The 121,609-nt window shown below is 37.3% G+C and overlaps 4 protein-coding genes across 6 annotated transcripts; 2 read left to right on the plus strand and 2 right to left on the minus strand.

Annotated features, from left to right (window-relative positions):
• Nucleotides 1-4,328: 4,328 nt before the first annotated feature.
• LOC127620247 (uncharacterized) lies at nt 4,329-47,916 on the plus strand. 3 transcript variants are annotated; one of them, XM_052093406.1, is made up of 9 exons: nt 4,329-4,463; nt 17,499-17,536; nt 27,899-27,955; nt 32,864-32,966; nt 34,657-34,875; nt 37,958-38,098; nt 41,653-41,945; nt 45,686-45,943; nt 47,316-47,916. In XM_052093406.1, exons 1-9 carry the CDS (start codon nt 4,436-4,438, stop codon nt 47,550-47,552), a joined length of 1,374 nt encoding a protein of 457 aa, XP_051949366.1. In that variant the 5' UTR covers nt 4,329-4,435; the 3' UTR covers nt 47,553-47,916. The 3 variants fall into 3 exon arrangements, with proteins under 3 accessions (XP_051949366.1, XP_051949367.1, XP_051949368.1); XM_052093407.1 differs by having other exon boundaries at nt 32,864-32,957; XM_052093408.1 differs by lacking the exons at nt 4,329-4,463; nt 17,499-17,536; nt 27,899-27,955 and adding an exon at nt 30,769-30,786 and having other exon boundaries at nt 32,864-32,957.
• Nucleotides 47,917-50,833: 2,917 nt separating this feature from the next.
• On the minus strand, nt 50,834-79,594 carry LOC127619432 (chloride channel protein-like). Its single transcript, XM_052092286.1, has 23 exons — nt 79,478-79,594; nt 71,963-72,227; nt 71,730-71,861; nt 70,395-70,523; nt 69,242-69,375; nt 68,650-68,727; nt 67,834-67,912; nt 67,270-67,395; nt 67,038-67,122; nt 65,697-65,798; nt 65,415-65,499; nt 63,970-64,125; nt 63,552-63,621; nt 61,136-61,246; nt 60,584-60,797; nt 58,482-58,615; nt 57,975-58,162; nt 56,899-56,980; nt 56,642-56,727; nt 56,276-56,320; nt 55,967-56,071; nt 55,724-55,810; nt 50,834-54,150 (listed from the first exon to the last, which is right to left on the minus strand). Exons 1-23 carry the CDS (start codon nt 79,526-79,528, stop codon nt 53,698-53,700), a joined length of 2,997 nt encoding a protein of 998 aa, XP_051948246.1. The 5' UTR covers nt 79,529-79,594; the 3' UTR covers nt 50,834-53,697.
• A 17,586-nt stretch (nt 79,595-97,180) lies between these two features.
• LOC127620354 (protein-tyrosine kinase 6-like) lies at nt 97,181-100,071 on the plus strand. The gene is made up of 3 exons (XM_052093564.1): nt 97,181-97,839; nt 98,807-99,021; nt 99,209-100,071. Exons 1-3 carry the CDS (start codon nt 97,756-97,758, stop codon nt 99,240-99,242), a joined length of 333 nt encoding a protein of 110 aa, XP_051949524.1. The 5' UTR covers nt 97,181-97,755; the 3' UTR covers nt 99,243-100,071.
• Nucleotides 100,072-100,278: 207 nt separating this feature from the next.
• LOC127620226 (solute carrier family 2, facilitated glucose transporter member 3-like) lies at nt 100,279-121,353 on the minus strand. Its single transcript, XM_052093372.1, has 11 exons — nt 121,001-121,353; nt 120,384-120,493; nt 115,742-115,840; nt 115,008-115,168; nt 110,255-110,495; nt 109,201-109,363; nt 107,195-107,382; nt 106,403-106,507; nt 106,200-106,298; nt 105,855-106,058; nt 100,279-102,375 (listed from the first exon to the last, which is right to left on the minus strand). The coding sequence occupies exons 2-11, from the start codon at nt 120,396-120,398 to the stop codon at nt 102,004-102,006; spliced, it is 1,647 nt and encodes a 548-aa protein (XP_051949332.1). The 5' UTR covers nt 120,399-120,493; nt 121,001-121,353; the 3' UTR covers nt 100,279-102,003.
• Nucleotides 121,354-121,609: the final 256 nt, after the last annotated feature.

The raw sequence follows: 121,609 nt of genomic DNA on the forward strand, positions 1-121,609 counted from the left end.
AAAAATTATTGAGAAAAAGAGAGAAAAGGACATCCAGATGCAATTGAAAGAGACTGATAATATAAAGTGTCCAAGAACTTTGGGAATTGCATTTACATATATTACATTTTCAACCCGGTCTCATGACCAGTGTTGGGTGTAAACCAATTAAAAGTTAATTAGTTACTGTAATCAAATTACTTTTTAGTCCATTCTTGTAATCAGATTACAGTTACTGACTTTCAATTAATTTTATTACTCTTTTATTATTTTTCCTCATTAAAAATGTTCAATTTGAATATATAGAAAACTATGACCACTCACATTAAATTTAAGACTCCAGTCATATCAGTAACCTTATAAAAGCTGTTTTATTCTACATGGAGAGGGGCCGCACATGGGGTGGCCATGTTAGAATCACATGACCAGATGAATACTACTCACTTCATCTCAGTAATCATCCTGTTATTTGACACTTTACTAATTAATTAAAGTAATCATGGCTGACTGTGAATACTATATGTCTACAATGGCATCTGAAACTGAACACTATTGATTTTAAATGATGCTGCATTCAGTGTAGTGGTGTCAGTGCAAGTCCAAGATGGCACAAAGACTGAGTGCCAAAGTTACTGAGTGCAACTTAAAGTACATTGTAGATTTATGCTTATTTCTAATATATTATTTGTGTAGAATACATGAATTATGGCCCCTAAACGAGTCACTTGGAAGGAGAAATATGCCTTGTGTATGACTTGTGTGTAACAATGAACAAGATAGAAATATAGACATTATTTTGAATTTGTTGAGCTGAAACGTTCTAGAAAGTAAAAATGTTTTAGAAAGTAACTTAAAAGTAAATTAATTAGTAATGTGATTACTTTTTCCAATGAAACTGTAAGGCCGATGCCAAGGTGTCTGATAGCCCAACACACATCAATTTATGGAATAACAAAGCACTTTCATCTTCAGACAACATCTGAACTCTCTCACAAAAGATGAAATCTACACCTGAATATCAACACGTGTGATAAATTGCAAATCACCTTTGCATTGTTTCACAAAGCTGAAATCTTCACCTGAATATCACCACAGTGTGATAAATTGCAAATCACCTTGCTGACCCCTCTTCCTCTTTTCCCCTTCTCCCCTTCAACAGCTCAGGACCAATACAAAAACACAAGATTTATATGCAAAAATATAACAACTACCATGAAAAAAAAGAATGCAACTGTTTGTATTTGAAATCATTTAAGAGGTCTCTGTGCGACTGGTATAATGGTATCTTTCCCATGTCGCATTTGGTACACAATGTTTTCTATTTGGATATTTAAGGAAGGTTTGCAAGGAACTTTAGGAGTCTGTAGTCAGATATCCCACGGTTATCGCTGTGTGTCATTTTCTATTGCCAGGTATGTTTCTTTGACTTGTCTTTTATTTTTAGGTATGTTTGTTTATTCTGATTATGTGTGAAATTGTTTTTGATTTATTTTATAACTTACGATTTAAATCCTACCTGGCAAATAAATTGTTACTGTTTGATTTATTCAGTATTCCGCCGAAATCATTTATCACCAATAGATCTGACGGATGCCTTTTGTTACCGCAAACTTTTGTCCAGGATAATGATCATTACTGGATCTTATGAATAGGAGTACCAGTCACTGCTTATCAACGTCTTGGCAAGTTGTATGAAACGTGACTAAATAAATCATCTGGTTATGAGCAAGCAGTAGGTGGCCAAACCAGATGATATTAGTAAACCCTGCAACTGCCGACTATGAAAGGAACTGGCAATTTTGTGTCAATGAGTTCAATGTAATTATGACATTGAGCGACAATCGGGACTCGAATGAAAGGATAATGATTTTAATGACTTAAAATGATTAAATTAAAAGAATGAATCAATAGAGCTTAAATCTAAATTAGAGGTTCATAAATGTATAAATATAAAATATAAACAATATAAAATTGCAGTCAGATAAAATTAATTTTGTGTTTTTGCTTCATGTAAAGCGGTTAATGGGCAAGGAGGAGGCGAGAACCGGCTTGGCAATATAAATAATAGTTTTAATAATAAACTGAATGAAAAACACACAAACATAAACACAGAGCAGCTCCATGTCATTCTCTCTCTCTCTCGAACCGTTGTCACCGGCAGCCTTTCCCCTCGCGCGCCCCCATCAGGCTGACTGGGGACCGGGCGTGCTTTGTTTCAGCCTCCTCCGCTCTACACTCCTCCTGGTGTTGCCTCAGGCAGGGGACCCCCGGCATGACGTACTGCCTTGCTCCCCATCTGCTGGCTGGACTTCTGTGCCTTTCTTGACCTGGGAAGCAGGAGGGTAAAAACAACAACAAAATAGGAGAGGGACAAAGGCCAACATGGAGCGACAGAGAGAGAGAGAGAGAGAGAGGAAAAAAAAAACCTCACTCACCGGGTCTCTGATGTACCGTCGCGTGGTCCTTCATCACTCCTTCACCCTCTCAGGCGGACGGCAGCCACTTCTCCAGGGGCGGACCGGAGTCAGACCTTCGACCCCCAGTGGACAGAAGTCCCCTCCGCGTTCCCGGCGACTCGTGGGGACACTCTTCCGCCCCTGGCAGCGGCCCTACCGCTCCAGGCAGTTGGGGAGTCACTTCCCTCCTCCCCTCCACGTCACTTCCCTCCTGTCCTCTCGACCCCTCCACGTTTCTGGGGGACGGCAGGGCATTCCTCCGCCCCTGGCAGCGAGTCCATTGCTCCAGGTGGTCGTGGAGACCAGTCCCCACTCGCCGTTCAACTCGTCAGGGTGGTCGGGCTACTCTGTCCCCAGGCGGACTGCAGCGGCGGTCAACTGGGTGGAAGGCAGTGTCGAGGACGCGATGGAAATCCCTCCTCCTTCCCGGGTTTTGGCACCAATGTAAAGCGATTAATGGGCAAGGAGGAGGCGAGAACCGCCTTGGCAAAATAAATAATAGTTTTAATAATAAACTGAATGAAAAACACACAAACATAAACACAGAGCAGCTCCATGTCATTCTCTTTCTCTCGCGAACCTTTGTCACCGGCCGTCTTTATTCCTCGCACATCCCCATCAGGCTGATTGGGGACTGAGCATGCGTTGTTCCAGCCTGGCCCCGCCCTCCTACGCTCTACACTTCAGCACTCAGAAAAGACAGAACAACGCAGAAACCTTCAGCCATTTTATTGGAATCCGACATAGGACTAACAGTTTGGCCTCTTTTACAAAGTAATTAGTAAAGTAATCTGATTGAAATTTTAGGGAAATAATTAGTAATTTGTAGTGGATTACAATTTTTAAGTAACTTACCCAACTCTGCACATGACAAGTCTGCTCAATGGCAAAATTGTAAGATATCGCATGTGTTGGCCTGTACAAAAACACTACTTCTACTCTCATAGAGAAAATTAAACAAACCAATGCACAATGACCCCTATTCATGAAACAAGAGTAGAACAAAATTTGTGTGTAAAACTGTTCATGAATCCATTGCTACAGTACGTAAATTGTCCCATTGAATTCAATGGTCAAATTTACGAAAGAAGGGTGCTACTAACAATGAAAGAACAAATTTGATTTGCTCATATTTCATGAGGGATTAAATTGTTCTTACATGATCGTAAGTTTAACCCCTAACCTAAACCTTACCATGATTTAAATAGGAAAATAACTTTTGTGTACCACAGAAGAAAGAAAGCATCAGATTTTGGAACAAGACGAGGGAATGTTCGATAGGAGGCTGCTAAAAATGTACACCTTTACTGTATCGATTAAAAATAGTATAGCTTTCCCTACCAACCAAGTCGTAAGATTTCTTACGATTTCGCCTAGATCTTGAATTAATTTTTTCGAACTGTCAAAGACTATGTCGTACAGTTTTGCATTTGGCAGATGCTTTTATGCGAAGAGTCTTACAGTGCATTTGCGGTTTAAATTTGATTGTGTTTTCCCTGAGAATCGAAGACCAGTTGAGCTATAGGAACGCTCTATATTACAAATGCATCTAATCACTGCAATATATGAATGCCTCGCTTTCTGTGGTCCTCATTATTGTCATTGATATTTTTCAATGTGTGAGACCAATACCTATAGTATTGATTGCTAAGGGTTGCATGATGACATAAGTACCCAGTATAGAGATTTCGCACACACAATCTCGCCGTTTCACAGACACACTGACTTAGTGACTGACTAACTCTGATATCTCTCTGGTGAGAGTATGTGGATTGGAGGGGGGGGGTTAGTGAGGCAAGGAGGGAGGGTAGATGACGGTGACGAGTGTGTTGGCACACACACACTTGCACGCAACCTTACGGAGACAGGAGAGGAGAGAATCAGAGACACGGAGAACAGGAAGAAGAGTGAGAAAGAGAGAGAGAGAGAGAGAGAAGGAGAGAATGTCTGCTGAGAGGGTGGCTCTTCCTTGCTCACAAACCGGCCCTCGCTGAGACATCATGGGCTGTATTGGCTCCCGGACCATCAGTAAGACCCTCTTCGTTTGAATTCCTTTCTTTTGCAGGTTGAAAGGAGAGGAGCCAGGGATAGGGGAGTGATAGCTGATGCTCACACACATCCCCCTCTTGGGGAAAATGTGTGTGTTTCTATGGAAACCTTTTGGTTAAAAGCTGTTTGTCCTCCAGGCTTTGACAGTGATTCAGCACGCTGTTAGCAGGAAGCCGGGGAAGAGGTGGTGGCTTTTGCATGCTGTGTGCATTTACAACCTAGTGTGTCTGGAATTGATGCCCACAAATGCGTCTGAGTGCATGCAGTAGGTGCAGACAGACAGAGTGTTGACACTAAAAGGATGAGAATGTTAAGATATAAAGTGGCTTTTTTGTGATCAGTGTGCATATGGTCTAGAATTTGGAGAGTGCATATGAAAAATGTTATGCTTCACAAGGATTTGTCTCAAATAAATCTGACACCATGCTAAGGTCATGTCAGGAGCTGTTTGTGTGAAAATAGCAGCTGTTCACATGTCTGTGCGCGCTGTGTTTGAGCCAGTGTGCGGACTACCTAGCAGGAGTGCATGCATCACTCTAATTATCAGAGAAAAGAGGGTGTTTTTCGGTGTTAAAGTAAATAATACATTAAATAATGCTCAGGTGTGACACAAAGCCAGCGGGCACGCCACACATGTAGGTCAAATTTGGCAGCATCAACAGTGCAAGTGGGCTCTATAAGTGTTCGATAACTCGTGTGACTCACACCTGTTCCAGCCAAACGCACTGGATACGCTTTAACACAATGTGCTGCAGACACTGATGACAAATTGCTGATGTTTTGGCGTGATTAATATTCTGCTGTAACCATGAGACGATAGCAGGCTGCCCTACCTGGGAGAGAAGATGAAAAATTGTTCCTCTTAAATGTGCTTTATTATTTTTAATGATATGAGTATACAACAATAAGACAAAAATTTCGCAAGGGCACCATATCAAAACAAACAGAGACTGCTCGCAGAGCCTGTGATAAATAAAAATGCAGCTGTATTTGACCTTTGATTGTCATTGAGCAATAACGTCACAGAAACAGTGATACTCTGTGCAGAAAACTGAGATATATTTAGCTAAAAAGCTATCAAAACACCTCAGCAGAAAATCTAAGTTGTACATATTGGCTAATTAGGGAAGCCCATATATCCTCCTGAGAGGAACAAATGCACCTCTCTCAGAAATAGATGGTATTGAATTATTTTAGATTGAAAAGTGAAATATCATTAAGTTATTAGACTGAAACTGGTTGGATGCCTAATATGTGTTCTGGCATGGGTAACATATTTAGTTTGTTTGGCTATAAATAGCGTCTACTTTACTCTGACCAGAGAGAGGACAAGATGCATGCTAATAATATGGGTCAAAAGCCTCGTATAGGTCTACAGTGGTTCACCCCTTTATTTAGAGTGAAGAACACTTTTCAGGTGGGAAGAAGAAATGTAAGCTCTGTCGGCATGTTGCACTGATGATCATAATAGCTTCATCCAAGGCCCTGATAATGATTTAATTATTCTCGACTTGGGCTTACGAAGAGAACAGTTGTTATTGTAAGAACATTCTTAGACCTACTACATTGATCACCACAACAATATCTTAAGAAATAACAAATGTTATTTGATAAATATATATATTGCTTTTTAATTAAGCTTGCAAGGTCATGTATCTTGCATTGTCAAGACTACTACAAGGGTCTCGGTATGTGAGCTCTTTAAGAGTCCTTTATGTCCTATAGAAGTAATTATACAGCTATCAATTCTTTCACATAATCGTATAATTTCACTATTAAATTAATCAACTTTAAAGACTTTAAAGGGCACTTCTAAAATACCTGAATTTGTTGACAGCTCAGGGCAATTGCAATTAACTAATCCAAGATTTAAAACAGAAATAACCTATATTAATATATATATTGAATCTAAAAATGGGGTATTATATTAAAATGTATATATTAAAATACCTATTATATATATATATATATATATATATATATATATATATATATATATATATATATATATATATATATATATATAGTGCATTCAGGAAGTATTCAGACCCCTTCGTTTTTTCACACGTTCCATCCTTATGCAAAATGCTTAAAAAAATACTTTTCAAATATATTAAAAAGAAAAAACTGAAATATCACATTGACATGATTCAGAGCCATTAACTCAATACCAGGGGTGGAAAGAGTACTGAAAAGTAATACTCAAGTAAAAGTACTGTTTCTTCTTAAAAAATGTAGTTTGAGTAGAGTAAAAGTACCTGTCCTAAAATCTACTCAATTAAGAGTAAATGAGTAGCTCATTTAAAAGTACACATGAGTAGTGAGTATTGAGTTGTGAAAGCTATGCCTCTTTATAATAAAAACTCTATGCTGCAATTAAAAAATGTAGCACACATCCCGTAATTTACATTCCCTTTTATGGCCGTTTGCCAGAAAGAATAAAAAAAAAAGGTATTTTGTATGTGTTTGTGACTGACAACTTTTAAAATACATCACTTATCTATGAAACTGTAAACACTACATGAATCTGATTAAAAATAAATAAATAAAAGGGCGACATGATTACAGAAATGAAAAGATGAAACATTTATTTTCAATATCATAATGTATGAAACAATTATATTTAAATGAGTTTAAATCAGGGTCCAAATTTCCCTTAATGCCCACTGAGAGAGTTATTGTTGAGCATAAAACATGTTGAAAACAATGCAAGGAATGCAAAAAAAAACCCCCACTAAAAAACAGGGTCACTTGGCGCGTTATCTCCCACACATTAGAGGCGGTAGGGCAGTTGTTTGGTACAGGGGCCACATTGGGCTTTAAAGGAATAATTCACACAAAAATGAAAATGTTCTTATAATTTAGTCACCCTCATGCCATCCTGGATGTGAATGACTTTCTTCAGCAGAACTCAAATTCAGATTTTTAGAAGAATTTCTCAGCTCTTTTGGTCCATACATTGCGTGAATGGGTGCCACATTTTTTTAATTCCAAAAATCACATAATTCAGCATAAAAGTAGCCTAATCCATTTGACTTCAGTGGTTAAATCCATGTCTTCAGAAGAGATATGATAGGTTGGGTGAGAAACAGATCAAGAATTTCTAGCAAAGATTGACTTGAATATTGATTGTTTTCTCACCTACACCTATCATATCACGTCTGAAGACATGGATTTAAACACTGGAGTCATATGGAATACTTTTTGCTGCGTTTATGTGCTTTTTGGAGCGTTAAAATCTTGGCATCCATTCACTTGTATTGTATGGACCTACAGAGCTAAAATCTTCTAAAAATCTTAATTTGTGTTCTGAAGAAAGAGAGTCATACACATCTGAGATGAGATAAGGTGAGTAAATGATGAGAGAATTTTCATTATTGAGTGAACTATTTCTTTAAGTAGCTCATGGGGGTTCACATTGTCCTCCTTTTGAGATACAATGTTCCACATTGATTTAGTTCTTGTATCTTTTAAGCTCAGTAATAGTTGTGTTCTCATTCTAATGCATGATGCACAATTTTCTGAAGTTTGTGACTGGTGGAATATTCTGCTTGAAGTATTGCTCTACAAAGGTTGATACTTTTCTATCAGGCATTAGAAAAAACATGATGAAGGCTAAGAATAATTATAAATTATTTTATCATCTCTACTTTCCTGGAAATGTATTATAATAATTAACACACTCTCTACATCAGGGGCTGGTATTATTAAAAAAACGAACAATATTATTAACAATATTATTATTAAAAATTACATTCATATTTTTAAAGCTACTCAAGTTATTCAGCCAATAATAGTGTGTTTTTCTAATTTCCTTGCTATTGTTGTTTGATTAAGTGCTCAATTCGGTTACACGTACACTGCAAGTCTGACATTTTGATACAAAGACGCTTTTTGTCCCACTGTTTACGTTCACTTTAGACCAAACTGACTGAGTTTACATTAATGCCTCACCAAGACGGGAATTATAATGTGTATTTGACAATTTAGGCGCAAACCCTCATTAGGGCACAAACATTGGCCGCCTGTCAATCAAAAAGCACGCAGCTACAGACGTCAGGAAATAAAAAGTCATTCTTTATATTTTATCTAGATCAACTAACCAGTGGTTGTCTTGCTATCGTGATTGATGTGATGAACACCCCTGTTCTAGATGTAGAACATAGGTTAAGTATAGAAAATTACTCAATTTTAACATCGATATCTTCATTTTAATTTTTGTTTTTTAGATAAACAGAGATTGTTTTATCGCTCAGCCCTATTTAAATCATTACCTTAATCTCTCACATCAACCCAATCATCTCAGTGATAGATAGATCATTTGCAGGCTACTTTATAGACACAGAGAATCTAGTAAGCAGAAATATAAAATGTACCTCAATATGTTTCTACAAATTAGAGGCAGGATTAATGCTGATATCTGGCTTGAGCAAGTTAAACTCACATTACACAGTCAAGCAATTGGCCTTTTTCACTGTAAAAAGTGCTTTTTGGTGCGGCTGTGATGTTCAGGTGTTGAACTGTGTTTGAGGCATCCTCCACATCCATAACAGATGGCGCCAGATCTACAGCTGCCGTTCAAATATATTTTTTTTTTACGTGTGATTTGATTTGACGGGAGTCAGGAGACTCTCCCTAGACAATCATGTTGATGAATACAAATAAAATCAGGACAGGAAATTAGCGAATACAGACGGTGGGAAAATAGCGCATAAAGAGTACAGTTACAGTACTTAAAATATACTCAAGTAAAAGTAAAATTATACAATTTTAAAACTACTTAAAAAAGTACAATACCTGGTAAAAAGACTTAATTACAGTAATGTGAGTATTTGTAATTCATTACTTTACACCCCTGCTCTGGCCCCCCTCACCCTGCCCAGTACCTTTTTGAACTTTTGCCTTCGGGCCGATGCTTCAGAGCTCTGAGCACCAGAACTGCCAGGCACAGGAACAGTTTTTTTCCCTCAGGCTATCCATCTCATCAAGTTGGTTGAAGCACCTTTGGCTGCGAATACAGCCTCAATTGTTTTTGGGTATGATGTCACAAGCTTTGCACACGTGGATTTTTGGGGATTCTTTGCAGATCCTCTCAAGCTCTGTCAGGTTGAATGGGGACCGTCGGTGGACAGCCATTTTCAGGTCTCTCCAGAGATGTTCAATTGGGTTCAAGTCTGAGCTCTGGCTGGGCCACTAAAGGACATTCACAGAGTTGTCCCTAATGCTGAGTTTACACTACACAATTTTAGGCCCGATTTTCACTCGCCAACAGTTTTGTGGAGATCGCAGACAAAAGTCAGAAATAATAGGCAAATCAGAGCTTGCATACGTTTTTAAAACCTTAAAAGGAAATCATATTTATCCCATGTTTGATTCCTTTTGGTGCAGTTTCATGAGTCTTGCACTTACATCTGGCCACTCTGCAATAAAGCCCAAATTGGTGGAGTATTGCAGTAATGGTTGTCCTTCTCAAAATTTCACCCATCTCCACACATGGTCTCTGGAGCTCAACTAGAGTGACCATCGGGTTCTTGGTCACCTCTCTTACCAAGGCCCTTCTCCACCGGTTGCTCAGTTTGGCTGGGCGGACAGCTCTAGGATGAGTCCTGGTTGTTCCAAATTTCTTCCATTTAAGAATTATGGAGGCCACTGAGCTCTTGGGAGCCTTAAACCTTCCCCAGATCTGTGCCTTGAAGCAATCCTGTCTCTGAGCTCTGCAGGCAGTTCCTTTGACCTCATGGCTTGGTTTTGCTCTGATATGCATTTTCAGCTGTGAGACCTTATATAGACAGGTGTGTGCCTTTCCAAATCATGTACAATCAATTGAATTTGCCACCAGTGGACTCCAATCAAAGTGTAGAAACATCTCAAAGATGATCCAGAGAAATGGGATGCACCTGAGCTAAATTTCAAGTGTTATAGCAAAGGGTCTGAATACTTATGTCATTGTGATATTTCATTTTTTTTTTTTTTATAAATTTGCAAAGTTATCAAAAATCTGGTTTTTGCTTTGTCATTATGGAGTACGGAGTGTAGATTTATGTGAAATAAAAAAATATTTAAAGCATTTTAGCATAAGGCTGTAACATTGCAAAATGAAGGGGTCTGAATACTTTCTGAATGCACTGTATATACAGTGTGTATACACACACACACACACACACACACACACACACACACACACACACACACACAGCTAGATTTGTAGTATTAAGCATGGTTAAGATAGAAAGCATGTGCTAATTTAATACATGTAAATTAAGTTTACATTTCCACTGACTTTTTCATCAACAGCAAGATTTTAAGTTAAAATCTACTGTATAAGACTGTATAAGGGGAAGTATATCTAAGGTACTGTGACCAGTAAACATTTCTAAAAAGGTTTTGCCATTATTGGTGTGACCAATGAGTTTTAGAAAGAACATGTAGTCTCTCGCTAAAAATGGTATACTAATTATAAAAATTACAAAGGCTATTTAAAATAGTTTTATGATTACATGATCTACTTATAGGCTATCAATACAGGGCATGTCAACTTACCAAATGTATTTAAAGTTAACAATTCAATTCCAAATGCAAATGTACATTTGAGTGTGTATTTGTTTTTCACAGGTCTATGAGTGAGTAATTTTGTGTGGGTGTGTTTAGAAGGGCATCAGGTGGATGGCTCAGCTCTTGGCACTAGTGCCAGGGTTTGAACTGGGTCGCACACTGTACGTGTTTGTTCTGTTCTGAGCTATTGCGTTACTCAGGGATGCCTCTTTGTATTGATTTAATTTCAAGCTCTGAAAGAAGGTCAGACAAGCTGACATACACATGGTCTTGTTCTACATTTCTCTCTCTCTCTCTCTCTCTCTCTCTCTCTCTCTCTCTCTCTCTCTCACACACACACACACACACACCCACACCCACATCCACACACAAACACTTAATCTCATGCTTCTACAATATGTGTGTGTGCGTTTGCATATGATTCCATGATCCACCTTGGGTGGTGACAGACACGGTAGTTGACTGGTTCACCATGATTGAGAGGTTTTCTCCTTAAGAAGGTGGAGACAGGGCAAAAGGAATCAGAAAGAGAGAGAGAGGTACTGCAACAGAATGAGTCAGACAAGAGAAAGGAAGGAGGGAGGGAGAGAAAGAGGGGGATTGAGGCACATGCATGGAGTGATAAACAAGAAGTTTTGAAATGACTTACGTTAAATTTCTAAGTTTTATCACCTCTTATGATTGGGCCAGTTTTATGTGTCAATTAATATTGACCGCTGGCATCCAGTTTCAGCTGTCTGTTCATTCAAAGCTAGTTTGGCACAGTAGAAATTTTAAAGTCTGTTTTCCTTAATAGTCTTCCCTTTCGAGGTGTTGAATGTTTTGATTCTAAAATACTTCTATAACTTTAATATAAAGTGGAAACTACAGGTGAAACTCGAAAAATTTGAATATCGTGCATAAGTTCATTAATTTCAGTAATTCAACTTAAAAGGTGAAACTAATATATTATATAGACTCATTACAAGCAAAGTAAGATATTTCAAGCCTTTATTTGATATAATTTTGATGATTATGGCTTACAGCTTATGAAAACCCCAAATTCAGAATCTCAGAAAATTAGAATATTACATGAAATCAATCAAAAAAAGGATTTTAAATACAGAAATGTCGGCCCTCTGAAAAGTATAATCATGCATATGTACTCAGTACTTGGTTTGGGCCCCTTTTGCATTAATTACTGCCTCAATGCGGTGTGGCATGGATGCTATCAGCCTGTGGCACTGCTGAGGTGTTATGGAAGACCAAGATGCTTCAATAGCGGCCTTCAGCTCTTCTGCATTGTTTGGTTTCATGTCTCTCATCTTTCTCTTGGCAATGCCCCATAGATTCTCTATGGGGTTCAGGTCAGGCGAGTTTGCTGGCCAATCAAGCACAGTAATACCATGGTCATTGAATCAGGTTTTGGTACTTTTGGCAGTGTGGGCAGGTGCCAAGTCATGCTGGAAAATGAAGTCAGCATCTCCATAAAGCTTGTCTGCTGAAGGAAGCATGAAGTGCTCTAAAATGTCCCGGTAGACGGCTGCGTTGACTCTGGACTTAATAAAGCACAGTGGACCAACACCAGCCGATGACATGGCTCCCCAAACCAACACAGACTGTGGAAACTTCACACTGGACTTCAAGCATCTTGGATTGTGTGCCTCTCCATTCTTCCTCCAGACTCTGGGACCTTGGTTTCCAAATGAGATGCAAAATTTTCTCTCATCAGAAAAGAGGACTTTGGACCACTGAGCAACAGACCAGTTCTTTTTTTCTTTAGCCCAGGTAAGACGTTTGACATTTGAAGCCCATGTCCAGGACCTGTCTGTGTGTGGTGGCTCTTGATGCAGTAACTCCAGCCTCAGACCACTCCTTGTGAAGCTCCCCCACACATTTGAATGGCCTTTTCCTGACAATCCTCTCCAGGCTACGTTCATCTCTGCTGCTTGTGCACCTTTTTCTTCCACACTTTTCCCTTCCACTTAACTTTCTATTAATGTAATTTGATACAGCACTTTGAGAACATCCAACTTCTTTTGCAATTACCTTTTGAGGCTTTCCCTCCTTGTGGAGGGTGTCAATGATGGTTTTCTGCACAACTGTCAGGTCAGCAGTCTTCCCCATGATTGTGAATTCAACTGAACCAGACTGAGAGACCATTTAAAGGCTCAGGAACCCTTTGCAGGTGTTTAGCTGATTAGAGTGTGACACTTTGAGCCTACAATACTGAACCTTTTCACAATATTCTAATTTTCTGAGATTCTGAATTTGGGGTTTTCATAAGCTGTAAGCCATAATCATCAAAATTATATCAAATAAAGGCTTGAAATATCTTACTTTGCTTGTAATGAGTCTATATAATATATTAGTTTCACCTTTTAAGTTGAATTACTGAAATTAATGAACTTTTGCACGATATTCTAATTTTTCGAGTTTCACCTGTATAAGTATGCAATTTGTAGACAGATTCCTTCTGTGGCTTTTGAGCATACAACGAGCCAAGTAACATTCAACCTTTCTTTCATTCTTTCTTTCATTCTACCCTCCCTCCTCTGTTTCATTCTTTCTTTTTTCTTTCCTCCCCCCTCCCTCCTCTCATTCTTTCTTTCTTTCTTTCATTCTACCCTCCCTCCTCTCTTTCTTTCTTTCGTCTTTCTTCCATCCTTTCTTTCTTTCTTTCCTCCCTCCTCTCATTCTTTCTTTCTTTCCTCCCTCCCTCCCTCCTCTCATTCTGTTCTTTCTTTCCTCCCTCCCTCCTCTCATTCTTTCTTTCTTTCATTCTACCCTCCCTCCTCTTTCTTTCGTCTTTCTTCCATCCCTCAATTATTTCTTTCTCTTTCTTTCTTTTTTCTTTCCTCCCTCCCTCCCTCACTCCTTTCTTTCTTTCTTTCTTTCTATTATCACTCATTCCTTCCCTCCTCTCTTTTTTCTTTCCTCCCTCCTTCCCTCCTCTTTTTCTTTCTTTCTTTTTTCTTTCCTCCCTCCCTCCCTCCTCTCTTTCTTTCTTTCTTTCTTTCTTTCTTTTGTCTTTCTTCCATCCCTCAATTATTTATTTCTTTCTTTCTATAATCCCTCATTCCCTCCCTCCTATCTTTCTTTCTTTCCTCCCTCCTTCCCTCCCCTGTTCTTTCTTTCTTTCTTTCTTTCTTTCTTTCTTTCTAAATATGTAAATAAATATATCCAACATGATCAAATGGGAATACGCCATGTTCCAGCACCCTGACATCAAGCCCATTCTGCCGAGTTACTAACAAGCGACAAAACTGATGGTGAGTTCCATCAGCAGTCTTAGAGACCTGGGTTCTCATCCTGTGTTGAAACCAAGTAATCACAGATATTTGACCATAAAGGGATTCCATTGCCAAAAGCTCAGAAGATGACATGTAAGGAAACAAAACTGTAATGCTCCTGTTAGCTTAGCAGGGGTTCGACTGTCACCAGAGATGTCTCCTAGCAACCCAACTGATAAACAATGCCGCAGCGCCAGCATTTGTGCTACAGATTACCATGTTTTGAACACCTGTGTCAGCAAACATATTTAAAAAAAAGTGTATATATTATATTATGTATGAACGTTGACTCATTTATCGATATTATTATATAAAAGTGAATATGTATCACTTTGCATATCTTCCTGGGTGCCGACATGTTTGTGTGACATCAAGCACCTGCATCTTGGAATTCCGACTTCAAGAGGCGTTCCATTGCACTTCCTACTAGGAAGTTAGAAAATGCAACTTTCCGAGATGAATGGAATGCAGCATAATGTCTAATGTTTAAATGTTTTAAACTCGTGACTGTTCCCTCTCTGTTTCCTTGCTCTCTTTCACCTGTCTTCTTCTTTTTTCTTCCATTTTTCTGTTATATCACTTTCCATAGCTTTCTTTCCTTCAATCATGCATTCAGTCTTCTTTGTCTAAGTACTCCCCCTCCCCCCCTTTTTGGCTCAGTAGTGGAGGTGAGTCAGCCTCTTGGACTTCGCTCCTAATCAGAGTCACTGTGAGCATCACCGTGTGTCAGAGTTCTTGCAAGATATGTGTCTCACTTTTCAAAATCCATATTTCTTTTACTCTCTCTCTTTTGCTTTCTCTTTAACTCTCCCTTTCTCTTGCCACTGAATGAAATATCAAAGCTGGATGATGGTTCCAAAATGTTCTAGACCACATGATCCGTGAAGCCAGATTGTGCCATGGTCCAGTTATTCTTCCATGTGGTTCTAGGCAATGCAGATCCTTGTGATGTGAGCAGATACCACCAGGCTTTTGATGGTTGTCTAGGAATCTTCCTTCCTATTCCTTTTCATATCCTCTCTGACTGCTTCTTTCTCTGTCTCTCTCACTCTCTCTTTCCTTCACCCACAGGCTCCAGACCTCATAATGCTTAGTGTCACATTCAGACATGAATGTAGATGGGCAGGGTAAACAGTGCAGCGGCCATGTGGTGCTTAGTGACCTTGGATGTTATGTCTTCCATTCATCCATCCATCCATCCATCCATCCATCCATCCATCCATCCTTGTACTCATCTTAGCATCAGTCCTCATTCTCTATCCTGCTACTTCTGCCTGTCTCCTTTGTAATTGATTATGAGTAGATCTGTTTTACCTTAACTCACTTTATCTGTCTTCCTCTGTTACTCCTCACTCTTCTTCATTGCTCTCCTTAGAGTTCCGCTGCCCTGCGTGGCTCTATCTGTCTCTCCAGAGTGGGTTAGGTTGATTGAGGAAATGGCCCTGAGGCCCAAATGCTCTTCTGTATTTACACAGAGAGAGAGAGAGCCCAGCAATTAAAAGACACACACACGCATACACACACACATTATGCACTGGATGCAACTCATGCACCCTGACATCCAAATCAGTCTTGAGTGAGGAAAAAAAAAAGATGCAGATAGAACACTGGTACATTCTGTTTTGATGTGATTAGCCCCATCACAATATTGTTATTGTATTGTGCCAAAGTTTTAGGACTGCTGTAAATGAGTTCAATGAATCAAGCCTGAGCTCGACTCAATTTCAGTGATATTGAGCTGAACTAAACAGAGCTAAATTGAAGAGAGAGACAAGGGAGTGGGAAAGTGCAGGCAATTCAGCAAGACATCATCTGTGGGTTGAATTTTGGAATGAAAATTAAAGGGATAGTTCACTCAAAAATAAAACATTCTGTTGTCATTTACTCACCCTCATGTTGTTCAAAACCCAAATAAATGTATTTCTTCTGTGGAACACAAAAGGAGATGTATGGCAGAATGACAGCCTCAGTCACCATTCACTGTCACTGTATGGAAAAGAGACGCAATGAAAGTGAATGGTGACTGAGATTGTTATTTTTGAGTGAACTGGCCCTTTAAAAAAGCCCAGTGTGATGAGATTGACAGGTCAGAAGACTTGTCGTGAAAGCAGGGGAAAACAATGCGAAATGCAAATAATTAAATGCAACTAACCATAAAATTGTGCATAGTTAGGATTGCAAAATAAAAACTGTCCACTTTTAAAAGGGACGAGAAAACACTTTGCCTATATTTTGTCCTTGATGTTCAATCAAACTCTGTGGCATATTATTCAAGGTAATACTAATAAATCAATGTAATATTTTAGGCATGTTATTGTTTACTTTAATAAAACAAAACAATTTGGTACTGTGTTGTCACCACTTGATGATGAATGCAATATGTGTGTCCTGAAGCTAAACCTGTTGAGATTGATGATTGTTTCTATTTGATATGGATGATTGTTTATTAGGTGGTCTCTTTCGAGTTTGTCACGGAATGGGGATGATTTGTTTATTGCAGTGTCTAAAAAACACTGTCATTATGGAAAAATATTATTACTTATGCTGGTCTGTGTTTATACAGCCTCTAATGTTACAGGGCAAATTTTCAGGCACATCATTCAAAATGTTAGTGCAAACTGACTTACGTGTCATTTCTAGTTTGTCATTTGGAATGAGTCATTGTAAACACAAACAACATCAATATTTATTTCATAATCAAAATGATGCAGAAGTCATCATACAGATGATCACAAATATAGAGGAAGCAAACACACAGAATTATGAGCTTAATAAATAAGATTTTAATATTTAAAGATTTCTCTTTGCTTCATAATAGCCAAATTTCTTCAGAGCACGTTATGCTTATAGTATGTGCTCCTTTGAGCACTGTTAATATTAAATTCAGCATCTCTTACAAGCCTATTCTTGAAATACAAATGTATCATTATTAGCACCAATTTCAACATGCAGTGCAATCACTAAATGTTTTTATCATTTTATTGGAGTGATGAGATATAAAAGCATGATGCAACAAATCTCTTTCCCCACTGAGTGCTGGCGGATTTGGATGGATAATTAATCTAATTTTAGGTCTTTGTGTGAATGTCAGCAGAAAATGTAGCGAAGAGCTGTCAGTTTGACTTAGCCTATAAAGACTGCGTAAGCCACATGCCTATTCCTGCATCTCTCTCTTTCTGTTTCCCTACAGCGGCAAATGCAGTTCCTGTTCAAAAAGATGGGGAGCAGGTAAGTAAAACAACAGTGCTTTGCATAAGATTTGCTTTGAACCCATTTTGTGGGCTTAAGCTCTGATGGCTTTAAGTATCACATCTAAATGACGTCCTTGTGCCGCAAAAATGGTCTTCAGTGGTGGCTGAGGTACACTGTCACCCACAAGTTGGTTGGTTACATAATTGCACTTAATAACAAATTAACATAATGACTTAAATACATTTCATGTTTCTATCTGCAACCTTTTGAATTTGACTTTTTTAATTATTATTATAATTTTTTTTACTTCAAAACTATGAAGTAAAATAACACCTTGTTTTTTAAGGGGCTAGTTATAATAATCTAACTGACCACTTTTTAAGCTGTGACTGTGCTTCTAGTGAAAATGTTTGTTTCATTCTAAACTATTCAGATATATCTCTTGAAATATCTTAAGGCAAATATGGCCAGTTTGATGAATATCAAACATCAACAGGAGGAAAACTTTATTCTGCTTTGTACTTGCCCTTATGAATGTTTAGCCTGCCAAAGTTCTTCCAGTGTTTAACTTGCATTTGTGATAACAAGGCCATAACCACAGTTGATGGCTCTTTATTGCAGTACCATAAGTTAGGTTAATGTAGCTAGTCTTTCTAAAAATAAAAAAACCTGTAGTATTTGATATGGAAAAGCAAATAGCCTAAACACATTTACTGTGCATAAAATTATACATAAAAGTACATAAAAGTCTCACATTGATGGAAAAATCCTACCAGCAAGATGTGTTGCTATGTTGTATTTATTTTACACTGAATTACGTTGCCTTGTTATTTGGCGTGAGATTTATTTGGATATGGTGAGAGCTTGAGCCTGAAAGTGAAAGATGGCAACCCAGTGCTAGTGTACACCTAAAAGTTGACAAAAGTTTTCAGCAGTATATGCATTTCAAATTAACAATATTTTTTGGAGCATTTAGGTCAAATCAGAATAATTGTATCTGCGAGATGAGTGGGAAACTCTTGATTTTCTTTGAGCCCTGATTTTCCAAGTTTGGGTCATGTCAATTAAAGAATCATGGTGTAGAAGAATCAATAATTCATTTTTACTTATGAATTTTGACTAGGTACAGTTTAGTTTGCATGCATTTTAGTACTGCTGTTGAAGAATAGCAATAAAGCTTACCAGAAAATAAGACTTATTTAGCTGGTTTATGAGGTGACAAGCTGAAACAATACTACATTTACCATAATTATACGTGGCTGCACAAGAACGTAATATAGAAATATAAAGCATCAATTACTCACCTAATATATGGCTTTGCTCTTCATTTTGTTGCATTGGTGCTAAAACTGCTTCCTGTCTTTGTCAGTAAGAAAAAACTGGTCTATTATTTCTAAAATCACTTTAATGCACATCGTATCGTCATTACGACTTCTGACCTCGTAAGTCCGAACTTCTCTGGAGGACATGAATGCAGAATTTCTATTTTGGGAAAATAGTACAGAAATATTCATGACTCATCTTGCATATACAGATTTTAGTCCAATCAATTGCACTATAGAATGAGAATTCGCCTCCATCTTATTCCACCTACACCAAACCAGCAATCAGCAAATCCTGTATTTATAGCTGCGATGTACTTAAACCTACTGGCTATTGTACAAACGTCCTGTTTCAATTTGAAAATACATTAGAAATGGAAAGCAAACTGTGCTTGTTAATCCATATCTTAGAGTCTTTAAGTATCTAAATGACGTCCTTAGTCAAGATAATACTTGTGCAATGTCTGCAATTCCATCCAAGGGTGTTACATCCACCATTTTATTTTGCTTAAGAGCTGACATTTGTGCCTCATGGGACTTTAATGAAGTCTTTAGCTAGTATAAGTACCCCGCTGTGAACTTGACGCATGTCATGCCACCCCATGGTGCTAAATGTAGGAGAAATCATTCTGTCCAGAGCCTTGATGATGATTTTGACAAGACTCTGTATTAGATTTCTCACCAAGGCCACAGGATCTGGACCCCAGAGCCCGGCTATTACCGTACAGTATTGTCGTATAACTGGTTTCTCTCCTGGGAAGACATAGCCTCATCCATCTTCCCAATTTGCCACCTGTGTACTCATCCTACTCAAGGGCAGCAACTCTTGGCTCGCCGCTTTACTCATACACTGATGAATTTGGCTTATAATCTACCATTTTGGATTCTGGTCCCTTTCCAAGCCAAATGGCATGCTTCATATCTCAATGCTGCATTATAAAGCCAAGCCAGGGGGTGATGTCATCTCACTGAAGCTGTTGTACTTTTGGAGAGACTTCTGTGCATGCATGCTTTTGTTTTAGGGTGCAGGTGAAAAAAGCAACACCGGAGCCTAGTTGCCGGTTACCAAAATAGCAATAATATTAATATATGAAAATGTTATGTTCCTTAGCAATGGAAAGCACTCAGATATCTGTTGGTAGTTGCTAAGTAGCAGCTAAAGCTAGCTCAGTCACATTCCCTGGCTGTAAAAAAAACAAACATCTTAAACCAGGTGACAAAGCCATCAACAAAGATGGTTGGCTGGTCAAAGCTTGTTTAAACTGGATTCCCAGATGTACAGCTGGTTTTGAGTGTCGGTAAAAAAAGCTGCAGCTCAGTTAGCTAAGCCATGCTATGATAAGTCAAAGTTGTCATTAAATGCAACCAGTGTTAGGTAAGTGTGACAGGGTGGAGGGCGGGGCCGGGTTGTGATTCTACACACCTGGTCCCTTATCAGGCTAATCAAGCTTCCGAGTGGGATAAAGATCGACTGCGGACGGTGGTGTGAGAGAGAATGTTCATGGGCAGCTGACCATTGTGTGTTGATGTTTGTGTCTTTTTGGTTCAGTTTACCATTACAATATAATTTATATTGTCAAGCCAATTCTCGCCTCCTTCTTTCCATTGTTCCCTATACACTGGTGCCGAAACCCGAGATTAAGAAGGACGACTGGTCGCCACGGACACCTCACCGCTGAGCAAAGTCATCCGCGCCCTGGCTAGCATCCAGGAAACCCATCATCAAGCCCTGCTCGCCCAGGAGAGACGTTTTCAGGAGGTCTTCCAGGGCCAGGCCGAGGATCAACAGTTTCCCCCCACGAGCGGCTCCTGAAGCAAGGAGGCAGGCAACGGCGGGGACCAAGAAAGCCAGAGCAGGCGAGGTGGACAGCCATGAGACCAGGGATACCAGAGCAGGTCAGGTGGACAACAAGGAGACCCAGAAGGCCAGAGCGGATCAGGCGGACAGCCAGGAGATCCAGAAGGCCATCTCAGGATGGGTGGTGGATCAGAAGGCCTGGTTGTTGGCCACAGGACTGAAATTGGAGCCCTGGGAGACTCAGAGGGCAGAGCCGTGGAGGGAGGAGCCATGGGAGGCTCAAGGCACAAAGTTGTAGAAGGCAGAGCCATGTCAGGCTTGAGGCTAAGAGATCAGGATGACTGGGAAATGACCTCAGTGGTCGTGAACATGAACAGAGTCTCAGGAGCAACCTCTGTGGTCCTGGGCATGAACAGAGTCTTGGGAGCGACCCCTGTGGTCATGAGCATGAACAGAGTCTCAGGAGCAACCTCTGTGCTTGTGGTCAAGAACAGAGTCTTGCGGAGCATCTTCTGCAGTCGTAGGCATGGACATAGTCTCGGAAACTACCTCTGTGGACGTGAACATAGGCTGAGACTAGGAAACGTGGCTGTGAGATGGCATGGAGCAAACTGAGGGTCCGGGACAGAAGGTGGCGCAAGCTCGGCGGCCATGACGTGGAACTTTGGCTCGGCGGACATGACGTGGAACTTTGGCTCGGCGGACATGACGTGGAACTCTGGCTCGGCGGCCAAGACTTGGAACTCTGGCTCGGCGGCCATGACGTTGAACTCTGGCTCGGCGGCCATGACGTGGAACTCTGGCTCGGCGGCCATGATGTGGAATAAAGTCGTGGAAGGCAAGGGCACTGACAGTTTGTGGGACAGAGTCCTTGTGGCCCTTCGCACCGATATTAGTGGCAGATAGTTCAACTTAGAGACAAGGGCCTTGAAGGTCTTTGAGCAATGAGTCGTAGAAGACTGTATTGTGGAATGGCGTGGAGCATTATATTGAAGAAGATTAGAAGGTTGATTTCCGGCATCCTCGGCTCCTATTGGATGATTTAACGCAGCACAAAATCGTTGGAGGAAGTAGTTGAACGAAGGGAATGTTGCACTGTCGCCATCCCACACTGCTGCTATCCAGTCCAATGCCTTACCGGTAAGCAGCGAACAAACAAAGGAAATGCGTGTCTCAGTGGTGTATAGTGTAGGTTGGTGATTAATAAACTGGGAACATTGGAGTAGAAAACCTTCATATTTGGCTGGTGACCTATCGAATTTCTCAGGAAAGGCGAGGCACAGGTGTGCTGTGAATGTGCTAGGTGAAACTGGGTGAGCCACTGGATTGGCTGAGGAAGCTGACAGGTTTAATGCTGGCAAACGGAGGCTTTGCAAAGTTTTAACAGCCCCTCTGATAGTGATGTCAGCTGATCAAGCTGTTGGTGGTGTGCGTCCAGCACATTCGTTTGCGCTGAGACCTCGGAGGTGAGTTGCAGGAAAGCCTCTGGATTGTTTTGTGGTTAAGTCTTCTGTAATGATGAGTCATCGGAGTTGAGATCCATGTGTAGCTTTATTAATAATAATGTAAACAGGTAAATAGGCAAAGGTCAATCACCAGCAGTAGCAGTATCCAAGGATAATCAAAAGGGGTGGTCACAAACAGGTAAGAGGTCAGGGCAGGCAGCAAACAATCAGAGTATTAGTCCAGATAAACTGTAGTAAACGTAGGCAGGCAGCAGAGAATCAAACAGGGGGAAATCAGCGAATAACGCTCAGAAATGTATGTAGGGCAAAACAAGACTTTGCAATGATAGTGAGTGAGAGTGAGCCTTAAATAGCTATGTAGATGAGGAACAGGTGAGCAGGTAATTAGTGACAGGTACGGGGATTATGGGAAATGGAGTCCAAAGAGTAAAAGACAACACCAGTGTGATGGAGACCTCTGGTCGTGAGCAGGAGAAACAACAGAGGTGTGATTCATAACAATATTAATGTGTTAGATGTATTCTATAGAAATTATATTATTTTAGAAATATGTGTAACCTACAGGTATGTAATGTACTGAAAAGGTAATTAACTTAGTTGAAAGTCAGTAACTAATCAAATTTCAATAATTCAAATTGTAATGACTTTTTTTTTAATAAAAAAAGTAATTAAATTACAGTAACAAATTACTTCATAATCAGATTACACCCAACACCCCCAAGCAAACGCCATTCTGACACTGACCTCCATTTGACCTTCACTATTGAGCTCCGTTTTAATGAACAATAAGCAGCTCTTGCTTTTCGCTCAGACACCAGTGTTTGTCGTGCTGTGCTGGGTGCAGTGTACATGCAATCGATCCCTCTTTGCAAGTATGTTTGGGTTGGCTAGGATTACTTATTCTAGTGCTACTCATCAAAGTTGCCTCCCTCTCCTTTTGCTATTGTTGTTTTCATCATGTACTAATATCTCTAATTCAGACATCAACATGGATACAGTACTTAATCATAAATACTTTATACCAGTGCATTCATATTAGCAATTTGGCTGTTAGCTAAGAGCTAACTGAACCAACATATTATGACAAGGGGGTATACAAAGATAGGTGTTTCTTCAACTTTGGGCACTTTTATGTCCCAGGGGTTGATTTTGATTAAAACTAACATGATTTTGCAACCTGGTCTCATATAATCATGTTACTACAACTAAATTTTACATGGTTCATTGTACATATTACAGTACTTTCCTTGTAAAATAAACACTAATAGGTGCTACAACAACAATGACTCTTATTTACAGTACTTTCACACAATTCACATATAAGACAGCAGATTATCAACACTTAATTTTCTCTCTGTTCCTCGCACAATGCTATCTTATGACATCAAAACAGTTTTACTATAGCACATGAATTTTAAGATGATCAATTTGTAATACATAACCAACTACATTTTTAAGCTTATTCGAACACAATCAAGTTGCGTGGTAGCTCAATTTGAGTGTTGCACTGGCAATGCTAAAGACCATAATACGAGTCCTGAAGAGCATGCGAGTCGACAAGTGAGCCAAAAGTGTAATAGAAGCACCACTAAGTGACGACACTGCACCTCAGAACTTTGTGATAGATGTAATGAGTTTTTTGTTAAATGAAGGTCACATTAAAACACCTTTTCCATGCCTTAATTATTTATTTTAGATTTGAGATTTATTTTATTGTTTTGTCCCAGATCAAGCCTTTTAATCTTAAAATATGAAAATCCATGATAAAAACATGATTAAATTTTTGAAAACTATATGAATCAAAAAGCTTACTTTACGTAACTTTGTGCTCTCTAGCGACATCTGTGGTTGAAATGTAAAATTGCAAGCAATTTGTGGAAGAACACATTACGTCAGTCGTGTTCAGGCACTGCTCTTCTGGTGGATGAATCTCCCAATTTGAGCTTAACTTGACATCGCCTGTGTGTAATCATGACTGGAGTCAGAGTCATACCATGCTATTTTCATGTTGATATTATGTTATATGATTAAACATAAAAAAATGACTTGCTTTGAAGAAGATAAACAACCCTCTTATTTACACATTTGAATTAATTTTCCACTTAAATCGCTTTTCTGACACGACACTCAAAGCACTTTTAATAAGAGTGCAGGGGACTCCCCTCAGCCACCACCAGTAGATCTTAATATGATAACTCAAGTGTTTTATCTACTATTAATGTTTGAATTGTACTACAGTTTTGAATTTAAGAGTTTAAACTCGTGATATGGCTGATACGAGTTCAATGGAAGACTTTATTATTTTTATTCTATTTTGTCCAGCCTCAGTTACTATTCATAGTAGATTCAATAATGATGGGGATAAAATATACTACATTAAATGTAAAAATAATATGCTTAAATATGCAATATAACAATTACAAGAAGTTAATTTCATAAGTCATACATATTGAACATGTCACAGTAACTACTGGTTATGTCATCACTTAACCCCTCGGTCTGTTTCCATCTATTGTACTCAGGCCGGATCTGAGTGCTCACTCCCCGAATCTGAAACGAATCAATCAATGGCATGCCGACACTGTCAGAGTTAAGACAGAATCTTCCCGACACTATAGTGGATAGTGTGCCAGAGCTGGCCCGAATTAATTTCTGCATGTATCCATGTACACATTTAAACATAATTTCCTTTGCACATACCTGTATAACAAATCTATGTACATAATGTATATTATTCATCTTATCCTGTAATTCTGTATCTAGCTGTTGTATTTCTGCATGCAGCTTCTGTTTAGAGGCTAAATTTCTTGTGTGTGTGAGCAATCTGGGCAATAACAGTCCAATATCTGATAATATCTGATGGTATACCATGGTTCTTTGATACACAATTTTAATACAACCCCAATTCCAAAATAGTTGGGACAGTATGAAAAATGCTAATAAGTTGTGGTGGCGTAGTGGGCTAAAGCACTATACTGTTAAGCAGAAGGTTGTCGGTTCGGTCCCCACAGCCACCACCATTGTGTCCTTGAGCAAGGCACTTAACTCCAGGTTGCTCCTGGGGGATTGTCCCTGTAATAAGTGCTCTGTAAGTTGCTTTGGATAAAAGCATCTGCCAAATGCATAAATGTAAATGTAAACACACAAATGAGTGATTTAACATTTTTATTCACCCTTTGCTTATTGAAAGCACTACAACAAAATTATTTTTATGTTTTAATCCGTGAATTTCAAATTGTTGTTTTTTTTTAAATGTACAGTCATTTCAAATCAGATGATTGCAACACCAAAAAATTCGGGACAGTCGAGTTTTTACCACTGTGAAACATTGCCATTTCTTCTAATACCACTTATTAAGCATTTAAGCACTGAAGTTTATTAAGTTTAGAAAGTGGAATTTTCCACCATTCGCCCATTATGTAGATCTTTAACTGAACAAATGTACGAGGTCTTCGTTGCCACATGGTGTGCTTCATAATGCGCCACACATTCTCAATTGGAGATGGTCAGGACTGCAGGCAGGCCAATCTAGCACACACACTCTCTGCTCACACAGCCATGCACTTGTGTGAGCAGAGAGTGATGAAATTTGGGCAGTAAGTATGTGGTTTGAAGTTGTCCTGCTGGAAAATGCAGGGATATCTCTGGAAAAGAAAGTGCCGGATGGCAGAATGTTTTACTCCAAAATGTTTACATATCCGTCTGCATTCATGGTGTTCTCAAAGATGTGTGAGTTACTCATGGCATGAACACTAACACACCCCTGGCACATACAGACACTGGCTTTTGGACCTGACTCTAATAACAGCTTGGATGGTCCTTTTCCTCTTTGGACCATTCATCTTTTTTAAATGTGGAATCTTCTGACCAAAAAACACAGTTCCACTGTTCTACTTTCCATCTAAGATAAGAAGGAGACTAGAGAATTTGGCAGCGCTTCTGGACAGTGTTGATGTATGGGGGGCTGAGTGACTCAAAGAGAAGTAGAGGGGACATCGCGCTGTCTGTTGGGAGGCGAAGAGGTCCACTTCTGCTCTTTAAAATCTCAACCAGATTTGTTCCACTACCTCGGAGTGGAGTTTTCACTCCCCCATTGGTATTTTCTGTCTGGACAGTAAATCTGCTCCCATTCAGGCATCCAGGGATATAAGCTGTTCTGATTAACAGGAGCTTGCCCTGGGCCAAATGGAGAATCTGCCGTGCCAGTCTGTTCAGCTGGCGTAAACGTATACCTCCTTGATGGTTTATGTAAGAGACTACCGCTGTGTTGTCCACCCGCACCAAGATATTGCAGCCTCTGGAGGAAGTATTTCAGGGCCAGAAATACAGCCATCAACTTGAGACAGTTAATGTGACAATCGAGCTGATGACCCTCCCATTCCCCTTGAGCTGGACGACCACTTAATACCACTACCCAGCCCGTCAGGGAGGCATCTGTTGTTAGCAACTTGCGACAGCAAGACGCACCTAAAGTGGGACCCAAAGTGAGGAACCGGGGTCTGAACCACATAGAAAGTGTACGTAGCATGCGGCACGTACCAAGACCTTTGACCAAGAGATTTTGCAGTTCTTTCCACAGTAGACATGCTTGTCCCAGTTTCACCAGGGGGGGGCTACCCCCACAAGGCTGGGCGCAACACCGTCAGGGTTTTTTCTTTTTAGAAATAACTGCCCTGATGTCCTGCTTTGGGGCTGATGACGACGAACTGGCCCCCAGTCTTTACAAGGAGGAGCACGATCTGCAACACCTTGTTTTTGAGCCTCCTGTCTAGAAGGACCGGTGTGGGACTGGGTGACTGACGGCCCCTCCCCCTGAGTGCGGCGAGGAAGGAATTGCCCGAAGGCTTCCTCATGGCTTTTTGCCTCCTGGAATCTGGTGATAACTACATTCATAGTGTCACCAGATAAGCCAGAAAGCAAAACCGGGGCATCGAGAAGGAAAACTTTGTCCTTATCTATCTATTGTTTTGGCAGAAATCTGTCTTCTAGTTTGGAGCATTTGGGGGTTCTCTTGTTCACGTGGCCAGCCGAACTGTAGCCTGGCCACAGCCCAAATAACCACCTCAAGTAATTCCTCAGCCGTTTTATTATTGTGCATGGAATGTTCAGAGGTTCAGCGTCCCCCTCGTGAACCGAAGAGGCGCCGAAGCGCGCTTCAGGCTTACTAGAAGGATCGGCTGGATCTGAGGAGAGAGCGAGCGATAGGGACAGGCCTGTCTCTCACTCCTAAGCCAGATCTATTTGAGAGCGCCACGATGAAAGAGTGGGTGCTGGCTCTTGGAATTAAGCAAGATGAGTACGAAAATTTTTGACTGTAAACAGATCGCAATGCTCGCACCTGCCCCGCCCCAACGCAAGATCAGCATGCTCTTCCCCAAAACACACAAAACAAAACTGGTGTTTGTCCACTGCTTGTTTTGTTTATCAGTCATTCTTTTTCTTCTTAAAGAAAAACGAAAGGTTTCTGCACACTGCCTAACAATTCTAACTCCTAACAGAGGTAAGTAGAAAGTTCTGACAGTCAAGAAGCACAACACACACAGAATGATCTGAAGATAAAAGATTTGACGATGCACCTGTTACGCATCTATTTATAGCCCTGCTACAGGTAGTTTACAAATAATTTACAAATCACTCCTTTTTGTTTTTATTTGCATTTTTCATACTGTCCCAACTTTTTTGGAATTTGGGTTGTATTTTATATTTAAGTACCATTCTGTATTTACATGGTGCTTCAAAGAACTTCAACTTTTTATGTATTTTCATGTAAGTGTTTTTATATTCTTTTGGTGGTAAATGTCTTTAACTGCAGGAGTCGTTCACAAGCTGCACACATTCATCACTGGCAAACGATATGGCAAGTTCGCAGGTATGGTTTCCATATTGTAGATACTGTAAATATCCTCTGCAACCAGCGTTGTCTTTGTTTTCCTTGTTTAAAAGTATTCTGTTATTGTGTTGGCTGTAAACGCTTCAAATAATTCAGCAGTGCATGTGTGAGTTTTCTTAGTCATTCATATTATTTTGCAAACTGATTCTGGCCACTTTGCTACCACATGCAACCAATTAATTGTGAAGAACAGTTTCAAATATGTGATTCATTTGTGAATCAGAAATCTTCAGTTCTGATTCAAAACTGGCTTCTGTAAAAACCGGGAACACGGCATGATGTAGCTGTGTGGCTTTTGTCAGTTCTACGCTGTACCTTATCAATAAAATAGCATTGCTACAGAAAAGCTTCTTCATTTAAAAATGAGCAAAGCTCATTTCTCGCCACTGAGAAATGTTGTTAAGCTAATAGCTTCACTATTAACACTGATCCCGTACAAAAAAATATAGAGTTCTGGCAAACTAGCCACAAACTTGCCACAAATTTGCAGCAAATGTGTCACTCATTATTTTTCACACGCAAATGAGCTTGTGATTTGACGCAAATGTTTGCCAGACGTTTGCAGCTCTTCACCGGTAGTGGTAAAGCTGCAACTAACCATTGGCAACAATGGACAATTTGCCACAAGTTTGCTACAAAGCTCATTTACATGTGAACAAAATCAGTGGTGGGGTGATTGTAAGAATGGTATTCTGATGCTTGCTGATGATGTAAGAGACATGAGCAAGTTAAATGACACATTCACTGAGCCGTAGCTGGGGATTCTGGGGCCCCTGACTGTATACATTGCTTTTGGCCCCTTTTCTATTAGAAAATACAGTTTAGAATTTGTTGTGGGCCCCGCTTGTACCTGTGGGCCATAGAATCATTATCACCTTTCACCCCTCTAGCTACAGCCCTGCATATACACCTTAAACTAAGAACATCTGTTGTGACTCACATCTTCTGACTACTTTCACCTCAGTGGAAAACTTAGCTGCACAAGCTTACCTAGGATGCATAAAGGATTTTTCTCAGAACCCATGTGGAAACACATATGTAGTAAATCAGAATATATGTGGAACAAAATCACAAATTGTCCATTATTATGATTTAAACGTGATAGCAAGTCGACGTGTGTTTATAACAAGTGTAGTTTAACATAGAGACATATACTGGCTCATGTGATATGTGTTTATCACAAATACAGCTTAAATAAAAAACAGTTCAGTCATGATAAGTCTTGTAAAGATTTATATATAGGATATTGGTCTTGGCAGAGTAGATCTGCTTTGCTGTATGCTGTACACAGACATACTGAGTTAAGCATGTGGACATGCTGCTGCACTATTAGTAAAAACACAAGACATGCTTTATCGAGCATGTAGGACATGCTGCTGCACAAATAGACATATATACAGTATATACTGTATATATACAATCCCATGTAGCAGCTCTAGACCTGTGGAGCTGGGGTGGATGTGGGTTTCAGAGATAAACTCAAGCAGCTCACTACAGTGAAACCAGCTTATCTATAAAACTGAGTTATGAGTTAGACAGAGAGAGAGAGAGAGCGAGAAAGAGAGAGAGAGAGAGAGAGAGAGAGAGAGAGAGAGAGGGAGAGACAGGTTAATTGGCTACCAAATTACATTTATTCATTTGTCAGCTGCTTTTATCCAAAGTGACTTACAAAAGAGGGATAATACATAATAAGCGATTCATCTTAAGGAGACAGTAGACAGTCTGCATTACAAAGTTTCACTTGCATCAGAATAGTAGTATCCAAGACAGATTAGAGTGTAACAAGAATATATATATATATATATATATATATATATATATATATATATATATATATATATATATATATATATATATATATATATATTTTTTATTATTGAATATTATTTGTATTATTTTTATCAGTGCATGGTCAAGTGCTCATGGAAAATTACATGTCAAAGAACCAATCAGCTTACACCATGCAAGCCGACTGGCTTAACATGTGAGCAAGCCAATCGGCTAACAGGTAACAAATTCAAAGAACCTATCAGATTGTGCCTCATAAATGGCTGAAATTTAGCAGTTTTGTTGGATATGAGAAAGAATTTTAACATGGGAAAATGTTACACACTTTAGCTTTAAGGTCTTAAAATTATTTACATACATTTTTACACAAATTACGTCTCTCAGTTTCCAATCAAGCTTGTCTTTAAGATACATGAGATGCTAGCTATAAAATTAGCCTCATCAAGAGAAAGTACATTTCCACCACTCTCATTTCCATCACAGATGCTATTAAACACAATACATCATTTAAGTTGTGGTGGAAATGACACTGTGATGGAAATGTTCATGATGTTTCATAAAAATAACAAAAACGATAGAATTATCCTGTAATTCTTGAATATACACTGTTAAGAGTATACAGTATATACAATGTATATGTTTATAACAAATAAAAATGTGTAAAAATTGTATTTCAAGGAAGTTTGAATTTCTAAATGTCTACAGGACCAAAATTGCCCATTGTTAAAGAAACACCCAAGTACTGTGTCTTGGTTTGTAAAACAGTTTCTAACAGATGTACAATGTCTCACCTTCTTCCTCTGCTCTCTGTTCATCTCTCTATGTGCTTGTTGTTTTTCAGATCTAGTGTTCTGTACTTGGCTTGATATGAGCCTTCTGTTGTTTGCGGCTCACTCATCATTCTTTCACTATTTGTTTTCTCTGTTCTCTTCCCTTTCACTGTATCTCCACCATCTATTCTTCAATTGTTATCTGCTTTGCCATAGCATGGGCGTGCCGAGTTTTCCTGGGAAGGAATCAATGTAAGTCTGGTACTGACCTTTTCCCCTTCATACTATTCCTTCACTCTTACCTGTTCTCTTCTTCTTTTCTTTTGTTTTTAATCTATGTAAACATCTGTTTTCTCTATCATGTCACTGACTTTGGAACTCACTGGGTGTATCCAGCAAATGTTCAAAAAAAATAGACAGCAGATTCTGACAGATGCAATGCTGATATTGAGAAGATAACTGTCATAACACTATGATGGTTAAAAAGAAAATGTATCAGACATCTGGTATGTTATTTTTATAATGTAATACAGACTTTAGGATACTTAAGGGTTTATGTTCATTTAAACTGAATCACAAAACTTGAGTGTGTAACATTTTGATGTTAAAATACTTTCTTCTATCCTAGCTTTTATGCAGAGAAAACTATAATTAAGCCATTAGTAGATTGATTTCCCTTAAAAGTGTAACACTGTGTCTCTTTGGTGCTACCAAAACATTGCTCTGTTTGTATGAAACATCCCAACCAGCCAGCATTGCAACACTGTTGGAGTAAATTTTGGGCAGACCTATCTGTTGTGGAGTGAAACTATTATTATTTTGCAGTTCTGTTTGGTGATGCTAGTGTCACAGAAATTACACACTTTAACTTAACAGCTTTAACTTAAATCTCTGCAGTGACTCGACCATTTATCATCCATGTCAGTTTTCTCTTGGGATTTGCTCTGTGCGTCAGCTGTCCTTGGTGGGCCACGTCATGTTATCTAAGATTCTGACAGTTTTAGTGACTTGTAAGTGGCACTGAATGTGCAATCGATGATAATACAACGTAGTTCACATAAAGTTACTGACATCTGCTCTCACTTCAAAAAATAAGAAAAAGACAGGTAATGCCACCTTGAGAGCTGAATCAGTTGGATTTAACAGATAAAACTTTACCTCACTGCTTTTGCCACTTCAAAAGTCTTAATTCTCCAGGTAAGTGAAGAAAAAAATCTGCATAATGAATACAACTTCATAAAATGAATTGTTTGTGCTCTAAAATGTGATTGCATGAGCCAGGTTTTAAGCAGCTGATATACAGTATATGCACTCTTTTGACCAACGGCAATAGTAAACTGCCAACTGTCAGGCTAATGCTTTGCTTGGTAAAATAATTATTTAAGGTGTTCTCCAAGAGAATCTTTGTCTTGTTTTGAAATCTGGGTTCCAGTGAGGCACTTACAATGGAAGTGAATGGGGCCATTCATTAAATAAGTAAACATTAAAATACATTCTGTTTCAAAAGTATAGCCACATGATGTAAACAATGTATATTAACATGAATTTAGTGTGATAAAACCACTTACTAACCTTTTCTGTGTAAAGTTATAGCCAATTTTACAACTTCGCTGTCATGATGATGTAAAGCTGTAAACCCTAAATCTATAAAAACAATGATTTAAACAAATCTCAAATAATACACAAGTTTAAACAGAAGAATCAATAGGGGGGGCCTGGGTAGCTCAGTGAGTAAAGACGCTGACTACCACCCCTGAAGTCACAAGTTCGAATCCAGGGCATGTTGAGTGACTCCAGACAGGTCTCCTAAGCAACCAAATTGGCCCGGTTGCTAGGGAGGGTAGAGTCACATGGGGTAACCTCCTCGTGGTCACTAAATGTGTGATTCTCGCTCTTGGTTGGGCATGTGGTGAGTTGGATGCTGTGGAGAATAGAGTGATGCCTCCACATGTGCTATGTCTACGCATTAACGTGCACAAGAAGCAATGTTATAAGATGGGCGGAATGATGGTCTCAGACACGGAGGTAACTGAGATTCATCCTCCACCACCTGGATTGAGGCAAGTCACTACGCCACCACGAGGACTTGGGAATTGGGCTTTCCAAATTGGGGAGAAAAGAATATATATATATATATATATATATATATATATATATATATATATATATATATATATATTTATAGAATTATAAACTTCACATTTCTGCTTTAAACCCTACCAGTTGTGGCAGTGCATTACAATTATTTCCAAGGCATTTGCTGCTTCACTTATCTTTCTTTCTTTCTTTTCTTTCTGTCTGTCTGTCTGTCTGTCTTTCTTTCTTTCAGCTGTCCATGGAGGACACCAGTTCCATCTTACCTCGTCTGAAGCGGAACTCCAACGCCTATGGGATTGGAGCTCTGGCTAAGTCCTCTCTGACAGGTGTGTCAGGTGTGTGTCTGTCCTGGTAGCTGGTAACCAACCCCATGTTGGCTCCAGAGGAGGAGATGGCGATTGGAGCCAACATGGCTGCCCCTGTGGGTCCCCCTCCCTTTCGAGTTTCACCACCTGCCTTCATTAATTAGTGCTTGTCAATGGCCTCTTTGGCCATTGATGAAATCCCCCAGTCAAATCCAACAAGAGTTCCCAAAACGACTGATGTAAGTGCACTATCCATCTCCATAAGCTTGATGCGGGGAACCGTAGACTTTTGGTGTAAAGCCAGTGAACTGTGTATTTTACTTTGTTTTGTGGTTATGTGCAGTGGATTTTCAGTGTGAGGTGTATTGTTCTTTTGTGCCGTAAATAGTTGTTCGATACTGTGTTGTGTTGTTGTTTTTATGGATACTCATGGATACTGCTCATTGTCACAACAGTTTGCCAGAGATGTACTACTGCAAGTATCTGAATAATTTTCTGTTTCATGAAGGGTCAGAAATTAAGGGGGGCTCAGTGCAAAAATATAATGAATTGTCAGTTTAACTACTCTGCTGAAAAAAGACTCTTAAACCAGTGAAAGCTTGTTTGCAGGTCTTAGTTGGTTTAAGATGGTCTTAGTTAGTTTAAGCTGATCTCCAGCCTGGTCAAATCGATGCCCAGATTATTTAGCTTGAGTAAAGTGTGTAAAACCCTTATAAAACCAGCATTGACAGCTTAAGAGGCTAGCCAAAATCAGCAAACCAGCTTAGGCTGGTTTAAGATTTTTTTGTTTTTTCAGCAGGTCAGATAAGAATTTGTTAATAATTGATTAAAGTGATGTTTTTGACATAGGATTACACAGTATATTTGTATATGGTTAAAATAAAAAGGCCTTATAAAAGTAAAAAAAAAAAGGCAAATATTGTGCCTTATTGGAAAAGTTCGTTTCTGACACTGGTTTCATGTCCTTTATTTAATCTTTTCTTTTTGAGTTGTACTCTTAAATGCTTTAAAATAGGCAAAGTGCCCATGTGATACTGATACCATAAGAATGTTTCGCCTTGAAACAAATTGAGAAGATTCATCAAAGTATTTAGGAGAGGTAGCCACTTCATTTGGGTTTTTATCATTGTCAACATTCTAACAGGATTAGAAGAAAATCACATGGCCATCAGCCAACCCCTTGTTTATTCGAGTTGTTTTTTGCTCTTTTTGTTTGTTACATTTAGAGTGTTTCCTCTGTGCATCTCTCGTTTGATTTAGATATTTGCATACTAATAAGACACTTTGTTTAAAGAAAATGTTTAGACATTTCTCTCCACACTATAATTATATAAGACACTCATAAAAGATAATGAATCTCATGTAATTTATTACTCTTTTGAATAATATGTTTGAATTCTAAAGATGCTCAACCAACTACCTCACTGCTCATAAGGTAATCGATCAAATCAACAGGCCGTGACAGCTTCCAAAGTCTCCCTTATTCATAAATCACTCATTCAGTCACTATCATCCTAAGTGGCTGGTACTAGTTTCAGAGCTGGAACTGTGTGCATATGTAAGTCACAAGTTTAAATTTTCCCTGAAAAAAGGAAAAACAAAGACCCACATCCCATAATGCTCGGCCTGGCTGCATTCATTTCGCCATTTTCTGCCGCTTCATATAGATGCCCTATAGAGATCCATATACAGGCAGTAACTTGTATTTCTTTCACTTTAGGCGTTTCTAGATCGATGAAGGACAAAGTGACCAAGCCCACTGCCATGGCTCAGGGTCGTGTGGCCCATATGATTGAGTGGCAGAGTTGGGGCGTACCATCAGCAGGGCCGGAGGGGGGAGCGGGTCGCGCCAATCTTAATCGTGAGAGGGAGAGACGGCTGGAAAATGATGCCTATAGTGACTTGAGTGATGGAGAAAAAGAGGCACGAATGGCAGCAGGTGAGATGATTGATATAAAATGTCGATATGAATAAAATTGTACATGGGAAAGCTATCTATTAGATGCACTGAAATTACATAAACTTGATTACAGATGCTAATAAGAAGTATTAATTTCCCTTTTGTTAAGCACAACAGTCTTGATCCAGAAGTAGAAATCACATTCATTTTTTTTCTGTTGTGGAATTAATTATTAAAGCTAACTTATAAAGCTTTAAAAACAGACCTACCGTAAGCTCCGAGGTTGTTAATTGATGTTATTTAGTTCAACTGAAGCCATCAGTCCACGTTATTTCAGCTTCATTTAAACAAATAATGTTTCATATAGGAATTCCTGTTTAAGAACTAAGTCTCCCAACACTATCAAATTATGTTTATATTTGTACATATCTGAATCTTTTCCAATAAACGCAAAATATATTGGTATCTATACTTAGAATCAACAACTTTAAATCAATAGTTTTATATTTTTCTACAGTTTTTAATTTGATTACGTCAATCACATTGTCATTTATTCCCTTATTTAAGATTTTAAGAACACAGTCTTGTACCTTTGTCTTTTACGGAAGCTCAAAGAGGCCTTGTGTTATAATAATTTTTCTGTCTAGTTTTCTCGTGATCTCAACATAACAAAGGTTGTTTTCAATAAGTCTATCTGGAGGCAACAGCTAAGCACACTGTATGAAGGACAATGAGAGATCCTTGGCAGAAAAGTAAAATGTATTATATGTAATATGTCTATGTAATGTTATGTTAATTCAGAACACTTTGGTTATAAAATGTTCACCTGCCCTATCCAAGAGTCTTCTAAACCAGTCACCTTTCACATAGGCTAAATCAAACATATTAATAAACACCAGCATGTCACAAACACTTAATAAACACTTTTTCATCAATATAGTAAGACTCGCTTTCTTCTGCACTCAACAGGGGTCAAGAAGCACCTCGTTCTGTGCTTTCCGCAAAGTATCATTACTGCAATATGCGCGCACTCAGATCTAAATTGCGGCTGGCTTGACCAGTCATGCAGACGTCCCAGTCCCTCAAGTTGGCTGGCAATGAAATTGACCAAACATTCAGGGTCACTGTATTGTCTACGACAAAGCTGTAGACGTGATAGTCTTCTTCTAAGGTTTCTGACACTAATCTGGAAGTTGTCAATGACTGAGAGACATACAGCTATTTCAGCTTGAGTGAGTCCTTGATCAAAGTAATGACGTATTCGGTCATCCATTATGCAACAGTGCGTTTAGCTGTTGCCTCCAGATATCCTTATTGAAAAAACGTTTTGTTATGTCGAGATCACGAAAAAAATTCTATCATGGTCACGAGAAAACAACCTTTGTTATGTCGAGATCACGAGAAAACGAGACAAAAAAATAATAACGCAAGGCCTCTTTGAGCTTCCGTAGTCTTTTTGTCTTATTTTCAAATACTTTTTTGCTTCAAAGTTTGTCTTATTCATCTTGGAGCTGGTTAATTTGGTTCAAGGCTTAAAGCTCTTTGATGAAGTACTTTATGAAATATATATATATATATTTATTAAAATAAAACATTTTAAATTATAGGGAACACTTTACAATAATTTTCCATTTGCTAGCATTAGCATATTCACTTTTACATGGTGTTTGAACATATGTATGTTGGCAGTGTGTACACAACCACCATATAATGATAAAAATCCACCCTGTCCTTTTTTTTAATCCCCATTAATCAAAAGCACTGTCTCAGAACAAGTCCTTCACAGATTCTGTACAAAGTGACGTCACTTTGTACAGGCCCAGCCCACGACTGTTGACAGACTCTGCCGACGGACATGTTTGTTTGTGTGTGTTGTTTCGTTATAGCGCATAGCAAATGTTGTAACAGTATTTGTGCATGTGTGTTGCTCATCCATCATTGCAAAATTGCTGAAAAAACTCTACAACAAATAAATATATTTATCAAATAACCATTCGGAAACGTCCTGGTTCATTCTCAAAGTTGTTACTTCTGACTTGAGTCTCTCCCTCATCAGTGTCTAACTCTGGTTCAAACAAACAGGGCTGAACACTATTTTTCTACACACACACACACACACACACACACACACACACACACACACACACACACACACACACACACACACACACACACACACACACACACACATAGAAACAGCTACTTTTTATTCCCACCCAAAACTTGACATTTTCAACAAGGTATAATAAATTATCCGTTGGGTATTCTGAGCTGAAACTTCACAGACACATTCTGGGGATTTAAATTACATCTTGTAAAAAGAAGCATATAGGTGCCCTTTAACAACAATAGTTAACATGAACTAACAATGAGCAATACAATTACAGCATTTATTAATTTCAACATATAGTAATACAAATTTTTTAAATCAAAAGTTGTATTTGTTAACATTAGTTAATGTACGGTGAACTATCATGAACAATGAACAACAGTATTTATATTAACTAACTTTAACAAAGATCATTACATTATATATTAAAATATATAAATGAAATATATTGTTTATTGTTTGTTCATGATACCTAATGCATTTACTAATGTTAACGAATATAACCTAATTGTAAAGTGTTACCAAATACAAATGGGGAAAATCCTTTCAGAACCAGGTTAGCTGAAAAAGTGGCACTGTTGCGCTGTGTTTTGGTGCAGCAATGAATCAATGAATGTAATTAGCTAATTATGTTTCCAATTTTTGAATCAACACAGTGTAAGCCACATTTCAAAGGGAGGCAAAAATTAGCCATTTTAATCAATTGAATTAACTGATTTATGCTTAAAACCAGTACAAACCTTTGGCCAATGATGTGAGGAAAACACACTTATATTCAAGATTCTCTGAGGTTTTAATATCTTATGCAAATGTGCTTTTCAGTTTAATTTACCTTGTCAAGATAGTCATTATTACAGTATATGGTAGAAGATAGAGGTTGTTATATATACTGGAAAACCAGACGAAGATACTGATCAAGAAATACTTGTTTTGATTTTTCTCTGTACTTTTTTATCAGTCAAAAGATATATTTTTTCCTGTTCAGGCCATTTCAATCCTACTTCTTTGCAGGAATTTTGCAGCAGTTTGCCATCTCTGAAGCCACACTTTTAGGCTGGACATTTATGGATGGAGACAGTCTCTGTGCCGACTCCAACCAGGGCAGTGTAGCTCACCTCAGTGAGGTCAACCAGGAGAGCATCACCAGCAGAGGTGAATATTTCACGCATGGCTTTTATTCAGAATTACAACTTCATCTCATAGAACTGAAGACACTGTTTTAAGAGATTTTGAGAAGGCAATATTTATTCAATTATGACAAATGTTTAATTTTCAGAACAAACCTATCTTTTCTGTTATGGTTCACCTGTGCAAGAGCTGTGTTTTCATGAAGAGTTCAGTTTGGTTGACTTTAGATGACTACAACAGTCTTTCATTAAGCCATAGCTAAGCTGTTACAAGTACAGTTACAGTACCCAAAAATGAAAATTCTGTCATCATTTACTCACCCTCATGATTTTCCAAACCCCTATGACATTCTTCTGTGGAACATAAAAGGAGATAATTAGTCGATATTCACATTACCCAACTCTTCTTTGTGCATTCATGACAATTAACAGCCCTCTACATTGGATGTAAATTACTCGCAAATTTCATGCTAAAAATGTCTGTTGTTAGCCATTGGCTAGTACATTTTCAGATTTTACTCACCAGTGATTGAGTTGTGTAGTGGTGAAGAAGAACCTTACCATGGAGATCCTTTCAATGCATGTTGTGTCTCATGAGTGTTGAACCTTATTTTGGCTGCATTGCACAAATTATAAAAACAACTGTGCAACTTCTCTCTTCTTAATGTGCGCCCAACTGTAAACACTTAAAGAGACAGTACCAAGTATGTGTAATAAATGTGCAAATATCAAAATATTTCAAGGGGCAATCGCAATATGAAATATTTTAACTTCAACAAACACTGTAAATAAAACACCGAAGAATTTAACAAATAGGCTCTTGTAGCATCTATCCAGGGGGTTGGTAAAAACCTGTACAAAGCTCTGCCCTATAAACCATTTTGTTTTAATAGTACTAGTAATAGTATTTTACAATAGTAGCACTTAAATTTTAAATGTGGAATTCTGTTTTAATTATTAGGTTTCAAACATATTTAAACAGTGACAATTTTATAATTTTTATAAATGCAATTTCATGGCATCATATAAATTGACATTTTTAAAAAGCCAAATAGGTGATTAAAATGATGGAAAGCGAAATATGAAATAAAATATTTACATACTATAGCATATATATATATATATATATACACAGTACACACACATATACAGGTCCTTCTCAAAAAATTAGCATATTGTGATAAAGTTCATTATTTTCCATAATGTAATGATAAAAATTAAACTTTCATATATTTTAGATTCATTGCACACCAACTGAAATATTTCAGGTCTTTTATTGTTTTAATACTGATGATTTTGGCATACAGCTCATGAAAACCCAAAATTCCTATCTCAAAAATTAGCATATTTCATCCAACCAATAAAAGAAGTGTTTTTAATACAAAAAAAGTCAACCTTCAAATAATTATGTTCAGTTATGCACTCAGTACTTGGTCGGGAATCCTTTTGCAGAAATGACTGCTTCAATGCGGCGTGGCATGGAGGCAATCAGCCTGTGGCACTGCTGAGGTGTTATGGAGGCCCAGGATGCTTTGATAGCGGCCTTAAGCTCATCCAGAGTGTTGGGTCTTGCGTCTCTCAACTTTCTCTTCACAATATCCCACAGATTCTCTATGGGGTTCAGGTCAGGAGAGTTGGCAGGCCAATTGAGCACAGTAATACCATGGTCAGTAAACGTTTTACCAGTGGTTTTGGCACTGTGAGCAGGTGCCAGGTCGTGCTGAAAAATGAAATCTTCATCTCCATAAAGCTTTTCAGCAGATGGAAGCATGAAGTGCTCCAAAATCTCCTGATAGCTAGCTGCATTGACCCTGCCCTTGATAAAACACAGTGGACCAACACCAGCAGCTGACATGGCACCCCAGACCATCACTGACTGTGGGTACTTGACACTGGACTTCAGGCATTTTGGCATTTCCTTCTCCCCAGTCTTCCTCCAGACTCTGGCACCTTGATTTCGAATGACATGCAAAATTTGCTTTCATCCGAAAAAAGTACTTTGGACCACTGAGCAACAGTCCAGTGCTGCTTCTCTGTAGCCCATTTCCTGCACACGCCTGTGCACGGTGGCTCTGGATGTTTCTACTCCAGACTCAGTCCACTGCTTCCGCGAGGTCCCCAAGGTCTGGAATCGGTCCTTCTCCACAATCTTCCTCAGGGTCCGGTCACCTCTTCTCGTTGTGCAGCGTTTTTTGCCACACTTTTTCCTTCCCACAGACTTCCCACTGAGGTGCCTTGATACAGCACTCTGGGAACAGCCTATTTGTTCAGAAATTTCTTTCTGTGTCTTACCCTCTTGCTTGAGGGTGTCAATGATGGCCTTCTGGACAGCAGTCAGGTCGGCAGTCTTACCCATGATTGCGGTTTTGAGTAATGAAACAGGCTGGGAGTTTTTAAAAGCCTCAGGAATCTTTTGCAGGTGTTTAGAGTTAATTAGTTGATTCAGATGATTAGGTTAATAGCTCGTTTAGAGACCCTTTTCATGATATGCTAATGTTTTGAGATCATAAGACTTCAAAAGATGTTAATATGTAAGGCATGAGTCATATTAACTACTTTTGTAATATTTTTATCCTGCTTTTAGTTCCTTTTGGAATCTTAAAAACTTCTGTCCCAATTCTTTATAACTGAATGTGGAAAATGACCTGTCAATTCTTTAAAATGTATCCTTTTGTGTTTTATGGAAGATATAAAGTCAAATGGGTTAAAAACAACACGAGGGTGAGTAAATTCTGACAGAATTTTCATTTATAGGTGAACTATCCCTTTAAGCGTTTGCTTTCATGTTTGTGATTATTACACTGGCTGAGGATCCTGAATATTCAGCTGCTCTTGCAATAAGAACTGTTTAGCCTGCATATTGTGACAGCAAACTCATAACCACACTGCTGTATTTCACTGATGTGAGCACTTGGATATTTCTGTGGTTTTGATTTATACTGTTTACCTAGCTTTGACAGATGTGCCGTCCAGTCCATTTGACAGGTCTCGAGCACATTGCCACCACTTTATTTAGTGTGTGGAAATATGTCAGACACGCCACAATGACAGCTGCAGGCCCAAAGGCGATGGTAAAGATTTGTGGAGCAGTGGTTTTCCTGAGGTTGAGTCAGAGATTAGACAAGCTGTGGATTGAGGCAAGGTTCTACTATTGTTATAGCATCACACCAAATGGGTCTCTTTGAGATTGTGTCCTGATGATGTCAATATATTGAGAGTTCGTTAAATTAAAGAACTGTAACTATGCATACAAGGGGCACTTGTGAGATGATTATTGTAAAGGTGAAGCAAGCATTCTTTTATTCTCTCTGTAATTAAATTAGATACCACCTTTAATGGATAGTTCTTAGTTTTTTTTTTTTTCAAGCCCATATGATGTTCTGTCATCCTTTGAACATAGAATGAGGTCATACAAGTTTGGAACAAAATGAGGGTTAATGATGAAAGGATTTCCATTTTGGGTAAACTATGCCTTTAATTCTAGAGCATTTGACTTTCCCACTTACTCTCATAACCTTCTGTCTGTCTGACTGTCTGTCTTCTTACTTTTTTCCTCATTTCTCTGTCTCTGTCATCCAGACCAGCCATTGCACCATTCTTCTGCAGAAGTGTGGCCTCACACCTATGTCTCCCAAGGCCTTTACTGCCTCTCCTCCTCTGATGCATGGGAGCCAATCAGCAATGAGCCCTCGGGCGTGGCCTCTCCTGCTACTAGCTCATATATCATGGCGGGCGGGGCTTCAGGTGAGGGTTACGATGGCTCCACCCACTATTTGACACAGCAGCAGCTGACATTGCAGCAGCAGAACAACTTACAGCAGTTCCAGCAGTATCAGCAGTACCAGCAGCAACAGCTCCTGCAATACCAACAGGTTAGCAAACATAAACATACTGTTTGACAAGCTGCCATGTTATTGATTTGTATAAGCAGTCAACACAATGTAGCAGTTCTCTCTACTGTGTCAAATAAGGCTATTTCTAGGGTATTTTAAACAAGACAGAAAAGTTACCACTATACCAAATGTTGCGTACTTGGTGCCACAACTGCTTGGACTCTTTCAACCATGAGATGTATGCTCTCACTGCATTTGGAACACTGACTGTGATTAATAATGGCGATAGAGATATGCAGTGTTGGAAAAGCTACTTTAAAACTGTAGCTTCCCAAGATCCAAGGTACGTATAACTTAAAATAGTTAAGTTACTTTAAACTTCCGTTTAACTCAAGCGCATAAACTCTATGTTGATACATCAAATGTCACGAAAAACTGGTTTGGAAACACTTTTTGTCTATATAATTTGAATTAACGCAAAAATGTAATGTCACAAGTATTGCCCCAATCGTTAGCCTGTGTTAATCATGACGACAGTTTTGAAAGCCCATCTATTGTGCGTGATTATGAATTGATCTAGATCCGATGCCGCAAATGTAACACTACCAGGAGTGCCAATACAAATATCTTGTGCATATTGAACAAATAAATGGCCACTGTTTGTGATTAATTTATTTGCAGTATCCATCCGTTTATTTATTAAAGTTGCTTTTCCACACTATTCAAAAAAATAGACGACAGTCACGGAATTAGCCCACAAAACATAAAACATATAATTTCTGTGCACAAAGATGTTTTAAATTAAAAATAATTACAGTATAGGAGAAAGCATCAGTGCTTTTTTTATTTTTGGAACACTTACAGTCCAATTCTATTAAATTATTGTTTAGTTTTACTTTTGAAAAAATGCCGGCAAAATTCTCTGTATTAAATAAAATACATTACCAAATGAAAAAAGCATTAAATTAAAAAAATTAATTACCAAATGAAAAAAGTATATATTTTTTTGACCTATATTTATATATAAATACCTTTTCTTTACACAAACTAAATTAGCTTTACCCTGTTCTGTAGATGAAGAATGTACTGCACTTTTTTCAAGACTATAAACTATCAGAACTATTTGTCCAATGCTGAGTTCACTTTCAGAAAATGAGCTTTTGAACATTTTAAAACATTTAAATACTTTAAATCTAACCATCTTTACCTCGGATCACATTTGCATTATGAAGCTAAAATATATTTTAGATGATAATCAAGTTCAGTTGATCGTTAAAAGTTGCTGGATAAATATGCGGGACATATTGCAGTTGTGACGGCGATGCTTTTGATTAGATGATTGTTCAAAATATTGAATATCAGGGATGTATCAAATGTAAACCCTGATATTACACTGCATCATTTTTTTTTTCTTTAATAGCTGTGCACACCACATATACACATCGACTGATGGTCCTTATACTGAGACAGAAAGATTCCTCACTACTTTTGCCGGCAGGTTGCCAGCTTGAACAGGGCCATGACGATCCGCATTCGGGTCATTCGGGCCAACCTGCGATATGCGCAACATCAGGACCAATATTACAGTCCTATCAGAAGGACAACTGTTCCCTTTTGATTGCAATTCCTCCTCTTCTGATTGCTTTTATTTGTTAGTTAAAATGACAGTAAGCTTTGAATTTGATCAAAAATCTCCCCATTTTACCCAAACTTCAGAGGAAATAAATTAGGGACATCTGGGAGGCGAATTAGCGATAAACACACATTTCTGAATAGAAACGGCTTCAGAGCAGATTTCTTTTGTGCTAAACCAAAACTTATGCGACAAAGTGTTTTTTAAGCATGACGTCATCACGCACACCATTTTTATCGATAAAAGGCCATTTGAATGGAAACGGGCAGAAGGCGGCAAATGTCGCAATTTCTTTGTCGATAACAAAATAGCGTGAATGGTGGATGGAAACTAGTCTATTGAAGCTATATAAAGGAAAAAAATATTTTAGATATGTAACAATGTAATTACAATACTAATTGCAGGATTCAATAATATCACCTGATAGTAATATATTTAAATAGGGTGTGACTACCTTATAGAAATTAGCTATGATTAGCTTTACTACAGTAACTATAGTTTAACCATGTTATTTGTTATACAAACATAGTATAAAATTAATTATTGAAATTAACCATGGTTACTACAGTCATGGTTACTACAATATAACTCTAGTAAAACCATTCCATCTGAACTAGCCAACTTACTAAACTGAATCGTAGTTCTCAACTCTAAATATTAGTGAATTGTTTATTTAAAATGGTTCATTTACATGAACTGTCCGAAAGAACTGATTCATTTAAATTATCTTGTTTCCCCCACAATACATGAGAGAGCGAGAACGGTTTAGGTGAGTGTGTTTGATTACTCCCTCGGCTCCATTGCTACGTATGTTTCAAATGTAGCGTTTCGTGATGCTAAAGGGCTACTCGCTGGAAAAGCTATCCTGTTGTGGAAATAGCTGAATTACTGTTATGCTACTGAAAAGTGTAGTTAAGTCAGCTGTATCACTACTTTTAATAACTACTGCCCAACACAGGGGGATGGACAGTGTAACTCTTTGATTTTTGTCTCTCTTTAAGTTTATATAAGCTGATTGTATCAAAAATTGGGGGCTTGTCCAGGATTTCAATCTGAGGCCTTTTGCAATACATATGCATATTGTTTTTAGTAGGTGATGGTATTTTACTCTTTTTTTGCTGCTCCTTTTGTTCTTTAGTTAATTCATAGGTAGTGGCCCAATTTCTTATTCATTGCAAATTTGTACCTAATCACCAAAATCTTTGTGCACACCAAATTTAAACTGCATATTTCCACATAAATGGAACACCTGTCAATCACAAATTTCGAAACATGCCCATGTAACTGGTCCTTCTCAATCCGCTCCGAACAGAATTTGAACCGGTTTCTCTGGCATGAGAGGCGGGCACGCTAACGAGGAGGCTACAGCCTCTAGCATCAGTCACTAGTGCTCCTCTTGAGGCCAAGGGAGAGAGGTTTACACATAACGTACAGCTATCAGTTACCAGCTGGCTACCGCTACACCCACACCTTGTGTATTCATTTGTTTAATGTTCTGGCCAGTTTAATAATGCTTTCAGCTATCAAAAAGAGTTGTTCTGGGGGACCTGGTAAGCTCAGCAAGTAAAGACGCTGACTACCACACCTGGAGTCGCAAGTTTGAATCCAGGGCGTGCTGAGTGACTCCAGTCAGGCTTCCTAAGCAACCAAATGGCCCTGTTTGCTAGGGTGGGAAGAGTCATGTTGGGTTAACCTTCTCGTGGTTGCTACAATGTGGTTCGTGCTCTCTGTGGTGCACGTAGTGAGTTGTGCATGGATGCCGCTAAGAAAAGCGTGAAGCCTCCACACGTGCTAGGTCCTCGCGGTAACATCAACAAGCCATGTGATAAGATGAGTGTATTGACTGTCTCAGACGCAGAGGCAACTGAGAATCGTCCTCCGCCACCTGGATTGGGGCAAGTCACTACACCACCACAAGGACATAGAGCGCACTGGGAATTAGGCATGCCAAATTGGGGAGAAAAGGGGATAAAAGGGAGAAAAAAAAAGAGTAGTACTCTCAGTTCTATCTCACATTTTACCATGTTTAAATCCAGGCAAATTTAGCCCCCAAGTAAGAGCAGAAAAGGCTAAACAAAACAAAACATGTCGGCAGATTCCATCTTTGCCTGCAAACATTCACAATTGTTTTTCTCATTTTTTGAAGACTTTGGAACATCGACTGCACAGCGCCTCCCATTCCCTGCAGGCCACACCCAACAGCACTATACATAGTTTGGGCCCACCTACTCACCCGAGATTGGCTGACTTGTGGGCTTCGGCTCAGGTGGAGCCTCATCAAGTAGAGATGATGGGACAAATAAGTGTCACCATGGGAGAAATGGGAATGGCGGAAGTGTACGGAGAAGAGTCTGTCCCAGAGAATGAATGCATTCCTGAACAGCAAGAGGAGGAGGAAATCAAGGTAATAGATTTATTGTCATATAATAAAGCTTTGTGTTATTTGTTGAATTCATATATTGCTAAATTATTTCAAGTTTCAAGTGTCTATGAGAGCACAGACCTATAATTTAATCACAACTGACCTCACAATAATATTGTGACAATATGTGTGTTAAAAAGCCAAGTGAGCTGCCTACCTAGACATTAATTTAGAGAGAAATTACTGTAAATGTACTTGAAAAATACGAGTACTGTGTTTGGTATTAGCAACATTTGCTAATACCAAACTCTACTGGAATCAGTGGCGATTTCTCAGGGCCAGCAAAGCCTTCCCTGCTGGCGTAACATGCCTAATAAATACACATTGTTTCAACCTTTCATTCTTATTGACCTTTTTGCCTATGTATTTTCAATCGCTTTCCACTTCTAATTCATCTACAAATGAATAGCAATAAACACATTTTTCCTCAATGCTTACAAGCAAATTGTGACAACTTTTTCACAAATCGCATGCCATGACAAAGCGTAAGTCTGAGCTTCACCCCCTCAGGCCTTCAGAATATCCATAGAACACTGCAGTGAATAGGCATGTAAAGTCAGATTGTTAGATTCATCAGACAATCAGATTTATTTATTTGTTCTTGGTGGGTGTTATCTTAAAGATATGTCCCAGTCCAGGCCTTCTAGCTGGCCTTGAGTGACGCAATCACGCTTTAAGTGATCATTTGAAAGCGACGAGCGCGAGATCTTGCTGACGAGTCTGCTGTCGTCACTGCTGGTATTGCCATTGAGAATGTTCTGCATCATCGAGCGATTTTTGCATTGTTATAGCAACATCAGGAGTTTTCTAAGTGTAAATTAGGCTGCTTGAGCATTCAGTGATGGATCAAGTTTTGAAAAGGAACCATGTACCCTGACGAAACAAAATGTAAAGCAAAATTTAAATTGCAAATATTATTAGAGCAGTTTTCTTGGTATTAGACCTCCATGGTTCTGGATTTCGTGCATGGACGTGTTTTTAAAATGCCAGCTGGTAATATTAGTTGACTGTCAGGTAATGTGTGATTTCAGTGTCTTCTGAAAACTGTGTTTTCTTAATGCCATGAATCGCACTGAAGGCCTAGACTTAAAATGCATGGGGCAGCCGATTGGAATCAATTGTGAGTCAAATCTGTTGTGCGCTCCACATGAGGAATAATACTTGTGTGGAGTTGCTGCCTATGTAGGGTGTTTCAAATCAGTGACTCTTGAGATTCCGTTTCATTCAGTTTGCTGTCTTCGAAGGCAGCAGCCTATGTGGGTAGTACAAAGAAGGTCAGATAACTAGGTTTTAGAACAGAGCTAATATCATGTATATGCACACCTAACATTATATTTATTTTATACTTCTCAAGGAGGACGATATAACATTAACTCTTGAACCTGAGCCCACATCTGTAACTCCTGCCCTGACCCCTCCACTTCAGAGAGCAGACTTCACCCCACCAGGGGGCATGAGTCCAGGACAAGCACCAGCAGAGCCATTGGCTGAGCACATGACCTATGAGGTCACATCCTGCGTCGTTCAATCACTGGAGGAGAAGGAAGAGAAGGTGAAGGATGGAGCCGTTTTAGTTGTTGCAACCAACTAACAGTTCAATTCAAAGCAATGGACAATATGGCAAACAAAACAAAACTGTCTGTGAAATAATCTACCAGTTAACTATTGTAAACACCCTTTTACCCCCAATATGTACTCCTATGGACTGTCTCATATGGCGAAGCCATGACAGGAACAGATTTATTCTTTATTAACTAACGGTGATGGAGGACAAGGTGACAGAATAGACTCTCGGAGGGCACATATAGAGACTAAATATGTGTCAAAGCTCGGATTGATGCATTATGTGCTGCTGTGGAATGCTAGAGTTTTATGGCATAGGAGAGGTGGAGTCCAAGTACACTTGCAAATTAATTTGAAAAGTGCAATACTGAGAAATCAATACAACCAAAAGAAAGTGCATGCCTTTTTTTTTTTTTTTTTTTTTTTTAGTATTTAAGTGACCCGGAACTAACAGTATAAGCATAGTAATAATATATATGTTGATTTTTGTAATAAAACTAAAAGCCAATGAAACAGTATGTATTTGTATGTATATATAACATGTATGTACTGTATGTATGTTAGTACGAATGTATGAATGTATGTGTCTTTAAAGGTATATTCTGAAAAACATGTTACGAATTTGACGTTTGGCAAAGCTGTTGTGTTAAGTGCCCCTATGTACTTTACCTCCAACAAACACAAACACACACACACACACACACACACACACACACACACACACACACACACACACACACACACACACACACACACACACACAAACACCCTTGAAAACATGTTTTTGCTCTTTATATAATCAAGCACAATACTGCCTGACTGGAAACAGTGCTGCCCTTTTCAACATGCTAACTGTATTGTTACTAAGACTTATGCACTACTATGGACATAAACGAATGTATTGCCCATCTTCTTCAGTGATGCCCTAGTTCTGTCCTTAAAGGGATAGTTCACCCCTAAATGAATGTGAAATGAAAAATAAATAAATAAATGAAAATGCTGTCATCATTTACTAACTCTCATGTGGTTCCAAAATGTTCTGTGGAAAACAAAAGCAGAGGTAGAATTTAGCCTCAGTCACCATTCACTTTCACTGTATGGAAAAAGTGAAAGTGAAAATGCATACAAAATGACATTGAAAGATAATTGTGACTGACTTTAACATGCTGCCTAACATCTTTAGTTTCCACAGAAGAAAGAATGTCATACAGGTTTGGAATAACATGAGGGTGAGTTAATGATGACATAATATTTATTTCAGTGTGAATTATCCCATTAAGTTTTTTGATTGATGTCTGTGTTTATCTGTTTGTGTACTGCCTGGCTGAGCTGCTCTTTATTGATTTGCACTGAACAGTGTACATAAACAAACAAAGGAAATCTGAAGAGTCATCATCATTCCAGGAAGCTTCATCAATATTCACGTGCAACAACAGCATCAATAAAGTAAACTTTTGATATATTTAATCTGTTGAGTCTGAAACTACAGGAAACTAAAGTGAAATCCTGAGGATGACTCAAATTTGTGGAATATTATCCATTAATTTCCAATTTTTTTTTTTAATCAAGTAGACAATAAGGCTGATGAACTAATGACGGCCAAATCAAACCATTTGCTTCAGAAATACATTAACCATTCATAAAATGCATAATCTAAAAGAGACAGTTTAGCCTAAAATGAAAATTCTATCATTTATTCACCCTGATGTTTTTCCAAACACATTTGACATCCTTTCTTTTGTTGAACAAAAAAGTAGATTGTAGGCACTGACATTCTTAGTCACCATTCACTTTCATTGCATCTATTTTCCATAAAATGAATGTGAATGGTGACTGAGGCTGTTATTCTGCCTGACATCGCCTTTTGTGTTCCACGCAAGAAAGTAAATCTGAAAGTCAAGTTTGAAACAACATGAGGGTGAGTAAATGATGACAGAATTTTCATTTTTGGGTGAACTATCCCTTTAAGTCATTCATTTCAAACTGGCATAAATGCAAAGCGATAAACTCTTATTAATCATGTGGTAATGGGGTATACAGTACATGACATGTATGATATTAAGCAATGGTCACTGTATGTTTTTGTCATGACAGACCATATGACTGTGGACACATAGGCAGTGCTACACACTCTCACGGCGACACGACTTCTAAAAATTTGTATGATATCGTAGACTGCAATAATATGAATTCGTATGACTTTCATTACAGCCAATGATGTCCCTGGACATCATTGCCATCTAATACGCTACAATAACTTGCTTCTGTTTCACACAACAGATTCCCATCATGTTTACACCCTCTACTGATCGGTTAAGTTTAGATAAGGGGTTTGGGTAAGGGCATAATATTAATAATCATGTCCTTAACACCTCGTGCTCGAAACTTGGGCTTTCTTCCGCATTAGTCATACAGGCATTTGCACGTGATGAAATCGCACACATTTATATGAATGAACTCGTACAAAATCATACGAAATCATATGAAATTGACAACTCTAAAATATATGAATGTGCTTTTCTGCTTGCAGGCTTTTCACTAATTATGTCATATTAATTAAGCTGTAATTTAGATACTAGTGTGCACATGTCAAATCTTTGTCATAAGTTGTTATGTTCTGAAAGAAAAAAAGGAAAAAAAAAACAACAGACAGTAAAGTTGTGTTTTTGGATGTGGCATTTTTAAAGGCATTTGATTTAGCAAATCATTTCTTTTCTTCAATGATTTTGAAAGTTTTGCTTTTGGTAATAATGCCATTATGCAATGCCGAGGCAACATTTATTTTTCTATACTAACGAGGCCTGCGATTTGCCATTCTTTGTGATATTTCAAACATTGTAGGTGTCAGCTGAAAGAGAGAATTTTTCATGGGTCTGGTGGGTTGTATTTGAGAAAATTAGCAACCATTTAAAAAGGACAAAATGAAAAAGAAAAGAAAATATGTCATTATCTATTATCGGATTGAAATGTTTAAAAGTGGAGGATCTCTCATGTTTATCAAACCTCTGCCGAGAAGACAAAATGAAGGAAAATATTTTCTCAACAACTTTAGTTTCAGAGCCTCTTTGTAAATGTCCAAAGGATGGCAATGTAAATGGCTGAGAGCAATGATTACATGGGGCAATAACTACTCTGTGAAATATGATGAATTTAGAAAACACGGAAGTATGAATTAAGTTAAACGATGAAATCAAAAGGATTTCTGATTATGGACAAATATAGCTAGTTAGGTAGCAATTTTGCAGTTTCCTTCAACATCATTCATTGTGTCATCCTGTATCATCATATTTAAATCATATGCATTTTAATGTGCTGTAAATAAAAATCCTTATTGTGAATGACGGTCTCATTTATGAAAAGGCACACACAACACATATCCATACATTCACTGACTATACACGCACTTATACAATTTCAAAACAACCAGGTTCAAACGGCAGACAAAAAAACTAACAAAAAATAAATAAAAAAATAAATCATTGTGTCGTTGTTTATTGCAATGCTATTAAATTCTGGGAGTTAAAATCAAAATGTAATCCCTTTACCATGATTAAAAGGTCAACCATAAATCTGAAAATCAATGACTAAGACGAATACATTAAATCCATTAACCTTTAGAAACGACTTTATGACTCACATTTTCTTATACAGTATCTGTCAATATGTCATCACGCTGAGAGGAAAAGAGACAAATAAATACATAAATAAATACACATATAAGGGTGACAAAAACAAACAAACTTATATGGGAGGCAATAAATGTAACTGGTCATGTTTCACTGATCAGACACAAAATCACATTAAATGAACACAAACAACCAAAAGAAGACAGCAGATCACAAAACCCCACATAGACTGTGTTCATATGAGCCCTTGGTTTAAAGACATGAGAGAGACCTGAGAGAGACATTTGAAAGAAAAGGAGAAATTAAGAGGACAGTGCACACACCCTGAATTTTAATCACATGAAATGATAACTGAAAAAGGACACAAGGGTGAGACAGCAAAGGGAATATGTTCCAGGTGAAAATGAGGTTATGTCAAATTCTGAAAATGTCAAGTTCACCATGTGCCATCTGCTGGCCAACTTTTGTCCAACAATTTTGATATTTTTTTGACAGTTATATAGCTGAATACAGTGGGAATATAGATTAGAAAGTTCTTGAATTAAATATCAATTTCAGAACATGGCATGATAAAGGATTCACGACATATAACACTAATGTCCAGTTGTATGCATGAGTGAGGTCTGTCATTTTATATGTAAACATGATTAAACATTTTTAGCAATTTATATGCCAATGATATAGGTGTTCATGTTATAACTCTATACATTTTTTTATGGGATTCAGTTTTTTTCATACATGTAATGTACACTGAAAAAAAATATTTTGTGGTAAAGTAAATATAGCAGAAAAGATGAAGTATTTTTTACATAAAAGTTAGTTTAAGTGTGAATTTGAAAATGTTAAGTAAATTGTATATTTGTACTTAATTCAGAAATGTACAAATGAATGCTCTAGCTTATTAGTAAATATTATTTATGATTGTTTGTTATGTTTACAATGTGTCATGTATGAATCCTAAAGAAAAAATCCTTGTCATATTTACTTGCTAATTTAAGTAAATTTCACAGGTTAAAATAGGTCAAATGTACTTAAGTGCACAGGGCTTGAATAATTAATGAGCTTGTTTCACTGTTTGCAAGTTTATGTACACCAACTGTATTGTTGATTTTGTTGTTACATTTGGTAACTTCTTGTTTAGTGAAGTGTGAAGTTCATATTCTATTCAATATTACCCGTTCATAATCAAAAATATTATGCGTTGATTGTTACCGTCACCGTGTTTTATGCACCAAGTGTTTAGGTCTGAGTGGACAGCTCTGATCTTTGTTTCTACCACCATTAAAACAAGGTGATATTGTCTAATAGATTACAAAGCATGCATTAATTTTCCCAGTGGAAGGTTTCTGTGTGTCATGTGGTACATGATTGAGTATTAAAAAACAGTGAAATGCTAGTACACATTTAAAAGCAGAGTTTACATCAGTACTACATTGCTTGAGTAAAATGTACAAACAAAAATTTAGTAAAATTTACATTCAAAAAATATCTCAAAGTAAACTCTACTTGAGAAGTTTTAATTAAAGCCCCCAAGAATTGTGTGTAGCCTTTACTTACGTAGTACAATTTACAACCAATTTTTGTGTGGAAATTGTTTCCTAGGTTTTTTTAAATACACCTTCAATTTTTTTCAGTGTAGCTTGAACATGCCACTGAAAACTTTAAAGAAATCTTTCTCCCTACAATGAAAATGGATTTGCATTTTTGCAGACTCTTGCTACATCGTGATCGGTCATGAATATTTTTTAAAGTTAGACAACACATGATCACTGTAAGCTTTTATTGTGTGGGAAAGGGCAGTTTGGACATTCTAGTAAACTTTCTCTTTTGTGTTATAAAGTCATCCAGGTTCAGAACGACATAATGATGAGTAAATAATGACAGGAACTACTCCTTTAAAAGTGATGGACAGTCATAGGGCCTGTGTTACAAAAAAAGATTACAACAGAAAAATGTAGAAGAATCCGGAATATTTTAAGTGGTTATATTGTGAAGACATTTTTTTAAATAATCATATGATCTTATGGATTTCTATGACTTTTCCATGAATTCTGCAGTCGTTTGTGATTATTAAAAATCATTTTGATTCAGACTGACTGGTTAATTAATCATTTAGACCAATTTGTGATCTGTTTTGACCAATTGATTGAAAGGAGCCGACCAATAAGTAACATTTGCTCTCAAGAATATATGGCTTGCGATCAAGTTTTACTCTACACTCGATCAATATTAAGGTGAAAACATAAAAAAAAAAACAATTATATTAAGTATAGACATTTCCATGAGATTTATGATGGCATTAATTTCCATGACTTTCCCAGGTCTTCAAAACTCCCTGATATTTCCAGTATACTTGTCCTGTGGCAGAATGTGCAATCATCAATATAAGATTATATAACTTTAAAGAATTTGCTAGAAAGAGAAACAGAAAAAACTAAAAGGAAAAAGGACAGATCATTTAAACCCTTTAAAAACAAGCAAATGAAGAAAAAAATGAAATCATTATATAAAAAGTTAACAAAAATACACCCCAAACTATTCTTTGTTCTAAAGGGTCTCCTCGTCCTCGATGTCTTCACTCTCTTTGTTCTCGGGGACCGACTGTAAGGTGGAGAGAGGGATTGGAAGAAGAGAGGTGGGGGGCAGGGTGGGGCTGTTTTCTGAACTTCCTCCCTCACTGTCACTACTTCCTATCCCACCAATGCAGCTGCCGCTTCCTGAGGCTGTACTACTGCTGTTCTCCACAATCACCTCCCGTTTCACACCCTCGATCCAAACCTCCATCTCCTTCATGTCCTTCACTGGGGCTGCTGGGCTCAGGGAATCGGGTACCACAGGGGTGGACAGAGGCGAAGAGGGGGCTGTGACGGGGCCGGGGGCAGACGGAGGGGAGGAAGCCTGTGGAGGCTTCGCAGACTTACGGATGGTATCGCGAAAACTGGCCAGAGGGGGGCGCAGGCGTACGCCGCTGCGCGTGGAGCCCTCGATAGCTTTTTGGAGCTGGTACAGAAAAAAGAAGCAAATGAGGTATCTGCTTTAGGGGGTTAAAATGAGAGTTTTGTGGATTCTAGTCCATGTGTGTTAGCTTTGAGGTTATTTATATGCTAGTGTATTCCTAAACTTTGACAAAATTGACTTTTAGAAGACAGACGATACGCATTTAAAATTGACAATCTTTCTCTTTCAGGAAAACGGATCAACTTTGAAGACCCAAAAATCACATAGAGGTATCAAAAAAGTAATCCATATGACTCCGGTGGTTAAATCCAAATATTCTGAAGCGATATGATAGGTGTGGGTAAGAAACAGATAAATATTTAAATCCTTTTTTACTATAAATCTCCACTTTCACTTTCAATTCCACTTTCTTCATCTTTTGTTTTTGGCGATTTGCATTCTTTGTGCATATCGCAACCTACTGGGCAAGGAAGATAATCTTTCTCTAAAGATATAGATTTAACGACTGGAGTAATATAGATAACTTTTATGCTGACTTTATGTGCTTTTAGGAGCTTCAAAGTTTTGGCCACCATTTACTTGCATTGTGTGGATCTACAGAGCTGAAATATTTTCTAAAATGTAAAAATCTTTGTTTAAGAAGAAAGCCATACACATCTAGGATGCATGAGAGAGAGTACATAACGTTTTTGGGTAAACTATCTGTGCCCCTCAAGCGATTTAATGGGACCTTTAAAGATTCCATTTGTTTTTCATGTTTATCCATTATCTTTTTCTATTTATCTTCAATCCAAAGATATAAGTTGTATTCATGTCATTAACGTGATGCTTTTTTGTCCGGATCTATTAAAATTATTCAAAAATCATTAAAAATGCAATTCACACAAAGCAATTTCTTGAATACACCTCTACTATGATAAACATGTTTAACATTTCTAAGCAAAAACGAAAAAAGGAAAAGAAAAGTCTACATTAAACCTGAAATGCTTGAAAAACAAATGTTGGCATTACAAATTTGGAATAATTTCTTTAAAAATATAAGTGCTACAATTTCATTTAAAAATTATTATTATTATTTTAAAACTTTTGTCCACCAAATAAAAGTGAAGGTGCTGTAACCAACACGCAGGTACCATTTTGTCGTAAGCTGAAAAAATAAAATCCCCCCTTTGACCCTCATGGCTATGTATTTCTCATTTTTATCTTGGACAACCTTAATTGTCAGTGACTCCTCAACAAGAAATGACAGTTTGTTGATTAAATGGTTGGATGGATAGATGCATGGATATAGACCTTATTCACAGCAGCGCCATCTTTGATTTTTGATGGGAATGACAACGAGGCTGTGAGGGATAGACGTATAGTCTCTTCAATGGGTTGTACAGTTGTTTAAAGTGTTTTTTGATAATTCCGCTAGAGAAAACACTGATATTTTCTCCAAGATAATTCAGGATAAAAACCTCCATACAACATGAGTTGTGGAAAATTATATGTAATCTAGGAGCTTTTTTGATTGCTTTATACAGTGCATGTCATTGAAAAGAAGGTACGTTTATCCCCACAACCAAAGTTGGCTCTACTGTGAATAAGGTTGATGGATGGATGGATGGGGTACCTCTTTTAGTGCCACAACTCCCACCAGTTTGCCAGTATTGGTTACATAGGCATGACTCAAGCCCAGCAAAGAGAACAGGGTATGAGTCTGGGAAAAAGTGAACAGTCAAGATTCATTGACCTTCAAATCCTGAATCATACTGCGAACATACTACATTCCATTTCATAATGCTTCATTGTGAAAATGATGAATATAATGCGAATGGCTCACTTCACACTAACAACTGTGATTGTCTCCTCTCACCTTATGTAGTGATGTTCTCTCAACAAGCTGGAACGGGGAGGGGTCTATTCTGATCTGATCGATTTCCACATGTTTGTCCATCTCTGCCTCCTCCCAGGCTTTGATCTATGTTAACCAATCACAACCAGGTATGGCTTTGACTCGGCTACCACATACTTTAAAATGTACACAAGTTCAACTAAAATAAAATACACAAGACTTAGCAAATCTGATAATTTCCACCTACTAATCATGAATTAAATGTAATTTCATGATCAATTAAATATAGCTCCATTTTGTAGTTTTTATATTGTGGTATTTCAAGGCTACCTCCTCCGGTGTCATTGTGTCCGTTAAAGGTGGAGGATAAGGCTCCTAAATGGAAAAAGAGATAATTCGTTCATACATAGAATTCTATATTTGCTCCAAGTATTTGAACTCATCAATATTTTTGAATGAGTAGGGCTTATTACTTTACATATCAAAAAGTTCTATGAAAGACTATTCACTTCCCTTTACCCGTACATGTCCTTGGGAAACACTGATGAATATTAATGCAGACCATTAGCAATACATGTCCTATCCTCATTTTATCATCCTTTCATTAAAATGTCATAAATCGTGACAGTATTTTAATTGGTGCACACAAACTGGAACACAGATTTTCACAAGGAACCTTTCAACACAAAAATGTACCTGGGGCTGACCTTCTGTAGGTCTTTCTGAAGAGGAGGTAAAGAAGTTACGTAAAATTTTCCCAAAAGACTGCGAAGGACCCTTATCTATGCAAGAGAAAGAGAGCGGGAAAGACAGAAAAACAGAGAAAGCAGATTAAAGGATGAATATCATTTATAATGCCTTAAGATGCTATTTCAATTAAAGTGATTGCCTGAGGTTTACAAGGATTTCTAAAGAAATTGGATCAGTTTATGTTCACTGGAGAACTCTCTCACCAGGCGACATATGATTGGTGGAGGGTTCTGGCGGTTTGGACACAGGTAGAGGGCCGTTTTTCTCCTCTTGAACTGGCACCGTCTAAATGTAAAATAAAATATTAATTAATTAAAAAGTATAGAATTTCATGTAAAAAGATGAAAAATGTATCAAGAAATGGTACAATTTTTCTCTAAAAGTCATTCTCTTTCTTGTTTTAATGGATCAAATAGCAAATTTTGACAATGTATACAAACTAAAATCGAGTGTTGACCAAACAAACAAACAAAAACATTTTTCCTTTGATTTTTCGATGGATCAAATTGCAAACTTTTACTTTGTATACAAGCTGAAACTGAGTTTTGGCCAAATTAATAAATACACAATAATTCAACCTTTGTCTGTGATGTTTTAAGAGATCAAAGGGCAAGTTTACACCATGTATACAAACATGAAATTGAGTGTTTTGACTAAACAAACAAAAATCATTCACATTTTTCCCTGTGACGTTTCGATGGATCAATGGCAAACTTTTACTATGCATACAAGCTGATATTGAGTGTTTTGGCCAAACAAAAATAAAATAAGTAATTCAAAGTTTCACCTGTGATATTTGAATGCATCAAAAACAAATTTACACCACGAGTACAAACTGAAATTGAGTGTTTTGACCAAACAAGCAAAGCCAGTCATAATTTTCCCTTTGATGTTTTGATTGATCAATTGTAAACTATTACTATGTATACAAGCTGCTATTTAGTGTTTTGGTCAATTTAACAAATAAAAAAGTCATTAAAACCTTTGTCTGTAATGTATTAAGGGTAAAGACAAGTTTGCACCATGTTTACAAATTGAAATTTTGTTTTGATCAAACAAACAAATAAAACCTGTCACTCGTTTGCCTGTGATGTTTAATTGCATGCATTTTCACAATACATACAAATTAACATTGACACTTTGGGCCAAAAAAAAGAAAAAAAAGAATCTACTTGGGGAAATTTCAAAACTAACTAAAAGGGGCAGCAAAAACTTACAAGTAAGAAAAAAAGAGCATTTTGTACATGTTAAACCGTCTTTGCATCCCTTTGACAGATACCTTGTCTTCTTCATTGTCATCTCCTTCCTCATCAACAAAGGCAAAGGATTCCCAGCTGACTTTTTCGCAAGGCACATGACATTGTGAGCCCTGTCCTTGATTTAGGATCCGCCTCTCTGCTGACAGCCACCAATCACAGAGGGCGAGAAGCTCAGATCTCTCAATGCTGCCTAATAGAATCATCGATTCTGTTGAAGGTGAAATTAGTTCAGAAGCCAGTTACAAATGAGCATAAAAATCATTTGGGACATCAAAGCTCTGTTTTTAAAACCTTTCTGTCTACTGTCTGCATACAATACTGTAGTCAGCTACCTTCAAAAGCTAAAAGGATCTTTAAAAGTAACTGATTTTAAGCACTCTATAGGCAGAAACTCCATAAATGGTCATTTATGCACTGTATATGTAAATACACAGCTCACCTAGGTATACTGCATGCACTTAAGATAAATTCAACTAGTCTAAAACAATTGTCGAAATAACACGTATTTACAGCCTGTGTGATATTACCTTTTGAGTCCACCAGCGGGATGGTTTTTAGCGACGTTGAATCCATTAAATGGAGTACTTCTCTGTATGTAGACTGGGAACATAGAAACTTTACTTTCCTCACCATGATGTCCTCCACAAAGATATTATACTGGCTGCAAGAAAACAGATGCTCAACAGTTAGACACTATAAATTGCTGACACTCTTAAAAGAGGTTAATAACTCTGGACCACAAAGAGTAGATTAAGGCAAAGACCATGACATTGATAAAGAGGTAATGAATAGCCCAAATCTAATGTATTTGCTGTGGCTCACTGTTAGCTGGAAGGGTGCCAAGGCTTCATGTTGCCGCCCCTCGTTGACAAGTGTATTTACAAATGGCTCCTGCTGCTAATGAATCACAGACTTTGAGGTTCTGTCAGCGTGCGAGGGTGAGGGAACCTGCCTGCACTGTGAACCAAGCTGTTTTGTGACATAATACAGTGGTGGTGTTTCATCAACAAAAACTAAAATGACAACTAAATTATTATTATTATTTTTAGTTAAATTTAATTGGAAAAACTGAAACTAAATGACATTTTTTTTTTTTATGACTGTAAAACAAACTAAGGCCACGTCCACACTTCAACATTTTCAGAAGAAAACACATTGCTTTCGCTACATTTACGCCTCCACACTGGAACTGTGTTTTCCTCCACCGGAAAAAGAGTTTGTCAAAAACACTTTATATTAGCACGCACTTTGGAAAACTTTTTAATGCTTTTTTTTTAAAGGCTTTTTAATTTTAATGTTAGTTTTTATTACACAGTATATTATACAATTTGAAACCTTTACATCCTGCCTTCATAAAACATAGATGACCCGAAATGTAACAGCTTTAAACATTTTTAAATGATAGCAGTTAACACACCACTTTGGTAGTCCTAAAAAATACAAAAATTAAATATCTAAAAAAAAAATACTGAAAAACAGCCATTAAATGAAAACTTACGAAAATTTAAATATACATAATGAAAATTAAATTAATATAAAATAAAAATCAATGAAAATTAATTTAATTTTAAATAAGTAAATGAACCTCTTCAACTTTGGGGCATTTTTGAGCTGCCGCCTGCAAATTTTCACACTCAAATTTAAAAGCTCACCATTTACACACACTGTGGACTAATTTAGTCAGAAACCAAATTATATTTTATATGTTTACAATCTTATGATGAATAGAAAACTTTTTTTGTTGTTTTCCAAAATTTTTAAACATATAATTCTGGTTCTGTTTACTCCAGCTCCCTCCAAATGGTCTTATTTCATTCCAGTAGATGCATGAAGTAAAATGTTTTCCTCATCACTCTAAATCACAAAATGCAGATCTGAAATGTAGGTGGTGATCTAATGCATTTTAGCCCTCACAGATGTGCTCATCCACAGACATTGAGTCTAATTTGAAGTTCTAAATATGTTGGCCTATCTAGGTGGATAGATTAGGAAACTGAGGTCCTCTCCTTTGCAATGATGTATAACATTTTTATCATCAATAGTATATTCTATAACATACTGTATATTTCTGATGATTTGTTTAGCATGCTTTTCCTGCTGGACCGCATATTTTGTTCTGGATATCTAAGATGTAAGGATTGTTCACAAAATCAAGATCACAGACAAATAAAAAAATGGCAATTGTTTTAGAAAACTGCTTTAACTATAATGTAAAAGCAGATATCAAGTTTTTGGCTACTTGGGGCTTACAGCAGCAGTGATTGGCGCATAAAAGAGACGTTTGTATTTGATGTCTTACAAAAATCGTATTTCACTTTGTGATTCTTTAAAAAATTGTCTAATGCTTTATTTTGTTATTTTATGTAACATAAATGCAGAAGTGATGGTAATCTATGAAAATGTCAGATTCTAAGCTTTCAAATGATACCCCAAATGCCTGACTTATGTATTCAGAGACTTGGATCATTTTAAGCGTAAACTTATTTGGAGACACAGTGCCCCCTTTTGGACCTGCTGTCCACTGTTTCAATTGCCGCAGAGTTTCATGTAATATATAATAGCTCTGGCCCAGCCAAAAGTGAAATCTCATTGAAACCACACATTTGTGGGGTTTGCGGTGTCTGCACACCTTATGTGGCCAAAGCCCAGCTCGGGTAGATACGGCAGTTTCTTGACCTGGATAATGGAATCATACAGTGAGGGTTGCAGACCCTGCGCGACCATGTTGGCAAGGATGACAGCAACCATCATGGGCAGGATGTGAGAGATCTGACCGGTCAGTTCAAAACAGATCACTGCTGTGGAAACGGTATGAGTGACCGCTCCAGTCAGTGCTGCTGCACCTTATTTGGAGTAAGAGAAAGAGAATGGGATTGACCAACAGTGTAACAGGATAGAAAGATGGAGTGATCTACACTCTTGGTTTCCAGTAAAAATATAAAACAAGATCAAAATACTGAGTAAAAATAGTGTTTTGCAGTGTAAGACAAGGTAGACTTAAACAGTGTGACAGATTGAGGGGTGAAATAAGGAAAGCAAAAGTGTATGGACAGGAATCATGCAGTGAAGGACTGAAGACATGGAGAAGAGGGGAGAGAAACATGATGTGACATCATCAGTGCAGCATGAGCAAACATTTGGTAATAGAGGTGGATTGGAAGAGAAGGAAAGTATGACTGACCAATGACAGCGTACCCTCCAGGGATGATGCGGTACAGTATTCCATCAAACAGGATACCATGAGGAAAGAGAGTAGCCATAATCTCACCCACTAATCGACCAAATGCTGCACCTATAAGTGAAATACATCAAAGAGAATATCTGCATTCATCCATTCACACAAGCATAAGGCATTGTTGTAGTCCACATTCCAATCCGTTATTACTTAATACCAACAAAAATTCCTGTAGGACGTTGAAATGTCCTGCAATCTTGTTATTTTAAAAAGCATTTTTCATTTTTCGCTTAGTGCATGTACTTTTTATGAGCTCATATTAATTGAGAGACTACATGGAACATTTGTACTTTTAAAAATGTATGTCACACAACCGATCTGCTTAATATCAGCTTAAAAAAACTAGGCAATAAGGTTTTTCAAACTTGTGAAAATATACACTTTCCTTTAAACACTCTTATGAATATTAACCTAAAATCTCAATGAGTCATGGACACGCTGTGCATCAAACTTTGCATTACATTACTGGCGCCTACATTAAATGTGTTTTCTTAAATTCTCCAAATAAGCCTTATGTATTTGCTTTTTAAATATTTTGTTAAATTCCTTGATCGTTAAACGAATGCATCCATAAAAGGAAGTAACTGAGAAAATAATATACTGTAATCAGTAATGTAAACAGGCCCGGCTCCTGCCAGCTATACTAGGGTGGGCTTGGTGATGTCACAGGTGTGCATTTGGGATTGGGGGGTGGTGAGACTACTTATTTTCATGTCTGTAATTGGCGTAGCATGGCGTAATTGTTATAAGCACAAGGCCCATTTTACCAATACTTTACACTTATTTCCCATTTAAAAAATATATTGAAATAAATAAACATATAAACCCTAAACCAATCTTATTCTTGGTATACTACCTACATTAGTAAGTAAATAAAATACAGCAATACACTTTCAGAATCATTTAATACAGCCTTAAAGCAAATTATAAAGCCAAATCAGAGTCCTCACAAATGCAAGGATGGAGTGGAGAGAAATATATTAGGGCTCTTTGTATTTTTTGGTTAATTGGTTAAATAAAAATGGAATTAGCTATTATACATCCCTACAAAGGCTGCATGCAAAATTGAGATCTGGCTGAAATCAGGTCTTGAGTTTGGCTCATATGCTAAAATTCTGAGAATACTTGAGGTAAAAATGCAGTCACTACAAAATCCAAATAAAAATTATTAAATATATTTTTTTTAAATCAGTTTCAGTGTTATTTAGTGAGTTTGGCCTTTGTAGGGTAGTAAAGGTTATTGATACAGCATTTTTACCAGTGAAACTAAACATGTGTAAAGTAATTTAGGTAAATATACAGGAATTTAGATGGATGGATGGATGATTGGATGGATGGATGGATGGATGGATGGATGGATGGATGGATGATTGGATGGATGGATGGATGGATGGATGGATGATTGGATGGATGGATGGATGGATGGATGGATGGATGGATTGGATGGATGGATGGATGGATGATTGGATGGATGGATTATTGGATGGATGGATGGATGGATGGATGGATGGATGGATGGATGATTGGATGGATGGATGGATGGATGGATGAAAGTTAATGCCATGAAGGTTGTCAGCACCAAGGGTTATTTTCATGGCAAAACAGAGTAGTTTAACATGCCATAACAAACAATAATCAACAAACTACAACAGCACTGTTAAAAGATAGAAGAAAATGAAAAAACAAGACAGCATCTGTCAGTGACACCAAACTTTAAACAGGGGAAACAGAAGCACGCATCCTGCAAAACACCTGTTTTAAAGCCATGATCGCAAACGGTACTATCAGCTAATATTTGCTGGGATGGTGCTTTACAATTTAGGTCCAGTATTTCACAAACAACCGCAGCACGATTTTGCTGAGGTGGAGGCAGATATTTGATGAGCGGAAGAGGGAGCCCGTGGTGCATTAAAAGAAGCCACATAGTCACAGCAAGAGACACTACCAGGCTTTTTTATAGGCACTAAAAATCTATGGATTGCACACAAATATCTCTTACTACTGTTGTCACTCACAGGACCTTCTTTGGTCTGTAGAAGAGTGAAGCCAAGCCATTCTTAAATGTGAAAGTGTCATTGCTTTCAGCAAATGACAAAAACAGAAAAATACTACAATTTTCTGGTGCTATATTGTGATTGTTTGGGGCAGTCTACAACCCACCCTCAATGTTTGCAACACACAGCCTACCCCCAAATTGCTTTTAACCATTGCACAGATCGTAAAAATATAAATATTTTATTTAAAACCATGTTTGCCAAATGTTTGACTGGGTGGGCACGACTCACGTTTGGGAGGGCTCAGCCCATCCCTGCCCATGCCAACATCCGGCCCTGAACGTAAATGAACAACACAGGAGACCTACCCAGTACAAAGACAGGCATGAAAGCTCCAGACGGGATGGGCATCGTGGTAGAAACCGCAGACATCCAGAACTATGAGATGAATAATAAAGTGTTCACACAGTTGACATGATTTTGAAATGAAAAAGACATCTAAGAGCCTGACTTAAAAAGCAAAGTGATTACATCAGCAGCTGTAGAAATAAGATAATAATGACAGATGATTACAGATTATTACAGTTGAACTATCATGAATAAAATCTGGTTTCATTGTAATTATCTAAACCACCAAATGAGTCAATGCAAGCTACTTTGCTGTTTTCGTTTAAATCACGTATAAGGCAATAATGTTTCAATATGACACATTGTGCTCTTTTTCAATACCTGAGAAATAAAAATAATGAATAGGCTAAATGTTATATTTAAAGCACTGATAACAACCTTCATGATGAAGAAGAGAATAAGAATGACGAAGATGCTGACATCAGGGTGGAACCAGACAGCCGAGCGACCCAGACCAGGAGGATGGGGGGATCCCCATATCTTTGTCCAGGTGAAGTTATCAAACAGAGAGTTGATGCACTCTCTGGGCATCAGCTGTAGAATAATCCAATAAAAAATTATTTTATATAAATAAACTAAATCTATATAATCTAATATCATAACTAACTATGATATTACTTACAAATAGTTTATATGAAATACAGACTAAACTCTGGCACATAAACAACAGAAAATTATTCTTATGGGCTGTTCACAACAAAGATGTCTTTGTCCTATAAGGAATATTCCAGGTTCAATACGAGTTGAGCTCAGTCGACAGCATTTGTGGCATAATGTTGATTACCACAAAAAATAATTTAGACTCGTCCATCCTTTTCTATAAAAAGCAAAAATTAAGGTTACAGTGAGGCTCTTACTGTCACATTCCCTGTTGTCTTTTGTTTTGTACTTTTATGTTGAAATTCTTGTTTAGTTCCTGTTTCCTGTTAGGTTTTTGTAGTTCTTTGTAGTTTCATTTTATGATTGGTTTTCCCCTGATTGTTTCTCATTCCCTGATTATTTCCCCAGGTGTTCCTTGTTTTATATTGTGTATTTAAGCCCTTGTTTCCCCCAGTTTATTTGTCAGTTCTTGCATGTTTTGTTATGTTCTGTGCTAGGTTCCCTGTGTTTTTCTTTACTCTGAGTGTTCTTGTTTATTTTAATAAAGCTGCACTTAGATCCTCATTCTTTGCCTGCCTCGTCACACTTACAATGGAAGTGAATGGGGCCAATTTTTGGAGGGTTTAAAATACAGAAATGTGAAGCTTTTAATTTTACAAAAGCACTTACATTAAATCTTCTGTTATAACATGTATTATTTGAGTGATTTTATAACAAATAAATCATGTTAACGCATATACATAACATATATTCTTTATGTCTTGTGGCTATACTTTTGAAACAGTGAGTATTTTAACATTTACAGATTGCCCCATTCACTTAAATTCACTTTTTTTAAAGAATTTAAAAAAAAAAAATTTTTCTGGTAATCAGTATTATGCCAAAAATCCTGTCGATTGAGCTTAACTTGCATTGAACCCGGAATATTCCTTTAAAAAAGCTAGACGCAGTGGCATGAATAGAGCAGACCGCTGGTGCCTCAAGATGTGTTTTAACAGTTGAAGTTCTATTTAACTTGACACAAAAAAACGTGTCAAAAAATGTGGTGCTCCTACACGAACCACTGAAAAAAAAGAAGAAAAAGAAAGGCACGCGAAACTATCAAAGATGCCTGCATATTTACATAAAACCACTGAAAAACAGCAGCATGGATGGATGCAACAAACATGTTCGGTGTGAACGGACGCTTTAGCAGATTTCATTTTTTGATTTCAGGTTCTGACCTCTCCAGCCATGAATTGTCCGAAGCCTGGAGGGAATGTCAGTGTTGTAACCACTAGAGTCACAACAGCAGGGAAAATCAGTCGGCTGTGAGAAAAAATTTAACACTTAGATATTTTGTTGATATGTTTGTGTCTGTATTAATAATTAACTTCTACTAAAGTTTAAGTTAACTAAAGAAAACACTGTACATTTACACACTTCACCTTTTAACTACTAACTATGAATTGCTCAATTTAAAGCTCATATTGTCTGTTCTCATTTGCTCTTTTGTTTTCTCTTACTGTTCCATAAGAAAGCGTGTGAGAATATTGGGTTTTCTCATGAACAGGACGACTTGGCGGTTTAGGTAAACAAAGAAAGCTCCCAGAAACCCACAAGAAATCCTGCAGACAAACACAAAAACATCCATCATTCCAGAAATAAAACACAAAAAGCACATTATAGTGCATTATAGTACTTCACTACAACTTTTATTGTCACCCTTTGCAATATAAAATATGAAAACAAAATAATGGACAAATAAATGAAAACGATAAGAAGATTAAAATTATATAAGATAACTTTAATTGTTGTTGCAGTCTGAATGCTGAATTTTCGCTATGTGGATATAAGGAGCATTTTTAATAATAGAATACAATATAAAAACAATAGTCAAAATGTGTTAGTGAAATGGCGTTCCAACAAATCAAATATAATTCCAACTTCTGCTCACTTTGGTCAGCTGACAAAAATGCGAAAGTTAAAGTGCAACAACATTCACTACATGGCAAAAAATATGTGGACAGTCAAAATTTACACCCATATGTGCTTGTTGAACATTTAAGTTTTGCTTTTTCAGCATCTCATGCCATATGAAGCAGTGATATGATTGGTGTGGGTGAGAAACAGATAAATATTTAAGACCTTATTTACTATAAATTCTCCTCCCTGTCCAGTAGGTTGCGATATACACAAAGAATGCGAATCGCCAAAAATAAAAGAAGAATGTGAAAGTGAAAGTTAAAGTGGAGATTGATAGTAAAAAAAGGTCTTAAATATTGATCTGTTTCTCACCCACACTTTTCATATTCTTCAGAAGAATTACTGTAAACCACTGGAGTTTTATGAATTTATTTAATGCTGCCTTTATGTGATTTTAAAAGCTTAAAATTGTGATGACCTATAGAGCTGAAATGTGCTTCTAAAAATCTCTGTTTTTGTTCAGAAGAAGAAAGAAAGACATACAACTCTAAGATGGCATGAGGGTGAGTATATTTTTGGGTGAACTATTCCTTTAAGGAGATTGCATGAATGTATAGGCCTACTTGATTTAATGCAGCTGCTAGTAATGGATGCAAATGAAACAGGCAAGTTAATTATAAGGTGGTGTCCACATACTTGTGGTCATGTCGTGTACAGTATGCTATGTGTGTCAGGTCTGCGAGTGTGTCAAGGGTTATAGAATGCCGCGCTCACACACACACACACACACACACACACACACACACACACACACACACACACACACACACACACACACACACACACACACACACACACATACACACACACACACACACACACACACACAGCTTCAGGACTGTGCCCTCACCACGAACGGCATGCTCTCCCCGCGCTCTCACCCAATAATGGCGAATGCCGGGAGCTCCTGCAGGTCAAAGGGAAAATCCATACGGAAATTGGTACGAAAGAGAGCAGTGATGGTGACTGAGAGGTGGAAGTCAAGAGAGGAAAAAGATGGATGCAGATTAGGAAGAATATAGAAAGACTAGGTAGAACATCATCTGACTATATAAATGCAACCAATGTTTGAAGTTTGCTTTTTGAAGAATACCGTTTTGCAAAGTGTCTCACCTGCATCTTTATTGAACACAGACAGCACTCTGAATATGAAAGCACTGAATGTAGCAGCAAAATAGCCCCTCCAGTAGTTCCTCACAGCAAAATAGGTTGATGTAACTTCAATGCTGAACAATACACCTTGAAAGAGCATATAGAGCAAAAAATCATCTAAAGTAGAATCGTTTTACTAAACGGACACTTTATATGACATTTTTACTTGAAGAATGACAAAATAATTGTGTTTTGCCCTTTTTAAATTTACATGAATGTTTAAGGAAAAGTGTATATCTTAGGTCATGTAACCAAAAGTAATCAAAATACAAATATTCCATGTATTTTTTCAATTAATATGAAGTCATAAAAGCTGCATGCATATTGATAATTATTATATAATTAGAGAATTAGCAAAATGCTTTTAAAAATAGTTTTAGATGGGGTATAGCATGTCATACCTCAGGACAATTAACCAAGTCCCAAGTATTTCATGTTAACTATCCTATTACAGATTACCTATTTATATGTATGAGGAAAACAACTAGGAACAATTTCTGAAACACCATTTTTGGTTCATTTTACCTCCAAGAGGGGTTCCAAAGCAGCATCCAACCCCCACTGCACAACCCACTGTGAGGATGTCTGTATAACAATATGGGCTCTACTGAGACAGAGGTAGACAAAAAGATGTAATAGGACACAGTTGAGGGTAAAATTTCGAAATGGCCTTGATGATATACAATTACTGAGAATTTTATTGGGAACACCTGTACGCCTACTTATTTGTGCATTTATCTACTTAGCCAATCATGTGGCAGCAGTGAAATGCATAAAATATTGCAGATACAGGTCAGGAGTTTCAGTTAATGTTCACATCAACCATCGGAATGGGAAAAACATTTGATCTCAGTAATTTCGACAGTGGAGTGATTGTTGGTGCCAGACGTGCTGATTTGAGTATTTCTGTAACTGCTGATCTCCTGGTATTTTCACGCACAACAGTCTCTAGAGTTTACTCAGAATGGTGTTAAAAACAAAAAACAATTAGTGAGCGGCAGTTCTGCGGACAGAAACGCCTTGACGATGAGAGAGGTCAACGAAAAATGGCCAGACTGATTCGAGCTGAAAGAAAGGCTACGGTAACTCAGATAACCGCTCTGTAAAATTGTAGTGAGCAGAATAGCGTCTCAGGATGCACAACATGTCTAACATTGAGGCAGATGGCTACAACAGCAGAAGACCTCGTCGGGCACTTTATTAGGACCATAGTGTTCTTAATAACATGCTTAGTGGGCGTATAAGTACTTCCCTCAAATATGGTGTGTAATAATAATAATAATAATATAAATAGCATATCACTGGATGATAAAAAAGCGTTCTCTTTGCACTTCTGCTTACCCGATACACTCCAGAGAAGAAAGACATTAACTTGCTGAGTACAGCTGCACAGATACTGGCTATATGGACAAAGGGACCCTAAAGCATAAAAAATATCAAGAAAACAGAACCAGTTGGTGCTTATCCTTACCCAGTCAAAGTGCAACATTTTAGATAATATGAAATATCACTAAGCACCCATTCCTAAATTTGTTTCACCCATTCTTTTGGAGGCCTACACAAATGGCACCTAGTTACTCACATGACAGTAAGTACTTAAATAAGCAAATACATTTTACAATTTATCCAATATTATAAATATATTATTTAAAAGATCTATTTTAATTTATTTTAGCCATTTTATTTGAACAAATATATTTTTGGCAATTTTTTAATACTGTTTAAAAGCAATATTATAATAAAAAAGCATATATATATATATATATATATATATATATATATATATATATATATATATATATATATATATAATGCATATATAATGCAAGAGTTGAAAATATTTGTTTTATCCTAATTTTTTTGACTGTATTTGGCCAGAAATGGATAGTGTATGTCACATGAACAAAGACACTGCAGAATCAAAGCGTCTCACCTCTTTGCCAACGGGCATTCCACTGCCCAGGCCAGCAGTGAGTCCCACCACTTTGGCAATAAAAGCCTTGAGTGTCAAATACTCCTTCAGCACAACTCCTCTGAGGATGGTTTTCAGCTCTGGAATACCAGAGCCTGAGGGGCAATCAGAGAACAGAAGAAGAAGAAAAAAATGTGCAAATGAATGAGAAATCTTGTGAATGAGGACGAATGAACAGGGAAAATAAATGTCATAAAATGTGTGAAATCAGAGTGTTAAATATGAATGCACACATTATATATCTATATCTATATCTATATCTATATATAAAGACATCAGAAACTGATTAAATGGAATCTGTAAGCAGTAAGCTAATGTGAAAGCAGTGGATGAACCAGCAGGTGGTGTTGTTGAGAAGTAAACCTAACAGAGTACAGGTGGAGTAGTTATAGAAGTGAGAAACAGAAAAGGGTTATAGATTACTAGCATACTGCTTATTTTATCCTATGCAGTAAATACTGAATAGTGCCAACATTTAATTTTTTTTTTAATTTTAAACAATAAACATAATGAAACAAAAATGTATTACACAGTACTATGTTAAAATGTTGTCACGTGACCTCATTTCATTGTATGTTTAATTTACCGTATAATTAATAGAATAGTAACCAATTATCATCTATTTTTTTATTAAATATTGCCATCCAAGTCCAAAAATAAATTGTATTTGAAACAATGTAAAAAGTCATGTATCATTTTACTTTTATTTCTCTTTTAGTGCTCTGTTGTATACTGCACATTTTGGCGAACACATAGGTCATCCGGATATTCCATTCATACATCCGGTATACTGCAGAAATTGTAAGCATAGTATTGTAGTATCCTCTTCCGTACATAGCCAAGAGTGTAGATTCAACACATCTACACTGTAACTGAGCAATTTGAAAGGACAGGACAAAACTAAAACTAAAACTTTGCTGATTTCAACAGGAGCATTGTTACTTTTGGTACTCAGTGTTGCATATGTTGTCAACGCAGTGTAAAGACAGAGGGTATGTGGATGATGTACAAAACAGGTTATATAAAGGGTACAGCTAGTGAAATAGCAGAGGGTTTTCAAAAGCTAAAGCAAACAGAAAAGAGGAGGGTGTTGAGGGAAGCTGAGAATACACACCAATGGCCTGAGGAGCGACCAGGTGGCAGAAGAGGGAAGCAAACATGATGAGCACCATGGGATAGGAGACCCAGACCAGGTATTGCAGTGGGATGTTTCCCCTCAACTCCCCATAAAACCACTTATAGGCTGAGACACCGGGCAAGGGACAACAGTGATAGAGGAAGAGAGAGAGGAAAAAGGGTCAGCACAGAAAAGAAAAGCAAGATAAGCGGAACAAAGGAATGGAAGGTGTTTTAAGATGGGGAAAATATGGGATATTACAGAGCCGCTTAGAGAACAGGGCAGGATTTTTTTTTTCTTAAATAGTTTTGCATTCCCTCGCAAAAGTTTGAGTTCCCTAAAAATAAGTTGTACATGCTTTTACAACAGTAACCGTATTTTAACCTTGACATTCGTAGTAAAACTATGGGAATAACACAGGGAAATGAAATCTATGGAAATTAAAATCATAATTATGTGGTTATTAAGTTTTTTTAATACAAATACCAGGATAAAACCATAGCAACCACAAGACTAATCATGGTTAATCAATAATAAATCTATAGTTTCTATATGGATACAGTATTCTGTATAAAAACCTGGTTAGCATATGGTTAGCATATGGTTATTACTATAGTAAAGCCATGGTTTTACAACAGTAACCATAATTAAACTATGGTATTTGTGTAGTAAAGCCATAATAACCACAATATTGTGGTTTTTATTACCATAGTTTTCGTTTTACTGTATTTTCTCTATGGTTTCACAATGAATATTATGGTTAAAATATGGTTACTGTAGTAAAACATGGTACATTTTATTGTGAAAGAATGCAAAACTTAATACGAGGGAACGCAAACTATTGTAAGGGAATGCAAATCTGTTTCAGAAACAAAATTCTCACCCTGTCCTCTAAGGGATTCTGTAGGATATAATAGGTATGAGTTGGGAAACAGAAGACAGAAATAACAGAAATGAAATTAGACCTAGAAGGTAATGTGTGCCATTTTTTATATTTTATGAATTAATAAAATATGTTCTCCTATTCCAGCTTAATTTGGAGAAACAAATATAGGTATGCAATTCCATTCACTAGTTGTCTTTCTGAAGAAGGTAAACACTCAAAACTCAAAACTGAGCATCCGACTAGCCCGGCATTAGCTCAACAAATGGCATGAGTGTGGGGCGGAGCTATCTGTTGTACCTACTAGGGGGAGTTTTGGGAAACCTGTTTTAAAATGGTCTTGGTTTTGCAATTCAGTTTCGCAGAGAAAACTAAACATTTCGCTTTAAAAAATTTTATTTCATCATCAGAGAAGGCCATCAAAGGAGGAAGAATGTGGAATGCAGTACCTTGCAGACTTTTGGCACTAGCATAGTCCATGGTCCAGCTTACTAATGCCATGGTAATACCCAACAGCACCAAAAAGATCCAGTCTTCTCCCAACTTAGAGACAAGGAACTTCTGTACTCGAGCCACACAGTCTAGGAAAACATTAAAATGAACTCCCTATTAGATTCCAAACCTCTCACACTCACCTTTGTTGACTATATACAGTCTACTATTGCTAGTATTTCACCCTGACCTCTGCACTTGGAGTAGGAGCGGCGTTTCTTGAATGATGATGTGTGGCTCTGCTCTTGCTCCTGCCTGTCTTGAGAACCCTCTATCTCCGGATCCTGATGGTGGCGACTGTGATGGCGATTTCGGCTGTGACTCCGCCCATGGCGACTGTAATAGTAGTGCCCGTGGTGGTGATGTCCATGTTTTTTCCGCTGTCTCTCTGTTAGAAGGCGGGTCGCCTCTCTCCTCTGGGACCCACCGGGGTGCTCCCAGTACTCTCCATATGGCTGACCACAGAAGAAATAACAATATAAGTTATTACTTACACAGTAGTAAAGTACATAAAAATAAAATTAAATGTGCACCTTAAACTATTTATTTTGTTCACTGAATTATTCAAGGAATAATAAATGGTCAGGGGAACTTTTTCTTCTTTGGAAAGAAAAGACGAGTGAGATGTAGCTCAAATTTTCATAAACAGTATGAAGCGGCAAGAGGTGACAGAGGAGAGGAGAGTCCAAAAATAGAGGAAAATCTCGACATGCTTGAGAAAGTCCACCGGCGGAAGAGCAGTAGTCTACATTTAGATTTATAACCATCCGGATAAGACCCAGACATCTGGAATATACATTCCCTGTGTCTTTGATTCCCTCACTCTTTCTCACACACACATATGAAAAAACATACACCACTTGCCAACAGTACATCAACAGGTTTAGAAAAGGTCAAAACAGTTTGACAATTCATTAATACTCATAAACAATGATTATTTAATGAAAAACATTTCTTTACTGATAGCTGAACCCTTTAAAATGTAATCTGCCTCAAGTTTCCAAACCATTTTCCTTATTATACAACAATTAGTTCCGGTCCTCAAATCTGACTGGACAAGAAGCGTTCCAAGAGTGCTGATAGTTCAGACCATCATCACTGGAACGCTTTACTGTTTGCATCACTCCAATTGTGTTTGTGGCTTTCCAAACTAATGTGTAAGAGCAGCGCAGATGTGTAAGAGCAGCTAGATGTGTGAATTTTCATTCATCCCTGTGACATTATAGATTTGAGCCAGCAGGTGGCAACAAACAACCTTCTTGTGTTCTTGTTTTGAAGTCATCTGGAATTGTCTCTACCTCCATAATCAATTGAATTACTACTACACGATAGCTTCTGCTATCGTGTAGTAGTATTTTTATTGCTTCTGCATTACTGGTGATCACAGCTGGAAGTCGTGACAGACAGAGTAATCAAACACACTCAGGGCTTCTACTAGATACAAGTTTCTGAGTTGAAAGTAGACGTAAACCTTCAACATGGCGGAGGAGAGAACACTTTCTGTGTCGGTGTCAAAATAAGAGTTTCCCAAGAAATATGCAAGAATGAAACTGGCTTCCTCTATGAATTCTCTTCGACAACAAAACACTGAATGGGAGTGAAATACTCATAGGATAATTCTGATAGCACGTATGGCAACATCACTCCACTATCGGAGCAGAATACTATTACACTACAGTTGAGGAGTAGAGATAAACTAACAGCTGCAATATTACTGTTCATCAATGCAAGGTAATCACACACTCAAGTCTTTCTCTTTCTCTCTCTTTCTTTCTCTCTCTCTCACACACACACACACACACACACACACACACACACACACACACACACACACACACACACACACACATGTTGTGTTTCCATGTTTTATGGGGACTTTCCATAGACATAATGGTTTTTATACTGTACAAACTTTATATTCTATCCCCTAAACCTAACCCTACCCCTAAACCTAACCCTCACAGAAAACATTCTGCATTTTTACATTTTCAAAAAACATTTAGTATGATTTATAAGCTGTTTTCCTCATGGGGACCGACAAAATGTCCCCACAAGGTCAAAAAATTCGGGTTTTACTATCCTTATGGGGACATTTGGTCCCCACAAAGTGATAAATACACGCTCACACACACACACACACACACACACACACACACACACACACACACACACACACACACACACACACACACACACACACACACACCCTAAATACAAGCCTTCTGAAACATGTATTTGTCAAAACAGGATAAACAACTCAGTTGTTCAACACTAAGAATTTATAAGGGTGACACAGGAGTCTTAACAAATTTCCTGCATAAATAACTTTGTTGATGCCCTGGAGGTGAATGTAAGTGAACAACAAATCAAAGTCAAACACATAGAAAATAAATTTATTTGGAATACAATTTGGACTTAGACCTTTATTTTCTGAATTCATAGATATTGCTAGCAATCAGGCTTATGACTTCGACAAAGGCCTGTTCATATTGCAACCAAGGGAGAATTACTTTTAAATCCATAGTGGTGTTCTCATAATCACCAACATAAATATTTGCAATGTAATACAACAAAACACAGTGACGTAAGGGGCATTTACAGCACACTAGAATTTCATACTATCAACCATATTTCATCAACTCAACACCTCAATCACCTTCATCATTAGCTGGTATAGACAAATGGTGCACTGGACCTCATAATGCATAATTTACACTCTAGATAACTTTTTAGTTCTGAGTTCAGCGCAGAAAAACCCATGATCTGAAATCGCACAATGAAGCATACATGGAGAATGGACAAACTTGTGGGCTACTCCACTCTTTTTTTATTTTTTATGTGTCCTCCAAAGCGGTTGACTCAGTTTCATTCATCATTATCCACAATAATTACGTTGTATTTCAAAGCATCAACACCTTTACGATCATTTTATGTCCAAAATGAGCTTTGTTAATAATGAAAATGAAAAGTGAAGATTTAGGTAGTTCAACACAATGACGCAATTTGAGTTAGGGTTGGGGTTTGAGTAGCCTGAGATGAAATCAAAGAAAGAAAATTAAACTATTGTGTATACATTCGGTTCCCTTTTTTTTTATTATTAATCTATGAATTAAAAATCTAAGTTATTTTGTTCTGTTGAGTTTAGCATACTTCATTCAATGGTTTAGGTACACCTTTTTTCTTTACATTTTATTATATTTAAAGGCATAGTTCACTCAAAAAATGAAAAATTTCTCATCCTTTACTCACCCTGATGCCAGTAGGTGTAATATGCACAAAGAATGTAAATCGCCAATAGAAAAAAATAATTGAAATTGAAAGTGGAGGTTGATAGACTTCAAAATAAAATGTAATAAAAATGACATTGATTTAAGTACTGGAGACTTAAAGATGACTTTTTTATTGCCTTTATGTGATTTTTGTAGCTTCAAATTTGTGGCCACCATTCACTTGCATTGCATGGACCTACAGAGCTGAACTATTCCTCTAAAAATCTTTGTTTGTGTTCAGCAGAGGAGAGAATCTCATACACATCTGGATGGCATGAGGGTGAGTAAATGATGAGGGAGTTTAAATTTTTGGGTGAACAATCAAAGCTTTAAATCACATGCTTTGCCTGTCTTAAATGATCATATTTAATGAGACTTAGCTATTGCACGTGCATGGAGGTTATATGTCATGCCAGATCTCACACCATGCGGTCACTAACAATCTTTCATTAACGTGAGAGAAAATAATGCTCTCTCAGTATTTATTCCACGCTACGTTATTTATATATAGCCTTAAAATTAACTACTGTACGAACTACAAGGACAGAGAAATATTAAGCCCCTGTCCATGATGTTGTGCATTTATTGACATCAAATCAATATTATTATTTCAATTTAAATAGCTTTAGCTTGCCAAAATAATCCTAGATTTAAAGCTTATTAATGTACAGTATTGCCTGTGTCCATATTTGTTTTTATTTTGTTGGAGTTATTGAATTAAAATGCTCACCTTAACCTTAGAAATGGGACCATGTTGATGATAGGTTTATCATGTATCTCTCTTCCTCATAACACGTCTCTCACTCTCATTCCATGTATCTATCCAGTTTCTTTCACCAGTTCCCACGTTACATGTAATCCTTGCTTTCTCCATATTTCACCCCCACCAGTCTGGCCCGGTCTGAATCTACACCTACGAGTTTTCCCCTTCCTTCCTGACCCCGACCCCCCATCCGCCATAGACTGGAACTTACCCCTTTCTACCCAGGCTTGTAACATTAGCCGGAGGGCTAATAATAGCTTTGGTGTGACCCCATGTTCACAGCTACACTTCTCCACACCTCTCGCTCTCTTCCTGTCCTTCTCAGTGGATCTTTCTATCTTCCAATTTGCTCATCTGTATTTCAAGGGTTCAAAGTTGGAAATGCATAATCAGGCAATTGTGTCATGCTAACTAGCATTGGACAGCTAAGACTAAATGTAGCACTATGGCAAAATCTCACAAATGTTAATCACAATCACAAATAAGATTTTGAGATTTAAATCAGTAAGATATGAAGAATACATTATAAATCGGCATGCTAGGATGAACAAATAAGCTAAATGTATCCACATAAAAAGCTACATTACCCGAGCTACAGTATCTGCGACCATACATACTGTCATTCACACAGGAATGGGTTTTAGGGGATATGCCTCTGTGCTTTAGTTTCATGCTGATGGCTATATTTGAAGGCTATTGAGGTGATTGTTATGGTGTTGTCATGTGATGTTATGTAAAGTCATATGCAATTCTGTTGAAGGTCTTCTAAAATAGATGTTCTTCCAAAGCTGGTACCAGTCTAAGTGATAACCACACTTGTCAACATATCCCAACATGCCTGCCCATTGTGGACAGACTCTTTCCATCTTTGACTTTTCCAAATTCGATGTTGGCTCACAAAAATAAAACAAGGCGGTAAAGAAAGGTGAAGTTGGCGAGGAATGACCTCACGTGTAAAACAATGCGAGATCCATATGTAGCCTGAGATGCAGAGCGACAATGTAAACTGTACATTAGTAATTGACCAAATGCAACCAATAACATCAACAAAAACATGCACGAATAGGGTATAAAAATGTGCATAGATTTGACTATCATCGTAAATCAAAGTATTTTACTATTAAGCACTCTGTAAATGATCTGAAAATCATGGCTTGCTGTATGCTAGTAAACACACCAACAGCCAAAATTACCCAAACATTTAGAGATACATATTGACAGTTCATTCACACATACATTCACTTTCACTTATTCAATCAATGTTACACACTGTTCACAATAAATCATACTGTAACATCACAATATACTTTATGGCTCACAAAGAATGACCTCAACTGATTACATAAGAAAGCTACCATGTTGATATTATACTCTAACAAGACATGGGTTTCTCACGAAACATGTCAAGAAATAGTCATGGTTATACAGTATTTAACTCCAAATCAATAGAAACAAAATATGAAATTACATTTTGCATAAAGTGAATGAAGCTATTTAGGACCATTAGGCCTTTATTTGGATATGAACAATATTTTTTAGTACCCAAATATTTTTGCATTAAATTGAGTCATGACAATGTCAAAATGTAGAAATTCTTAATGGCCCTAAAAATAGACTTTTTTTGTTGTTGTTTTATGCTAAATGATAATTTCTCATTTGTTTCTGTTGATTTTGGAGTACGTTAGGACAAGGACATTATCTTGATGGTTCCGTTAGAATCACCCACTACATCACCATGTTTCCCTGCATTCAAACATTCAGCCTCATATATTTCTCCACTCCATTCAAAACAGCACATCACACCAGATGTTCTGGAGCTAATGGAGCAACACTTATTACACCTCATGATGAGGTGGACATAAAGTATAATGTAGGATCAGGTTTCCAATTATGCATCAATGGATCTTTTAAGTATAGTTGATGTATACTGTATCATTAACATTTTTATCCACATCAATGTTTAGGTTCAATTTTATATGGATCTGTGAAGTGTATTTCTTTGGGTTTCCACCATTTTAAATCCCCTTTTTCCAGTCTTCACTGGTTGTAAACAAATTTGCAGTTCTATGTAGTCTTTAAATATGATGTCATACACAATAATTATAAAATATAATTCAGACAATTTGGTCTTGGAAGAATTTGATGATATGTTTGAGTTCATGTTGAAACCTTTGAGTTTTGATTGCAGACTTTGGGATCTTGGCAAATCTAAGCATATTTGAGACATTGTTGAGGTTGTCTTGTGAAACTCTAAAGGTGACTCATAATAGAGATATTAAACAGATCTCAATTGTGATTCAACTGACTTCCTCAACAGTACAGTATGCAGTTTTAAATGACATATAATGGCATTTAAAAGAGTTTTAGATGGAATAACGCATATCAAACCACAGGCAGGAATGGGAGGGTTACTTTTGAAATGTATTCCACTACATATTACAGAATACGTGCTGTAAAATGTCATTTGTAACATATTCCGTTAGATTACTCAAGGTCAGTAATGTATTATAAATACTTTGGATTACTTCTTCAGCACTGGTAGATTTTTTTCACTTGTTTTGACTATAAAAACTCTGCTAGTGCAGTAAGACAAAATACACGTTAAAAATACATTTTCTGAAAAACCTAAATATTAACAACTTATGCAGTGTTGTTTCTAAAACAAGATAAATCTAATGGATCTTGTTTTAAGGAGTTTTAGATATTTTTACAAGAAAACAATACAAAAATGATTATCAAGAATACGATTTTTGCCCTAATATCAAAGGTCATACAAGAAATTATGAAATTATGATCCAAAGAGAATTTTCTTGATAAAAAATATGATTGATCCTGGTAACATGTGCATGTAAAATGACTAGAAATAGCATTTTAGCTTAGAGTAAAGCTGACAATTTACAGAAGATTTGTTTCTATTTCTTCTGCTCAAAACTTACTTCAAACGTACTTCTCTGTCAGCTCGTATGAATGAAACACATCATAAGAAAGTGTTTCACGGCTGTTCAAATGCACTTTGGAATCGCATCATTTATATGTATAAATGTTTTCCATCTGAAAGGACTAAATATTAAATGAAACTAATGACAATAAAATGCAAAGTAATCTCTTCAGTAATCAAAATACTTTTTGTAACTGTATTCTAATTACCAATTATTTAAATTGTAACTGTAGTGGAATACAGTTATTATAGTTTGTATTTAAAATACGTATTCCTGTTACATGTATTCCATTACTCCCCAACCCTGACCACAGGACATGTCAACCTACCAAAAGTATTTCAAGTATACTACCAAATTATGTTTAACCTCCCATATGAAGTCATATTATGTACATACTGGGTTTTTGGTCCACAAGCAAAGGTTGTAATGCAAAACTCATGCAGAAGACAAAAAGATAGTACAGAGCTTCTTATCAGCCTACATAAAGGGGAGTTGTGAATGAGAAAGAAAGGAGAGGCACTATCCCAAGAGTGGTGCAGTTATCGCTCAGTCAGAACTTACTCAGCAGTGATACAAATACACATCATGCAGATATTGTGCAACATCTTTGAGATCAAAAGATTTTAAGTGATAGAAGACAAGCAAATTACAACACACTAATGAGTGATCAGACAGGAGAAAGAGCAAAAGACAGGATGAGAGGGAGAGAGAGCAGGAGAGAGACTGTGACTGACCAGGGTCTGCTGGTATCTCAGAGCCGTCCTTTGCGATGCATCTGCGGCCATTGACACACTGTCACTGACCCAAAAATAAACTAACTGTCTGTCTTAGCATTCCCACCCTGGGGTGGCACGGACTGAGGGAGAGAGGGCACATAAACACACAAGTTCTCTATATATCTCTCTCTCTCTCTCTCTCTCTCTCTCACACACACTTGGTCATCTCCATTTTCCTTACACACCTTCTCATATGGTGCAACAGAACAGAAACTCTAAGCTCTGTGTGTGTGTACATGGGGTTATGTCGATGTGCACATGCTCGGAGCATGTACATATGTTGTGCTTTTGTTTGTGTATGTGTATGTGTGTGTGTGTGTGTGTGTGTGTGTGTATGTGTGTGAAGAGGGGATTGAAACAAGGTTGTGAATTACAAAGAGTGGTGGATGCCAATCTAAACCCAGTTACCCCTTCATTAGTGGAGCGTGCTTGTTTACTAGTGGCCTATCTGGTTGCCAGTGGCAACAAACTAATACTTTGATCACCTGTTCATTTGGAAAGGGGGCACACGGTAAGGGTTTCAACAGCCGAGGGAACTCCCTTCCCTTGTGAAAGTTGATGAGGGGAGTGCAGGGAGGACCAAACCGACTAAAGTCATGTTCAAATCGGTCATTTAATCCGGGATTTTCAACAGTATGTTGAGAAACATAGCACTGATGACACAATGAGAGAGCTTAAAGAGTAAATAAACACAAGGTCTGTAGGTGAAGCAATTCATTCTGTAAGAAAACTAATTCAATAAAAACACATTTTATAAAGCACATAAAATATAAATAATATAATATAATATAAAAAGATTGAAATAAATATATTAAATACAAATATATTAAAATAAATATGTGTATACTGTTTATATGAAAATAAATATTATATAAATATAAATGGCAGGATCTTGTCCTGGCATCCATGTTTTCTTTGTTACACTTGGTTTTTGGTTTGTTTTGGTTACCATGTGTTCTCCATTCCCCTCCCTGCTTGTTTGCTCCATGGCCACACCCCCTTGTTAGCCCTCTGTTCTCCATTACCTCTTGTGTATTTATTCCTGCCTTGTTCCTCTATTCATTGCTGTATTGCCTTGTGATGTTACCTCACTTTAGGTATTCTGTCTTTTTCCCTGTTCAGTTGGTTTGTCATTTTTCTTGTCGGTTTCATTTTTTCCTGTTATTTTTGTACTTGCTGTTTTTCCAGTTTTGCTATCATTAAGGATTTCCTCACTATCCCAGCCCATCATTTAAATCTTCTCAGATCTATGACAATTTATATAGCCTAATACACGGCTACTCAACTTTGTAAAGCACAGTGGCCGCAAAGCAGGACCCCTAAAGTCTTGAGGGCCTCCCTCTTAATTTGAGTAATTCTTATATAAATATTAGATTTATTTATTAATTTTATATTAAGAATTTTATTGTGAGAGTTACATTTTAAAGTAGAAAATATGAATTATGGGTGTAACAGTTAATTTATCTCATGGGTTAGTTAAACAATTTCAAAGAGCCACTTTATGCTACATTCATTGCAATATAGAAAGTAGTTTTTACTAAATTTTTACTATACCATGATTTTATTATATAAATATTGTAGTTACTATGATTGAAATAACCTTGGTCTTTTAGCAGAAACCATTGATTTACTTGAGTCATTTTTTAATAACCATGAATGTAGTATATATATATATATATATATATATATATATATATATATATAAATATATATATATATATATATATATATATATATATATATATTTTTATACCATTAACCATGGTTTTACTACAGTAATATTGCATTCATATAATAAACATGGTTTTACTACAGTAATATTGCATTCATATAATAAACATGGTTTTACTACAGTAATATTGCATTCATATTATAAACATGGTTTTACTACAGTAATATTGCATTCATATAATAAACATGGTTTTACTACAGTAATATTGCATTCATTTAATAACCATGGTTTTAATATAGTAATAATGTAGTAGCACTGATACATTTTGTGGTCTACAAATGCCACGGTTTAATTCTGGTTACTATAATAAAGCCATGGTTAATTTTCCTAAGAATCTGTCAAAGACATTGTCAACCAAAAGAAAAAGAGTGTTAAGCATCACATGAGTTAAGTTAAAAAACAAGAGATATATTTCCTGTAGCCTACTTACTCTTGTCAGCTGCTCCAGCGACAAATCATTAGGGTGTGTTCACCCTCTTTATCATTTTGCTGTGAAGTAATGCAGTTCTTCCATAATCAATTGAGTGAAGACGTCTCAGTGGTGTTACTGCAGGATAAACAATTTTTTTTCCTGTCATTACTGTTATCGTGATGTTAACGTATATATGGTGAGCTATTCAAATGGGTGTGACACAGATTCGAACTGATAAGTGACTCGAGCCAGCACGTTTTAATGACAGAGTGTGGCTGCGCATACTGAATGCGCTCTTACGTGACATCAGCTGTACTAAGGTGCAATATGTAATATATGTAATATATTTACTGTACTAAAGCATAACATTATCATAATATGTTATCGGAGATTTAGGAATGCTAAGTTGAAATACTGGCTTCTCCAAAAACAATGCTACAGCCAGTATATTCTACTTTGAAATGTCTGTTCCAGGCCGGAATTTCGGTTTGTGTTTTGAGCCCGCCCACTGCCCATTTCCCTAATAGTATTTCAACACCCGGGTTGCCAAATTTGAAACAAGTTAGCGGAAAACACAGTGGTGCAGCAGCCATGGAAGCCAGCAATACATCTAGCTAGCTAACATTGACAGAGTTATAAAAAGTCCACATGAGCTGGTTTATAATGTGCAAATATTTAAAATGTTGCAAACGTATACATTAGCTGATCAACTTACAGTGTAAGGCTCGTTGCTTGCCATTGTCAGTTTGCTTGTTCCTGTTGCGTGTCCTCAACCTTGCAACCCGCATGAGCTTCGAGTCTGCGGAGGAGGGGGCGGGGGAGACAACGCTCTCCAATATTTTGAATTTGGACTGCAGTACCCATTTTAAACGCTTGATGTCTATGTTACATATTGCTCCAATAATTATTCTTTCTTTAAATAATTTGTAACATTCTTTGGAGTTTTTTCGTACTCTTATCTGTTCTGGGATTCAGGGATACAGAAAATTACCGTAAATATTCTAGAAAATGAGCACTTCACAAATCATACACATTTAACATTGACAGATATCATTTTGATTATGTCAACATAATGCAGGCTGCAAAAAATGTCTCGAACGCTGCATGCGTCCAGCAGGCCTCATGTCGAGTAGCGCTGGCCTAGAATATATTTACATAAAAAAATGTCTATTGTAAAAGTGACTATTTTCACTAGGTGTAAATAGAACCTATCCTACAGAGTGGCTATTTTCACTCAAGTCTAGTAGAAACACAGAAATTAAAGACAAACTGCACCTCTTGTGTCACTGAAGTGATGTGGGGTGTAACAACCGTGTGGGATTGGGTTGCAAATAATTTTAACTATTTTACGATGGACTTACTAATGTTTCCCAAAACAGCACGTAGATCGCTCGTTATAAAATGTAAATTAAGTGCTTCGTTACGGGAGCTGTCCAGTCCAAAGGTGCTGATCACTTTGGCCAGAGTGTCCAGGAGTTTGTTAAAAATGAAAACAAGTATATAAAATAAATATAAATACTGACAAAATGAAAGTTGTTTGTAATCTTGTTGAGGTGCTGAAATGTATTACCTAACTATTACAGAATTAAATTGTAAAAATAATTATGGCTTTAGTAAGACAGTGTTTCAGATGTATTGAAGTTCAATCATAGAGATTAATGAAAGTGAATAAATGCATGTAACATGAATGTACGATGTGAATCATAAGGGGCTCTCAGGAAACCTAAAGTTTTGTTCCTTTGGCTGGAAACTGAACAACTGCACACAGAACAGCCTTAACATTAAAATGACATCAGTATTGAACTACTCATAGACCTGTCTGAATATTACAGAAATATATCATCAGGTTATTTGAAGGTACTTGTAGCCTTACTGACATTATGCATCATGCAATTTGTTACTGCCTTGTAAAAAGACTATAAGCGAGGCGATTTGAACCAGCCATTGGAGGAAGAAGGAATAGGAGGATGAAGAGAGAGAGAGAGAGAGAGAGAGAGAGAGAGAGAGAGAGAGAGAGAGAGAGAGAGTCTCTCAATGCACACTCTTCCTCTAATCTCCTCTGTTAACCATTTTAATTATTTATTAAGGCATATTAGTTTTGAATTGCGTGGTTACATTACGCACATACTGTATGTCTTCTTAAATAATCTGTTTAATAAAAACATGTCGTCTTTATATTGCCATTACAATTATGCTTATCAAAGAAGGCTAATTGTATGTTATACTATTACATGTTTGTAAGTTAAGACCCATCACATCGCAAACGCAGACGGCGGAGACTGCGTATTGAATTCATAGTTTTTTTTCAACACTTTTTATCCTCTGAAATTATTTTCAATGGCTTTCCAATAAAATCAAAAAAAAGGTTTGATCGGGGTAAAATTAATTATGGGTTGCCTAATAATATTGTAGTAAACATGTTTTGGTGTTAGCCATAGATTTAATGAAATAACTATGGTGTTACTACAGTAATATGGTGTTAATATAGTAACCATGTTTAATTTTGTGGTTACTTTACTAAAAAGTACCATGGTGGTACTATGGTTAGGGTTAGGAGTAGGGATTGGGTGTCTGTGGGACTCTAAATAAACACACTGCAGTGATGCCACAATCCTGTATGTTAGTATTTAATTAGGATTGCAAATGGCATACTATTTGTACCAGGGTGTATGCAACATTATTCACACTTAGTGCAAATAATATGCATTAATATTATATTATGCATAATATAATGTTACCCAATATTTCCACAAATGTCAAATTATGGCCTTGAATACATGGCATGTACTGTAAACATTAATTATTAATATATTAACATATAAATGACACAAAGCTATCATATTCAAAAGAGTTTCTACATAGAAAATGTGACTAGTCAGTAAAAACACAAGTCAGGCTGACATTTGCATAACATTAAGCCAACTGAGGTGTGTGTGTGGCGTGTGAGAGTATTGTGTTAAATGCAGTAATGCAAATAAACAGGTTGAGTGATAGTCTGATAGTCTCATCAACAAATTCAAGTCAGTGAAGTCAAACTGAAAGATTGAGCTGACAAAGGATGATCACTGCCTTTGGTAGCCCTAGATCATCCATCCTGCTGAATGAATGTTCTAAAACCAGCATCTGATATCTAAAATCAGTCAACATCAATGACTTGTTATTTGAACTATTCTAACAGCCCAAGAGCTAGGAATATAGCAGAAATCAGGAGACGAAGTGATATTAAAAATGAAAAATGAAATTACTGAATAACCTATAATTTCGTCTTTCTCAGTCTCAGTCTGATTTTGGCTGACCAGCACAAATTCAACAAGTGTTATTATACCAAGCAAAGACAATGGAAATGTTCTGCTTCAAGACAACTCTTTATCTCTAACTTCTGACAACAATACAGAAAACAATTTAAGATTAAACTGAAATAATGATGCATAGCAAAAGCAAGAAACAATATAAAACTAAAAGTAATAAGAAAAAGAAATGAGTAAATATATAAACAACATGAAAAAACGAAAGAAAACAATTAAGTACAACACAGATTCTCTTGAAGCCGCACACACTCAGGTTTACTTTTAAAAACTCATTTTAGATCATTATATCCATCAGGTGTGATGATGTAAAAATCTGGACATCTAAATGTCATTTAAAAACATTGAGGTGGAGGAAAAAGCTTCATTACTGTTATGAGATCATTACAATTTATCAATGTACCAACAGTCAATAAAATGTTTGAGTCACATTATACCCCAAAACCAGTGTTGAGTGTAATTGGATAACAAAGTAATTATGTACTGTAATTTGGAACAAAAAGTAGTGTACAGCATTACATTTTACATTCTTTTAATCATATTACAGTTACCTACTTTCAGTGAAAGTTAATACTTTTAAGTATTGTACTTGGGCTACAGATTTTTAAAAAATGATTATGTGTATTATTACTTTTAAGTACAGTACTTAATTAAAATGTGAATTCATATGTTCGTATATATGTATATTTGTGTTTCTGTGACAGCTGAAGGGTGTATGACAATCTTTATTTTGAATTTATCAGAAAAACGAAAAACTTTTTGTGACAAGTGTTTTAGAAAGTAACTAAAAAGTAAAGTAATTAGTAATATGATTACTTTTCAATTAAGTAATAAGAAAAGTAATCTGATTATAATTTTAGAGAAGTGGTAGTAATTTGTAGTGGATTACTTTTTTTAAAATAACTTACCCAACACCGCCCAAAACAAAAATAATAGATATTAAAATTTTACAATAAGGTTCCATTCGTTAACATTAGTTAATGCATTAGGTATCGTGAACTAACAATGTACAGTCTTTTTTTTTGCATTTATTAATCTTTGTGGATGTTAGTTAATAAAAATACAATTGTTCTTTGACAGTTCAAGTTAACTAATGTTGTTAACTAATGGTAAATGTGCACTCAGTAACTTTTTTGTTTTTGTAATTTGTGACACCTAGTGGTGAGAATGCAGCATCATTCAAAATCAATAATTTTCAGTTTCAGATGCCATTGAATAAATTCACTATTTACAATCAGCCATGATTCATTTCATCTATGAGTGAAAGTATTAAATAACTGTGTGGTTAGTGATATTAAGTGAGTGATATTTGGCTGGTCATGTGATTCTAACATGGCCGCCCGCCCCCATGTGTGGCCCTCTCCATGTAGAATAAAACTTTCATAAGGTTACTAATGTGACTTGAGTCTTCATCTCAAGTGATTTGTCATGATTTTATACATATGTTTCAAATTTAAAATTAATTTCTTAACGAAGAAAAAATTTCTGAGTGCACCTTATTGTAAAATGTTATCACATTTGTAATTATATTTAAAAATTAAGTCCTATCCCGACACCAAATTCGTATTAATGTAATGAATCCACTCAGTTTTTTGTCATTCTCATTATTATCAATTATGATGCTGATTGCCTATTCTGGAGTGTCTATTTGAACCAGGTATAAATAGTAAATTATTTAAAAACATTTAATAAACAAGGGGCGAGAGACATGTTCTCTATCTATCTATCTCTGTCTGTCTGTCTGTCTATCCTGAGATCTGCTGTATTACGTGTTTACCATAGCAAACATTTGGCAGAAACCAAGAATGCCATTTTTAGAACTAGATATTCTGACATTTGCATGCAAATCCTTTTTCCTTTAACTTAGGTATTTGGGTGTAGCTAAAGTAAATGAAAAGTGTCCATTTGATGAGCTCACTTAGAAATAATGCAAGACCTTTGATGTCATTTCAGTTGCCCTAAACCACTTGCCTGACTTCTTTCTGTGTCTAAACACTTTGTATCTGAGTCAATTTAAAGTAATCAGGAAATAAGGTCACAAAATGAATAGACAGAAAAAATTAATTAAATTGTACAGGAGTGCCACAACCGGCTGTAAATAAAACCCAGAAGAAATTAGCGGAGATATAGACTTTGTAATCAGAATTTATGTCCATCCAAAAGTATATACAATTTTGCTGGTGGCAATCTAGTAGTGTTGGTTTGAGTCCACCTTAGTCGAGTCGGTTTCAAGTCCGAGTCTTTAAACAAATAAGTATTTATATTTTATTTCATTCGTTGCATCACAAATGACTTGGCTGGACTCTGAAAACAATCCAGAGTCCCAAAGGCTCGAGTTTGACTCAAGTCAGAGTAAACATGCATTGGAGTCTATGACTCGAGTCAGAGTCTAAACTCAAGTAGGCTACAACAACTCTACAATCTAGTTAATGTTTTATTAAGTGCCTCAAACAAAACTCTGAATATCTTTCATATATTTCATGGCACTAACCGGGAAAACATTTCTCTCACAAAACCAGGTTATTTCATACTTAGTGCTGAATGAATCAACCTGGTACCTTATACACACAGTTTCCAAGAGGACTATTGCACACTCCCAACTCACATAAAGTACATAGAGACAGCCAATCATGCTGGAACTTAAAACATTTTTTTTTATAAAAGCAAATAAATCTTTCTTTTAACTGGAGTCGCAAGTTCGAATCCAGGGCGTGCTGAGTGACAGCACGCCCTGCTGACAGGCTGGCAGGCTTCCTAAGCAACCTATTGGTCCGGTTGCTAGGGTGGGCAGAGTCACGTTGGGATAACCTCATCATAGTCACTACAATGTGGTTCTCACGCTCGGTGGGGCGCATGGAGAGTTATTCATGGATGCCGCGGAGAATAGCATGAAGTCGCCACAGATGCTAGGAGTAACGTGCTCAACAAGCCACGTGACAAGATGCACAGACTGACGGTCTCAGTCGCAGAGGTAACTGAGATTCGTCCTCCTCCACCCGGATTGAGGCGAGTCACTACGCCACCACGAGGGCCTAGAGCGCATTGGGAATTAGGCATTCCAAATTGGGGAGAAACCCCCCAAAAAATCTTTCTTTTAGTGCTGTCGTTAATTAACACAAAATTCATTTAACGGCATTATATTTTTAATACTAATATTAATAATGTGTTTTTTCCTGAGGCCAGTATATATTTTTTCAATTGTTTGCAATGGGAGCGCCGCGTATTTAAAAAAGCCTGCCGCACGTTGAGGCACTGAGTGTTTTTTTCTGGTCGCCGAGAGATGAAAAATGTTCAGCTTTGGGTAAAATGCAGCACTCGTCACTGTCACTTTTACCCAGCTGTCCAATCACAGTAGAGGAGGGGCGGGACAAATACCACACCAACAGTCACTGGACTGAACAACAACGGAGAAGTTTGCTGGTCTCTGAGTATTCATGTCTGTACCCTATGACATTCCCTGACTACCACAATATTAATATGAAAAAATAATGCTTCAGCCTACCCTTCATCCAGAGCTAGAAACTATCTGCGAAATTAGGTACTTGCAACATTACTTCCGCGGATATTCCGTATCATAGCAACAAAAGCTTCTCAGTTGAAAAAACGCGCTCTCAAGCGCTCCCAGCTGGGCATTTTCAGCTGGTAAAAAACGTTTGATGGACACAAGGCCTACTATGACCTATATATTTGAATAAACCGTAGTTCATTAGAAGCGAGTCGGTTCGCACAAACGCCGCTAAAGTCATATGCATTGACCGTCGGTAAAACAGATGGTGGGAGACATTATACTGATACCTGCGCCAAGCATTTGATCAATGTTGCACAGCAGTAGAACATGCCCGCAAAGCACAAAAAGAGCTCAGGACTTAGAAACATGATTGCAGCGGTAAGATAGCTGCCATTTGAAAACCTTCTTTGCAATGCGATGCGCGTTACGAAAGTTGCGAGTTGCGTTGTGAGGCGTTTGGCTGTGTTCCGCGAGTGCGACAGCTACCGGCTCGCTGAATAACGTATAACGTGCCAGTTAAGGCAGCCTGTGGAGTCTCTGGTGGCCTTTATGGAGTTAATGCCACGCATACTGCGTAATATGCGTAAAGGGAGCGCAGCGGCGGTACTGATTACTGGCTAAAGGAAACCCTGCGGCTGTCTCCAAGGTTCTGGCACAGTGTTTGATAGTGCACTAGAAAATGCAGAGGCTGGAGACATTGCTGGAACCCTGCAGGTAAACTACACTGTCATTAACCCATTTAATCCCACCGGTTACAGTTGTGACCGGGGATCTAACAGGAATTTTTGATGTATATTGCACAGAGTTGACAATTGTAAATGACAGTGCTGACTTTTATGCACGAGTCTTGCAAATAGTCACATGACCAGAGCTATTTAATTCCACTGTGCTCCTGGAAAGATGTGTCTGTCAAAACTCTATAAAAAGAAGCAAATAAATCCTGTCATCATAACACAGCTACCATATCTTGAACATCATTTGAATTGAGTTGTGTTCATTTTCTGTTGTTCAACTCTGTTGGTTGGTTAGGTTTTGTGTGGATGACTGAAAAATACATCTGTATGAAGCATATTTTGTCCACTCATGTATATAAACATATTGCGATTAATAATGATTAACTACAAAAACATTATGGGATTAATCACGATTAAATATTTGAATCATTTGACAGCTCTACTTTCTTTACTTTAAAGGGCACCTATTATGGAATTTTGAAAATTACCTTTCATGTAGTGTGTAACATAGATTTAAGTGAACAAAAACATCCTGCAAAGTTTTATATATGAAAGTTCACTGTAAACAAAGGTATTGTCTCTCAAAATTAGGAGTCGACTCTGAGTCAATGTAATGAATCGTTTTTCCAATGAGTCATTTTCCTTTTTGTTGTGACGTCAAGACAAAAAATTATCAAATTGTCCGCGCCCACTCATTGCGTGCGCAGACACCAGGGAAAACTTGAAAACATCATGTTGACAACAAGACGCTGTGTTCTGAAGTGCATATCAAAAGCGACCTTTTTTTCACTGCCCAGGGACGAGCATGTGAAGAATCAGTGGCTAGAGTTTATATTTACAACTATACCGCACAAGTATAGCCCGAACCTTGTGCTGTGTTCGCGTCATTTTAATGACGATTGCTTTACGAACGTGAATGCTTTCAAGTGTGGATTCGCGAGCCGGTTGATACTGAAGTAAGGTTCAGTACCAAGTTTATTTGGATCAGCTTCCTCCTCCGAATCACAACCTGTAAGTATTATTAATAATTGTTGCTTTTATGTGTTTTTTAGCATGCTTAATAAGTATTTGTGTGTGTTGTGTAAGTTACACTCAGCGCAGCTTCTAGGTCTCCAATGTCAATTTTTTGGAAATATGTGAAATGTTTGTCGATGTTATTGGAGTTGTCATAAAGAATAGAGCAATAACTTGTAGTAATGCAGTGCTTTACCAATATGTTTATGCGTTGGGCTAACGCAAACAATAACTGATTGGGTGTTTACCACCGAACTTTGGGCTATGATCGCTAACATAAATCAACTCAAATTCCTTCTCTAATTTAGATTTTTTTACTACAAAGCGGTGATGGGCGTTCCGTTTCCGACAATCTCTGCACAGAGTATACCAATCACAACTGACTGGGTCATCTGACCAATCACCGCAGATTAGCGTCATGCAAAGGAGCGGTTTGGAAAAATTAGTCGTTGATCGAATCATTTGGGAGTCGGTGAGCAAATCAGGTAAACATAAATGCATATTATAAGACAACAAAAGTGTTTTTTTGTCATTGCATGCATGTAAAACTATTGTTGGGGACTCCCAAAACAATATTAGGAACATTTTAAATGCCATAATAGGTGCCCTTTAATAACCCAATTACAGGTTATCCTAGTTGAGGGAGTTATTATTTGAGATTTACTGTCAGTTCCACAGTCTAAATAGAAGTCTAAATTTATAGAGGTCCACATTTGTGACACACATATTGTCTTGAAGTGTATAAAGTGTGACTTATTATATGACATTGCTTTCTAATGCTGTCTCTCTCTCTCTCTCTCTCTCTCTCTCTCTCTCTCTCTTCCTTGAAGAAGTGCTTTTTTATGAATTAGAACTGATCATCATTCCAGTTCTGTTTCTGGTAGTGGCTTTTCTTGTCACATTCATAATTCTGCTTGTGCTGAAATGCTGCAATAAGACATGACATCATTATTGACACCCAACAAATGAAAAAGATGACACACAGCACCATCAGAACACATACAGGAACTGTAACAGCAACAGACGGCACCTGCAAGGCATTGATGGTAGCTATGGCATCTGTCTTTGCTACACACTAGAGTTACTGTGTTGTGTGTATTTAAAGGTCTTCCAGATCATGCATGATTGCTATGTTTATTTAAAGGTCTTGAGGTTCACGTATGAACGCTATGTTTATTTAAAGGTCTTCTTGTTTACGAATTATCACAATGTTTATTAATAGTTTATCCTATCCATTAATTAAATGTTTATTTAAAGGTTTCTCACATGTAAGCCATACTGACAGATGATTTAGAAGGTAGATGTTCAACTGTTAGACAGTTCTGTCACTTTTAAAGGAACATTTACATTTATGCATTTGGCAGACGCTTTTATCCAAAGCGACTTACAGAGCCCTTATTACAGGGACAATCCCCCCGGAGCAACCTGGAGTTAAGTGCCTCACTCAAGGACACAATGGTGGTGGCTGTGGGTATCGAACCAACGACCTTCTGATTACCAGATTACCAGTTATGTGCTTTAGACCACTACACCATCACCACCCCATTTCATGGTGTCTTTTACCAATTGTAAAAGTAATTCTTTTAACACAAAAACGGCTCCACCAGAGCTCAACCCAACGGAGCATGAGGTTATTCCCATGACAGCCCAATCTCACCATGAGCTGAAGAATTCCAGCCCTGCAGTACCTCAGACCTGAGAGGCAGGTCCTTACCAGACATCACTGGCAACAATGTCGCCTATGGGCACAAACCCACATTCGCTGGACAGACAGGACTGGCAAAAAGTGCTTTTTACTGATGAGTCGTGGTTTTATCTCACCAGGGGTGATGGTCAGACTCACGTTTATCATCAAGGTAATGAGTGTTACACCGAGGCGGGATCGATTTGGAGGTGGAGGGGCTTTGTGGTCTGGGGTGGTGTGTCACAGTATCATCGGACTGAGCTTGTTGTCTTTGCAGGCAATCTCAACACTGTGTGTTACAGGGAAAACATCCTCCTCCCTCATATGGTACCCATCCTGCAGGCTCCTCCTGACATGACCCTCCAGCATAACAATGGCACCAGCCATACTGCACATTCTATGCATGCATTCCTGCAAGACAGGAATGTCAGTGTTCTGCCATGGCCAGCGAAGAGACCGGATCACGTCTGGGACCTGTTGGATCGAAGGGTGAGGGCTAGGGCCATTCCCTCCAGAAATGTCTGGAAACTTGCAAGTGCCTTGGTGGAAGAGTGGGGTAACATCTCAAAGCAAGAATTGGCAAATCTGGTGCAGTCCATGAGGAGGAGATGCTCTGCAGTACTTAATGCAGCTGGTGGCCACACCAGATACTGACTGTTACTTATCATACCCATAAATACTTGAGGCTGCAATCGGTGCTAAAGGTGCTTCAACTAAGTGCCGAGTTAAGGGTCTGAATACTTATGTCAATGTGATTTTAGTTTATTTTTAATACATTTGCAAAATTATCAAATATCTGGTTTTTGCTTTGTTTTTACGGGATATGGAGTGTAGATTGATGTGAAAATAAAATAATTTAAAGCATTTTAGCTTATGGCTGCAACAACAAAATATGAAAAAAAAATAAATAAGGGGTCTGAATGCACTGTAAATATAGGAGCCTTCAATGCAGGTAAGACAAAATTCTATCACTGATTCATAAACTTATACAGTATAAAAATGCTTCGTCAGTGTAACAAAGTTATAGATGGGGTGCAAGGAGGAAGCAGGAGTCAGCGAAATTCAACTCAAAAAGGTCATTTATTTTATAACATAAAATTGGCTTTTCAGCACTTCACTCAACGTGTGTGTGTGTTGGTAGCTCTCTCCTCACTGGCATCTGGCTCGCTCTTAAAACCCGACTCCACTCTCACTGCTATGACAAATAGCTGTTTGAGGCAATCTTTGCCAGGTGATGATCCTTACTGGTCTCATCTCCTGGGGCACGTTCAATCTCAAAACGGTGTGCTCCGCTTGGCTATGGTTTCAGTATAGAACAGCATTTTTCCACAAAACGGTGTGCAATGGGCTTTGAGGTACAGTTTCTCTCGTTTGAGAGACGTGTATATAAACTCTGCCATATTAAAAAGGCAGTGCGCACAATGGACCCAACTAAAGTCCTTTACAAATGTGTCTACTGCAGCTTGGTGTACGCAACAGTTGAAGACATTAGAAGAAATGTTTGCCTTGTCATCCTGAAATGCGAGGCAAATTTTGGATCACCATAATTAGGAACCACAGTTTCCAAATATCCCTTCACTCGATTGGGATGTTTTCTGCTATTCGGTAAGGGCAGTGACCGTAACATCGAGCGTATTTTGTAGTATTAAATACGTATTCAAACTGATTTCATCAGGTTCCGAAATTTCTTCGAAATGAACGCAAAGACTGTCCTTCTCAGCTGCCATAGCCTGCGCTCAACCACGCCCCCACCACCACAGTCAGGTAAGCCATTTAACTGACAAAGCAATTGTATATTGTAATACTATGAATTAATTATATAATTTTGTCTTGCCTGCATTGTAGACTCTATCAATCATAAAAATGTACATTCTGTTTGAATAATATTATGCAGAATGTACACAACGATACATAAAATATAGAGATCAGTGCCTACCTTATTCAGTGTGATGGTTGAGCCAATATTTTTTGCCCCTTGAGTGTAAACACTAGCGTTTGGTTTGTAAACTAATTTATTTTAAAATCTTTTAAGTGAATAAATCTTCCTTGTACACTATGGTTTCGGTTGTGAAAAGGCTCAATGATTCAATGTCTCACTGTTTACACATAAAAGACACTCATCTGTCACCACTTACTGGGCAAGATGGAATAAGCAGAAATTGCAGTGTATCTATCTGACTCCTGCAAAAGGACAAGGAACAACCGCAACATGACACCCATTCCAAGTAATGTGGCCCTTTGATCATTAAGCTATTCTATTGGTGGAGAACTTTAAAATCTAATGCAATCACTGTATGATGTTGTCTTAATTGTGTACATACAGGCCTAACACAGCATAACTTTTAATTATGTCACCGTTTGTTAAACTGAAGATATAAATTGTAATATCAAACATTTCCGTTTTCTCTAGTTAGCTTGCAAGCTAACAGTTAGCTTATTAGTTTAGCATACTGTTAGCTGCTTCTCTACATTTCCATCACATTTCTCCTCACTGTCGCCACCTAGTGACACGGCTTTATGATTATATTCAATAGAACTTAAGTTGCGGTATATTTAAAGTCCCCGTGAACCGGAAGTTGCAAACGACTTTTCTCCAGTGTTGTGACGTAATTCCGAGAGAAATGGAATACTAAATGAGGCAAAATAGTGGGCGTGGCTTTTTTTTTCCAACTAGCACCTGATTGGATCTAAAAAAGTAGGTGTTTCATTCAGAAATGGAGGCAGATCTTAACGCAAGTTTACAATCGGTTGTTGAGGATTACTTGCCGCCTGAAACACCGCCAGCAGTCCCCTTCCTGCAGCAGGAGGAGGAGGAAGATGAAGAAGAACAGGAACACACGGAGGATCATTTAGATCACGGGGAATCAGACCTTACATGTTTGAGCCGTTACATGCGGAGGGTTCGAATGGTAAAAAGTGTTCCGTGAGTGTCACAACCAAAAATGCACCTCCTCGCCATCTCTCCTTTCACACGCTGTCAATGCTTGCAAACACACAGGCAGCCTGTCTACTGTCAGTTGGAGGGGCGTGGTTACGGATGTTAAGGAGACACCTAAACCGTCAAACCTACGTCATCAGGCAAGGTCCTCTAATGCAGAGGGGCGGGGAATTTTCAGATTTTTAGTAAAGATTACGAAGCCAAAATTTTTTTTGTGTGGATTGACTTGCATGGATGAATTGTTCACCACAAAACGATCAATTTAGGCAAACAAAGTAAGTATGGTCAATTTTGAATTCATGGGGACTTTAATAATTTTACTAACTTTTGTATTTTTTTTTTATCTTTGTGGTTAGGGGGCAGTACTCCAATTACACATGAATGTGACATCCAACTGTTGCAAAACTTTAACTGGTTATTTGAATGGGGGCGTAATATCTAGTGGACTGCCTTGTAGTAGGAAGCTGACTGACCGGCTGAGTTTGGTATCTCATACTACCCATATCACTCCTATTACTTCTGCCATATGGCAGAAATAGCAAGAATAGTATGGTAGTGTGCCATTCCAAACTCGCCAACCCTTCTGAGAAATGGTAACTTAACAAATCTGAATGAATCTCTTTGGTAAATGGATTCAAAAGACTCGAGTCAGTGAAATGAATCAAAACCCCTCCCAATCTTGTGCATCCCTTGACAGTTGATCACTCTTCAATTTGACTTGGCAAGTGTTAATTTCGGACCTTGTTTGAAAAGTTACAGGACAATAGTGCATTAAAGAGGAGTTAAATGAAATGTAAGTACATCTGAAAAATGGCTTTTCTTTTCTACTTCTAATTTTCCTCCACATAGAACCAGCCAATGTCCGAGAGCGCCAAACCTTCCTGGGGTTTGCCCACTTCCTTGCGGAGTTGTTACCACACCCATCACAGCCCAAACTGAAGTGTCCGAACCTGACCCATCTATTATTTGAAAGCTGGGAACCGGACCCGGACCGGACCCGGCCGGGAGACACAGAACCCATCGACAATGATTAAAGATGAGCTTGTTAACAGCTAATTGCTATTAACAAGTTAATTTACAAGTTGTGAAAAACTTTGTCATACCTAATGTAACGTTAGTAGCCTTCTCCCCTGTGCCTGGCCATGATGCATATAATCAAGCCTCCTTGCCTAGAAGGTTGGTAAAATACATCCATGTTTTCTGTGATTCCTCCCTTGCCGATTGAGTTAATCCACTCATTATTTCAGCTTCAAAAGTCCACTCGCTGTCATGGTAATGGATTACAAACACAGCTTGTTTAGAATAAGCTTTGAAGTTTGTTTTTGTAATTCACATAAGATAACTTCGACTGTTTGCCTTTTTGACCTATAATAACAATAGCTTGTTCATTGCCACGGCTGCTAATGCTAGCATTGCTAATTTACTATTGAGTGCCTTAACTCCTCTCTGCCTCTGTCACTCAGCTAATTGTGGCTCTGCTCCATTTTTCACCTTATATCGCAGCCCGCACATTCTAGCAGTTACTGTAAAATATTGACATTAAACTCTTTGAATTAATTGATCAGTCATTTGCACTGCTACATAGATGTTGTGCCATTTCTGATGATGTAATTTATAATAGATTAAATGTCAAACTCGAGTCCAAACTTCACCTTTGTTTTTACTGGCTGTAAATCTCTTTCACAGGACCACACAGTTCAAGCAGCAGCATGTGATATGACTGAAAGGCGAATCTTTTCCATGGGTGCTCATATTGGATCTGCTCTGGTTAGATATAAAATCTAGATCAGTGGTTCTCAAACTTTTTAGCCAGCGACCCCTAAACTAACATCGACGAAAACTCGCGACCCGCTACCTACCACAGCATGCACAAACAATAAACAAACAAAAAAAGTGGTTTTAAATCCACATCCACTTCCTATGGAATTGTTCCAAAAGGCAGTGGAGATGACCAGTGACGTGTGTTTTCAGGCTGCCGAGACTCAGTCCATTCTCCTCCAGATGTTCATCCAGCTCAGGAAACATCTCCACATTACCTTGTTCAACTCGCTCAGCCCATCTTTCCAACTTTTTCACAAATGCATCAATTTTCTCATTCATTGTTAAGATGTTTGTGTTTGGACCTTGTAATGAAAGATTAAGCATGTTAAGCCTTTCGAATATACAGGCCAAATAAGCAAGTTTTGATAACCAATCTGGATCTGTCAGGTGGTGCGCGAATTCAGATTTAGATTCTTTCAACAACGAGTGCACTTCCTCACGCAGTTCGTAAAGCCGGCCGAGTGCCTTCCCGCGAGATAACCACCGGACTTCGGTATGAAACAGCAGCGCTTCGTGCTGCGAGCCCATCTCATTGCAAAGGGTGGCTAGCAGTCTGCTGGTTACTGGACGTGATTTTATGTGATTTACAATTTTGATTGCACTTTTGAGAATACTGTTAAACTCACTGTCAAGTGCTTTGCTAGCAAGAGACTCACGGTGAATGATGCAGTGCGTAAACTTAACACGAGGAGCCACTTCTAAAACCTTTGCCTTGAGTCCCTTGTTTTACCTACCATTGCACCTGCACCATCAGTACATACGCCAACACAGTTATCCCATGTAAGTCGCATCTCTTTTAGTCTGGTGTCCAGCTTGTTGAAAATGCCACTGCCGGTACAAGTCCCCTCCAGTACTGAGCAGAAGAGCATTTCCTCGTGCAGTTTTCCATCAAATGTGTATCTGATGAATGCCAGCAACTGAGCAGAATTAGACACATCTGTAGATTCGTCGAGCTGTAACGCATATTTCTTTCCATTTAACCTATTAATCAATTGACTCTTAATGTCTTTTGAAATATCATGAATACGGCGAGCTATCGTGTCATTTGACAATGGGACAGTCATAAGCTCACTTGCAATTTTCTCGCCATGCATGGCCCGACACATAGCCACAGCTGCGGGCTTTATCAAGGTTTCCCCGATCGAGTGTGGCTTTTTGGACTGTGCTATCAGGTATGCCACCTCATAAGATGCCTTCAGAGCATTAGCAGTAATTTGGGTTTGTTGTGCGAGTGTGCGTTTTTGAATCTGTAATTCCTTCTATTTTCTGCGAAAAAAGTCTATAGGTTTTTCAACACAAGCAGGGTGTCTTGTCTCCAAATGTCTCTGCATTTTTCCTGGCTTCATACTTTCATGGGCAAGCACTTCTGAACAGATTACACACTGAGGGTGGTCCACGTCGTTGACAGTAGAGCAAGTGAATCCATACTTTATGAATTCCTCTTGATATTTCCGACGTTTCCTACTTTGGTCAGAAGGGGTCTTGCTCTTGTGTTTAGTAGATGTACATGGTTCAGATGATTCAGGCAGACTGTCCACAATTTTCTCAACATTTTAAACCTTGCGAATTACAAATTTATCCATTCTTGCTGTTGCAGTTTTCACGTGCAGTTGCGTGCTGTATTGATAACTAGCGATCAGTCCCCGCACGGTGACGTCATATCTTAGAGTCACGAAATATTATTTAAAAAAAAATTGAAACCTTCTAATCACTTCTGTCTTTAGAAATCAGAAAATATTTAGTTGTAATCTTAATTTTTCAGTATTGAAAAATATTTATTGTAATCAGAAAATACATACATTTTACAACTCGCGACACCTTGAAATCATTCCGGGGTCGCGACCCCCAGTTTGAGAACCACTGATCTAGATAACTGAATAGTAGAATCATATTGACGGTTCAATGTGAGACTTAACTCAATCACAAAAGCTTGGCAGGGTCTATACATAAATATTTATTACATTACTGGTTTTATGAGCCACTTGAGGCAGCTTGTATTGACCGCTTCATAAATCAAATATGCATTTATCATGCTTAGCCATATGCATGTAACCAGAGGCTTTATGATTAACAATTCATTTACTGTCAAAAGCAAGTTTGTGGTTTTTTGTCTTAACACAACCTGTCCTGAAATCATAGGAGGGTCTGCACAGTAAGAACTACATCCATGGAAATGTCAGAGCTCGAAGCATCCTGGTTGGTCAGAACCTGACGGTCAAGCTGTGGGGGCTGGGTCCAGCGCTTTACAGGAAAATGGATACAGGCTCCGCAGAAGATGTGGAAGATATAGAAATGAGAAGGTGGCAAGCTCCAGAGGTGTCGGCTCGGCAAACTCTACAGCAAAGCAGCGACATGTGAGTGGAAATTTATGGCCTTATGTCTTCAGTATGCTTTGATATTGTAAAGTATTGTAAAACACATTCTTATCAGAAAGCTTAAAGCTAAAACAGCTAGGTTTATTTCAGCTCTAATGCTAAGGAAAATTAAAACTAATTCTAAAGTTGTCTAAAGCCCTTTTTTTTTTTTTTTTTCTACTTTCAGGAGCAGCCCCCTTCATCAACATCATGGCCAGTGAACTTAGCAGTATTTACAGAGGGGGAAATTCACTGTAGACCCCCACAATATTTATACCAGGCTTGTAGGTCCATATAGTGCAAGTGAATGTGATCATGCCTTTTAAAGCTCCAAAAAAAATAAAATAAATAAATAAATCAGCATAAAAGACATCCATACGACTCCAGTGGTTCAATCAATGTCTTCTGAAGCGACCCAGTTTGATTTGGGTGAAAACAGACCAAAATGTAACTCCTTTTTCACTTACAACTTTACAGCAGTTTCCTTGGCGATCATTATTTCATGCTCTATTATAATTCCTTTGTGTCATCTAGCAATCTGCACAAGCATCAAACATTAGGAAGTGTAATACAGCTTGAAATCATGACTGCAATGGCAAGAAAGGGGCTCTTTTAAACATCGTGCAAACCAGGCGATTATGTTTTTACGTTTTGATGGATCAAAATAAGAAAATAACCCAAATAAAATGTTAGCACATTAAATGCACAAAATTAGATTTACTTGGCTTGGTCTGCCTTATGTAGCTACATTTTCGAATTTGTACAGTTATACGTAGCTTTGCACATTTTCTGAATCCCCATTTAAACCGATAAATGTGTCTTTGGTTATATTATTAATTTAACCCAGAGTATTTATTATTGGTGTAAATACATTTTTCTCTGTTGTTTGACCATCTGATTTAAATAATGGTGACCTGACTAGATTAAAATTGTTGAATGTTTGGTTTGCCACATACAGGCACTTCTGTAACATCTGTTGAGTGTTTCTAGTTTGTCACTGCTTGAAGTCATGGTTATCTTACAATTTAGCTGTCTAAAGGATTAAATATGTATGCGTAATTTAATATCTTGATTAATACCTTGATTAAAAATAATCCTGTACTTTACTGATTACTGTGTTTTTCATTTTTGTTAAAAAAAAACAATCCAGCATGTATTTTCTATAAAGAAAATACAATCAAAACCCCTCACATGTTGATGGTTTGTGTTTGAAATTTAACTACTATTAGAAAACCGACAGAACATGAAATAATTTAGACTATTTATTCACAAAATAATAAAACAACTGTACACAGTACCACTCATGATTTAAATACACTTGCTTGAAAACCCACTAGGAAATATACAAATGTCAAAGCATCAACACTTCAGTGTAGAACATACTCTTTTTGACCTGCAATTACAACAACTACACCATTCAACACAGACACTTCAACTAACGTATTTATAGGGTAATGCCCTTTTAATTCTGTACAGTAAGCATGAAACTGCATGTTGTGTACATTATGCACAGTTAAGGTATGTGAAAGGTTTTGACAGTTACTAAGATGCTGTGTTTGCTAGTGTTCGAAGAGGGCGTGCTCGATGTGAAGCGGCTCTTGACCGCTGGAATACAACACCAGCGCACTACTATGAAAGGAATGTTGTCGGTCTTGGTCTATTTTTTTTTTTTAGTTTCTCTCCGTGCAATACGTACATGATCACAAGACACTGAAATGGGAAAAGCACCATTCCTCATATTACCCCTAGCCTTTAAATGTGCTTAATACTTTCACAGTCACTATCTAGACAAAAATAGCAACACCTAAGCATGGCAGCATAAAGTGTCTTTTAACTCAAATGATAAAATTATGATTACAGATGCTCTGTTATATGTATAAATATTTAAATAAATACTGTATGTGTTCTCATTGAAAAGGACTCAAAGTGTCAGAAAGTGCGGAGATACAGTCATTATAAAAACATTATTCAAATCAGGTAAGATTTCTGTCAAACCTCAAACTGAATCGTTGCAGCACAGACTACAGTATATGGTGAACATAATGCTGGTATATTAAACCAGCAAGCACAGGAAATTCAGTAGCATGATTAATGGTTATAGGCAAATTTCCTCCCTGATCACATCATTTTCTAAAAATCTTTATCTCGGCTATTTGAAACTTGGATGTTAATAGCAACCATGCAATTCATAAAACACTGGTCAGTCCATTTGCTTCCTCTAGAAAATGACTGTGATTTTAGATGAAAGAGTGACTTATCTATCTGAATAATTTGTTTATTTAAACCTATTTAGACTTTTTGGCAGTAAACTAGCGCTTTTATTCTTGGCATAAGCTTCTCATAAAGAGACTAAGTAACTACCATTTTGTTAAATGGAAGTAGTGATCTGTACTAATGCAAATGTATCTATCTATCTATTATGTAATATTGTACAAAATGAACATTGTCATTGCAAAAGTCTTGAGATTGTGTGTAGGTGCTTGGGATTTAGCTAACAATCATTCTTTCTTGATCAGTAGATAATTAAATGGAAAGGAAAGACACTTCTATAAAGAAAGAGAGGTTTGACAGTTGTGTTATCATGAAAGATGAGTAAATTATGAAAGATAAATGTAAAAATTCCCTTCTTTTGTCCTTTTTGAGATAGGAAACTAGGTCCTATTTGATACACCATGTTCAAACGTTACCAAAATGCACAAACAGGAATATATTAGCAATAAAAAGGATAAAACCTTTAAAACACGACTCAATATTGCAACAAACCATAAATTATCAACGTACACAATAAAATAAAGCTCACACCATGAGCTCTCATATCCTTTCAAAATATATCTTGGGTGATTTTGTGACTCACCACGGCCGTTCAAATCTAAATCTGTTTACAATAAATATTCTTTTGCCTGTAAATAATCTCTAGCATTGTATTTCTATCTTCAGTGGTACATATAATGGCTTTAATCGAGTTAAGATGTATATATAGTTCTACACCGTTCCTTGGGCGATGGAATTAGATTTCTCCTCTTCATTAGATTCAACCAATGGCTGGGTCACTGAGCTAAGATTCTCCTCCCCCTTTTTAGCCTCTGCTGCAGGCAGCTTGGATGAGCTGGGCCCCTGGTCAGAGGAAGATTTGGAAGCTTCCACTAATGGGACCTTCTCTTTAACTGGAGAGGCGGGCAGTGCAACTCCACCGGACTGTGTGGAGGTGGTTGCTGGAGGCGGAGCTCCACTGAAACCCCGAGCAATCTCATCAAAGCTTTGCCCTTTTGTCTCAGGAACGCGGAAGTATGTAAAGATGAAGAAGAGTATGAGGAAGATCATGAATATAATGAAGACATATGGCCCACACAGCTCCTATAAATAAAAAACAATAAGAAAATAAAGTCAATTCTGACATTCAATACAAATTTCAAAAAAAGTCTGACGCGCTGCTTGTTCGGAGGCGTGCAGTCTCCTTGAACACGAGTATGTAAAAGGTTCTCACTCTTTCTTTGTTTCAGTCTTCTGAATTGTTTTTGCTAGAAAAGTATCATCTATAAGAATGCTGTAAATGATCTCAGACATTCCAGCTCAGGAGGTGTTTTGAGTTCAGTTAAATTTATTTCCAAAGAGCAGTTCATTGTGAATGCAGCCTATACATCTGTGATTAAATCATAACATATAATACAAAAACATGTTCACCTTGAACCATGATTTATATTTCAGAGATTATTATCATCATTATCATTGTTATGCATACATTTAGAATTGTTTTTAGATCTTAATATGTACAGTATATTAATATATCAAATGTTTTTGTAATTTTCCACCGTTGTCATAGACGGTAATTGTGTGATGGTAAATGGAAAAATGGTTATCTATGTTTTGTTTGACCACTTTGTTATTTTAATTGCTTTTTCATTTTGATCGAAGTGCAATTTTAATTTAGAAATGTCTTTGGTTTAAGTTTCACCGATCCCTCCTAAATATATATATATATAATAAAAATATCATGAACACATTTCTTGCATATCGCCCCATAAGAGGGAACAAAACTAATTTATTCACACACATTCAAAGTAATTATACCTTCTGAAGCAGCTAAACTGGGTCCTGGGATGAAAAGTAACAAATCACCAACATTAAACCCTAAACAACCCACAATAAGTGATATATTTGCCCAGACAACGAAATACCCGATCGGTAGCCCATGATGGAGAGCAAGGACAGATCTACAAAAGGGCCAATTGGGCCGGTGCCCAGGCACCTCTGATATCTAAGGGCCTCCGGATAAGGAGAGGAGGTAATAATCGCAGCGTTCTGAAATAGCTGCATCCCTCTTGCAGAGATTCAGTCTGAGACACGTCCGCTTTCTCTTAGCCAATGGATGGGATTTCATGAAAATTTTCTAAATAAACAGCTTCTTATTGGCTTTGGTTTCCAAGAAATAGTATGGACCAATCAGAAGCCAGTATTTAGCCCCTCACCCATTTTTCACATTAGCGGTAGTTCATATTGATGTAAGGTTTGTTGGGGTACGAACGTAATAATGGAGTTTTGGAGGTCCTGTAGTGGAGCCAAAAAAAGGAAAGTAAACAAAGATAGAGAAGCAAGAGAGGCTGTAGTGTTGGCAGCAGTGCCAAACATCTCAAATGATTAAAAATAAGGAAAATATTGTAAATGATGACTCCAGCTCCATTGACTCAGGAGGTGGGTAAGCTATCTAACATATTTTAGTTTACCTTAGTTAAACAAGCTAGCTGTCTTTGACTTGCTAATTTTAATTGTTTTTACTTAGAAAAAAAAAATTGGTATGTGGTAAGGCTCGTCACCTGGGTTGTAATTATCTCTAACACCTGTCTCTTGTTATAGTGATGGCGGGGGAGATTAAAAGCTGCACCAGCGCATCACTATTAGAAGAGACAGGTATTAGAGATAATTGGCCCATGGGCCTCTCAGGTGTTAATCCAACCCTGATGGAGAGAATGCATGGATGAAGGTTTTTTGCCAAAGAGAGGTTGCCCTTCACAACTTTTGAAAAGCCATCTTTCAAAAAGTTTACAGGTGCAATATGTAACAATTTTCATGTAATATTATAAATTTGTTTGCCAATGTGTGAACAGCTTGTAAAACAACTTAAAAAATTTGCCCGTCCCGGACTTCCTAGGTTGCCTATTAAAGCCTGTAGACTGATTTTCATGCGAAGGGAGTGGTGATGTTTATGCACACTACCGAGAGCCTTGCCTCAGACAGTAATTGCTTCTCTTCTGCTATTCAACAGCGACAACAAACTGCAACACTAGGTAACATTATCTTAGAGATGGAATCCAGCAAACGGCTGGCTCCCAGCACAACATCAACTCCTACACAACTCTGAGTAAGCCAGAAAAAAAAATAAAATTATCTACTGAATCCCGTCTGGCTAAGTGGGAACGTGATTATGGTTGAGCGAAAACTAGAGTGAACATAGGCAGGGCATTTGAATCCTGGAGGGACCTCTGTTCGGTTTTGAATTGGCATTCTTGTTATTGGACAGGTAAGCTAACATAACTGCAAAGCATGTGAAAATGTATTGCCATAAGGATTGATCTGTGTAATTTTAGCTAAACTACAATAACACATGAAATGAACGCTAGACAATGTTCAAGATAATGCAAAAAACCCATTCATTAGTGTAACGTAACTTATACAGAAAATATATACAATCTATTATTAGAACGGAATCACATCAATACTGAATAATGTCAACATATTTATAATGTACAATCTATTTTGTAAACAGCTACTGTCATCTACCACCAAATCTTTGTAGTAAAACAATCATAACTTTTTATGCTACCTCATCTGCCAGCATGATGCCGGTGAATCACGTTGTCTCTTTGTAAGTTACGTCACTGTTTTGGTTGATGCTTGCTCGTTCGAGTCCCTATGGAGTGTATGAACGAGCAACAGGTAGCTTGCTTTAGTTCACTTAATGTCCACAGGTGTCATTAATAAACAAGAGTTTCTGAATCTTACATACTGTTTCATTTGAATTTTTAGTTAAAATAAATAAAAAAATATGTTCAAAGTATGAAATCAAGCTGCCTTGCGTTATTGTGTAGCGTCTATTGCTTAAAGAAAATTACTCCATAGTTCCACCTAACATCCAACCAGCGGAAAAACCGGTGTTAGTCAGTTTGAACATGAACACCGCACCGGTGTGAAAATTATGATACCATGGCAAATCTGATGGTAATGAGTCTTTCATTATAGAAATCTCCACCATTTTGAACAGTATTTCCTCTCCAATGTGAAAATTTCAGTAAGAAGTAAGTGCCTTCTGTTTTTTTATTAATCGGTATGTTGTGTCTCTCAGCTGTGATGAGCCTTAATGCTGAATTTGTTAGTTTAAAGCCTTTTAAAGCTATTTCCTAGCTTAAGTAGTGTAATGTTAATACAAGCAATCACGGAGTGCTGTTGAATCAGATTCGAGGACTGGAACTAACTGTATATATATATATATATATATATATATAATTTAAGGCCATGAACTGCAAAAACATATTTTTCTTAATCAGTATTTTTGTCCTGTTTTCCAGTAAAAATGTGTAAACATGTTTAAGGCAAAATATATTTGAGACGTAAGATATGTGAGATAAAATAGTTTTCAGCATAAACTAATACATTTTGTTTAACTAGGAAAAAAAATAAACTTCATTCAAAATGTATTCTCTTAAACATTATAGACCTAAGTCTTAATATCTTGTGCAATTTTGCGTCTCAAGTAAAAAAACAAATCATTTATGTTGAAATCTTATTTGTAATTGGTCAATGGCAATTGCTTTTAAAGTTACACTAAATCAAACTCATACCTCCAATTTGGGGAAGCAGAGTCCCACAAGGAAGTTGGCTGTCCAGTTGGAGCATCCCGCAACGGCCATGGCAGCAGGACGTGGCCCCTGGGAGAAGAGTTCAGCCACTATAAACCATGGAATGGGCCCTGGACCCATCTCGAACATGGCTACAAAGGCAAAAACTGCTGCAATACTGAGGTAGCGAAGAGCCTCAATGTCCTTCTACTCAAAGAAAAAGGTAAGAAAATGCAGATATTATATTTTCAATCCAATAAGTCATGGTGGTCAGTTATTGATAGAGCAGGTTTTACATCTTCAACATATTTGTATCTATAAGATCAACAAACAGACAGCAGAACCTACCAATAACAAGGCAATGGTCATGAACAAGGCGCTGATGGCCATCCCACCTAGACCAGTCAGGTGCAAAGTTCTCCGTCCCGCCCTCTCCACTAAAAAGAGCTTATAGTTAAAAGAAAAAGGGTAAAATTATAATAAACATACATATTTACAATAAAAACAGTTCCACATACATTTATCCTAAATCCCAATTAATAAATACTTACAGATACTACAGTAAAGACAGTGTTGACTACTCCAGCTCCGATGGTTGCGTAAATGGGCTGAGTGATCCCGGCTGACTCAAATATACCAGTCGAGTAATAGAACACCTTGGAGAAGCAGAGGAAGAAAAGGCATATGTAACTAACTAGTCACTTAAATGATGTAGTGAGCTAGAGGCAAACAGTGAAATAACAATACAGGCTTAAATACTTCATCAGCAACACTGTTTGAACAAATGGCTGTTTTGGAAATAAAAACTGTTCAGTGACAAACTGAGAGTAATTAGGATTATAATGTAATTTAGTTTATTACAGATGTAACAGACCAAGCTGCAACTCTAATGTATGAGCGCTAATGCACTCTAATCAGCATGCGAATGGCATCATGTGTGTGAAAGGGTCATTGGTTGGTCATTGTCTTAAAGGACAGAACTATGAATAGAACAGAATAGAACACAGGTGTCTTGAGATGTGTTTTTTTAAATTGAAATAATTTTTAACCTGGCACAACGTCTAAAAAACTCTGCACTCTTATCAGAGACCCTGATATAACAGAGAGACAGGAACCAAGGGCCAAAAACATTCATCAAATGCATGTTTACGTAGAAAAACTATTTAAAAACACAGCAGAGGGATGCAAAAACGTGTTCAGTGTGAACTGCCCCTAATAGCACCTTAATTATAGCCTTAAATTGGGAGTGTACCATTTCAGCACCTCTTTGCAAGTAACAAAACTGGTAATGTGCCATGGTGTACAGCTGTGTGAGTGCATGATAGGTAATGTATTTGACTCACAGCGTTGATGCCTGAGAGCTGCTGGGAGAGATGCAGCATGACTGCGATGAGGAGAGGCTGGCGGTACGCTGCAGTACGGAAGAGCTCTGGGATGGTCACCTTCTTCTCCATTGCTGTCTTAATACTCTCCTCTTTCATCTCTTGCATTTCCTTCTCCACATCCTCATAGCCACGGAGACGCACAAGTGCTGACGGACAAAACAATGAAGGTTTGGAAATTTGACAAATCGATCTAGTAGAAAGCTATATATAGTTCCCTGAGATCTGGCAGAGGCAACAAACTGGCACATATTATTGACATATTGACATAGTGTAAATTCCAGATAATACTGGCAGGGTAAATAAAGGCAAAGTACAAAATACTTGTCAAAGTATAAAAGGAGCAATACATCCAAATGGCATTACATAGTTTGTCCACAAACATGATTTAAAACACAACAGAACAAAGTAAGTCTTCTGTAATTCAGAACAATAATAATAATAAAAAAAAACATTATAATAATAATAATAATATATATATATATATATATATATATATATATATATATATATATATATATATATATATATATACACACATACAGGATGACTAGAGCACGGGTAATTACAGTTGTTTAGATTTGTGTGAATTTTGAATTCAGAACACAGAATAAGTAAAACAAAATTTAAAAATGTATTATGCATTTTATAATTTTTTTTTATCTATTTCTTCTCTCTGATAGCATAAATCTTAAAGGGATAGTTCATCCAAAAATGAAAATTCTCTCATCATTTACTCACCCTTATGCCACCCCAGATGTGCATGACTTTCTTTTTTCTGCTGAACTCAAAAATTTCAGAAGAATATCTCGAATGTGAATAGTGAATGGTCGGCAAAACTTTGAAGGTCCAAAAAGCACATAAAGGCAGCCTAAAAGTAATTCATATGACTGCAGTGTTTTAATCCATGTCTTCAGAAGCAATATGATAAGTGTGGGTGAGAAACAGATCAATATTTAAGTCAATTTTAACCATAAATCTTCACTTTCACTTTCACATTCTATTATTTTTGACTTTATTGTTCTTTTACTCACATTCTTCATGCATATCGCCATCTATTGGGCAGGGAGGAGAATTTGTAGTAAAGAAGGACTCAAATATTGATCTGTTTCTCACCCACACTTATATCGCTTCTGAAGATATATATTTAACCAATGGAGTCTTATGAATTACCTTTATGTGGCCTTTATGTGATGTTTGGTGCTTCTAAGCTCTTGCCACCATTCACTTGTATTGTATGGACCAACAGAGCTGAGATATTCTTCTATAAATCTTAGTTTGTGTTTTGCTGAAGAAAGAAAGTGCTACACATCTGGGATGGCATGAGGGTGAGTAAATGATGAAATAATTAAAATTTTTGGGTGAAATATTCCTTTCAATGCAAATGTAAATATAATAATGTTTATGAGATGTATTTTTAATGTTAGAAAAAACTAATATTAAGGACACAGGGTTAAAAACATTATTGCAACCTTTTAATGGCTTAAGCTAGCTGGGTAGATATTAGACATCTATACCGGTAAGTACAAAACATTGGTGTAAAATTAATCAGTTAGTAAATGACTGCTAAGGGGGTTTTTCCCCCCTGCTCCAGTCAATGATAAGCTGCATTTGTTATCAGTAAAGGGCTTCAATTAGTTTTTGGAATGACAACTGTCTAAGCAGATGTTTTGGCTCATTCTTTCATCAGTGATTTCAAATCCACAATTAAAGTTAAGTGGAAGGTTAAATGCAGTGGTTACAATTATGCTATCACAGAGATAAATGTTAACCAAATAAAAATTTGTTTAGGCTCCCCTGAACACATCCATCCAGCAGTTTAATTTATACTCAAGCTATAATTTTATTTTCAGCTTATGTGTTCCCTGCGAATCCATCCCATGACCCTGGAAATATCTAGCATTATGTTCTACCAGCTTAGCTACAAGAACACCCTTCATAAAGTCAATTTGTGATCTTTTCCTTACCTTTGCGGGCCTCCTCTTCCTTATTGAGGTTGATGAGCAGGTATCGAGGGCTCTCTGGGCAGAACGGCAGCAATAAACACTGCAGGATGGCAGGCAGGATGGTTAGAGCCAGAAGCAAAGGCCAGAGCTTATGTGAACCCAGAAGAGACTCCAGTCCAAAGATCTACATGGAAAAGCACACACCTGTCAGTCTCAAAAAGTTTGAACAGTATCATGTACCAAATTAAAACAGGTTAGTTTACGTTGGCATAAATTAGGCTAGCAGACTAAAAATGGACTGGCAGATTCAATTACATGTTCGACTTTTAAAAGGAGATATTTGCCCTAGGCATTATATTGTTGTTATGGCATAAATATATCATAGCATAATGAGTGATTACTAGGTCACAAGGCTCTTGACATGATTTTTTGTAAATAATCTGGTCTGGCACACACAACCTGAAAAGGCATTTGCAATGCATTTCACTTCTGTAATGTGACATTTCAGAGAGAAACTGAATATATTCAGATGTATATAATGCAGGACAGGACTTGATTTTGATTGGCTTTTGAAAAATAAAGACAGACAGACATTCAATGTTGCCAATAAGACCCCAGCAAGGTTATCAAGACCCTGACACAGAAAAGGGGTTCATTTTGAAATACATTATCTCCGACTGTACATTATCTCTCTTATTACACACTCTTATCAAATAAATGGAGTTCAAATTTTTTTACTACATGAAAAGAAAGTGGAAGTGTAGTGACATGAAAGACATAAAACTAGCACAGCTATGTAGGAAAACAGTACATTTTACATTTAAGTGGTCATTATATGAAAATATCAGTGATTAATTAATCAGAATGAATTATTACAGAGAACTGTGTAATAATATTGTTTAATATTATCTTTTCCTACCCATTTGGGCTTGGTTGTGTCTGCCGAATCATGCTCTTATGTATAATGCAAAATGGGTCCACTGACATTAATTAAGCAGGTAAATAAGGTGAATTATTATTTCATGTTGTCTTTAAAAACAGGCTGACATAAATGATATGACACAGACTGCTTTACCTGAGCGATTAAGATGCCCACCACTACACCAAGCTGGTGCAGGGTCCCAAAAGCCCCACGGAGTGGAGTGGGCGACACTTCCCCAATATACATTGGAGTGAGACCAGTGAAGAGCCCACAGAACAACCCAATAATCAGCCGGCCAGCAATGATCATCTCAAAAGAGTAGCAGAGAGTGCACAGCCCCATCAAACCTCCACCAACCAGAGCCAAGACATTCACAAGAATCATGGACTTTCGCCTAGAGACAGAAAGGATAGGATAATTTAATTGCTCAGATGTTGCTCTTTCATGGATAAAGAGATTTAATTAAGTTCTTTGTTATGTCTCATCCAAGAATTAACTTTGTCTCAGATGTGTAATTGATTAATTAAATACAGTAAAGATACAAAAAAGACAATTGTTGACATGCAGAAAAACATTTGAGCCATAGAATTAATGGAGATAGCATAGCTAAGAAAATTAGGCCTTGTGAGAAACTGATGATGAATTTGAGTTTAAATTTTAATTCCCTGACATTTGATTGCACTTTGTTATCTTGGCAAATATGAGCACATTTTGAGACATTATAAAGATCTCTTCTGAAATTCTAGAGGAAATTACAAGGGAATTATTCAGAAAAATCTGAAAAGCAGGATTAATACGTTTTAAATTCATATGCCATGCACTCATCCAACATTTTGGACTTCAGTGGAACACAAGGGGAGGAATTTGGAAGAATGCTGATTTTTCTTTCATACAATGAAAGCGAATGGCACTTCCTAACATTCTGTATACATCATTTGTGATCCATGAAAGAAAGCCTTACAGGTTTGGAAAAACATAAAGGTGAGTAAATAATTACAGCTTTTACATTTTTGTGTGAACTTTCCCTTTAACCGAAAGTCTTAATTTGCTATCCATACAATTTCATTGCTTGCTATATTAAAGAGATCTCATTAGTGACTTTTCAAGCAGACATAGAGAGTTAGGGAGTCAAATGAAATAAGAAAACAAAATCAGAACAACACAGAGGAAATGAGAAAACATAACACTGAGACAGAGAGAAAGTACAAAAAATAAATAAAACCAGAAATAAAATCGGAGAAAAGGCTGTAGGGTGAAAGAGGTGCCCATAGAAAGGAGAAGGCAGAAAAAGAACAATGGCCAGTGAGTACACATGAATGCTTGCTTTGAATGTGGTTGTTCTGACAGCGTGGACAGATCACTCAAGCTGATAAGAAGACAAGGGCCAACTCTTCTGCTCTGAGTGCCCTCATTATATTCAACTGCTTAAATTATTGATGAAGCATTTACAGTCCAGTTATAGCACTATTGTGAATTATACTGACATAACAAAGATGTATTATCACGCTCTGGTTAGACAAATGTGCAATGTTTATGTGAAACTTCTCAAAACATTAATTTAGAATTTTTGCTACTTTTATTGATAAATATTGGTAGCTGACATGAAATACTTATGGTAAGTTGACATGTCTTACGGTGCAGCATGCTCTAAGTAGGGATGTCCCGATACCATTTTTTTTAGACTGAGTATGAGTACCGATACTTTTTTTTGTACTAGCGATACAGAGTAATTTTTTTTTTTCCAGACCTGCATATCACCAGTTTATTTAAATTTTATAATCAAAATGGTGTTTTAATAAATAAAATTATTGCAAATTTAATCAAATGAAAGTTTAGCAATTCATTTTCAACATGATATTGTATTTTATTCAGAAACTCACAGCACAACACATTATTTTGAAAATAAAGTGCTGCATAACTGAGCATCCCAGATGTAGGATATTGCTTAAATATAATACAACTATTATTCATTTATTATTATTAGTAGTAGGAGTATAACAGGGAATATACAATTTCTGTCAAACATTTTTTCATTTAAATTGAGCTTTTATTTTGGTGGAGCTTTTATTTTGAAGTGTTTGTTTTGACCAAGGAGCTCACTCCGGGCAGGCTTCCCACTCCGAAAAAGCCGACTTTTGAGTCGCTATGTGACTACATGTGAGCCGCTCATGCAAACTATGTATTTATATCATTAAATCGCAGCTTTTGCAGTACCGTAATTTCCGGACTATTGAGTGAACCTGAATATAAGCCGCACCCACTGATTTTTAAATAAAATATTATTTTGAACATAAATAAGCCGCACCTGTCTATAAGCCGCAGGTGCCTACCGGTACATTGAAACAAATGAACTTTACTCAGGCTTTAACGAAACACGGCTTGTAACAAAAATAAATAGGCTTTAAAGTCCCCATGAAATCCTTAATTGACCATACTTACTTTGTTTGCCTAAATTGATCATTTTGTGGTGAACAATTCATCCATGCAAGTCAATCCACACAAAAAAAATTTTTGGCTTCGTAATCTTCGAAACACGGTGTGGCAGCGGGGGCGTGGTCAAGCGCCCGTCCGGGAGAGAAAAGCGGTAAAATTATGTCTAACACCGGTGTCTAATTTCAAGTGCCCTGCGTCACGTGTCCTTCTTGGGAAAACTGCCACACGGGCACCAGTGTGACAGTTTTCAGCAGGGCACTTGACGTTCCAGGTCAAGGCTGTTAATGGCCACAGCAATGTTTACAATCAATTGTTATAAAGTTATCTCAATTCTTCTATCTGCCAACACTAGACTGCCGTGCTGTCACTCTCTCAGCTCTGGTGGCTGCTGGCCTTTTTATGCCAGCTCGTGCCGCATGGCTTACTGAAATTAGACACCGGTGTTAGACATAATTTAGCTCAGGTGTAAGCGCCCTTACGGCTTTTCTCTCCCGGACGGGCGCTTGACCACGCCCCCGCTGCCACACATGGCTTGTAATAAAACATTTGCAGTAAACAGTAGCCTACCAAGAAAGTCATTGGTCACTATCTTCCTCGTCCTGTTCACTGAAACCACTGAAGTCATCTCCTTCGGTGTCGGAGTTGAATAGCCTCAGATTTACTTGTCTTTTTGCACTGAGTCAATTCCTCACGCTGCTGTTTCCAACGTCTTATCATCGACTCATTAAGACCAAGCTCTCGTGCAGCAGCTTATTTTCCAACAGCCAGATCAATCGCCTTCAACTTGAAAGCAGCATCATATGCGTTTCTCCATGTCTTTGCCATGGTGAGGGTGACAAAATGACTACCGTAATCAGAATAATGGGAAGATTGAGCGCGCTCGATTTAATCTAAACAGTAAACAAAAAAAGTTGTTTTGACCTTAATCCGTTTGGCAATTTCAATTGGTCTAATGAAAGCTTCACGCCGCCAAAAAACTGAGCACGTCACAGAATGTTTTTTTTTTTTTTTTTTAATATAAAATTTGAAAGCGCGAAAAATCCATATATTAGCTGCGGCATTGTATAAGCCGCGAGGTTCAAAGCGTGGGAAAAAAGTTGCGGCTTATAGTTCGGAATCTCACTAGGACATAACATGATTTTAATTTGGGCACTGAATGTTTACATAATGACATTCGTACGTCAGATAGTATCGGTTTTTGGTATCGGAGTACATGAGTGCAGTATAGGACCCGATTCCCATTCCAGTATCGGTTTCGGGACATCCTTAGTTATAATAAATTAAATATTTTAAACTGCATTTTACTAATTCTTTTATAATTATTTTGCATATAGCTTTTAATGAATGCATAAAAAATCTAATTAAAATTCCACTGCAGGACCATTTATAATGGCAAAAAGGAGCACTGCATAACTGAGCATCCCAGATTTAGGATATTGCTTAAATATAATACAACTAGTATTCATTTATTATTATTAGTAGTAGTATTAGTAGTAGGAGTATAACAGGGAATATTAAATTTCTGTCAAACATTTTTTCATTTAAATTGAGCTTTTATTTTGGTTTGTTTTGACCAAGGAGCTCTGATATTATGACAACAGGCTTCCCACTCCGGAAAAGCCGACTTTTGAGTCGCTACGTGACAAGGTGAGAGCCGGTCATACAAACTATATATTTATATCATTAAATCACAGCTTTTGCAGTAAATTAATCTCACTAGGACATAACATGATTTTAATTTGGGCACTGAATGTTTACATAATGACATTCGTACGTCAGATAGTATCGGTTTTTGGTATCGGAGTACATGAGTGCAGTATAGGACTCGATTCCCATTCCAGTATCGGTTTCGGGACATCCTTAGCTATAATAAATTAAATATTTTAAACTGCATTTTACTAATTCTTTTATAATTATTATGCATATAGCTTTTAATGAATGCATAAAAAATCTAATTAAAATTCCACTGCAGGACCATTTATAATGGCAAAAAGGAGAACTTAAAATGAAATGGTGACAATCACAGAACTAAATACACTTTCTCTTATAGATTTGTATAATTTCAATCTAAAATCTTGATGTTGATTAAAAAAGTTAATTAACATGTTGTGCATCAACTATCCAAATGGATATTAAAGGGGAGGAAATGATGGGGCGAAAAAGGGGGAACAAGATTGGGAAATGTAATAAACAAAATTCAAACTCAAGACGCATGCATGAGCTCCATGGCTCAATGTATTGGAGCACATATGCCTAACAATAAGCCACAGCTCTGAACTCAATTAGTCTTTATCAATGACTGTAAAGCTATCTGAGTAATGACACGGAAAAAGTCACAAGCTTTGAATTTCTGTCTTTTGATAAAACACCTAGAAGTCTCAGATCAAAAGTCCTACACAAAAATATGTGGCACATTCTTGCCAGGCTTGTTAAAATGTAGACATTCAGATATTACACATTCATTTCCACTCACCTTCCAAATTTGTTGGTTAAGACACTGACACTGAACGAGCCCATCATTCCACCCACGCTAAAGATGGCCACCGCAAAACTCCACACAATGGTACACATGCCTGGTTTGATGGGTTCCCCGTAACGCTCCATCCACGTGTCGTTGAAGAAGGACCGCAATTTCTGAGAGGTTACATTTAATTTATTTTATTTTTTGTATTTTCATTGTATTTTTAATTAGAATGAATGTAATTAATAGGTAGCCTTACACTGAAATTGCATAACCAAAGCTACCAGATGCTCATATATTACATTCTATGCGTGCACACATCGGGGTCACAAATGAATCAAGGCTTGAGGCAAAACTTCCACCGAAAGAGACACAAATGCCCTAGATATTAAAAATGTGAGGTGCAAATAAAAAACCCTGATGTTACCTCTAAAAACACTGAATATGAAAAAAAAAAAACACTTAAAATGATTCAAAAACTGGAGTAATTATATTAAAATCTACGGTGACAGTGTTACTTTTCTAGCAAAGCATTAATTGTATTAAGATTTATTCATATTGTGCATTATTTACATTTACTTTTGTATATCATGCTGATTTTATTTATAGCAACTGTACAATTTTTCAGGTCAATAATTTATTTCACTTAATTAATTAAACTTAAGCATTTGACATAAATGAACAACTGGCTGAGTGCTTTATGTGGTTTTTATTTGGTAAAACAACACTTATGCGCAACCACAAACCTGTTCAGGTGCATTGATGACTCCTGTGTTGTAGCCAAACTGTAGCGAGCCGATTACAGCAGTTGACAAAGAAAACAGGAGGTAGCATGTTACCTGTTTCTGTGGAAAACATGTAAGGATGGTTAACTTAGTTATTCATGATTTTATTTCATAGAGCATAAAAAATAATACAGCAATTTTCAGTGACAGTGAAAGTTAACTAAAAACATTATTGTTCAACAAAAATAAATTCACAATAGAGCTAGCATCAATGGATACATAGATCCTGTAATGCTGGCCTGGATATTATTCCAAAACCCCAAATAAATATTAAGAGAATGTTTCAAAGTCAGAGAATGTGATATGTTTAAGAAATAAGATCATTTAAACCCTTTTAGACACGGGATCTCATTCCACCCCTGTACCTCATCCATTTTTTGGATGAGGTACAGGTGCCCACACCTCTTTAGTATTCTTCAACCTTTCTCTTTAAAATAATGTAAAAAAGAAAAAAGAAAAGAAAAAGAAAAAAAAAGGCAAAATTGAAAATAATATGTTTCATATCTGCTTAATTACCAAAAGTGTCTAGGGTCATTAAAGACCCGAGATATGTAATAGTGTTAACACATAAACAGTATGATTGGCTTTTTTCATCAGTGTTGGGTGTATCAGATTACAATATCTACTATTAGTAAAAAAAATAATGTTACACATCACATTTTAAATTAATGTAATCAGATTAGAGTAACTGACTTTCTATTAAAGTAATTACTTTTAAATACATTATTTGCACATGTACTGTATGTACTGTATAATACATTTAAAATATTAATTAATATGTACTAGGGGTGTGCAGCGAAGCCATTATCTGTATTTGTATCTGTATATATCCAAATGGCAAAATTATCTGTAACTGTCGTATTCGGAAATAACCAGGTGTGGGCTGGGCTTAAACCTGAAATGCATCAAAACTAAACAAAACACCCATTTTTAAGTGTTACTCTTACATTTATAGTTTATATTAATAAAACATGCCTTGTATATGCCTTTACATAATAATAATAATAATAATTATTATTATTATTAAAAAAGTTTTTTGCAAAAATTGTATTCTATTATTTTTTATAACCAGATGAAGATGAATTTGCAGGCTACATTAACTGTGGAATATGTTGTGGCTTCTCCTGGTATTTCAGACATTAATATCTGCATGAAACCGAATTTTCATTCGTCTGCATGCATAACAACATTATTCTGAAGGCAAGAGGTTTCAAGCAAAAAGTGAAATGTCAAGCACCATTTTGTAGTGAATATTAAATGCAAATTCAAACATTAAAAGAAACTGAAATAATATCAATATAGCCTACAAAAAGTTTATCAGGAATTTTTACAATAGGACACCATTATTTAGTTAAATAATAATAATAATAATAATAATAATAATGTTACATTTATATAGTGCCTTACCAGAGTTCAAGAACACTAAACATTTTAAATTATAGCACAGTTTAAAGTAGAAGAAGAAAAAAAAGACGGAGCATGTTTCAGTTTCTTCGTTTTACATAAGGAGGAATATTCCTAATAGATAAATGCTCTATGGAGCATTTAAACCTTTATATAGCATTTTAGCTTTTTTTTCGAATAAAGACTTAACCAGTAAATAACCTTAATCCCTGTGGATATCAATGTGGTCAATTTTAAGAGATGGAAAGATAACCTCCTATATTAAATTATTTCAGGTCAGGAATTTAACATTGCGCATTTTAGATTAAGTCATCAGTAAAGTAATCTGATTACATTTTAGAGAAGTAAATAGACATTTGTTTCGGATTACTTATTTTAAGTAATTTACCTAACACTGATTGTCATTTGGGTGTACTACAGAAATTATGTTGTGCTTCTATTTAGAACCAAAATGTGCCTGAGAAAACGCATATGCGTAGCTCATGTGTATCTTATGTGTTATGTGTAGCTTAATATGTGATTGACAGCCAATTGCATCTCAAGGAATTTCAGTGAGGAAGTAATGAATCCAGTTCTACTATATATTTGCTGCATCTATTTGATAAATTAAAAAGTAATACATAAAAATATATTCAATTCCATTATTTTCTAATTGTCTTGTTTGTTGTCTGTCTGACACTATCTGACACAACTTGACACTACCTGCGCATTTTGTAGATCAATGTGTGATAGAAATATGTGCCAGGTCGCTAAAGACCAGAGTATGTAATAGTTATTGGCAAAAACACCCATGCAATTATGGGTTAATCTTGCTTTCAGCTGGGATTGTGTGTTTCTTTAAAGTCCTAGTTTATTTGCTCCTCCCCCAGATTATTTTATGAACATTTCATTGACCGATTTCCCAAAGGAAAGTAATTTCAAAGGTTCCAGTACTGACACTTAACTCACTTATGATTGATGCAGTAAATCCTAGGATGTAAACAGGGCTGAAGCAAGTAATATACTATTAAAACGCAGTGTACTAAAAATACCACCCCTTAGATTAAGACAACACTGTGACTACAGATTGGTTAACAAAAACAGCTAGCCATTCTGCTGAATCTAGGTTTCTAGGGCAATAGGACACAGCAATGCTGACAGGTCGAATTCAGGAGGGTGATGCAGAGATGGCCTGCCGATTTGACTCAGGTGACCTAATCCAGCCTTCATGTGCTATTGGAATTTTCCTACTTCCCTTTTCTGAAGTGGTAATTACGAGTACGTCGTGTTCACGTGCTTTGCTGTCAGATAGAATAGGAAACATGGACAACGCCAGGTTCATTCATTCATTCATATTTCTTGAGTAACATTTATTTTGACACCAGAATATATATCAATCAGTTAGCTTGCTGATGATAATGGAATTTCAGTCAAATACGAGCTATTTTCATGGTGTAAACATGTACAACATGTATAGAATGGTTTACCTAAATGAATATGACCAAAACAGCAAGCGCTAACAAACCTCCCATCTCGGCAACTTGGGAGAATTCTGAATCTAGAATTCTGAGTTCCCCAAATGAACTTCCAACTTCACTGGATCATTCATGTGCTCGGAACTTGTAATTATTTTTCAAGTTCACTTGAAGGGCACATCAGCCCACTAATATTGAAATGTCATAAGGTGAGCATAAGGTGTTATCCATAAAGGGTGTAAAAAGTGGGCCTACCCCTAAATATCCAGAGGTGATTGCAATAGATTGCCCCTTTAAAAAGAATACTACAGAAAACAGTATATGTGCAAAACTAGACATTTAGAAGCAATGTTTATAGGCGATGTCTTCAACGATAGGTTGCAACATAAAACCAACCATATCCACATGCATAGTTAGGGTAGCAAAACTTCTAAAAGGGAGGAGACTCCTCTCCTTCCAAGAATAATATATATATATATATATATATATATATATATATATATATATATATTATTCTTGACTATCTTATAATTTTCGTCCAATAAAACTCTATATGGTATGAAACGATTGTGCCGTCAATTATGAAACCATTAAAATTTCCTGTAGACACAAAAATGGCCAATTATCCAATTCAGCCTATGTCATTTTAACAATTTTACATATTGTTGGGCCTAAGCAGTTTCATTTTGGGGACATTGTTGATTGATAAACAATTTTGGTACTTTGTTGACTTGTTCAAATCTAGCTCCTGAAACAAAACTGCATTTCTGCATTTCATTGGCTCTGTACTTATATTTTGCACAATGACAATAAAGTTGAATCTAATCTAAACTAAAAAAAAAAAAAAACAGTTGAGAAGCACTGTTTAAAACATATTGTTTGAATGATATTTGGCTTTAACTAAACAAACCAGCCAGAAAAACTCTGTCCAGATGAAATGAGAATAGGAAATGTGGATCAATACCATCATTTGCTAATTGGTATCCTACTATTTGTATCGCTTGCTCTGTTTCTCTCTTACTCACATACACACAAATACTCTCAAGTCACAATGACTCAGTGAAATTAAAGTGGGAAACAAATACAAGCCAAGTCAAATGCTTAATTTGGAAATGGATTAAATTGGAATAAACAAGACAACCTGGACAAAAAAAGCTTGAAATCTTTAGACAGCTATGTATTAAACCATCCAATCTGCTAACAGCATAATTTAATCTGCGGACGTTGTTAAATAAACATCCACGTACATCTTGATATCATATCCCAGCATCCCTGCCACTCCCTCATCGTCATAGCAACATCCTGATTCCTTATAATAAGACCAGAGCAAATAATGACAACACATGGAGATCATGCAGGCCACAGTTGATTGGACATATTGATTAGCTTTAGGCATACGGCACTGAAGCATTGACTGGCATACACATATGAATAAACATTGACATAACCAAAATAGTTCAAAACCATGCCAGGCATGTGGCATGGTATGCCTGTTCATTATCACCATTGCAAGTTGAAATAAAACGATTCCGTGCTCAAAAGCAGCACAAATATGAATCACAATATGCCCTTTACTAAGTCCAAGTGTAAATCTGTGAATTCATGCAGCCTCATACCCTTTTCATGAATGTAAACTTTATGACTGACATATCTAAATACACGTCAAGTCTTGTAGGGACAAATCATTGTAATACAGAACAAAAGTAGCCAGTATAGATGAAAGAAAACAGGTTTAAAGGACTAACCTTCTCCCCCTCCATCGTGCCAGAGTGGAAAGGTCCAAGATAGATGGATTCTGCGTGAACGTGAGACTTCGCACACAAGATGCTGCTAGAGAGTATTTTGCCTTTAAAAGCTGCAAAATTGTAAACAATTTGGAAATTAATATCCCTAAACCTGGCAAAAACAGTTCAATCTAGTTACACCGGTCGAAGTACAACAGGTGCTCTAGCATGTTGCTGACTGCAGTTTTTGTGGGTTTGGTCATGTTAGCCAAACAAACCACCACATTAGTCCGATATGCCTACTTTTATGATTAACAGTGGAAAATAATTGTTTAAGTCACAAATAAATACTTTTTAATACCTTTAAAACAACTAGTTCAGCCATGCACTGAGTTTTCATGGACAGCACCCATAACCTTAACCAATCACAAGTAGTTAATAATGTATTAGGCTAATACTCATAAACGGTCAATTTCAATCAACCATTAGCAAATAAGATCAAATATGTGGATACTGCACCATCAATATGGTAATATAACTTTGGTAAATAAAAAATACACTATTTAAAATGCGGATAATATAGGAATATGTTATTAATTGCTATAGAAGTAGGCTGTTTGCGAATAGGCTGCACTTACCGTATTTTTCGCGCGTTTTGACCACCCGTTCGCGCGCACGTATCCAGTTAACCTCCTGCCACTGAAGTCTAGGGAAATTGAGCTCTGTCAGTGATGTATTCGTTTATTCGTCACACGTAGCACATACACGACAAACCGCACGTTCCTCTTTGACGAAATACCGTCGGTTGAGCACGTAAGACCAGGAGTCCACACCCCCTCTTTATTTATCCACAATGCGTATTCCGCATCACGTCTTGTGACAGCTGTTCCGTCACAGCGACTCGTGATGCGGGAATACCTTATTCGGCTTGGTTAGGATGCGAATGGAGCTCGTGGGGAGGGACAAACCAACGCATCCGATACTCAGCGCCCATGATGTTCTTCGAGGGTGACCTTGATAGAGCATCAGCTGATGGATGCTACCAAATGGATACAGCACCGGCCGGCCAGGTACCACAAACTCCAGAGACGCAATTTGCCTGCCTGGCATTTTTACAGTGAAAAAAAAAAAAAAGGAATTCAAAAATGATATATACTATTTCCTTTAGTCTGGAAGCACGGCACATACCACTAGCGTTTATTCAGGCCTCAGAGGGGCACGTGCGTCATAGCAGTGTCAAATGCTGC

Source organism: Xyrauchen texanus, chromosome 26, assembly GCF_025860055.1.
Source record: "Xyrauchen texanus isolate HMW12.3.18 chromosome 26, RBS_HiC_50CHRs, whole genome shotgun sequence".
Taxonomy (NCBI): domain Eukaryota; kingdom Metazoa; phylum Chordata; class Actinopteri; order Cypriniformes; family Catostomidae; genus Xyrauchen; species Xyrauchen texanus.

Coding starts and splice junctions, on each gene's coding strand:
- LOC127620247 (XM_052093406.1), top strand. CDS start 4,436: ATGGGCTGTATTGGCTCCCGGACCATCA. Junction 4,464..17,498: donor TATTGGCTCCCGGACCATCA/GTAAGACCCTCT, acceptor GTTTCCCTACAG/CGGCAAATGCAGTTCCTGTT. Junction 17,537..27,898: donor TTCAAAAAGATGGGGAGCAG/GTAAGTAAAACA, acceptor CTTTAACTGCAG/GAGTCGTTCACAAGCTGCAC.
- LOC127619432 (XM_052092286.1), bottom strand. CDS start 79,528: ATGGCCGCAGATGCATCGCAAAGGACGGCTCTGAGATACCAGCAGACC. Junction 61,247..63,551: donor CATGCCTGTCTTTGTACTGG/GTAGGTCTCCTG, acceptor TTTCACTTATAG/GTGCAGCATTTGGTCGATTA. Junction 56,728..56,898: donor CACCAATCATATGTCGCCTG/GTGAGAGAGTTC, acceptor TCTCTTGCATAG/ATAAGGGTCCTTCGCAGTCT.
- LOC127620354 (XM_052093564.1), top strand. CDS start 97,756: ATGCATGGCCCGACACATAGCCACAGCTGCGGGCTTTATCAAGGTTTC. Junction 97,840..98,806: donor TTTTTGGACTGTGCTATCAG/GTATGCCACCTC, acceptor CTGAAATCATAG/GAGGGTCTGCACAGTAAGAA. Junction 99,022..99,208: donor CTACAGCAAAGCAGCGACAT/GTGAGTGGAAAT, acceptor TTCTACTTTCAG/GAGCAGCCCCCTTCATCAAC.
- LOC127620226 (XM_052093372.1), bottom strand. Junction 106,059..106,199: donor TGACCATTGCCTTGTTATTG/GTAGGTTCTGCT, acceptor TTCTTTGAGTAG/AAGGACATTGAGGCTCTTCG. Junction 102,376..105,854: donor TCTGCTTCCCCAAATTGGAG/GTATGAGTTTGA, acceptor TTTTATTTATAG/GAGCTGTGTGGGCCATATGT.